Source organism: Neopelma chrysocephalum, unplaced genomic scaffold (genome assembly GCF_003984885.1).
Source record: "Neopelma chrysocephalum unplaced genomic scaffold, ASM398488v2 Primary Assembly neopelma1_26, whole genome shotgun sequence".
In the NCBI taxonomy this organism is placed as follows: domain Eukaryota; kingdom Metazoa; phylum Chordata; class Aves; order Passeriformes; family Pipridae; genus Neopelma; species Neopelma chrysocephalum.
Window position 1 is genome coordinate 16,217,281 of NW_020897695.1, and position 144,179 is coordinate 16,361,459.

General features: G+C 39.2%; 1 protein-coding gene across 1 annotated transcript; it reads right to left on the reverse strand.

Annotated features, from left to right (window-relative positions):
- Positions 1-35,327: 35,327 nt before the first annotated feature.
- On the reverse strand, positions 35,328-108,587 carry STAC (SH3 and cysteine rich domain). Its single transcript, XM_027675703.1, has 11 exons — positions 108,135-108,587; positions 83,964-84,240; positions 63,422-63,522; positions 61,120-61,201; positions 59,478-59,593; positions 55,618-55,699; positions 51,319-51,383; positions 50,325-50,413; positions 46,783-46,834; positions 46,520-46,657; positions 35,328-38,376 (listed from the first exon to the last, which is right to left on the reverse strand). Exons 1-11 carry the CDS (start codon positions 108,249-108,251, stop codon positions 38,278-38,280), a joined length of 1,218 nt encoding a protein of 405 aa, XP_027531504.1. The 5' UTR covers positions 108,252-108,587; the 3' UTR covers positions 35,328-38,277.
- Positions 108,588-144,179: the final 35,592 nt, after the last annotated feature.

Below are 144,179 nucleotides of genomic sequence, written 5' to 3' on the forward strand. Positions count from 1 at the left end.
GTTATGTTTTGTTTGTTTGTTAGTGGATTTGTTGTTTTATCTCAGCTCTATGAGTGTGGTTTTATATGGAGGTACTAGTGGAAAACTACCTTAATTAAGCCATAAAAACATGCTTATAGTACTTTGCAGATACGAGGAAAAACCGGGCAATGATTATCTTCCAGCTTGATTCAATATAATTTTTCTGTAGTGAAGGCTCTAGAAAGCTCTACAGAAGGAAGAAGGTCCCCACCCACTTGCCAAAAGGGGAGGTTTGGAGACATCTTAGTGTTTTTGCAGTCTGTACTTTTTTGCATTTTTGAGAACTGGATTTTTAATTGAAAAAGTAATTCTTCAATTAGTTTGGGAGCAAGCAAATAAAGAAATTGATTGTTTTTCTATGAGGAAATGTGCATAAAAATTATATTTTTAGAATTATTCAAGGATAAAATTGAAGGAGACCACATATAAGATACAAACTGCCAGCTGTTATTTTGATTCCTCCTTTGCACTGATGGAAAGCTAGAAAGTTCTGCCACTGCTTGTCCACAAGACAGGATTAGAACCGGATGAACTGCCACGCCTACACGGAGAACCACTGTAAGCTGAGAATTATGAACTGAATTCTAAAATTTTCAAGTATTAAAAAAAGGGTTTTTTTTCTTTTTACGGTTTTGTTCCCTTTTTTCCCCTCTCTGCTTGTGTATGTAACATGTAAATGGATAGGACAAAAATTGGGGAAATATAACAAATATCTTAGATGTAGGGAGTTTCTTGTCTCCACTTCTGTCAGAGCACAGTTAAGCCTGAGGAACTGGAACCATTTTCTTGAGATTAGACAGAGCAATTTCTGCCCTTCCTTCATCTATTTATGGGAGATAGATAAGAAGGAACAAAGCAATCTTCCAGCCTACTTCTCACATGCAGGGAAGGATTCATTTTGATCTGTTGTAATACAGGGGAGTTGACCCTGTATGGTACTCTGCTTGAAAAATAGTTCCATGTGGCCAAGTATGGGATTGAGAATTGGGATAGTCCAAGTTTGTTCTTAGCTCTTTCAGGAGTGGAAATCAGATAAACTCATGTGATGGTTTCATGCCTCTGCAAAATCAGGAAAGATATGTTATTTAGGATGAATAATTTGTTCATATCTGAAAAGCAGTTTGAGTTCTCTAGACACAAAGGATTGCAGGAAATGTAAGTAAAGCAGAAAAACAACACTATGGTACTTCAGTGAAGTCTTTCTTTCTCCCAATCTATCAACTTGCTTTGCTCTAAAATGCCAGCAGAATGTATGGTATTCCAATAGCTTTAAGCCCGAGTAAAGTTTTAACTAGGCTAAGTCACCCTTGCAATTGGCCTGTTTTCTTTGGAATAGAGTAGCCAGCAAGAAACAGTGATGCATGCATGGTATGGACTAATGTGTGGTTGGTGCCTCTGGGGAAAGGAAAGCTTTTTAGAATAGTCAAAAAGTTTTCTGGCTCATTATTTCTTGGCTGAAATGAATGGAAGTGGCACATTAGTGACAGGACTAACAGAGAACATCCCTGAACACTGTCATACAAAAGCATTTCTGCTTCCTAGCACTGGTCCTGTTCAGTTTTCACAGACTTTGCTAAATACTGGAAGTTCATGAGGTAGAGCGGGAAAGGAATAAAAGCCTCCCTTGCCTCATCTGCTTTCTCTTCTGTCTAATGTCTCTTGCCTGTAAAAGTGCCAGTCCTCAGTAGCTGTCATTGTTCAGATCCTGACATTTGTTGCTATCCCTGTGATGCAGCAAACCTTGTGACCTTTTTCTACATATTCGTATCCTGAGCAAAGACAGAATGCACCAACACCTTCAGCTCAAGCTGTGTCTACATCTGTATGTGCTCGCAGTGTTTTCTGTGACTCCTCTATCAGACCTGTTTCAAAGCTAACAAGAGTCATTGTGAAGTTTCTCTTCAATGAAGGGAAACATTGACTCAGTTTTCTTAGTCTTGTCTCACACAGCAATGTATGAAATAGAGCCCCAAACCTGAAAAGTTATGGTTTTAAGGGCATATCCCTATTAGGAGAGGCAGGTCCAATGAAGGAAAAAGGTTCACATAAAAGGGTTATTCTTGATGGCACAATCCTGTCTCTCCCCTGTTACTTATGGCTCACATGATATGCAATTGTTTTTACCATTTGGAAGCTGAGATTCACTTTGAATGACTTGTTTTTTTCATTCTCTCTATTAGCTGAGCCCATCTGAGACAGTGACACTCAGTGAACAACTTAACTTTTGAATACATTTCCTGCAAACCAAGGTCTGCTGCAGGATAGTTGCATTTTTGAGCATTTTTTGTGAGATCTGGTTTCCCATTTTCACACTGACTGATTACGCTGAATATATGGAGATCAACATACTACCCTGTAGTCTGGTGTATAGGTAGTCTTTTTAACCTTTGCTTTGTGTCAGGACTTGGAGATTAATAAAAATATCTTCCATAAACAAGGACTTTTAGAAACATCCTCACACCATTTAAATCTACATGAATGTGTAACTGCACTGAGGATCTAGTGCACGTATAGACAAGAAACTGTACTATTGATGAATTAGATATACAGAAAATCTGCACATGCTTTGGTTAAAACTTCACTGATTTAATTCTGGTGACACAAAGGGTACCTGAAGAGGTAAGATTGTACTGAGAATAAAATTATGCTAAATGGTGGCTAGACAATTCAGGGAAATATGAAACTATGTCCTGTCATTTTTTTTTTGGTTTTTGTGTGTGTCCCTGACCATCTCCTGAGGGCATTTTTAGATTCAGGATACTATGTTAGCTAGACTTTTGGTCTGGCCCAGTATCTTTGTTCTTCTGCTTTAAATAGCTTCAACATAGTTGTTTGCACTTCTTGTTTGAAGAAGACTTTCAGAGTGTGAGCAGTCTTGGGCAAACAAAATGTGTCTATTGCTCAAGTACACAGTTGCATTTTTGTATTAAATCACCTCAAACAGAGTGGGTGAATTTTTTTCCTCTTTAAGAGTAAAAGGGATGCACTTTTGAAGAACACTCTGGCAGGAATACATAAAAGAAGTGGCATGAACTGCAATATGGAGACGACTGTCAGCTATGGAGGGTGACCAGACCACTGCCTTAACATAGGTGTCTAAATTTTAAATCATAAAACCGAGAAGATTCCTTTTTGCAGTGACATTTGTCAGCTGCTCACTTTTAATGGCAGGTGAAGATCCAGCACCGGTCCAAGATCTAAGCTGTATCAATGCTGTAGTATACAATAATAAAAAGTACGCCACTCAACTTACAATTATCCTGGGAAGTATTTCTGGTCAGTTCTTGCATTGTGTCAAGTATTGCTCTTGCCCCAAGGTTTAAATTTGCTGAACCAAAATAATGTGTCCTCAGATATATCTCATCTGTAATGCCATCTAGTGAGAGGTTGATACTTGTTTATTATCTTCTAGGAAATTGCTTGGGCTAATTTATGTGGGGAGCTTTGCTGGATGGATAAGCATGCAATCTTATCCGTCTCAGTGTGGAGGGGGAGGATTAAAAAACAGCTTCATCTGCCATGAAAAAACTTCTCTTTGACTTCTGGGCCATTAAAATAAATGACAGGTTTTACTGCAGTGTCCATCTCTTGGAGGGACATTGACAATTTGCTGCTTAAAACCCAAGTCACAGCAGCGCACTTAGGTGACAACTGAGACCTTGGTATCAGCAGCCAATATTGGTAATGTACAGCACAAACACGATAGGAAAGGTGGAAAATGTCACACAGACATGCATTGTTGGAGTAGTAATGCTTCCTTCTCTGTTATGCTCCAGGGAGAGAACCTTTTTGCTTAGTGTGTATTAAAGACAGAAGGTACCAACTCTGATTCTGTTTTTATTTATTCCTGACAAACATGATTTATGAATTAGAATACTTGTTTCATTACTGAAAGGATCTATCTGCTCAGTGCCCTGACACAATGATTTCCTTCTAAGATTTTCTGCCCATGCATTTCCAGCCCTATTTGTACACTGTCTTGTCAGTTCAATAAATCATTACAGATAAGTAAATCCTTCTCTTAACCTTTTGGGTTGATAACGTTTTCTGAACATATTAGTATCAGCCTTTCTAGAAGAGAAGAGGTTGCTTTCTTGTGCAGCACAATAAATACAAAAGCACATTTGTTCCCCTTTTAGGTCAAATTGGTAGTTTTTAACCCTTTACATTGCTTGCATGCAAAGTCTTTTAAGTGCTCCATCAAAGCTTTGAAACTACTTTTGAAGTCCATATGTGCATTATCGTATTTGAGTATTTTATCACTGAATACACATATTGAACATTGCATTAAGCTTTTTAGCATTTTCACATATTGGAAAAAAAAGGAAAAAGGAGGCTGTATTTGTACAGCCTTTGAACTCCACTCTCTGCTAGAAAGTAATTTGGTGTACAGTAGCATGACATTCAAATTGCTTTAACTTTATCATAGTTCTTTCACCATATTGAAGAAAAGTTACAGGTCTGCAACATGATTCAATTAATTTGACTTAGAATGAGAAAGTAAAGCCTGCAGCTCAATGGAGATTCATACGGAATGAAAATGGAGCCCAAACTGGACTGTAGCAAAATTGTAACAGAGATGAAAGCATTCAATTTGGAAAAAAAATCAAGAAAGAAACATCACATTGTCTAAATAACCTTTTCAATATTTCTCAAAAAAAATATTTTGGAGTTAAGAAGGATTTTTTTCTTATGAAGTGCTTGAGTGCTCAAATGGTGTCATGATAGAAAAGTTCTGATTCCTTAGCTCAGTGGAAGGTAGGAACGACTTTCCTCATCTGTACAGAAAAGAGATAACCTGGTTTAATTTTATTCCTGTGACCCGTGAAATATCTCTTGCACACCTTTCACAGTGATGTCTCAGCCCCTCCCTTCAAAGTTTCACATCTCCTTTGATGTCTGTGAGTAGCCATCTAACTGAGCTGTGACGAGTCTGTGACATGGATTTCCTCATGGAGACAAAAACAAGCCAGGAATACAGATATTCCTTTAAGTGTTAGTGCATTATCAGAAAATCAGTCATGAGTATATCCCTGACAGTAACATGAAGTAAGATCTGAGGTATGTTGATTTACCCCTTCCCTTTTTTTAGGGTTTCTTTGTATCTTTCTAGGCTCAGATAGCCCACACAGAGATGTACTGATTCAGTGTTTTCCATCACAGCAGTAAGTCCTTTCTAGTGGAGATTCTGGGGGACAGGGCAGCTGGATAGCTAACGGGGGGGACAGATTCTGCTATGCTTTGAAGTTTCGAGGACTCACACTGAAGTGATTGAATTCATTCCCTGGCTTGCTCCAGTAACAAGGTACCACACTGTGAGCAGAGGTCACCCATAATGAGAGCAATTGCTATAATTAGCTGTCATAATTCTGAAATACAAGCACTAAAAAAAGCTCTCCAGGTAGTTTTTTTTTTTTCTCTTTTCTCCTCTTTTTGGAATCACCCTTTCAGATGAATAGGTCTTGCCTGAAATATGTCAAAAGACTGTCAAGGTATGTTTCACAAGGTAATGCGGCAGATCTCTGATTGTACTGGACTTTTCAACCTAGTGCATTTTTTAAGATTGTGACACATCATCTTATCTTTTCTCTTTCAAGTTATCCCATCCATATTTAATGTTTCACGGACCTTCACCTGTATCCAATTTTCTCAGCACATCTTGGTCTAAATACTTGTCATGTAGCTGTCGTTCACAGGAGTTTTATTCTATTTCTTGGATTTTCCAGTGCTGGGTGTGGTAATATTTACATCTAGGAGCAAAACTTACCCAGTGGTGTCCGTAGACATTACAGGAATGATATTTGATATACCCCTGTCCTATAATCTAATTGGCTTATGTTGAGTGATGAAAGTAAAATATGCAATGTTCATATCTTAGAGATAATTTGTAATGAAGGATGAATACCCTTCCAAAAAAGAAAAATGTAGATGTCTGATGCCTCATTGCATAGGCATCAGTCTGTTCCAGGAGCTCACTGAACTCTGGGGTGTGCGAAAGCTGCTTGGAGTGTGATATTGTTGTTGCCTGTCTACAGGGAGGAAATAAACATTGGGTGTTTGAGGTATGCAAAAAGTGTTAGCCCCAAATTTGATGCTATGGCTCCTGATTGTCAGACCATTAGCTAGAGCAAATAAAATATTTGACTCTATGACCTGTATCTTTGAGTAGTAAGTATGCATTTAATTTTCTGGTGCTGGATGAGATAAACCTCCATTGGAAACACAGGTATTTACAAAACTTAATGAGGTTGCAGCAGCCAGAATTTCAAATACAGTGTAAAAAGTGCTGTTTACAAGGAACAGCAATCCATTCTACCCTTACCCACAGCTATTTATTGCTTGTATTTTCCGGTTGAAATGGAAAGATAAAATGAATGACAACAGAATCTGATTTTGTAAGCTCTAATGCATGAAGATATCTGCATGTGAGTCCTTCCACTGATTTTTACTGGGAAAAAAACAAAAACAAAGATGAAAACAAAAAATCAAAAGTGATATAAGGCTGAAGTTAATCTGGAGAAGCATTAAATCAATGACATCCTGTGAAAAGTTACTGCCTACTTCTTTCACTGTCCAAGGACAAATAAGAAATAGATATCTGTTCTTCTGCACTATCTAGGAAGGTCAAAGGTGTGCAAGTTTGCAGTTGTGCCAGTCACAGAGATTGCTTACCAGTAGCAGAGGCATCTGGGAGATTCCAGTGGACTGAAAGAAGGCAATAAAGCTACTCTGTGGAGGGGAGTACAAGGATGTTAGACAGTGAAACTTGGATTCCCCTTTACAGCTGGACGGAAAGAGGATGAAAGGATGAGCTGGCAAAGCAGACTTCCTGGTGTACAGTGTATGTGCCTGATGTCCCTGTGTTTGGGAATGTGGACTATTTAACTGCCTGCTAGACACTGTCCACTTCCTTCCACTGGATAAGAACCAGGTTAAGATCTGGTTTGTAGTGTCAAAGACTTGAATGAGAGAATTTGATGCTGGTACCAAGAAAAAGAAAATTAAAAACAACAACCATTTAACTTACAACGATGTTTTTCGCTGGTATATTGTTTTGTTGGTGGTATCCTAGATGTCTATTAAAAAGTAGGATAAATTGTTCTCTAGAAATACTGAACCCAATACTATCACATTGTCTGAACTGCATTACTAGTAGCACTCCAGTTAATTACTAACATTACAATACTTGTAATGAAGCTGATCATACATACAATTTAATAACTATTATAATGTCTACCACTGCAACTCTAGGCACACTCTGCTTATATTGGAGCTTTTCAATAAGGTTAAAGAATATTTGAGTCATTTGTAGCAGACATTTTGTACTAGCTGCAGAGGAATTTCTAATGAACTGTTTCCTGATGAGACTCGAAGGCTTCTAACAAACAGAACAGGACATTCACAGTCACTGACATAATTTTAAAACTCCTCAAAACTTTTCTGTCATCTAGGCAATGGAGAACACTGTTCTGATAGTGTTTGTATTCTTTATTCTTCTCCTAAGTGAATCTTATGGAACTCATTTCATCTTATTCCAAAACCTCAACCTTTTTTTATTTTTTATATATGAATGGAAAAGCTCCAGGAAAGCACCAGAAATGGATCTTGGGTCAAGCACATGCTCTGACTGTTTTGGTACCATCAACATGTGTTGTGGTATTGTGAACAGCTTATGCTTTCCCACCAATGCATCCTAATTCACTGCTTGACTGACTTGAATTCCTGCTCTCCACCCTCTGTTAAGGTTGTCAGTAGGACTCCTCTTTAGCATTGGTTGATTTTATTCTTATTCACTGACAAAGTCTAAAGTTCAAGATTCCCTTTTGTTTTGTAATGATAGCAAAAACCACTTGGATGACAGGGCTATAGAACCAGAAATGCATATGACAATGTGCAGCAACCCAGGCAGGACATTGTTGCTCTAACAACGCCTGAGACTCTGTTTCACCCCTCCAGCCTGACTGTGCGGACTTACATAGCATTTCTGTTTCACTTACTCCTACTAGATATCCAAAGTTAGATGTATTTCTCTCAAACGCAAAAGCATTTGAAACCCTTGGGAGACCAACCTGGGGTACTAGCGGCACCGAACAAGGGCCATCCTGAGGAACCATTAAGACAGTGTGACCACAGAACTCCATGGAACCAAATCCAGGAAAGATGGTGGAGAAGGAAGGATAAAAGATAAGTTTCTGTATTTCTTGTCTTTCTACTTTCTGTTCCCAAACTCTATGTTAATACAAAAGAAGAAACAGTAATGTCGATGTGGAGAAAACTCCAGATTTCCTTATGTTCCAGTGAGTACTCAAGACTGTTTTCTACAAAACATTTATTGTATGCTCCAGTAATGGAGCAAATACAGCTGCATTAGTGTGGTCCTTTGCCTGTGTGAAATAGTCCTGTCAAGATCAGCTCAGGATCATATAATTTTGATTTTGATCTGGGCATGGATGTACTGAACCTGGGATGAAATTAAGAGATTAGCATCATGCTGTTTCATTACACTGTAAGGTCATTGACTTGGGCTCTGACTCCAAGCTGCAGCAGTTACAGGCTGTAGTCTCCCTTACTGTCCTTGCTTGACTAAAGCTTGGCCCTGATTTAAGCAAGGCAAGGTGCTGTTATTAATGCAGCTGCCTATTGATGTTGATGACATGAGTAGTTTATTCAGCTGATGGTATTCAGAGTGGCATTGACGTTTGGTTTGTTCTCAGCACCCCATCCATCCCCTGAGCAATGCATAAGCAATGCTCAGACACTTAGTAAATTTAGAGTTGTTGGGAATTTTTGTACAATTTCATTTGTTTTGGTGACTCACAGAAAAAATGTGCATTCTTCCTACTGACAAAACAACTACTCTGTTTTTGTCTACTTGAACCTATTTGGGAAGGGGAAAGGGCAGGATATGATTGCATTCTTAGGCAGAGGCCACATGAGAAAGACAGAAACCAGCCTAGTGGACCCTATAGATGTTTGTCTGTCCTGAGGCCACAGGGTTGTGAGGTAACACTTTTAGAAGGTTTGAAAATACATCTCTCTTGATGATTTTACTTCAAGATGATAATTTTCTAAAAATTGAAGAATGGAAAGAGCTGGAGCCAGCTGTAGCTTGCTGAGCAAGGAGAAATGGATCAGAGCATGAATGCCTTTCCTGTGGCTTGAGAGGGACCTGAAATGGATCCTCTGTTTTAGGATGAAGCCTCACAAGTTACTCAGTGAGAGCTTTGCACTAGAGATGCTCTTCTTTCCCTGTCTCTTTCTTTCTTCATGCGTTTTCCTTTTTTTGGAGTTAGAGATGAACAGAAGAACAACATGAGGTCCCAGGCAAGTGAAACTCTTGCACAAATCTATGTGCAAGACAGTACCTGTACACCAGCCTGCCATGCCACTCTCAGAGCTGATGGCTGTGCCATCTGCTCAGCTGCCCTCTGACAGCCCGTTTTGCTTGACATGCTTGTCCTCCCTGCTGTTTAGTGGCCTTGCAGCTGTGCTGCATTGGCCCCACTCTCACCACCAGTCCCCCAACAGATGTTCTCTTTCCAGTTTGTTAGCTGCAGCTGGGAAAGGTCACCAGCATGGCAAAGCAGGGAGGGAGAGAAGTGTTGTCATCTCTGACAGCTATCTGCTGCCCCTCTTCTGTACAGAGTCTGGCCAGCCAGGACAATGGGGAAAGCTGCCATATGGGATCAGGCAGCCTATCTAAAAAAGTTCCTTTTTCTGCCTTGAGGTGAATATGGGTTAGCTAAGGTCTAGGAGGCAAATGTGTTGTTGGTACAGGCACTGGGATTGCTGTGAATAAGGAGGTTTGTGGATTTCTTTGCATGTGCCAAAGCAAACAATTGAATCATTGCTCATCCTGACTTCTCAGCTCTTCTGCCCCTCTTCTGCCCCCTTATGGGATGGCATCACATCACAGCCTGGCTGCAAGTGCTTCCCATCACAAGGGTTTACCCTCTTCAGTTTGGTCCCTATGATAATAAGGCTGTGTGAACACACTCTTGGAGGATGTGTCCTTCTTCATACAAATTCTCTGCCAACATCAGGCATATCTGACACAGGTGTATTTGTCTCAAAGATCAAAATATCCTGAAAGGTTTGTGAAAGTACCTATGCAGAGGAGAACAGTGCATCCACAGAGGAGAGGCAGTAAGCTTGTGCTACACAGACATCAGTGAGTCACTAAGGTAAAGAGATACTGGAAACACTGTTCATGGGAATTACTTCTAGTGTGGAATCATTGCCATTCAGGCAAGAGGGGGAATTTACTAATGATATGCTTATTTTCTTCTGCATTTATTTAAAGTATTATTTATAGTAGTTATTTTTGTTTTGGTGTTTCAAAGTGACAAAGAGGAAAGCACACATTTTCAGTTCAAAACCAAACACTAAAAGCAAAGCAAATATGGGCTAAAGTAATACAGCTCTTGCACAGCTCCCTGCAAAGGCAAGTTTGGTTTAATGGAGCATTCAAGCTGTGTTTGGCATCTCTTGTCTAAATACAGGAGGTCTACAAAGGAGCTCACTAAGATGTCACTGGGATCAACTTGAATCAAAAAGCTTGTCAATAGCCCTTACTTGCATCTGTCATCTGACCATTCACCAATTTTAGTTTTTCTGTAAAATGTAAGGTGATTTACTGCATTATGGGTTAACATCTCTTTGACCTCTTGGGTCATCAAAGTTCACTACTAGCACCTTTAGATTATACAGATGTGTGGAGGAGAAGAAATCGGACTGGGAGAGATACAGAGCCTGGCGTGAATTATATGGAGCCTGAAAGGACTATTTGCTTATGGACATTCGTGTTATTCCCCAGTTCTGAACCCAGTCTTATGTACCCTCACAATTATCCCCTTATTACTCCCTATGGTTTATATTGTTTAGGGCTTGTTCAGACTTGCCCTCACAGTTTTCCCTCCAAAAGTTTTTTACTCCCTTGTTCTCCCCTGCTTTCCTGCTCCTCTGTCACTGATTGGCTGAAGTTTGCCGCAGTGCAGAGAGAGCTACCATTGGTCCCTTCCCCTGGATACCCAGAAGTTACACCCACCTTTCCCTCAACTCCCAATCCTGTTTTACCCTAACCTGTCAATCCCTTGCTCTGCCCCAGTTGTGGAACCTCCCCTTGCCCAAACCCTATTTAAGTCAGTGTCTCCCTCAATAAAGTTGCCATTGCACCCTCACCTTCTACTGTGTGAGAACCCTCTGTGCAGTGCTGCGTCCCTATTCCCCTACCCTCGGGCCGTGGCACAGATGAACCAGGGAGCACATGAGGCTCTGATGGCTGGTCCTACAGAGAAGTCACACATTAAATAGGAGATGAATGTGGGTTCCCATAATCTATATCAACATACAAGAATGTAAAACTGGCTTTCTCTTTGAATGCTTTTGTGCTTTGTGCATTATGATTTGCCATTAGTTTATCCATCTACCTGATCTACCCTCATGGGACCTTCAGATCCCTGGCCCTCCTCCCTGCTGTACTTCTGCTTTCTGGCCAAGGCCTGATTGTCAGGCTGTGCCATGTGGGATTATGTTTGCACTTGGGCCCAGCACTAGGATATTAAGATGAGGACAGAGGAGGAGAGCAGGACAGAAGGTTGTGTTTCACTCCTGGCACCAGTGGCAGATGTGCTGTGCCTTCAATGACACATTTTCTCCCTTGCCTTGCTGGGGAGATGCAGTGCAGTGGGTGCTGCTCAGCAGTGTCTCTGAGAAGGTTGATGTGGCTCCAGGGATATCTGATCCAGCTGGGGCTCAATATCCATGGGAAAAATGATAGCAATGGGGAAATGAACTGCGACTCCAGCAGTGTTCTGTAGCAGCTCAACAACAGCAGATTTTCCTTTTCACACACCTGCAGACACAAATCTGTGCCTTTCCTTTTGCTAATTGTAAAACAAACAGAAAAACAAACAAATATTGGGGACTTTACTGTTTCCCAGTTCAACAAATTCCCATTTTCCGGTGGAAGTATATGTAATTCCTAGGATTTTCATCCAGCTGTGCTGCTGTCCGATATTTCCAATTTCCTTTCTGTGATGTGGTGGTGCACCCTGCAGATGTGCTTTCATCTACTCTTTAATGTAGGTGAGTATATCTCACTGTAAATTAGCCAGACTTTTTGTAATTTGTCTTTTGAAAATTATCTGTAGTCTTTTTATGTGGCTCTTAGCTGCAAAATCCTCTTAAATCTTTGTCAAGTAGGTAATAATGAGGAGAATACATTTTTATGCAGCATGGACCTTCTGACTGCAGCACACAGTTATCTCTTAGCCTCCAATGTTCCTGCTGTACATTGTGCTGTCAATCATCAAATGACCCGAAGAGAAAAGGGTAGACAAAGAAGCTGAGGAAACTTCTGGTACTTGAGCGAAAATAGTTACGTTTAGCCAAGAGAGGTCTAATAAAGAATACTGTAAAATGCGCTTAATGGCAAAACTAAATTAGCAGTATATGTTTAATTTGGATCTAGTAAACCTGATGTTTATTCAAAAGATACAGGCCTGCAATGAAAAATTCACATGCAACAGAATCTCTCTTTCAAGCTGTCATACAGGTATACACCTACACCCTGATCATACAGCCTTAGTGTCCCCTTAGCCATTTCGGCTGCCCTGGTGCTTCCTGGAGAACAGCCAGTGCATGTGTGTTGTGCACATCTTCACAGGGATCTGGGCACCAGCGTTGCCTTCACCTGAAGATGTTGCAGGTAGAAGAGGCACCAAAGGGGATGTGCAGAAATTTACAGCAATGAGATTATTCATTAGTCGTGGCCAGCTGGTGTCTACTGACGACTGCAGCTGCCAAACTCAGCTGAGGGCTGCTACATGTTGGTGGACACTGGGGCTTTGGCAAAAGCATGACATAGAAAGATGCTTACTGAGGTGATGGGAGTCAGCATGGATGTGCCTGTTTCTGACAGAACACAGATTTTTAGAGGTATTGTAACTGGACTGCATTTCCAAGCACCACTCTAAAAACAGTCTTATTTCCAAGCCCTCCAAGAAAGTCTTCTGCAGGACTAATTTTGACCAGTGAGTGAGGCAAGTGTGAGGTGTTGAAACATCACTAAATAGATTGTTGGTTTTGGCTCAAGTAGCAGTCAAAGTTTCCTGCTGCTAGTACGAAGGGTCATCCCACAACTTTTGTGTCCGTTGGGAACTACACTGAAGCAACTGCATTTCTGTGAAGATGAGCTGACCACAGAGCACTTCAGACCCTGTCTTGTGATGGATGCTTGTTTCCTGAGCATCTACAGGAGTCAAAGAACTTCTACACAAGACCTGTGTTGAAATTACCCTCTGTCACCTAAACCAGCCTGATGCCCTCTTGTTAGGCTCTAGAAATAACTTGAAGTCCACATCTGGTCAGTGAAAAGGAAGATCAGTAGCTTCAATCTCCAGGTTTCTCAGTAAGTTACACCAGTAAGACTTACTTTACTCTTCTCAAAGTGTCATACAAAATGTTTCTCACTCATGTGCAATATTTACTACGTAACTTACTGTTTGTACATATGTCGGTAACCCTTTAGATTCCCCAAACTGAAATACACCTTGTTTTTCTGAAAATGTATGCTCTTTCTAGGACCCTATTTCAGTACTGCAGGATGTGTCTGAAGGCTCAGGGCTTGGAAAATCTGATTTCTGTATTTAAGAAATCACTGGAGCAAGTGATGTGAAAGTGAACACATTATTCCAAGGGCATGAAAACAGGGAAGGAAAATATTAGATCGCATTTTGAGTCTTGTAGAGCAGTCCACCTGTGGTTTTCTTCTCTTTTCTCATGTACCTGACTCATCTGTAAGAACAAAGTTAATTACTGTCTTTATATGCATAAGCCTCAGATCAATCTCTCTGTTCCAGATCCATCTGCTTCTGTCCAAACGAAATCTCATCCTGTCTGCCTGGCATTTCCTCTTGATGTGTCATCCCCAGCTCCAGTTCAAGAAAGCTAAAACTCATCTGTTCCTCATTCATCACAACTCTTAGCTGTTAATCAACAATCTCTCCCTCTTTTGGGGCAGCTCTGCTGTTTGGTAGGTTGCCCATTTCTTGTATTTTTCCAAACATTTTGAAGTTTCTGCTTTTCCTTTGCTTCTTCACATTTGAGAGATGCTCTTTAAGCATCCAGAAAAGTGATCTTTATTCTTCTGTTGAATCTCCCAATAGAACTCACTTCTACTGGGAGGCCAAAAAATCTCTCAAAAAAGGCAAGAACCTCATGAATACCTAAAGTTACTTGTGCTTGCTTTCCTAAGCTCAAATTATTCAGATTTTTTTTCTGAAATTTGCTTGTATTGCTATTGGAGCAAGAAGCTGGCACTAGTAAAAGCAGGAGTGATTTGTAAGGAGAACAGTCCCATGATTTTTACTATAAATTCAGAACAAGAGAGTTAATTCTTCCCCCAAAGATCTCCCATGGCAAGAGTCTGATGGCAAGAAAAGCACAAAATCAGAGTGGAAAAACACCAGTCCCCCATTTGAAATCAGTCCTTCAGACCCCTGCATTTAGCTGTGATTTGGCATCCTTCTCTGACTGGGCAAGGGAACTCTGCAGTTGTACGAGATCTGTGTCGTGTGCCTCTGAATTTGTTTTTTCCTTGTATGGAGCTTTGTGGCTACAGCTACAATTTGCAAAGATCAGTGTTTTCTAATTCACTAATTTGCTTGTTGCTGTTACCATGGTGCTTTTATTTGGCAGGCAGGGAGCAGTCCTAATAAGTGCACTGAAGTCAAGCTGGAATTAATTTCTCCTTTGTCTCTGTTTCCTTTACTTGCCATTCCAGTGGGGAGGTGTGACAGGAGCCAGCCAGGGGTATTTCTTCCAGTTTCACAGGAAGTAACTGAAGCTGGAAAAGGGGCACTCCTGCTCTCATCAACACTCCCTGTCCCCCATCCTACAACAAGAATATACTGGGGCAAGGAGGAGGGTGAACTTTCCTGCACTGACACAATCCTCATGACCTCTGGTGATGAAGAGGGAAGGCACAGCAGAGGTGGCAAGAAACATGTCAATGAGGCATGGCAGAAAGCTGTGACATTGATCTGCAAAGGAAAGAGGTGCCCCTGTGAGCACAGACGGATGCAGACACAAACTCCTGCCACCAAAGTGTGTCTGTGTGGTTTTGGGGTCTGAGGTGGTTCCCCATGAGACTATGGAAAGGCAGTTAGACAATCTGGTTAAGAAACCTGTTTCCTTGCTACTCTTGACGTTACAGCATTTACTCTTTGCAAAGGTTATTTTGCTAAAATGTGTACTAAAATACTTTTTTCACATCAATCCTGATTTTTCCAATCACAGCACTAAATAAGGTGTAATGCTGTCATACTATCAGAACTAAAATACCCTCTGGTAAACATACTGCAACAGCTCTAAATCCATGTGCTTTCATTCTGACCAGTGTGTGTATTTTTCCTTAAGTAATATTTACTCTGTTTCAACCCTTTTCCCTTTCTTCTAAATCTGTCATTACCGTTCAGTTTTTTCAATCAATCTTCTAAATTCATTTCTGTAGTACACTGCCACAGTGTCCTGGCTCCCAAAACTTCAGATATGGGCAGAGTCTGACCATATACTTCATTGTGGCTGGAAAGCTGTACAGCAGAAAAGGACAGCAGGACCAGGGCAGTGATTATTCCCTTGTACTTGACACCGGTGAGGCCACACCTTGAATCCTGTGTCCAGTTCTGGGCCCCTTGCTCCAAGAAAAACATTGAGGTGCTGGAGTGTGTCCAGAGAAGGGCAACAAAGCCGGTGAAGGAGAAAAAGTGTGATGAGTCGCAGCTGAGGGAGCTGAGGTTGTTTAGCCTGGAGAAAAGTAGGTCAAGGGGGACCTTATTGCTCTCTGAAAATACTTGAAAGAGTTGTAGCAAGCTGAGGGTCTGTCTCTTCTTCCAAGTAACAATCAACAGGACAACAGAATATGGAACTTGAGAAAAGGGCTCAAGTTGCACCAGGCTGAGATTGGATATTAGGAAAAATTTCTTCACTGAAAAGGTAGTCAGGCATTGGAACAAGCTGCCCAGAGAAATGGTAGAATCACCATCCTTGAGAGTGTTCAAAAATGTCTAAATGTGGCACTTAGGGACATGTTTTAGTGGTGGACTTGGCAGTGCTGTATTAATGGTTGGACTCAATGATCTTAGGGATCTTTTCCAACCTTAATGATTCTGACTCTGGGATCTCTTGGCTACATGTTGCTGCATGCTGTCGTCACCCTGAACTCATAGCTGGTTGATCAAATTTCTGTCCAGGTTCACATCCAAAGCAACTTGAACTAGCTATGACAGTGGATTTTGTGAAATGGTATTAGATGTTATGCAAAATTGTTGAATATTACAGTTGTCCTTTTGCCCTCTTTCATACGATTTTTTTGTGTCCCTTTGGGTCTACCCTCCTCAGTATCCCATTCGCCTGGTATCTTCTTTCCTTTCCTTCCTTCCATTTTTCTGAGACCCGCCTTGTGGTTATTGTAAGTGTAGGATTCTCCCCCTCCCTTCTGCATCCCTCACTTATTTTAAGACAGTGAAATGATAACAGTTTTGTTATGCTTCAACATATTTACTTGGTTAATAAATATATTAAGAGATATTATTAAATACACAGTAGATATTGCTAAGTCAACTCCATATCTTGTAGCACAATCCTTAATTATGTAAATAATCACCCCACAAATAGTCCCTTTGGGTTCAACAGGACAAGGCAGGATGTCTTATTAAACATTCAAAACTGGGTCCAATGCATAACATAACGAGGCTATATTATGGTAATGATGCCTACCAAGGTAAAAATAGGAGAGGCAGATGGTAGAGGAGAGAAAAATGCTGAATATTTATCCCATTAACAGTGTGAACCAGTTTGAGTCTTAAAATGAGGGCAGAGAGAGACAGCATTGCACATCCTTTTCCTTGGGGGATCAGTTTCAGGTTTTCTTGGCCATTAATGGTCATTAATTGAAATAGCAGCAGGATCTCTGCTTCTATTATGAATAATGCCACATGAATGCTTACTGTATATGGGCTCCTATTTTCATTTTACTTCCTATGATCAAATCTCTATTCCAATCCTGCATACTTATCGCTATTAAACCTCCCAAATGAACAGTGCAGGTAACCAAAGCCTCACATCACGAAGCTGGCATTATAGCCTTTTCTTTTACAAATTTGATTTTATTGATAGCAATCTCCATTCTGCAGCTCCCTTCTTGGACAGAATTCTTTTGGGAGGTGGAGAAGGGCCAGAGAATGACAACTCTTTTCAGAGTTTTCACTTTAAGATTTCATTCAAACGGGATTTGAAGTTATGTGATCCTCAGTTAATTTGCTGGGTTTGCCAGTGTCACTCTGCAAGTAATGTGGTCTGTCGTCTAGCCAAGGTAATTAGTTTTATGTACAGGGAGTGAATATGACACTTTGAAATCCAAGCTCTAAGCAGAGTGCAGGATCAGTGTGAAAAGGAGCAGTGGGGATATATTATTTCTCTGGACTGTATTACTTCAGACATTGAATAAATGGACTGATTGTGAGAAACACAGGACTGAAATTGGGGTAGCCTCGTGGTCTCCAGAGCTCAGATGGAGCAGAGCAAGAATCTTGCCTTGTTTTCTTTCACTTCTTCATGACTGCTCAAATTCTTGGTTCTTCTTTCAGACAAAATTCTGTTATCCCTTTTAAAGTGAGTTTTTTCCCTGTGGTTATTGAAGGGCTGCATTGCCTTGTGTTGCAAAACAGGAAAGGTCTAGTCTCTTCTGGTTTCTGCCCACCATTCCTGGTCAGTTCTTCCCTTTCAGCAAGCCAAGTGGCTGCACTGCGGCAGAAGGTATCTCACAGCCTCAGGCAGAGCAAGTTTCAAGTTTCCCTTTCCTATTGGACTTACTTGGCTTCTTCTATAGAGTTGGCTCAAGGTCTATCAGGTGCAACACCTGTTAAACTGAGGATGTTTAATGCAATGCAGTGGTTTAAATCCAACAGCCACGATGCTTGAGAAGAGTTGATGTGAAAGTTTTAGCAGGATTTTGTCTGAGCTCAAGAATGTGAAATTGAAAGAGAGGACAGTTAATAGGTTTTAGGAGCATTACAACGATTATTAGAAATACTAGAAGCCCTGTGCAAAATAAATGAATTGACACTGTAAAAAAGATTGTTTTTTAATCAAACTTCTTAAACTATGTTTAAAACTATTTTTAACAATATATCATATAGCAAGAGGTGTGAATCTGATCATTGTATAAGTACCATAAATAACTTCCAGCTCTTGGAAGCTGCTCAGTTTCCTTAAGTGAAGTATTCATATCTTGTTTCAGGGAAATAAAGGTTTCCATCTATTTTTTTATCCCTTGCTCTGTAAGCCAGACTTTCTTCTCATTTCTGCAGATGATAGTCTACTGCAGTCAAAACGACCACGTTTTATTCAGAGGTATAACATAGTTGTATTAAATGCACTTGATATTAAATGGAAACTTCTGCCCTGCCCAGTCTGTTTCCATTAGCTTACAGTCTCCGCTCTATGGTGAAATCATTTCTTAACTGCACATAGACGGTAAATGTCTAATATATTCTGCATTAACTTATATTTTCAGTGATCTCACTTGTTTACAAAAGCATTTTAGAGATGCAATTGGACCCACGGTTTGATTGTGACTGAGTGACTTCAAGTGATCAAATTTTACAACACCAATCATCTGTTCAAAGGAAGTGGCCAATCAGCCCAAAATTAGTTCTTCCCTGAGACTTTGCATAGCAAGATTAATCTTAGAGAAAATATTCCTTTTTTCTTCATCATCTAAAAACTTACGTGCTTTCTCTGCAGAAGAGGCCAATAGTGTTGTGCTCCACAGCAAGGTATGAAGTTTGGCTTCCTGAGAGGGTCTGGGAAACGGGAGACTGGGAAACTTTAAGGTGAGTTGCTGGTTTTGAATTTTTTTCAGTGTCGTGGTCATTTGAGACATCACTTTATCTCCCTTGCTTTTTTAATTTCCTCTAGTCTCCCTCTCTTCCTCTTATACAAAAGCGAACGAAAAGGGTCACAAAGGGCCATGGCTCAGTTTTTCAGTGAGGCGGGTTGGATTAACAGGAGAAATGAAAAAGCTCTGTGCCCTTTATAAACAGCTGAAAATTAAATCACACGTATTCTTGATTTTCAATAGCCGAACCTGAAATGATAGGTTTCCATCATGCTTAATTTGTTTATCGGTGCAATGGACACAGTGTTTGGAGGTCATGTTGCAAACAGCTTTGCCTTGCAACTGATGCATATCACACACACTCTACTTCTTTACAGTGGGGAGATGGAAAATCAGCATTTGAATTGAAGAATGTCTTGTATTTCAGGTAACCCTACCCTGCAGAGAGATTCTTCTCTCTATTTCAACAGGGTGCAGGGCTGATTATTATTACTGAAGGCTACCAAGACAGTTAAGTGTTCATGGATGTGCACCTGCTTGTCAGAATGAAAGAAGAGGACCATGTTCAGCTTCCATTTTTTTTAACCTTGTGTTATGGCTCATGGTGACAGGGATGTGGTATTCGGAATAATAAAGTAAGAGAGTGTCAGCAACAGGTCACTAGGGATGGAAGACCATGCTGCTGAGAGGTTTTATGAACAAATTCAAGCAAATGTTACGATTTGATGAGAGATGCAAATATCTGTTAAAGATCCATATACCACCAGTGGCATGAACTGAGAACATAAAGAAAATTCAAATGTTTATGTAAGTTCCCAAATTCACTGTTTGCCTGCTAGCATGCTAAATGTTTATATGTCATTTGTCATATGCACACATGTGATAGAACACACAGGTGGAAGCCCATATGATCACGGTCCAATTGGTGTTAGTCCAGGGTCTTTAAGTCCTGTGAATAAAGCAGACTAAATATATTTTCTGCTTAATTCTTTTTTTGTTGTTGTTGCCCATTGAAATAGCCTCTAATAGCAGTGGGCTAATTTGTGCTATCTCCTGTAAAGGACAATGAAGTGTATTTATGGGTAGAAAAGCAGTCATAGTCTGACTTTCCTTCCCTGGGGTCATCACAGCTTCATTGTCTGCAACATTCATTCTTCCCTCCTTTCAGGAGTGAAGAACAAAGTGCTGTCTGTTGTTCAGCAAGGAGGCTTCTTGCTGATGTCATAGTTCACACCAGTTACGTCTGCAGACTAGCGAGGGAAAATTTTTGCCCCATTTGCACAAATGAAGATAAATCCAAACAATAAAAGACAAGTCAATTATGTAATTATAATTTTTTAATGTATTTAGAAACATCTCCATTAATTGAAACATCAGTGTAGGTGCTGCAAACTGGGTTAATGTGATAAGGGAGATACAAGACATGATAAGCATGGTAACTCACAATGATCTTGTTTCCAGTCATGTTTCAAAGATTTCTGTCACTATGAACCTTAAAGGAAACATCTATCCTTTCAAAGGCTTTGGATAGAGGTCTGGTCATGATGTTGGAAATGTGTGGGTGTTTCAAGGAACCAACACAGTCCAAAGGACAGACATTAAAACACATTTTTAACTGTGTGGGACCTGCTTCCCTACTCCCATATGTTTAGTAGATCAATATTAGCTCCTCTACAGTCAATAGACCTCACTGATGTAAAACTGCTGTGTGCATGTTCTTAATGATTCATAGTTTTGAAGCCCGGCCAGTTCTATAATTCAACCCTCGCAAAGGCAAACAACCTCCTGCCAATCTGCCCTTTCTTCTCTCATCCTGTTATTTGTTAGGCGTCTGTAGCCCATTAGCTGGCTTACTATGGTATTAATATGTGATATAATTATTCATAGCCAGATCTGCTGATAAGAAATCAAATGCTCTGGTAAACAACTGACTGCTTTTTTTCCATGACATCAACAACAAAGTCAAGTGGGGTACTGGAAAAAGGATAGTTCCTAGGACCATATTAAAAGATTACACAGTTATGTAAAGCAGGAGAAAAGCTGATTTCAAAGCACTAACAAGGAATTTTCTGATTCATTTCCAGCAGACACAAACCACCATGTCTCCTGCTCACACCAGGGACATATAAACTCATATGGCCAATCACCGTGTGCCAGGTCCGGTCACCAAGGGAACCTGCCTGATCCCACCATCTTTTCCTCCGTAAAACCAGTGCCTCAGGATACAGGAGAACACAAGTGGCTGTTGGATTAGTTTCTGGTACTTCCCTTCAATGCTGGTCTTGCAAGTGCTCACTGCCATTCACCAGCTAGGAAAGGTTTTGGGGAAGAAAAATTTTTCATATTACAGGACTGGCTGAGTAGGTGTCTTTTGGCACACAGGGCTACTTCTCAGTGCTGCTCGCTCATGTGCCAGTCACGTTGGCATGGGTGCAATCCCCAGAGCTAGAATATATCTGTGGTTTACATTAGACATGTTTTACATTATTGTGATTACTCTGGCTTCATTAGGGTTGCTCTGCACTAACACCTGTGTGACATCAAACCTTTCCCCTCCTCCCCTACCCTTCCCAGTGACTGTCAGACTACTAACCAGATTCAAGGCTGAGATTAACTGTGATTAGAGAATTGAAAACTCTGGCTAACGCTGAAAACATTGAGCAGCATTTCTGGAAAAAATAAGCGCCATTTTTAATGCTTAAAATATTTTCCACTCCTTGTTCCTGGATAGGAGAATTGTTCCTTTTTGTTTCTTTGAAGTATACTGAATAACTTAGTACAAGGATACTTACAATGAAACACCTCTCAGAGACTTTCAGTGATTCATTCCCATTTTATGTTTCAGATTAATAACAATAATTTTCAACAGTAGTTCAGAGAGGTTTAGTTCTGATGTGACCCTTACACTGTCTCCCATATTTCTGGCGTTATTCCTGGTCTTGCAGTGTTACTGCTTTCTTGAGGCTAGTAGATCCAGTTCAGGATGAAGAATGTTTTCCAAGTCATCTCTATCTCTAACTGTGACTCTGCCATTCTTCTGGCATCTTGTCCAACCAGTCAGCTACCCTTGCTCCTCAAAACATGGATCTGAATTTTTTTCATTCATCTTTGAGACCTTGGTGCTTTTTATGTCTTTCTTGGATGAAAAAATTTGTCAATGGCCTTGGCCTTGCTCTCTGAAAGCAAAAACACCAGGTGAACAAATTAATCAGAAACCATCGTTTCGATGAGCTTCTGAATGACTATCTGGCTGAATGTAATTTTTGATGTGTCTGGCATAATTTTTTATGCCTTTTCCAGGACTAGGTTTTTCAGAACTTAAATTGCAACTAGTTCTGTAGCTGGTGTTCAACTTATCTGTGTTGCCTGCACAGATAACACCATCTCCCTCTCAGCAGGTCACATACTTGTTTTTTAAATGCCTTAGGATCTTTTGTAAAATCCCTGCAGCATCCTGCTGAAGCTTCTTTTGTGCTGGGTGGGAAACCTGTAGAGTTTATATTCTTTTCAGTGAGTTTCAGGATATGACAGACCTGATCAGAAGGTCTGTAGTTTCTCTGTCTCAGATAAAAAATGTCTCTGTTCATCCATCTGGGAGAGATCTTGAGTCTGTGGGCACCAGCACACAGCAGGTTTTGAATGGGTCATCATTACAGGTGATTCAGCTCTTTGTGAATATCTTTTGCCATGACTTTCCAAAAAGATCCGAGCTGTATTTGCCCAGTGCTGAACTGGAACTTCAGCATCAACATGGACAGTTCTTAATACAATTTCTGTTGATCTGAAAACTCCTTTCTCCCTGTTCTGACACTCCTAGATCTTTCACTGGAATTTTCAGTGCAAAGTTTTTATGTGTAGAACATTAAAAAATGAAAGTTAAAGACACTAAGGAGAAATCCAGAATCCACTTTTATGTGTTGCAATTTGTTCCATGTTAATTTCTATGGTTTATACTTTTTCTCCTTGTTTTTAATATCAGCAAGTACATCCTTTATTGGAGAACCAGAGAATGTGTTTAGCAAAGGATTGTCTTTACCTTGTTACACTAGAGTTCCTCCATAGACAGAGACAAGAATAGTATCTTTGGGCTAGCATCCTTTTTCTCCAGAATGATTCGTCTCAAACAGAAGTGACTTGGAAACTCATTCTCCTCTACTGACAGTCTGTACACCACCACCCTCACATTCTCAGGTGTAACATCTACTTAGGTGGATATACATGAACTTCACTGGATAGTATGTTTTTCTTTAAGGAGTACATATGTAGGCATTCACCTTAAACATTCTAATTATTAATGATGATGTTTCATTAATGTATCTGCTCTTGTCTTGAAATTCTAAGCTTTTTGCCAAATGCATCAATCAATCTCCACCTCTTCATTCTCTCCCTCTTCCATTGTGCCTGTTTTAAAATAATAAATTCTTAATCCATCTTTTTTAATCTGCTCTTCAGTTCTCTCTAATGATAAACATAGGCAGTGAGAGGTCAGATCATATTCTCCATGAAAGTCTTTCAGCTGACTTTATTGGAAATAGGATTAGGATCTGTTTAGTTTGAGCCATGAGTTCTTTGACAGTTAAAACTTTTACTTACACAAAACCCCTCTGGCATCTTTGGGATTTGACTCGCTGGGGATGAAGGCCATCATTTAAAAGTAAGGATGGAGCACAGATATTTCATTTACCTTTCTGGGGTTCCACTGTTTTCCTCGGAAAAATAGAGACCATTGTTGGAGTTATTTTGCTCCCAGTTGTTTTGAAGGTGGTCAGTGCTGAAGTGGTCTATGCACTTGCACAAAGAAGGACGTGATCTTTTCTATTGGCTTTTTTGTGATATCAATTTAACAAAAGTCGTCCGTCAGGTGGGAGGGTGAGTGGGTGGGCCAACACAAGATGTTTTTCCTAGGCATTTATATCTTAGCATTTTTGAGAAGAGTTTCAACAGCTTGTTTCTGAGTATGGAAAACAAGGCAGAAAAAAAGGGCAGATGGCATGTCCAGCAAATGGCATATACAGCTAAGGATAACAAATAATACATGAGTTGCCTAGATTTAGTTTTCAATGTTGTGGCAATTTGGGTGTGAAAGCTTATCAGCTCTTACAATAACATCCTATTATTTTTTTCTGTGGAAGGACATTTATGTTCTGGAAAAGCCATTATGAAGTTATTGTCTTCTTTTTATTTAATTTAAAACCATCATCATTATAAGGTCAGCCTCTGCATCTTACTACTGAGAGATAGTCATTTGGGGAAAAAAAAGGCCTGGTAATTAACTTACGTGTGTGTGTTTATCTGCAAAGCCTGTACAGCAGCAAGAGATTTGAGAGGACTGTTCCTTCTCTTTACTCTCTGATCTCTCTCCATTCCCTCTTTGTTTTCTTTCCAGTTACCAAACTTGCCATCTCTTCTTTTCCCAAAAGGAAGCAGCAGAGGTGGTAAGGTGTGCTCTGCTCGGCCCATGCACTATGCTCTGTGTGTGCATTTGTGGGTATGGAGAAGCATGAAATACCGGAAAGGAACACAAAGTCTTTTCCATTAAACCAAGGCAAAGTTTGCATAAAGATTTCTTAGTTATAAGCAGTGCTTTAACTCATACAATACCATACAAGACCCCACCTGACAAATATGACATTCATAGGAAGAACTGCAAGACAACTTTTCAAGTCAGATTATTAAGTAAAGAAAAAAAAAAGCAAAACAAACAAACAAAAAACCCCAACCAAAAACCAGCAAAACCAACCAAACAAAAAAACCCAAACATAAAAAATTGTGGTACTTACTTACACTTGTACCACAGATGTCTCTGCTGAGGGAGCAAAGCTAGAGTGCAGCTTTCCTCCCAAGGGAAGGTGTGTGGCTGTGTTTGGATGCACTACATCCAGGGCAAGTGGGAGGCTTGCAGGGTGGGAATGGCCTGCAGTGCTGAGGTGTGAACCACAAGGTAGTTGCTGCAGGTGTCCATCCTTGCAGGATGCAGGTGGGCAGAGCTGACTCATGGTCTAGGACTGTTTATCAGAAGACTGAAAACAAGTGGATGCTGGAAAAAAGGACAAGTCTTTGACCCTCAAGTACCAGCATACCTGGTCTGGGTAGCAGGTGGCCTCATGCTTCACTTATAATTATATGACTCTTCCTTTGGATGCTAGAAAGATAAAGCATGTCCACAGCCCACTGGAGGGTCTGGGCAACAGGCCGAAACTTATTCTGAGGCATCTCATTTGTATGCTCCAGCTCTATCTGTCTAGTTTATTATTTATTCCTGTGGCTCTTCCCCTTTAATCTCACTTTGCAGAAGCCCAATTTTCTCTAGCTATCATTCTGTGTTGTGATGTATCATGAGTCATGCCCCATATACCGAGCAGTAATAGTGCATGCAAAGAGAATTGTACCAGCCAACATATCTAAAAAACCCTTAATTTTTAGAAAGTGGAATCTGCCATGTTGCATCAAAGCTAGTTTCAAGTTTCCAATGTTAATGAAGTTACTACCCAAACTTTTTTTTTTAGGTCTATTTTCAGTTCTTTGAGATTTATTTTCACTACATGTGATTACAGCAGCCTTAAAAACTTCTTAAAAGACAGTAGAACAATTCTTCTGTGAAGCCAGCAGGACTGTAATTAGTATAATGTCCACTAAATGACAGTCCAGTGTGTGAACTTCAGTCACAGCTGCTCTAGGTATTATCAGTCTTTCAGGACTTAGCCTGAGCCAAGTCATGTAGAAACAGTGTTTATCTTTGTATTGCAAGTATGACTGAGAGCTTATTATGAACTTCTCCAATTTCCTTAAGATTGATGCTTTAGATCAACCTGGCTCTGTGTGCTCCAGCCTAGCAGCTGAACAGGATATTTATGCAAAAAAAAAATTATTGCACCAAATACTGAAGTTTGAATAGAAGGAATCAATTATTTATTAATACTGGTCTTTAATTCAGCAGGAAATAAGAAGTCATAAGTGGATTCTTCACACATCAGTTGTCAGTTCCAAGAGGCGGTTGCCTCTTATTTTGCCATCCATCATAACTCACAACTCAAAAGGTGCCCTTTCAGGGTTTTTGGTGGTTTTTTTTTGTTATTTTTTTTTTTTTTTAATGAAGGAGAAAGGGAGGGTGATGACTGAGAAGCTGCTAATTTATCTGGAAACCACCACTCCAGAACAAAAGAGACCCTCACCGTTGGTGGTTGCTTGTAAGGATTCACTGTGAAATGGACATTCTGGGGAGAGAGAAGCTGAAAACTTAGTCTTGGTTGCCTCTGCCTGAGTTTAAGGACTGTGAGTTACTCAGTAACAGCCAGGAGAAAAATTTTTACTTCTGAACATAGGACTGTCTCTGAAACACAATTGCAGTCCTGTTTCCTCCTTTCTTCTAGATAGTAACAATTTGTAGCCAGCTGAAAATATCAGTGAATTTAATTAATTTTTCCTCCTGGAAACCTTTCCCTTTCTCAAGTTTCCTCTGAGATCAAAGCTTTCTTTTGGCAGCTGCTTCAATGGCAAACTGGGATTCTGCCTACTCCCTTGTGTTTTTTCACTGTGTTGCACCAGACCTTGGCTAAAAATCCAAGTAGTCTCAACAACCAAGAGTAGCAGACCCTGCAAATAGACACCACATAACCCTGTAGCCCTACTGCATCTTTACAGCATCTAAGAAGCATCACCCATGGCTATGTTAAACTTTTTTCTAATGACCTTTTCCTGTAGAAATGGCAATTTGTAGAAACTTAAGTTGAGATTTTTGAGATTCCAGCTCTGCATATGATATCAGAAAATTTTTTGCATGGGTATGAGACATCAAATTCATTTAGTAGGGAACATACTTAGCTTAACAAAGAGGTGAAAGTAACCAATGTGAAAACTGATTGTTGTTAAATGATTGTATGTTGGTCAAATCATATCTCCCAGACTTTTATGAATGCAGACTTTTTACTGCTGAACACAGTAAAAAACATTTCATCTGCAGTTGTTCTTAATGTAAGACTTTTCAAAGGAAAGGTCTCATAAATCTTTTCAGTGTTTTTAGGTTGTGGGCTGTTTTTATTGTGTCATGTTGGCTCTTCAAAGCAGGAAATTTCCTCAGTTTTTGGCACCTCCTTCAGAAAGGAGGTATAAGCAGAGGGTGTTTCAGTCATATTGTCTGTCCCATTAAAAAAACCAAAACACTGAGAGTCTGAGGCAAATCTGAGGGAGGTAAGTGGTCAACAGGAGCCTCCCAGTAAGTCCTTCACACAGAGGAAAACTTGTCTCAGGAGAAGGATGGTAGAATTTGTTGTGGCTGTGCTAAAAGCACAGCGTGCATAAAACCACCAAAAGATAAAATGAGAGCTCATGCAACTCAGTGGCTGCAGCATTCCAGGATATATCCCTGGTGTCTCCCCAGAGTCTAACTGGGAGAGAAAACTTTGTCATGGAGGTGCATAATGCAATCACTGCCTGAAGCACTCTTCTTCTGGAGCCTCAAGGGTGGCTGCTGTTTGGCTCTCACTGCTTTATCTATGTAGTACTGACATGGCTAATATAATTAGGAAGACTGGCTGAGTCAGAAGTTTCCAGCTGAATAACTTACAACAATAAATAAACTGGGATTATCACTGTAAACCTTTTTCTCCATTCTTTTACTGCTTTTTCTTTTTACCTTATAACTCATTTTCTACTTTCCATCTTTGTCAGCTAAGATTCCTGACTCAATTTTTCTTAATACTAGCCCAAATCTGTTGCCTATCATCTGCTACTTACTTTTGAATAAAGAGTCTGAAATCTTACTCATTTCACTTAATTGCCATGCTTAAATGGTCTTCTACAATCCTCCCTAACCCCTAGGCAACCCTTATCTATCGTCTTGATAGGTGATTAATGACTTTCCATTCCTGGAACCAATGTGAAAGACAAAAGAGAAATAAGACGACTGAGAAAAGACTCTTTTCTAACCTTTCTTTCACCTCAGTCATTTCAGGAAGGAAGACAAGAAGGGTAATAAATGTTTCACTCTTCTTCAAGGAACATCAGCTGTGTTGGTGCCCAGTGTTAATTACCTGAAAAATATTTACATGACAGAACACAACTTACAAAGAAAAAGTCCTTTTCTCTGGTCACATTGGATGGGTGGCACAAAATACATTTCTTCTGTGCCTGCTGACACTGTTAACACCATTTCCCTTTAAGCTCTTATGTTTCTCCCCATAATCCAGACAAGCTTAAGAACAAGAGCAACACATTTTGTGGGTGCAATTTTAGACCTACTCCTGTGTGCCCTTGGAGTTAATCTAATTCAGTCTATAGTGATTTAAAGAGCACTGGTTGCTGCCCAATATCTGTCTTATGGTAACACTTTGGGCTCTAGAGGTACAAGATTCACAGCACTTTACGGTCTTTACTCGCTTACGTTGTCCCATGTTTAATGGGTTTTTATCACCCTTGTCCACTTGTTCTCAGCCCTCAGCAGCATGGGTGAACACAGATCCAAGTATCACCCAGAATACAACTGTTGTTGAGATATTGCACTTGGGAGGGATGCAGTGGTTTAAATTGATCCATAAAGTCTTGCTTCCCTTCATCTTCCCTAGGGTAAAATAGAGTTCCCAAACATATCCTGCCTGTTTGAGTGATGATCTGTCATGCTGGGCATTATTGCAAGTGCTTGACTAAAATTTGACATGCAACCGTGGCTTTTACGAACTCCAAGTCTCCCTGTGCCATTCCCACTATGGCGAGAGCTGTCTCCATTCCTCAACACTGCTTGGATCTGGCTGGGTGAATGTTAGCTGGGCCCTCCTTCCTACAGTAAACTCAAACCATGGTTAACTAGCTTATTCCTCAGCCTGCAGCTGAGTAGAGAGTCACCATTCTTCCACAGCTCTGTGCAAAGCTGATGATCCTGTTTCAGCAACAAGGGACTTGTGGTGTTGTAAAAGATTAGAGACAGATTCTAAAGTAGCAGGAATGGCATATTTACTTTATTTAAGAGTAATTTATGTCCTTGTTTTCAATTCCTGCTGGGACTCTCACTGTTATAGGGCAACCTAGAGTATGGCTTTGATATCACCTAGGCTGTTTTGATTTTACTCAAACCAGTTCATTTAACATGAGTCTGAATCTGGTGTGCCTATGGGGGTATCACATAAGCTGGTTAGTGAGTGTCACTAATAAAGCATTGAACCCTAAAAGTAACATCTGTCTCATCCCACTTGGGCTTTGAGATAATAATTACACTGCCTGTTATATATCTCACTAGCACTGGCAGCTTTTCCTTCCTTCGCTTCCAAGACAGTGGAGGGGATGGCGCTTACCCGATCTGTGCTTGGATTTCCACTCAGTGGGTGCTGAATCTTCATCTTTTCGTGGAGAGATTCAGAGACTACAACATTACATTAGATGCTACCTCCATCCAGTTTTCAGGTCTTTCCTTTACTGGTCTGAGACTAAAGCTATGGTGATGTTGCTTAAAAGAGTGTGAAATCTTACTTACAAGAGGGCAACATCTTTGAAACTTGGCTATGAAAGTGGTATTACTCTGGAAGTCATACTGATTTTTTAGTTTAAACATGCCAAGATCACTACCTTGTGATGCCTGCCTACAAAAAGGACTCCTTGGGGCTCAAGATGATATGGTTAATCTGGAAGTGGAATAAACTTACAGGAACAAGAAAAAAAGTGATCATTCCTATTACCTTCACCACCCAATGCTGCATTGATCTGGCAGGCAGAGGAGTTCAGTCACAGAGATAGCACTGCAGGCAAGAGGCTCCTTTGATGCCTGTGGCCTAGTGCAGATTGTTTCATTAACTGCCAGCATTAAATGTGACTAGTGAGCAAAATCTATGAGGGACTTAATTGAGGCACTGAAGCAGGAAGACTTCTTAAAGAGCTCTTAAAACTCAAGAAATTAAGGAGCTTCCTTCTCAGCTAGCAGACTTTGCATAATTGAATTCTGAGGAGTGAGTACAGTGCAGAGGGATGAAGAACTGTATATCTGCTCCAGCATCTCATCTCTCAGCTGATGCACTATGGTAATTGGGTTTGTGTATTGGGAGGGTGTGCGTTATCCAGAGAAGCAGACTTCATTTTTACAACTTCTACTAATGTCACATGAGCCAACGTAAAGGCCACTGGGATTTTTGAGAAACCAAGCTAGAGCATCATGACCTATGAATGCAATATGGCCACCCCGAGCAGATGTTGCCTGACATCAGACTGGGAAGTGGTGCTTTCTGTACAGGTAGCATTCACCACCCCTGCTGCAGGGCATCTGAGACCTAGCTTACAAACAAGACTTCATTATGTCTTCATGAAGTATGTTGTAGATACAGGGATGCCCCACCTGCCACCTGTTATTTGCACAAAACCCATATAAGTTGTCCCAGTTAACAATGCATGCAGGCTTGCATGTCCCATCACACTCCTGGTACTCAGATGGAGGGTCAGAACAGGTTCTTTGTGGTGTCTTGGGGTCTTCAAAGGATAGTGCCTTGCAAGCAACGTGGAGGATAGCAATGGTCTTGGTGCTGCAGCCTTCAGGAAGAAATCTGTTTCTTCCAGTCTGGGCATGTGGGAGCTTTTGCTCTTCTAAGGAAAACTGTAGGAAATGCCTTAATGTCCAATGAACATTTATGTACAGGAATTAAACTGATTTTCTGTTCCTTCCATAAAGCACCTCTGAGTTAGTTTCAGGATGTCAGTAAAGCAGATTTGCCTGCCATTTGTACTAATAATCTGTATTACATAACTTCTAGAAGTCACAGGACTGTTCACATCTCTACAGGAAAACTACAGCAGTTTAAAAACTGCATGTATAAGATGAAGGTTGAGAGTAAGCTATTATTTTTGTCTTGGACTATTTGTGTGTATTTACCATTTTATTTACATGATAAAATGCTGCAAACTGGATAAATAATAAAAAAGAAATCCATTTGCTCCAATAGGCTTTTCTAAATTGTCCCATCACAGTTATCATTGTAGCTCCATTTCCATTAGATTAATTACTTTGTCCATGGTAAAGCAAGAAACCGAACATATGGGATCTGGGTACTATTTTTATGGGGTAACCATAGTGGTCTGAGCTTCTTCCCTGTACAGCTGATACCTCATTCCTGGAAGGACTGAACTTCAAACGCCTTAGTCAATTAAGCCAATGTGGATAGCTGTATTTCAGTAACACATATCACATGTACTGTCAGCTTAGTCTCCCCTGTGCCTACTAAAGAAGGATGATGTACTTTAGCCCTGCCTGCAAGCAGGGAAGAGTGGCAAGCAAGTTTGCTGTGGTTGATTAGGAGCCTTATCACACTCAATCCCACTAATCAAATAATTCAGCTTCCCAGTACCAATCTGAGGCTAGTGACTTCTGGTTAAGTGGTCTACTAAGGATTTTTAAAAAAACGCATGACCCTATGCTTCCTTGCAGCAGGATGAATTGCAAACCTGATGGCTGTGCTGTCCACCTTTGGTTCTGACAGAGGTACAGGTACACCAATGGGGCTGGATGCTGTCCAGCTGGAGATCAGAGTTTTTACATTGAAGTAATTCCACAAAAACGTTAATGAAGACCTTTGCCCTCTCTCTCTTCTTTCTGCTTGGGTGTTGGTGTCCATGGCATGAACAAGGGTGTCTGCAGGGAACTGCTATTTACCAGGGAACACTGTCAACATTAAAAAAGTCTGGCAACAACATCCTGCAGGGGGGAATTTTTGACTGTACCTTGGATAATATATACAGGAAGCATTGCCTTTGGCAGGAGGAAAGAAGCCAGGGAGGGGAGACCTTTGTAAGGCTGAGCATAAAGGTACACAGCAGCAGCTGATTAGGATGTGGAGTGAAAGAGAAAGCAGGAGAGATTTGCATTCACTTGGCATTTCTTGAGCCAAATATGGAGACACGGGGTAATGAATAATGTGAATGGGCTAAAGCCAAAAGTTGTTCTCCCATGTTTAATATGACTCATGTAATACTAGGACCTTAGATACACAGAGTTCTTCCAAAGGCTCGAAATAAAGTAGTTTTCCACCTTCATCCTTGATCATGTGGGAGTGGACCCTCTCCATCCCCAGTGCTGGTGGGGATGTGGCTCATAGCAGCCCCATATACCTTTGAAAGAGGTTTTTCTGAACAGTACATAGATGTCCATGTGGGAAGGCTGCTGAGCCAGGGTCAGTGCCAGCCTTGCCTTTTTTGGGGCAACTGCTTGACAGCAAACATTTAACAGAGCAACTGCATTGGATGGGCCTGAAAGGTTTTTCCTGGCAGGACAGAGCATGGGACTCAGTGAGTGTAAAACAAGGATAGCTGGTGAGAAAGGTGTTGCAGCCTGCCTAATTAGAGAAGGATCAGGAGCAAAGGAGGCACAAAAACCCACCACTTTTCACAGTGCAGTTTGTAATGCCATAGGGGTGTGTAGGACAGCCAGACTCAACTCCAAGGTTTTGGGGACTGCTGCTGACACACTGGCTGCTTTGTTCAGCTGCTGTTTGCTTGGGATTATTTTGGTTATTTTCTTCTACCAGACACAAGGGCAAGCAGTTGCCAGCCAGCAAACAAATCGATATGACTCCTGGAAGGAAGAGCGTCTGGAAAGGGGCTCTGCTGGCATAGAGTTGGCAGTCTGGGAAAACCCCAGAGGTCTGCTTTGCAATTGTGCCCATGCACCTGCAGTGCTGCCTTCAGAAGAGAGCATGGTGTTGGACCTGCTGCCATGGCCACCCAGAACTGGCCTTGCCAAGGACAGAGGGCTACATAGAACAGACAGCACACATTAAATGGTTTGCTTCAGTGCAACAGCACACTGCTTCTTTTAAACAGTGAATTTTACCCACTGCTATCTGTCATTTTTTACTGTTTGTGATGTAAAGCTGAAACAAGTCTCATGGTCTTTCAGTTTTGTGTTGTCAGTCCCTGACGCTGTCAGCTGGCAAACCACTGGTAGCATAGTAATTACTCAGATGTTGATTTACTTCTTATAATGAAGGTAAATTTATGTGCCTTTCTCACGGTGTGCGTGTGGGACTGACTAGCATTTTTTAAAGCCCCCCGGCTTCTTCTCTTTCAGGCCTCTCAGGATAAGCTGTTCTTTATTTTCCATATCTACTTATTGTGAGGCACCCAGGTCAAAGCCGTATGATTTACATGATGTTCTGACAATGCTTTCAGGCTACCACTTTGTATGTGGCATGCCGTCCTATCTTTGCCTGATGAGTGACGTGCATTTCAGAACAGTGAGCATTTTGACTGTGCTCAGTGTATTGCATTATCTCCAGTTCAACTGCTTTAACTCTGGCTTTATATGTTATATGCATTGTCTAACATAGATAAAACTTCTAGACTACTTCGTCCATTTAGGCTCCTGTCTCAGTACATATTGGGCACCAATTACAACCGTAACTAGGTTATAAGCACAGTAAGATAAGATGTGCTCTTGCATTTGGGTGGATGTTGATGAACGTAAGATATACCTACATATTTGCATACGTTTAGGTGTTGCTTGTATGTACATGAATAAAATAAGAAACTAATTTAAGCTTATTTGATTGAACAAATGACATTAATTTAGGTAAGTGCTTCATAGAGCTCCTTGGGCCACTCAGGAGTTGGACATACATGCTGACCTGCAGCAGTTCCACTATAGTTTTTCTGGGCATCTTTTTTACATACCCTGCCAAGTGTTCATTCTCCAGGCACATAACAGGTTTCTATATAAAGAATGGTTTTAAAAATAACTCTCATGTACTTCTTAGATCCAGATGCTCTTTTTAGCCATGGAAAACTCAACGTTGTGATGACATATATTCCCACTGGGAGAAATATTTATTCTCCTTGCTTTACAAAATGTAGTGTGCAAAATCTGGATGATAATTTGGGACTACATTTATTATAAAATGTCTCAAATATGAAATTAAATACTTGTGTTGGTCTGATCCTATTTGTAGTAAAGCAAAATACAGAAGGAATATGCATGGGAATGTCATTCACACTCCTCCCTCCTTATATTTAAAATGTTCCATTTAGGAAGCCACCCCTACTCACCAACCAGTAAAGAAAATTCTAGAAAGAAAAATAGAAAAAAAATGCACCTCTTTTCTCATTTCTAATAATAACCATAACCAGTAACTTCACAGACAGTGTAAAAAGTGCAAGAAACATGGTAGTCAGGTGTATCTGATACAGATATATGTTACACCAACATATTCAGAAATTAGGGCTAGGAATTCTTCTGCCGTGATACAGACGTTATGTGTGTGAAGGTCTACATCTGTCCCAGCTATCCAACACTACCACAGCTGTTGATGGGTAGAAACAGGCACTTGTGAGGCACAATCTAGCTCATGCAAAAGCAGAAGACTTCAATCAGTCAGATGAACCATAGTACTGAAGTGCCTGTTACTCCCTTTTCCAGGGAAAGGAGAAAGCAAATTAATTTACTCGTTTAATTGTAGACATTTACAGTTAGATCAGACAAATTACATCATAGGTTTTTGGGAGAACAGTAACATTGACTAGCCTTTTGCAGGATAATGACCTCTAGTCCCTGTGGCAATCAAGGATCCTTTTTACTGTGTATTTAAATGGGATAAGATTGATATGCCATATTGCATTTATTCAGCATCCTTTATGGAAAGATGTAATTTAAGTGCTTAATAAATCAGACTTATCTGCACATATTTAAACTAAATGAGCTGGGTTCATTTTCCAAAGATATCTGTCTAGTTCTATTTTAGACAACTTACATGGTCTCCACTGTCTTCTTTAGAGGGTCATAGCTCTTCTAAATCTATCATGTCACTGTCTGTTGACCTGGTGCAGGTTCCTGTGAAGGCACTGAGTGCTATATTTAGTCAATTGAATCTCAACAAATAATTAGAAAAAAACACCTGTAAGCAATTCTAAACATATACAGTGTTTGTAGGAATGAGTGTGTTAGTTCCCCTGGGGCAATGAATCCACAGATGACTGTGTGCTGCAGCACTCATCTCCAGAAGAAGTCACTGAGTCAAAATGGTCAAGTGTAGAAAAAGATGGTGGTAAACTGGGATGCTTTGTTATTTACCATTGGGAGGAGATCATGATTCATGCAGCTTGTACTCAACTTACATTGAGCAACTGCTCCTAGCACTTATGGAAACATTCTGCAGCCAGTTTTATGCTGTGATGAGAGGCTGAATGGCCAAAAAGACATTCTGATCGGTGGTAAACAAATGTTCAGGATGCCCGACAACTAAACTTCACTCAGTCTACACATGCTACATTGCAAAAGAACTACTTTAGAAATGCTTTACTAATCGTGGCAAATGCAAGTGCTGTAGATTTTAAATGGATTGCTCAGTAACATCTGTGGCTGATGGGTTTAGTGACTGTTCTTGAAGGTGGATACCTGAAAATTTATATAGTCTGATATAAAGAATACAAGAAACATACACGTCTATTCTCCTTTCAACCATCACGTAGTCTTTATTAAGCAGAATATTAAATTAAATATGAACAGCATTTATCTCCTAAAATTCAATTTTTCTGAGCATATGTCAGATAAAGTCCATTTCATCTTCTGTCTGATTTTTAACTGCTTGCTAAAGCAATACCTATTGCAACTGCATATGGTAGGAAAAAAAAAGATCAGATACTTTTCTGGACTCAGAGTAAGGCATCCAAAATAAATTTAAGTAGAATGACCTTAGTTCAACAAAGTGTTTCAGCTTCAAGCATGCAAATAGACAATGAATCACATGCTTAAAGTAAGAGTCATGTATGGTATGTGCTTCTTGCTAAATTAGGTATAAATTACATCTACATATCAAATGGCAGCAGAAGCCCAGTAAAAAGACAAAACAAAGGAAAAAAACCCAACCAACCAAACAAAAAATCAGAAAAACAAAAACACCTCCACAAATTAAAGATAACCATGAAAGCTTTGGTTCAGAAGCAATAGTTTCTCAGATGTAATGCAGTCCACATAAGGCTTGTTTTGTTTTTATTCAGTCACTTTATTATTTATTGCTCAGTATCAAAAGGAATCAAACTGACACTGATTAAAGGCCATTGTGATTTGTAGGTATTATTCATATAATTCTTTGAATAGTATGATGCACATTGTAGGGATAAATCAAAGTCATAGAAGACCGAAATAGGAGGGAATCACAGTATGATGCAATCATGTAAACAATAGCACATATGTACAGATTAATACAGATTTCCTTTTGTCCACTTGATAGGTCTGATCAAAAGTAGCAAACGTAATTGTAACAAACACTTGAGTTTTTCCTTTGAAAGGGTGAATATAAAAGAAAATCTTATAAATCAGAGTGGATTAATGTGTCTCTGCTGCTTTTCCTCTTGATCTTTAAGGCTTATCAGAATCCTGTCCCACTAAGTTTATTGGTTGCTTAGGAAAATGAGCTAAATGAATGTTGTTTGAAATGAAAAAAAAATTGCTGACATTCCAACAGAAGATATGGAATCAGATACTTTTGATCAGCCAGGAGGTTTTTAATAATCAGTATGGACCACTTACATTACAAAGGGCCATGTTTCCCCAGTCAGCAGCCTTGCAACTTCCTCCTCTGCAATTATATGGTACATAGGAGCTGCAAAATATATCTGTGAAAGGTTGAAGACTGAACTGCTCTGTGAACTTCTGGCCAAGTGTAGAGTTGTCCTGGATTTCATGAGGCTTAGAGCAAGATCAGCTATTCAAATAGGGCAACTCAGCCACTGAGACCTGGGCTGTGCCTCACAGATTCAAACTGCCTCAATGTATGGGAGTAGGACTAGTAACTTCCTTTTTAGAAATAGTGTCAACTTTGCCAAGGCCTATACTAGCCTGGCTTACAGTATCAGGATTTAGCACATCAATTTGGGATTAATCACAGAAAAGACAGGCATTCAGTTTCAAGCTAGTCAAAGAAGGTATGAATTCGACAGGGAGCTTTAGGATAGGACTTAGTCTCTACATCATAATACATGCTAAGCTGCTTAAGTGTATTTGGTGCAATTACATCCAATTAAGTATTTGGAAATTAGGTTCCCTGTCTTCAAACATCATAGGACCCCTGCTCTACAACAGGATTGGCTCTGACTGGCTTGTGGAATTCGGTCAAGACCCACAGGTCCCATAGACTGCTATCCAGGTACCAAAAGGTTCATGTGCCCAAAACCTTTTTGAAGATGGAGGTTTATATGGACAAAACAGAGATGCCTGCACAGTCTCACTAGGATGGAGAAGACTCATGGGATGGTCACAGTGGTTTATGCCAAGGAGAAATTCGTGTCAGTCTATTTACTGATGAATCTGCAAACCTTTTATTTAGCAAATAAAGAGGACAGCTTTAGTGTGTGAACACAACTAAGATACTCAGTGCCTTTCTGTCACGAGTTCTGCATTTTGGCAATTACAGACTTCACTCCTATGTGCAGCCTGTCCTTTTACTAGCACTTTCAGTCTTCCAGGGGTTAGTTGTTTTATTTTTTATAAATAGGATTAATATATAAAATCTTTTTAAGTGCAATAAACTCAGAAAAATATAAAATGTTTCAAGCCTGTGGCTCTCTCCCAGCATTTTACTCATTTCACCAGATGAAGGAAACACAGAGGGATGCTTCCAAGCAGGCTTGTGAATTGGAGGACTGGCTAATTTTTGTGAGCTATGAGAGCAGCTACCACACCCAACATAAGCTGAGAGCTTTTGTTCATATACAGAGAAAACAAAGGACACACAGATTCGCTACTCTTTCATATAGGAAGATTGCACAGAAAGAGAAAATTGCCGACTTCCTGGGCACAGTGCATTTCTTGAACTGACATTCACATGGTGTCTCCAAACTGATTGGTTGCGAGACTGAATACCAGAACTAAACGCTTAAACTCATTAATTGATACTGGGGACAAAACTGTAGAACTACAGCCACACTTTACTACAAGCATTGGACTGTAGTACGAGGACAGTTTGAATGGTATTTCCCCCCCTCCCAAAAATACACACTTCAAACAAGAAAGCAGTCCAAAAATTTTCTAAGACACAAGAACAGGACACAAGTTTAGTCCTTCAGAAAAAGCTGTCTGTCTCCATCAGGGTTGTAGCAGCCATCTTGCACCAGAAATCAGCCCGGGCTTTTTTTTTTTCATTACCTTACTTCTGTTAGTATCCAAGGACCTCTCATTTCCGTGGTGGTTTCTGACTATATTTTCTTTCAAACATTCAACTTTTCTATTTCTTAGTGTTGCTGTGGCAATCTAATGTCTTTTTCTTCTTGTTGTTGCAGTTTTCTCACTATTTCCCTGAACATCTGCAAGACAGCCCAGCTGGGTTGACACAGTGTGAGATGAGGCAGACAGGCATTGCCAACAAAGGGCTCCTACTGCAGTGAGTGCGCTGCTGAAATCAGATGTTTTCTAAGACATCTATGGGGACAAAGCCTTTCTTCTTCCCGCTGTATACTTTGATAAAGCCATCCTGTTCCTTTTCAGAAGTCACACAAATCTGAATACAAAGAAGGTACGAAAATATTAAACTCTTTGCTGTGATCAAAGAGATAAATTATTCCAGGGTATTTATCAGGTAGGTTAGACATCCCACTAGTTACTTCTATAAGCAGAACAATCCCTTTTGGACTCTGTTTTGATAAGAATTTCAGACTCATATATTTAGAGACTTAACTTTCTCCCGTCTCCCTGAAGTACACATATATATCAGAGACATTAATATCATTAAGAACTTGTGGTTGATAAAAGATTTTGAAACTTGAATTATGACGTCAGCCTACTGTAATCCTTCTGCTTTAGTTGTCTGTGTATGAGAGGAATGGGTGATGGGAGAGGAATTGGTGGTGAAAAGTAATCATGATGCCAAGGTGGGTCACTTGTAGCAGCTGACCTGAATGCAAACATATTCTCCTTTTGCAAGTTTAAGAAGCCCAGGTACTTCTCAGATGAGCAGTGGATAATGTTACTTATTCAGCCTTTGCACTTTCAGATGCCTGTTCTGGATACCGAAATGTGTAACCCAAATCCAGCTCTGTGAGCGTGTTTGTATGACACCCACTCCAAACAGAGGCAGTTGTTGTGAAATCATATGGTCTTTCCAATAGCACAAATATTACACTGTGATAAAGGTTTTCATTTTCTGAAGGCATTTCCACCTTAATGCCCTTCCTGAGACACCTGGTAATGGCCAAGCCATTTGAAAGCCTAGTGGCACAGGTACTTTAGACTGGGGACTTGAACACAGTGCCACACAAAATAAAGAGTTGTTTTCAAACATCTGTGCCAAAGAACTATATATTTCCTACTAGTCAGACAAGGTTAAAATATAATTAGAAAACCGATGGTCCTATTGAGACAGCTCAACTCAATGATTTCTCATGATGTCAGTGTCAGCTCTCTATCTGGATGAGCACTCATCTCTGTCTGGTAAGTATTTACAGTGTTTATTTAGAATAATTCAGAGGGCATGAAATTAACAAAAACAGCTCTGAAATGTTCCTGGGTAAATCCATTTCAGCGTGACTGCTACGGGTGACACCTAAATACCTCATCCAAACTCTGGGCCAGGTTGTCCTGTTGTTACGTACATAACATTTATTAACAACACTGATGCTGCCAGAGAGAAATGAAAGACCATAAGAAGGAGGTGAAGCTGCTTCATATTTGCCACCTCCAGTATTTGGAAATAGTGAGGTGCATCTCTGTACCTGCAAACAAAATTTTGAAAAGTAAACGGACTTATTAATTTTCTTACTTAATCTACCTACTCAACACTAGCTGAATTAGGTCCCCGGGACAGAATGACTGAGCACACCAAGAGGGCTGACATGCAATTAAAAAGAATAATGTATTGTTATTTGGGCTAAATCACATGGAAAGCGTGGGAGAGGTATAGAATTGATGCTGTTTAGTTTAGGTTCTGTTTCAAAACAGCAAAGCTTATTTATGTCATGAATCTCCAGCATAGCATCTGCTTCCCTTGCAGTCATATTGCCATTCAAAGCAGAGGTGTAAAGCACATGAACACAAAAAGGAGTTTCTGATTACTGCTATGTGTTGTTCTCTGTCTCTGAGAAAGACTATGAAAACTGCAACGATGAGAGAAAAAGCTGGCAAAGAAGCACAAGACTAAGGATGGTCAAGTATGGCAGAGACTATCCAAGTGTGGGAAAGAGCATTAGTTGAAAGATGCCCCTCTCAGCTGATCCCTACTGCTGTGAGCTTTTGCAACTTCTCCATAACTAAATCTGGCTGGTTAAAAGAAATACCTCACTCCATCACTGTTCTTTTCTCCTAATTGTAGATGTCTGAAAGACATCTAGTTTTTTGCTAGTATCCCCAAAATAATCACATCTGCAGAAGGTCTACAGTGCTCACTAACCACGCTGCATTTTTTTGTTTAACCTCTTTTGTGCTGTGCAGAACATATTGTAAGGACAGAGTGTTGATCTTTCCGAACACTGATTTTCTTTATTTTTGTATTTTTGGAGTGAAAAATTATGGCAGATTCATTCTTTTTCCAGTGGTTTTTATTCTTTTTTTTTCATTCTTTTTTCCCGTTGTTCTGCTGCTGGTTTGAGAGCTCCTTGATATCAGTGAGAGTGTTCTGCTACAGCAATAACTTTAGATCTTCACTGGGCATGAGGAGTACAATGCCTTTATGTAAGAACTTTTCTCACTCTACATACTAATACATAGGTCTGAATTCTCCCAAATTCCAGCTGAAATTCTCTCACACTAAGATACTAAACTCTGCATGTGCCAGACCCCAGATGGCAGAGTTTTTTCCCACTACTTTCCAAGGAAGGGGAAGTTTCAGGGGCAGAGTGAGTTTGGACACAATATGCCACACTGTCATAATCCTGTGCAGCTCAGGAGGTCTCCTGGGCCTGTGACAGCTGCCGGAGTTTTGCAAAGACCTGGACCTGCTCCAAATTCTGCAGTTTCAGAAAAGAGTGAACACAACACCATCTTTGACTGCTTTTGCTCTCATCCTCTTTTATGAATGCTGCCAAGGATTTCACCCTCAAGTTGTAGCCTGGGGATCTGGCTCTTGACTTTCTTACATGGGTAACATAACCCCAGATAAGTGCCTGGTAGTATCCAGAGTTTTGGATTGCACCTGATGAACTAGCTGTTGTTGAGGATTAGCCCTGATAACAGATGGCAAAGACGAATGGTTGTGAAGGTACAAAGTATCACAGCTACTGTCAGGTGACCATGATTTTCTGCATAAAATTGGAAACTGCTTAAAATGGCACCTACTCAGGCTGACATGTTTTGGGGGGAAGGCTGCTAGCCTGACAAGAAAAGTGAGCCAGAGAAACCACTTTCCAGTGAATTTGGTAGGAACACAAAGGGAGACAAACTGTTGGGTTTTTTCTCTCTGCACTCTGGCTCAAAAGATTAGTAGTAGAATAAGCCGCAGGGTAAGAAACCAGAGCTCGGCCTATTTCTCACTCAATAAGTGATCTTTGGAACTATTTGAAAGTAGGATCTAATATTATAAAGTCACTTCCCCATTCTTTCATCTTATTTTGCTTAAAAAATACCTAAAACATTCAAAACAAACCAAACAAATGTTCAGATCATGACTGTTGTCTGAACTTGTCAACATCTGTCCTGAGAATTTTTTATCAGTCAGTCAGCCTGAGCAGGTGGGGCACACAAACAATTAAGAAATGATTTTTTAAGTTGCATGGTCATTAACACTTCCCTGTTCTTTTAAGGCCTGTGTTTTGAATTTGGGCTCAAGTGGCCAGTTCTCTTTGTCTGGGGGTAATTTTGAACTTGCCCTAATTTTCTGCAGCTGTCTTCTGCAGAAAGATATATATACTTAAACCATCTGTCAGCCATAGACTGGTTTTGATGAAGTAGGAACTTGATTATGAGGACAGTACAGTTTCAAGAGCTGTCCTGCAGCCTACAAACAGTGCCAGGTCAAGATGTCTGTAAGTTCAAGTCTTCTCTTTGTGAGAATGACGGCACAGGGACACTGTGAGTTTCTACATCTACTGCTGCCAGTGCACCGAAGTTCTTACTTATATGAGCTTTGTGAATGGAAATGATAAGCAGTTCAGTTTTCATACCCATTCAGTCCTACTGTAAATGATGATGACAGGTTTTATTAGGCTTTATATGACATATTTCATTAGACTTTGTTTTTAAAGAAGGCTTGGACTAAACTGGATGCATAATGGCCTGTGCACTTGTTTTAACTCTTGCAAATTTTGTGTGCCACTCAGTATCTCAGAATGAGTGGGGACACCCATCCCTGCCCAGCAAGACTGACGTCAATGGAAATCATAGATAGCTGGAAAAAGACCCTGTTCCCTTTTAGCCTAGCTTTGAAGTGCAGCAGTTACAGCTGGGGAGCACACAGAGAACTGCAACATCACTTTCAGTGCCGAGTTTAAGTAATTTAATCCTAATGCATAAGTCACTGTGATAAAAGTGATTTTCAGAGGCAGCTGACTCACACTCTTAGAAGTTCAGCTTCTATTAGAATATATCAAGAATGTGGGTACATAAAGTACCTGCTAGACAATGAGGTGAAAAGCCAGGTAGCAAGAAAGCATCCAGACTTTTTTCCCAGGTCTGTAGACCCGGCCTGTAATCCTGCCTTGTTAAGGCTAGCCTTGGGGATATGTTAAAGCAAATTCTCAGGCTCTCCTGGTGGCTGCATCATATCTGCACATAGCTGCTAATATAAATGTGCCTAAAAGCACTCTTTCTGAAATTCCTATGTTGAGTTGTTTGGGTAGGAGGGAAGTTTGCCCCCTGAACTGTGATGCCAAGGGGACAGCAAGGCTGACAGGCCTGGTTTGGAGATTGTAGCCATCACAAGAGTAGTGGCCTGATGGTGTCACTGCAGAAACTTGCTGAGAGATGCTTTCACCAGCAGGACTAGTTTACATCAGTGACATTTATAAATATCCATCACAAAATGGATCTGTTGCACTGACTTTTGTGTAAACTCACAGTGCATACCTGGATGAGGCAAAGAGTCTCTGATTCTCAGTCTTGTTACAAATGTTACAGTTTGGGGTCATTTCTATTGCCCAAGATCACTCGTGCAAATTAAAATCAATTGTGTTATTTAATCACAAAGAGCCCAACTCTAAAGTTGTTTGTATTAGTTTGACTGTAGCTGTCAGAGGCAGCCAGAAAAGGGTGTGAGTAGGTTTTTTTGAAAGATTATTTCCTTTCTTTAAGTAGGATAAGAGAAGTAAAAGCAGACATTCAAACAGTAGATTATTGTGACTTCATTACAAATAAGGATGACCAAAATGTTAAAAATATTTTAAGAGGTGTTTTTCCAAGTATTGATGATATATCGGATACTGTGTTTGTGAGACAGCTTAAAAGAGTGGAAAGCCACAGAAATTGGCTGGATTTGGTTTTTCTGTTAGTAGTCTTGCTTTAATGATGTCAGGGGCTATGTCTACCTTACTCCCACAGATTACTAATTGAGCCCTGTGGTGCCCAGTCATCTTCTGAATTGGTTTTAGAACTCACAAATCTGTCAGTGAACCCTGAACTCCAAGATATTGGGGTCTCTGAAGCAGTACACTTTTTCTCATATTTCATAGTGAAATTTTTAAGGGATGCTTTGTGAAGACTAGCTTGTGCATATTGCTCAAGATGGGTGAGTAAATTGTGTTTTTTCTTCAGTCCTCCATTGAGTATTGGCTTTGCTGGAAAGGCTTGTATGAAGCTGAAATTAAAAATTTAATTTCCAAGGAAGGAAACCGCTAAGGGATTCCAGAGAAAGTCTCACTGTGCCTCAAACTTTGAAAATATCTCTACTTGCCAAAATAGCTTTTCTTAAGGTAGTCATGTGAACATATTGCTTTAGCCTAACAAGAATAGATTGTGTATCTGGGAACATTCATATAAGGTAAAAGGGAATAGAGACCTGCAGTATAAACCATGGATTGTATCAAGCAATATAACAAAAATCCATGTTATTTTCACTGGATAATTTTTTCTGTTGGCATATCCTCCTTGCCTTTGTTGTCAGAATGGCTCTAGGCTCTTTTTAGACCACATGGAAACTGACTCAATGAATTAACAATAAAACTGGGACAATTTGCCATACTCTAGTTACAAGAATTTATTAGACCACTTAATGAGTTTTTCTAGGTAAAGTGAGACTTGATAGGAATTGGTAGCAATGAATAAATCTCCCCTTCTTGCTAATCTGGAAGAAGTTGGTGCTTTGCACATAGTAGATATATTGCATTCATAGCACTCTGGATTCTGCCCAGAGTCAGGTAAAATGGATGATGCCATCCCATAGAAATTCCCAATAGAACAAAAATGAACAAAAAAATTCTTCCAAAGTTTTCTCACAAGTCCCATTCAGATGACTTTTTTTTTATACCTTCCCCTATTGCACTTTTATCTCTGCTTCACATGGAGAAATAAAGGACAGAAAATAAGAGAAATGACTGAAGAAAGAAGAAAGGAAATTTGACTTCGGAAATATAAAACAAATTTTTAAAGTAAAAAATTCCCAGTAACAATTATAAATGTTTTTCACAATAAGAGTTTTTCCACAGTGAAGGCAGAATTGCTCTGCTAGAAACAAAAAAGAGAAAAAACAAACCCTGTGTTGAGGGACAGCAGGAAGCAGATGAGTGCCCATGGCCTCGTTTTAACTATCCTGCCTAGAGAGTACCCAAAATGGCCTTCAAGCTACTTAAATGTATCCCTTTTGCATAACTTGTGTGCGAGTGGAGAGGAATCAGTTTGCTGCACTCCTTTCCTCTCTTGTCCCTGCATTCATGTGTTTGTGCAGTCTGATCTCTGCCCTATATTTCACAACATATATTTATTTCTTTCTTCCTCTGAAGCCATTCTCATGTGGAGATAGCACCTGACAGTATGCACATTCAACCTCAGAATTTGAGTGGACTTGCAATAGAGCTGAAAAAGTTTACAACAAATGAGGAGGTAGTAGACAGACAAGATGGATTCATCCCTTTCTTTACCTCCTGCCCTGCCAGAGATGATGAGGCACCCCTGACCTCAAGCTCCCTTGTGAGCCTATTATGAAATAGGGACAATTGGAAGGTCCTTGTGTTTAGATGAAGCTGTCAGACTTGCCTACTTGGAAACAGTGATTTTGTGACAACTGAGGCAAGAAACTGGGCTCTCACTGCTTGCAGCAGCAGCCACACTAACAGAGATGATCTAGTGTGCCCACTAATGAGAAGGGACACAGATCTTGACCATTCCCTCATGTTGACATGCCATATTCCAACACTACCATTTCCCTAAGCTTTGGCCTTCTGTATTGCTTATTCTAGAGCACAAAGCCTGCAGAAGCTCTTGTTCTGATTTGATAATATTTGGGGTTTTTTTGTCTGCGTGCATATATATATATGCACACATCAAAAGAGATGTTGGGTAAAAAGAGTTTAAGAACTTTCTTTCTAGCAACTTGAGGGCTGATCAAAGTACTATGCATATAGGGGCAGTCAAAATGTGTTCTGGTCACTGCATTGCTGTACCTTCCTTAAAAAGCTGTGTAAATCGAAGGATTGTTAGCACCTGTATGTTTTGCTATGCCACAAGACAGCAGCAGCAAAGATATAAGTTAATCTTATCAGTGGAGTGAAGCAGTACAGCAGTTCTGCATGGAAAATCTATGGCCCTGAAGTCCGCACTGATTCTGACTCCTGATCTACTTTATTAAAATCAGGCAAACAATTACTGGTGAGGTGATATCAGCTGCCAAAGAAAAAGAAAGATCCCATCAGGTGGAAGAACATTAGACTTCACAAGGTGCAGTGAGAAAAATCTAGCTTTTTATTACATCCAGGTGTCAAAGAACTCAAGCTATGTGTCACCCTTAGTCAGTCATCCTCCTATTTACATGGGCTTATGCAACAAACCTGTCCTTTAATACAGATTTTGGGTCATGGCTTTTGCCTAGTGAACCCATCTGAAGGACACAAAGTAGAAGGAGCTGCTGAAAGTACACCAGGGCGAATGGACCCTGCAAAACCTCACTCTATGTGGTGTAGCTCATAGCAGCACTTATAGTTTAGAATATATTATGGCCGGTAGAGAGGGTACGTAAGTGGTGACACAAAAAATGAATGATTAAATGGAGTTTGCAGATGGTGAACAAGAGTTAAATTTAAGATTCATGGGTTTGTGTGATGCTGTCTTAATTCTGTTCCTGTTGAAGCCAAAACCATGACCTGTGTTGAGATTTTTAGGTAAGTTAAAGTCTGGGAAGGGAGCCCCTGTCTTCTATTAGATTAGCTCCAATAATGAGGAGAAAAACAGAACATTTTTCAGGTGCACAAGGCCTACCACTAAGACTGTGTGCTTGTCAAGCTGTCGCTCTGAAGTCAGTAAGAGAGTGCATAATATACAAAGTATCATTATGAATGTTTGTGAGCCTGAAAATTTAGGCTACGTTAAGCAGGGAGTATGTGTTTGCACAAGGCAAACACTGCTCTTAACTGGCTACTAGACCCGATTACCATGCAAATAATAACTCTACCAGTAAAACTGCAGTGAAAAGAATCTTCCTGTCCTCATCTTGCACAATTTTTCCTCCAGTCATTGGTAAGACTACTGGATGCTCTAGTCCACTGAGGGTCCAGCACAGGGGATCTTACCTGGTTTTCTTTCAAAGTTATCTGTCCCTGTTCCTTGCAGCCAATGAATGTCCTGATACACCTGAAAATCTTCTCATTTTGTTGCACTCTTTGAACAAAGTTAGCAGGAAAAAATCCAGTTCTGTCATCAATTCTCCCCTATGGAGAAAAAGTAATAATAGAAGAAGATTGTTAACGCTAGCAGATTTCATGCAAGTTCACAATTGAAAAGAAGACATTTTTCCCTTTGGAAAGAAAACAGATATATAATAATTAACACATACCTTCCACCAGTCTTCATTAGAGTCTTCCAGAAGAGTGATCATGTCCCCTGGCCTGTAATTAGAAGAGGAATAATAGTTGACTCTTAATTGTCATGTTGAATCAGCTTTCACAATTCCCTTCCAATAGGAAGGTAGTCCTCTAATGGTTATTTTTTCTGAGCATTCATTGCAGGTAGACTCAATGAGGTGGCAAGGTTTTCTTCAGTCATACATGGTAATGTAGAATAAAAGTCTCTGTATATTGGGGCTAGATCTGTTTTGAGACAACATCTGTGAACTGGAAGTTTTGCTTCCTACTTTCTAAGAAACTGTCCCTATTTGTTACAGGCATTATCTTTTTACTTTAAGACATTTGTTGGGACACACTACTTCATCATCTGTGTTTTCAAGCTGTGATTGCAGAAGGAAGGCAGTAGGAAAATAGTTCTCTTAAGCTGACAAAGACAATTAGTCAGCAGGGATATAATTCTGCCCAAGAATGTCTTTTTGATTTGAATGTGACATATTTACCTTTATAATGTGTGGTGCTGGGTCGTAATTGCTAAGTATCAGCATCCAGCTGACTAGTTCCAAAGCAGATCTAGAAAAATAATTTGACTGAAAATGCTAATAGCAAAATGTGCTGAGCTGATTTTGTGCAGGTAGTTGAACAGTTATTTGACCTCTTTCCCCGCATTGGTGGAACTTCATCATTATTATGTAATTATAATAACGATGTGTTGTAGAAACAAAGTGGCAGCTCTTTTCCAAATGGATTAACCTCAGAATACTCTGTCTGCTTGATAATTTCTTTGATTTTAATAAAATTAATGATTGACCCCTAATTTTTCAGCCCTCCTTGCATTCCTTCTTAGGCTCTCTGTATTGTTGAGGTATCAGCACGAGAGCCTGCAAACACATCTGGAGCACATGATGGGTAATAGGCCCAATTTAACAGGTTATTTCAGAGCATGCATAGAAAATGTGGATCTGTCCAGGATGCAGCTGGAGGTGGGGTCAATGGTGGACCTCTTTGATCCACTTCCCAAGGGGTTATCATTGCTGCTACAACTGGAGAAGTGGACATTTAGTATTCTAACACTGTGCAATCTGAAACAGAGTTTTTCAACCGAAGATTTTCCTCAAGCCCTCTTCAAGAACCTGTGTCAATGTGTTTGGAAGAATTAAACGTTGCTGAGGTGAGAAAGGAAGTTAGAGAAAATGGATAACTTGGTATCCCAATGGTGAAATTTTTTTCCCATGGAAAAGGACATGAGTCCTTTATTACAGTTAATATTTAATACAAAACACTCAAAGAGGTTTTAAGGGAACCCATGACTTCAAAGTGAATAGACTGTAACACCATTGGAGCTCTTACACTGCAAGGAAGAACACTTTTAAGATTTAGAGGGCCCCATCCACCCAGTACTCTTCAGCCTGGTTGTTAGAAAAATAACCTAGAAAATATAAAGGTATTTGGCTGTCAGAAAAAGATGGCAACTGAATCTAAAGTCTCTCCATGTCACTGATCTGAGCACTGAGATTTCTAGATTGCAGACCTGCTGATTTTGCTTTCCAATTTTTTTTAGGACAGAGCTAATGTAGATGTCTCTAAACTGCAAAAAAGGATTCAAAATAGATATCCCATCTGAACCCATATTACTCTTGCTGCCTAGATTTAGGCTGCCAGTGCCTGAAAGGGGGTAACCTGCTTGGTGCTTACTACTGGTTGAAATCACCCTCAGGTCTCATCTTTTTCTTCTGTAAATTACAACCCTGGATAAGTTGTCTGCTCTACCTCAGTGATCTATATTTCAGGAGGTGGCAAGATAGGCTGTCATGTAGGTTCCTTCCAACTATTCTATTCTATTCTATTCTGTCCTGTTCTGTAAGTGTATTATTGCAATGTCCTACTATACTTATTCCAGAGCACTGGAAAACCCGATTGGCTGCTCCTTCTGCTGAGGAACAAACCAAGGTTGTGGTAAGTACTAACTGCTACTGAAATCCAGGCTTCACATCTCCACTGCAGTAATCTGCCACTCATCGCATCCCCTCAGAGCTGGGCTCTCCAGAATTCTATCCTAACTCTTCTTCCTATCTCAGGTCCTTCCCCTGCTACTTGCCTTTGTTATGTCAGGGCTGATCAGTACCTGGCTGGTTACTGACTTGGGTTCGCAGAACAGTGCTTGTCAGTCTTGACAAGATTGCTATGCCAAATCCACCTCCAGCACCTCAACTATATTTGACAAATGGAAATTCATGCAATTGAGATGAATCCTGCCTGGCTTGGCAGAAACCAAGCAACACTACCAGGTATTTGGCATTCCTTATAAAACAGTGTTAACATATGAATTTCTGAATTTCTGACCATGGGATAAACCATGCTGCCGTAGCTGTGTAATGCTAGTCTAAAATCTGGCTGGTGTCTCTAGACATAGCCTGTTAGTCGCAACAGTCCAGGCTGCATACCACAGGTTCCTTTTTCCCCTAAAATGAGGGACAGGAGAATTTTCAAGGATGATGTGTTTTCCGGATTTCTGTGTCTGAATGAGGATGGTAGTCCAGTGCAGAGTTCTCTGAGTGGTGTTCTACTTCACGGAAAAAACGGGCAAGCTAGAATACACTCCTAAAGGAGCAGGATGCAAAGTGGAATCCCTCAAGCAGAATAGCCGTCAAGGTGCACTGAAGGTTACTGTACACTGTGGTTATTTCTTGAAGAGCCAACATTCCTAAACTAACGAGCAGGAAATGCCATCAAAGCAGAATAATAGAAAAGCTGGTAATTTCTTCCCTACATCCCACACTTAGTTCTAGAGTGATGAGAAGGCAGAGCTGGAAACAGGAAAAAGGCTTTCAGTGAAGGAGATGCTGAAGAAGGGCATTTGTCTGGCAATTCCCTAAGTTCTCTGGCATGTGCATCATTATTTTGATGTAGTGGATGCATTGAAGAGAGTTGACATGTTTCATGACAAGATCTCTAGTAAGACCACGCAAAATGTGAGTAGCATGAGCAAACTAATTTCATTGAATAAAAAAAAAGATGTCCCTTCCTTTCAATGGGCTTGGATCAGACCTTGTAATGCTAGCAACTGATGCAGAACTGAGAAAAAAAGTGCTAAAAATAAAAATAAACAAGGTTATTTTACTAAGCTCAGAATACATCTTTCTTGTCTGAAAACACTGCCGTTCAGCAGCTGGACATCATTCCCTTTTCTCAGACATAACCCGAATATGAGGGAGGATCAAACAGGACTGGTAAAATGTGTCAGCATTAGCATGAGAGCTGATGATGAATTCCTGTTTGAAAACTTCTGATTGAAAAACAAAGAAACCAGAGCATTTTACAACTGAAAGTCATCTTGCTCCTGAGGTGACATGAGTGTTTTAAGTCCTTGCCAAAACAGTTGGTCACCAGTTTTTTTAAATGTGAGAATATCTTTATATCTACAAATGTTTATTAAAAATATCAGAAAAAAACCTTCCTTCCCCAATGTCGTATGTAACCATATGACCATGAGTTTGCATGGGTCAAATCAACTAACAAGTATTTTGGGGTTTACCTCATCTCCAAGTCTTCATTTTCTTGTGGTACGAATTTGTACAAGGCAACATAGGTGTTCATTTGTAACGTGCTTTTATAAAATGGTCCCTTCAAGAAAAAAGAGAAAGAGAAAATTTAAATATCTGTTCTGTACAGGAATTTGATTCACTTCATTAGAGACAGAGGAACCAGGACCTGATCTTACAATAAATTAGCCACAACAATCTCACTCCTTGCACAGCGTGGAGGACTATAGACCAGATACATTGCAGACCATTAAGGCAGTAAAAATCTTCATTTAGAAATAAGATTATTTGAACCCCAAGATCAAATTCCAGGCTTCCAAAGAACATAAGCAAAAATCTGCACAAACGGGTCTCTGGGGTGAGTTCTTAAAAACTACTCTGCCTTTTGCTCTCTGTAGTGTATGATTCTTATGAGCCCAATAGTGTATTGTTGACATTACGTAAGGTGTCTATTATACAGTTCTCATTAAGGATGGAGCTAGAATCATACAGTACATAGATCCAAAAGTTGGGGTATGAAAATCACTTTCTTAAAGTGATTTTAATGTGTGAAAGCTTTCTGTGCTGGGCTTTCCACAGAGAAGACAGGTTACTCTTTCTGCTCACTTTTTCCACTGTTAATCTGGTGGGGAAAAAAAAAGGTAACTAGAATAAACACTAATAATTTTCAAAATCAAATCTGTGGTTTTTATGTTACATCAGTTCTATTGTAATTACATGGCCTACACACTAGATCTTTTGTATTCACAATATCACTTTGCAATAAACAGGAAAAGATGAAAGTGACCACAAAGGGTAAACTGAAAAGCCATCCAGTACTGTATATTGCTTCCAGCTGTGGCCAGTGGCCCAGAAATGGTATAAGAACATGACAGTATGATATCAGTGCCCCAGCAGACCTACTCGAGGTCCTCAGACAGCTATAAAAACAAGACTTTTTTTTGACTTCCCATTCCCATTGCATTTGCACAAAATTTATGCTCATACCGGGGAATGTATACTTTTTGGTTCTTCTCCAAAGTGTTCTGTGCCATTTTCAGAGTATGTAAACACTGAAATAAAGCAAACACATGACACATTAGGAGTAGTTTCAGACTCTTCACCTCAACAGTATCACCTTGATTTTTTTGATCTCTTTGCTTTCTCCATTATTTTCCTTGATTCCTTGTGCTCTCCTCTGAACCCTTCTACAGTCCTAAAAAAACTGCGTATCCTGCTGGCATATGACACAATGCCTTCAAGAGTTTATAACTGTAACAAATAAACCATTTTAATCAGACGAATATACACAAGTACAGCACTAGGAACAGAAGCTAGATACTCTAAGTTCATTACTATTTAAAGTCCAATAGCCTTTTTCTCACATTGAATACTGCATTTCCATTATCAGATAACCAGTATTTCCATTTAAAAGCACCTATGGAACCTGATGATCATATATGAGCAGTATTGAGGTAGGTTTGTATGCAAAACCCTTTCTTTCCCCTCTTTGTCCTCTATCTCTAAATGTTTGATCATCTTCTTTGATCCCTCTCTCCAGTAGTCAATGCCTGGGCTGCACTGTATATGCTGCATCTCTCTGATTTTACAGGAGGTACCTGATTTTTTTCAGATCAGGAAGGGTAAACTGAAACGCAGGTCTGTACATGTGAAAATTTTCTTCAAAGTTTCTAAATCAGAATCTCTTAGAATAAGACAACAGTCACAGCACCTAACATACCTCATATCTAATCAGTTACTCTCTATTGTAATTGTTTCGTGAGCTGTGCTCAGTTATCTCACTAGAAAAACCACAGTGGCTTTATCATATTGGCTGAATTCCCCCTTCACATTTTAAGAATTGCCTAGTGTTTCTTGCTTCTGCATAAAGTCTGAATACGACTTTAGTAGCTGGAGTTTTTGAGCATCTAGAACCACCAGTGTCTTCTCTCATCATTTATGTCTGCAGATATTTCGAGCAGATGCTGGATTTTGTAGTCTCCAACAATTTGGAAAAAATAACCAAAGTGGTAATAAATATCAGGCTAACTGAGCGCATTTTCTTTTTGTTTCTCTGTCATGTTGTTATGTGCATTCAAGGGAAAGAAGGTCCAGGGGACACCAAACCACTGAATTCTTCTCCTCTGCTCTTTCACTTGCTCACCCTTTCTTCTACGAACACATATTTCTGTTACTATTCTACACTGTGACAACCTAACAGAGATTCTGTGAAGAAGCTTTATGAGGGAAATGGTAGGGTTCTTTGATAGTAGAGAGTTGTACTTCAACATTGACAAACAAGACAGTGTTCTTGTAACAGATAGGAGATGGGTAAAATGGCAGCCACAGCATGCATAAGAAATATTTTGTACCAAGTGACTTGCATCCATGAGCACACAGAAGCACATATTCTCTGATAAAATCTAAGACAATGTTGTAGTCATAAAGTCCAATGCATGAATATGAAGACAGCATGTGTGCTGATACCTGACACATTTAACCTGAAAATGCCACAAACTGTGTCCAGGTGGCCTAACTGCGGCTGAGCTGGGCATCAATATGCTTCTCACCAAGTCCTGTTGCAAAGGCACTCTGACCCTGCAGACTCACACGAGTACCAGAGGAAAACCTTACAAACAGACCTAATTTCCTCTATCTTAATATAGGGGTATATGTATGTCTGACATCTATATGAAAGGGTGTAAACTGCTTCTATTACAATTTGGCAGTATTTAAATCCTTCCCAAATTACTGTGCTTTGTTTATCACATCCAAAGGAAAGGGAGTTAGGGAGGCAAATAAAAGGTGTTCTGGTGAATACAGTTGGGTAACTAGCAGCATTTTGGACTGGGAGAAATTAATTTACCAGACAAAGTGGAAGTATTTCAGCATTGTAATTGGATGTAATTGGAGTAATTTCTGCTTGGTGACAGAAAATAAAGCCATGTTACTTATGGACAGCCTTGTGAACTGTGGAGCTGACCCAGCAGGTGGGGAAGGAGCTGAACTGTATCATTGTGTTTGCTGAGAAGTGCTCACCAAAACTGGATTTGCAGGAAGGACATCCCATATTTGACTCAAGGGGAAAGTGTTCAAATCCCTGTTGATCACACGCTCATAAATGTCACCTAAAATACATTTTGGCTTGTGGGGCTTCTGTTACAAATGGCAATTCATGGCAGTGAAAGAGTGTAACTGGCTTAGAGGAGGCTGAAGGGCTAGAAATTAGGTATGCCATCTCACAGTTGTAAACTGGGAAGCTTTGCTTCACAGGACGTATGCCAGGTCCCAAATGAAAGAATCTCCCCTTGAAGTTGTTGTCATAGGAGTCTATGGGAGCAATTACATGGCCACACATATACTGGGTCCTTTCACCCTTCTGCAGGCTGCGTCTTTTCCGCCGTTTCCTTTGACCAAAGAGTATCAAATGTACATTTTTCTAAATACTTATTTGTAGAAGACAGTATTTTAATTGTGGGGGGGAAAAACCCAACCAAAAAAACCCCAACACAGAAAAACCCAACTGGAATGGACCTGAGTCATCAAGACATTAATGTGGAACTGCCTGATAAAGAGGTAGTGGACAACTGAGAGAAAAAGAGTCATGAATCACCCTGTAACAGCATTTTGAATTTAGTCCGTTAAATTTTTAATCTATGTTTAGCTCATGATCTCTGGATATTAATAAGAGGCACTCAAATCTGAAAGCCATAGAGGCATGTACTTCGTATCTCCACACAACAGAAATCCATCTATTTTCATATTTGTTTGCCCTAGCAGCAGCAGACAAAAAAAAGAAAAAAAATAGGGTTTTTTACATTCTGAAAAGGATTTTACCATTTCCATAGCTTGTGCAAACAGTGCAGGCAGTTTATTAAAAATCTACCATGAGGAAATTTTTGGAGTGACTGACGCATAATTTATACCCTGAGCCTCTGAAGGATGGATTGTAAAAAAGCCAGTGCTGATCAAAGGAATCATTAATGTGCCGCGGAAGTTATTTGGAGGTTTGACACATGCTGAGTTTTTAAACTAATCTCTTTAAGTAAGTTCCTTGAATGCCTTTCAGTGCATTCAGTGAATACAGATCTCAGAGAAAAAAAAATTTCTTTGGGTTTCAGAAATGAAACTACTGACTAACAGAGAAATAAAAATTTATCTGAAAACTCAAACAGGGTCAATTTAATCTCAGGTGGGCAAGATTAAACAATGTGATGGAGACTGAATTCTTTATCTTTAACCAGGTTAGGTCAACTTGCAGTTGCAAGAGAGAAAACCTAAAAAAATTGTCAGGAGAAATCAGCTAACATAGAGGAGATGTTCACAAAATGAGAGGAAGGAAATAACTGAACACAGTGAGGAGAGGAGATAGGACCAAGAAGGGAGAAAAGGAATAAGAAGGTAGCATAAAATGGGAATGGACAGCCGAAGCTGGCATTTCACCTACATCAACTGGTAGCTGCATGTAAGTAGCACCGGGGGTGCTATGAAGAAAAACCTCATATACTCACTGTGATTTGTTTATGTAGCGTACATCTTGTGAGATTCAGCAAAACAGACTTCAGTTGCTGCTAGAGAAGTTACTCTGATATTTTGGGCTTGAAATTTTACTTAGCAATAACCCTTTGTGTTTATGACTTCCTTCACCATGACCAAATTCAAGAATGGAATCACAAACACCAACTTTCGGTGGCTGAGATTTCATTACTAAGCTCTCGATTGCTATGATGGTCTTTAAATCCCATCATGCTAAGGCTGTAAAAACATTACTTTTGTACTTCAAGTCAAACAAAGGAATTAGACCATTAATATTACTGGGCACACACTATAGTTGTACAGAGAAGTTGCAATTATAATCAAAATTCATCATGTTGCATATGTTACAACATATGGACATATGGATATTTTATGATTAATTTTCTGTCCCAAAGAGGTTATAGTATACAAAATCATGCAGATAGATCAAACATATGGAAAATTAAGAAAATATTATTTTTGTTCCACTTTGCCAATGTGGAACTGAAGCAAGCTAAGTGGTTAGTCTACAGTCATGTTCATGAAGTGAAGATAGAAAATAGGGACTGAACCTTGTTCAGTTTCAGCTCTGGACACACCAAATTGAGAAAACTGGGAGTTGAATTTCATCTCAATGGTGAAAAGCATTCCCCAAATACTTACATCAACTCAGCTCTTGTTTTGAAAACCGGAATGCTGCTAAAACATGGACGTGCCACAACCTCCCATCTGAAATAGTTTGTACAAAGGCCTATAAACCAGAAGATGTTGTCCTGGTCTGGTTGCACTCACCACTGTTGCTGCGTTTCCTGCTTATGTCAAGGGTACCTGCAGAGCTATTGCCTTCCTCTGGAACTTCTACCAGGTCAGCTGTCTGCAGGGACAGAAAGAGCAAATGAGACAGGATGAGCCAGAAAAAGTGACCAATGAAGTGAAATAAAATCACAGCAAGAGTCTTTGGGAAATGCAGTACTTGGCTGCTATCAGAGCAGAGCAAGTCAGCCTAATGGGATCACAGAAAACATTGGATCCGGTGATGCACAACACATATCTACTTCACAGGGAACAGTAAAAGTCCAGAAAAAAACTCCAGACCAAATTTGCAATCTGGAGTACAAAAGATTTCTGCAGTATAAAATGAAGTGAAATTTAAGGAACAAAGGATTGTGTTAAACAATGTGGTTCTCTGTGTAGAATAGAAAGGGCTTGAGGGAATTTGCGGATTCTGAAGGTATACTAAATAGTTATCTACCAAGGGGACTAGACATTAGTTGAAACTACTGACTATTAATATATTAGCCCTGAATATATTATTCAGTAAAATAACTGTAATATAAGGGTTGTTTTAATTCTGTTAAAATCCTGTAAAAGAAAGGGCTGGAGTGCCATGGAGTTGATGAATTTGATCTTTAAATATCTGCCCTCACTTTCTTTTTAAACAGTCATCTGGCTGGTATGGTTAGGGAAAAATGAAACCCAAATGTTGTTGTTAGAATTACTATGATTTCTTACTTGTACCACATTAATGTCAATCATGATTAGGGACCCAATGTTCTAGGGTGTAGAAAAACATGGGATGACATAATCTTAAGCCTCAGAAGTATACTCTGCATAAGGCACCAAATTCCTTGGTTGGGTAGTCAGCTTCTCCCTGTATAGCCCAACAGGAGCCAAGAGCTGCTCCAAACAGCTCTACCCGAATCTGACCTTAACAAAACTTCAGTTACTGAACTCTCCACATCTTTGATAACCATAAAAACCCCAAACATTGAACTTGAGTCAGGTGCTTGCTCTAATCTGAATAACTATAAATCCTGACATGGTCCTAAGCTTTATGTATTGCTTGTTAACAGGATTTTAAGACACATGAAGGATTTAACTTCATTATTCCATGGCATTTTACAATTGTACTGTACACATAGCTCTCTCTATTGCTTTGCAGACCTTTGCCTGCATCACAGAAAGAAAAGCAAGATGAGGAACATTCACTGCTTTTGTTCAGGGAGCACAATCTGAATTGCATTATAGATTGTATATGCTGGGGGTTTTTTTCTTTTACTAGCGTTGACAACAAAACTTTTTTTAGAAAGTACTTTCACCTTTTATTTCTCCTATCTACTATTTTCCTAGATACTTCTCTATTCCAGGAAACTAATGAACAAAGAGGCTGAAAGTAGATTTGTGCCACAGGTGTCTTTTGGCTATCTTATTTCATTTGCTATTTTAAGAGCCTTCTACTTTATTGTTCTGTTGCTCCTTTTTTTCAGACTCAGCTTTTTGCAGCAGGTCATGCTTGCCTTGCGCCCTGCCCAAATGGGTCATCCAAGGATGAGAAGGTACTCCGATAGCAGTGTTAACATGGAGTCAGTGTATCTATGGATTTCTAGTTGCTGGATGGAGAAAAGAAAGACTGGCTTTGTTGAAATAGTAAGTCCTAGATATTTTTCAAGTCATAGCTATAACACGTTCCTCAGTCTTCATAGACTAGCTTCATAACTGCTGATTAGCTTCATATTTTGTTGGGTACTACTGCATATGGGACGTGTAGTGACTGTTTCTTCAAGATATACCTCACCCAAAACTTCCTGAAGTAACCTCAGTTACCTTTAATTATTTTTCAGTCAAGAGTTAAATGACAAATGCTCTAATAGAAATGGTAGAGCTACAAAACCACTTTTGATAGGAGCTGATGTACAAAAAAATAACAAGAACTGGATTCACATTTACATTACCTCAAGTGCCTTTCTGTATAAATGTGGGTTGCAGAAGCAGAGTTTTGAAGCAAGCAGTAGGTAGTAAATCTGGAGCATATGGCCCCTTTCTTTTATGGAAGATGCAGAATCTGGGCTGAAAAATCACAGTGGGTACATCCACACTGCTCAGTCATGTTAAAAATACCTTGGCTAATTCAGAGGAAGATGGTTATCTCTACTCTGTGCAGAGACATGAATTCTATGCAGTCTGGAAGCTTCATGGCTGTACGGGCAAGGCACAGATCCTAGGCTAGTCACCTTTGCTTTTAACTACCTTCAGCAGGAGCAGCTATGCTACACTGACCTAGAGCTAGGCCTTTGACAGCTTGGACATCACCTGTGAGGCAAAGTGGTATCCTAGATGTCACCATGACCCTGTTATCCCTAGTTTGGTGACATGGCAGAACCCTGAAGCACATTCCAGCTCCCAGGGCTGGGACATGGCACAGCTACAGAGCCCCGTTGCTGCTGTGAGCCTCACAGCTGCATTGAGAGGAGCAGAGCAGCACAGAAGTGAGAATCACTTGTGAAAGATCTTAGTCACTATGTGCTATTAACTAGACATGTGCTTCTAAGGGCTCTGTGTCACACCCCTATTCTGGGATAGTGCCTACTCCCAGGTCACCATCAGTTTTAAAGCTCCGTGGCCCCATCATTTGTTTCAGGGTTGTGTCTGCCCTGGTTTTATCCTTGTCTCAATCCACAGGCTTACTTTAGCAAAATTTATGGTTTCCAAAGTCTGTTTATTCAATTCTCTAATGTTTTCTATTTCCTGTATGCTGACACGTTATATTCTCTCTCAGCTTCAATACCCTGGGGAAATTCCTGTAATGAACTTGCGTTCCTCATTCTACACCCACACCCCACCTAGTTATGATCAGCTCCCTCGGGTAAGCTGACACAGCATTCATGATTTCTATGCTTGAGTTGTCATTTATGATTCAACATAATGCTTATTGATTTAGAAAGCAATAATTACATTTGTAGAACTTCTATTTCAAAGTAAATTAAATAAATGAAAGAAAGAAATGTAATCGCAATGCGACAGGTGGTAGAGTCACTTTGGGTTTTAAAAGTTAATGGAAATTACCAAATTTTTTTTAAGGCATAAACAGAAGTAGATAGAGGATATGTCCCTTGCAGACTTCACTTAGTTCTTGCTTAAATTTATCTGTCTTCTTCCTCATCTGACATGAGTTTATGTCTGTTTAGAGTCCACTTTTACCACCTTACAGTTCAGCCATATAAGTTAGCATACATTTAAATGCCAGGGAAATGTTGTACCAAACATATACAGATATTAGCACAACTTGGAATTAAACATATAAGTATGTTTTAAGGCCTGGAGACAAAGTCTTATCCTGTCTCTGCGCCTGGTGATTTTTATTCTCAGGTGAGTGCAGAAGAGACTGTCAGGTAATGTGGGAAAAATTGTGCTCTGGATCTTGCACTTTTAAATCTATATTCTGAGGACTTCAACCCATTGCTATCACTTGTATGAAGGGTAAATGCCCACCATCAACAAAAGGCAGTATGCATCTACTCCAGCATGACAGTTAAATATGTCTGTTACACATCTACATGGATTTGCAAAATACAAAGAATAATAATTCCTTTTCCAATCCAATAAAAACAGTTTATTCATTTAATTATTATTTTTCTCTTTTTCTCAAGAGTCATCTAAAAGATTCTTAAAATTTGAGTTTGCAAAAATATTGTATTTTCTGGTCTCAATTTGGAAGCTGAGAGTAAGAGTTTAAAAATTTTTTTTACAGTATTTTTAGTTCAGTTTGAAATATTGAAACTCTGAAAGTTTTGGGAGCTCTGATATGAGCTCATGTGAATGAATATCTGTTGCTCCTCTAGAAAGGTAATAGAAGAAAGATGTGGTGTACTTACAGAGTTTCTGTTGGGAGAGTCAGACCCACTCCCAGAACTTCCCTTTTTGGTTTTCTGGGCTAAAGAAGTCCCAAAACGGAGAGTTTCATATACAGGGTCAACCTTATTTCCACAGGCTGCAACAGAAGGAGCAAAACGTGCATCAGTACCTTGAAGATATTTCTGGTCATGTTCCTGCTTCACTTGGAGGAACACCTGCCTCTACCAGCATATTGGGATGTGTGCTTAGACACAAGCTGAAAGACTATCCTGATAAAAAGTGCTTGATAAACTTAATGGAACTGGCCTTTCCTAGCAATTTTCTGCTGCCTCTCTACTCCCATAAAGATTGTTCTCCCCTCATACAGGCTCTTCAGTTCTTGGCCATTGTCTTGTCTCTCTTCACCTGCCATTCTCCTTCTCTAGTCATCACTGATGCTGCCTATGCTGAGGTAAGGAAGACAAAGTACCAGGAGGTTTTAGTCCATGTTTCTTTCTACCATTGACCTCTTGGGTTGCTCTCAACAGTAGAAGATTGAAGGAAAAAGCTCTGTATTGTACCTGAGCATCCTTGTCATATGAGTGAGATGTTGTCTTTATCCATCTACCCTCACAGTGCTCCTGCTTGGCTATTGCATGTAAACAGGATGGCCTGGAGCTTCCCTAAAAGGTACTGACATCCCCACTGTGGAGCTTTATGGGCTCTGGAGGCATGCATGAGGAGATACCTGATTTTGGGGATGTGCTGTAGGTTTTTCATCTCAGTCTAGGTGTTGCCAGAAAGGAGGGAAATTTTAGCCAAAGCACTGAGAAAATACAAGATATTTTGGATTTTGAGTAGAGCAAAGTGCTTCTCATTTGTTGGCCAGAGTTTGTTCAAAATGTTTCTTCTGATAAAAATGATGAATATTTTTTGGAAAGAGAAACTTTGATGGAATCCTTGTGACTAATTTTTTTAACTGCTGAAAATAACAATGCAAATGTCCTCAGACAAGTAATTTTAAACTGACTACCTACTTTTGGTTTTCATTTTTTTGCACTTCCAGATTTGCCTGGTTAGAGTATCAGCAGGGAAAAATATTTCCCTGAATAAATTTAACTTCTCCATTTCAAAATGTTTTTTTTCTTTTTTCAGGAATATGGTATTACAGTAAGCAGAAAATGGTCTTTTAAATGCTCAGAAAATCTGTAGAGATGATCAATAAGGAAAAATATGATGAAAGTAAGAAGTGTGCATGAAAAAGGACAGTAACCTAACAACATCCCTCAAAAGCAAGACCAGTAATTTGAATGTCTCCTGCTGTTTTGATCTCTCTGTCTTTTCTCTATTTCTTCCCAGCTCAGGCCTTCAACTCTGTATTCAAGTGTTTCTTCACTTCTAAGTTCCTACCTTGATCTCAGGTAGTTATTACTATAAACAGGGTAATTGCTAAGAGGTATGTATATGGGGTATATGTATTGAGTGAAACACACAATAAACACACCCTCTCCTCTTCCAGCTTTGTATCTTTGAAGTGGTCCTTTCCTGAGATGGCAGAAGGACATGCAGTCACCGAAAGGAGCTGGAAGGCTGCTGAGGGTAAATACCATGGCTGGAAATCTACTGCTGCTGTTGCAGAGCACTGCCAAAGGAAGACTGAATGGAAAAGCAATCAAAACCTACCAATCGGCATCACTTCTTTGATGCAGCCAAACTGTTCATGAATGAGTAGTGGTGAGCTGTAGTATCGTCGAAATCCCTTTGGCTGGAGGGAGAAAAAGCAAAAACAAGTGAAGGGCATTGCTGCCTTGATTGATGTAATAGAAATAGCCTCAGCTCTTTGTGTAACAGTGTGGCGAGCCTGGAAATTTGCCTCCTGTTATTCAGTCACTGTGGGGTTTAGAGATAGGGATCTATTTGATTTTTCTCCTGGAAAAAAACGATTTTCTGTATTTATGTGGAAGAAGGGGCTAATTTTCAGCTCCCTCTTTTTTTTTGTCTTACACAAAAGTAGCACCAATCAATTGCAGCAGAAGTGCTGAATCATCAGAGGTTCTGGGAAGTTTCCCTCTCCCTATCTTCTTATATAACATGAATTGGCATTGTTTTGTATTTGTTATACATCTGACTACCCTTCCCCACCCTACCTCCAAATCCTCATGTTCTCGTATATACACTTGTGAAACCCAAGAAACTTAGAGCCTTTCTATAGGTTTTTCTAAGTTTTGCCTACGTACTGTCTGCAGCTTTCACTGCTTTTTTTTGCCTTATAAGTTCAAACAACTCTCCAAGTTGTCACCAGATATCCCCTCAGTGTACACTTGTAGAGAAATGTACTATAACAATTCAAGCTATACCATTAAAGAATATGGCAAATAGTGGTGCCCTATACCACTCTTAAAAGTGTTCTTAGAAGGTTAAACATTTCCTGTTGACTCTCTATTTAATATCTTAACTCGGTACTCATCATTTGATTAGTACTCAAAATGAAGGTGCTAGCATCTTTGCTAATGCCTTTCAAGGCATTAAAGAGTCACAAATGATCTCTTAGATTTCTAATGTCTCCAGGGTGTGAGAATTTCTAGTCACAGTGAAAAGTGGAAAAGATTAACAGAGATATGCATATTTTCCATATCCTATGTTCAGTATACATCAAAACCTGACAGAAACTAGTTCTTCAGCTAATGAGCTGCAGTATAGGCTGAGAAGGAGTGAATGGACTGCTAAACTTGGTTTCTTAGAGGAATACATTCCATATTCTTCAGCCTTGGTTTACCTCCAAGCTAGATTCAGAAGCAGCATGAGCTCACAAAACTCCTATGACTTTGCTGACAACTTCCTGATGTAAATTTGGTCTTTATTTTTCTGGTTTTGTAAACTAGTGACCACAAGAGCTGAGGCCGGAATCAAGAAATGCGTGAATCAGTTAACTTGATGTCATATTTGGCTTGTCCAAGGCTTGCAATGAGGTCATTCAGCTCCTCACAGATCAGCTTCCAGTACCAGAGTGCCTCATGCTAGAACTATGATTATGGTTTAAATACATAAAGACTTGCCTCAGGGATATAAACAACAATAGCTTTCACTGGACACTTTTGGAGAGAAAAGACTTTTCCAGTGAAAGGTGGGTTTTGTAGCCCTTTTCAAGTCAATGCTTGCATTTTTTCCATCATTTAACACAGTGAAACTGATTGCTTTTAGCTCATATTTGTCCAAGTGCCTTCCAGTTGCAACAAATCTGAGAACATCTGAAACATGAATATATGTATTCAGTTTTCATGTTCCAAATGGTCTTTTTTCTAAAAGCGACCAAAAGACCCATATTCCCATAAAAGTCAATCAGATGAGTTAGAATTGTCTCAGACACAGTGTACTGCCATTGTCAGTCATGAGATTTTGCTGCTCAGAAGATAACCCACGAACTAAAGTGCTGTGTCCATACAGAGGCAGGCTCCTGCTCTTCCCAGCCACCAGCTTAGAGATTACTTCAAACTCTTTGTCATCATACTGTGAAATAACCTTTGGTTTACTTCTTAGATGAATTATATTTTTTCTTCAAATCCTAACAGTGGAAAAACCAATAAAAAGTAATTTGAAGGATTTTTCATTTGTTAAACTCCATTGAAATATTTTGATTAATTTGTAGTATTCCTTGAGAAATTTACACTACAGTAAGCACAGTTTAAATCAAGGCAACCAATTATGTTATTTAGCTAAATTCGAATTCTGTAACTGCATTTTCACATCCACAGAGCAGACCAGATTTGTGTTTTGGTTTTGTTTGGGTTCTTGAGTAGTAGCAATTGACCAAATTGATAACAGGGCACTACCTGACTTTACGTTTCCCACCTCAGTAAAGTGATCTGGTGTCAGTTCTGTTAATGCATCAGCTAAATGCCAGCTGGGGGTCAGGCACACAAAGTAAGTGGCTCCGGCACAAGCTGGTGCCTCCCACTTCTCTTTCTGCCTTGAGCTGCTCACTTACCAGCTTGCCCATGCAGCGCTGCTGTCCAATACTGTCTGCACACTTGTGATGGATGCTCATCTTACAAGCCTTACAGCGCAATCCATGCTTAGCGTTTATCCCTGTGAAATGCATGGAAATGATTTAATTAGACACAATCAATAGTTTCCATGCATTTAAACAAATGACCTGAAAGAACTGATGGGGTCAGTTGCCACAGAGCAAATATTGACAGCTTTCTTTGCCTTACCTACTTTTTAAAATGCCCATTTATATACACATTTTCTTTACAGCCCCTCCATTTTAGGCATTTTTCCCCCAGGCTCTTTCCCATGCTATTACTGCCTTTAGACATATATATTGGATCATGCTCTGCTATATGATAGTCTTATCAGCGATGTCTCTGCCTCGTGAACATCAAGCAAAATTCCTTTGTTAATTTGAAAGGGCTTGATATGAAAGTTGTGCAAGGCTGTGCTCCTGTGAAGGAGCACCCAGGCTCTGGAGCTGCTCTGGAGAGTTTGGCCATCAGTGGAGGCCGGGTTTCATGGGTGAGAGGTAGCTCAAGGGGCAGCAAGGGCTAAGCCAGCTACTTTGCCATTGTCCACCCATGGGCAAACATATCCCTGTTTGTTTGGTTTCTTTTTCCTGCATGGTTGCACCTGGATTAGTGCATTATGAGGATTTTTTCAGTTACAGTTTCTTTTCAATTACAGATGCTCAAACCAATATTGAAAATTGTGCCCAGGGATTGTTGCTCTCACTGTCCTGGGCCAGTGCTCAGGAGGTGCAGAAAGGGCTCCTTGTATGTCCCCGAGTGGAGCAGTGAGGATGCCACGAGTCTGATCTTGCTCTCCTTCACTGGCAGCAGAAAAGTTCTGTGTTACAGGTAGGGGACCTACAGGAGAAACTTTGCCTTACAGAAGCAGACTTCTCCTACTTGACCAACAGTATTTCTGCATTATCTTCACTGTGAACCTACTCTTAAATGACAGACCCAAGTCTGTTTGCTTCCAGGCAGAAACAGTCACTCTTATTCATACAGCCGTAACACTTCCTAAACTATGCAGAAGCAGTGATGCTGCAGCAACTCTTTTATCCCCATAGGACTGTATAAATGAAATGAATAAACAACATGTCAGTTCATTATCATCCACTGTGGGAGTAAGTAAGAAATAAGGTAGTAAAAAAACCCTAAAAAACTCTTGACATTTTAACCAGCCTTCATTAGTCAGACATGATAGGAATATTAGTCAGAAGGATCCTACATCTGAAAGTACTCCTGTAGCTCTTGGTTATTTGAGTAGTCAATGCTGGATGTACATGTTGCTGGATTCACCCGGTGAAACACTACGTCTGAAAGAAGCACTTCAGGGAAAGTTTCATCAAGTTGGTGCCAAAATCCCAGGTTTGACAGGACCACTTTCAGGGGAAGAGGTGCCTGAAGCATTTCCAAGCCAGATAAGGCAGGCTGAAGTAGCTGTGGGTGGTTGCAGTGAGCCAGGCTCAGATGTTTCGCTTCTGTGCTTCTTGTAGGATAGGGAACCTCCTCGCCTTCTTATTGAGACTGCTGGAGAGATGGAGAGTGAATGGGGTTGAGTGTAGGGTGTGCCCCAGCGACTTGTGGTGGGGTCACTGACTGCTCTCTGCTTCTTGCCTACCTGTCCCGTTTTAGCCCTCTCACCGTACGTGCAGGCATCTAGCCTCTTTTCTGGGGTCTTTTTTCCTAGCAAACACAGAATTTACTAGAAGAACACATCCCTGTTTGTTTTGTGTCTTTTTCCTGTGTGGTTGCACTTGGATTAGTGTGCTGGGGGGACTTTTTCAGTTATAATTTCTTCTCAATTACACATGCTCAAACCTATATTGACTTCAGCAGCTTTGTGCTTTTATTACTGATGATGAAATGCTGAATCACCCTTCTTGATGATCAACAATTGGCATTGAGGAAACAGTACTTCCTCCAGAATTTTTTATTATATTTATAGAGCAGAATGAAAAAAGAAAAATGACATCATACTTGCCTAGCAACACATCAGTGCTTACACTGGGTCTAATTCTCCTCTCACGTTGGTCTATACTGGCATAACTCTTACCTCCTCTACCAGGTTACTCCTAAGATTCAACTGTGAAAAGGCAGGCAGTTCTTCTCCTGTTACGCTCTTCCAGCCATTTTAGTGTTAATATTACAAGGTGGATATTGCTCCTTACATGTTATAACCATGTGATCAGAGAAGATACACATTTATCAATACAATTGTGCACCCAAATGATGTGCAAAATGAATGTAAAATATCTGTGCTGCTTTCAAAAATCAAACCCCAACATTTTCCAGAACAGAAATTTGTGGTCATGTGAAACTCTGTAAGACAATTACAAAAGAACAACACTATATCTCTATTGTTGAATGCCATATTTTACATGTGGGTAGCTAAGCAGTGGCTTCAAAGAGAGGAAAAGCATTTCAGTCACACACTTAAGTCTAGAAGAAGTCTTTGTAAATCAAAATGAAATTCCCTATAACTACCAAAGGTTTTGATCTTCAACTAATTCTCATTTCTAACTTGGTTTGCTGTGTGACTAGCTTGGAAAAGAATTTTCATGTATCTCCCTGCCTGCCACTGAGGAATAACTGAGGGGCATATAGTCATTTATGCTGTACTTACACTTAACCACCATATCTCAAGCTCTGAAAATGGCATTTTTACAAGACACATCTTTTTTCTACATGATAATTCTTTCTTCTTCAGTTTTATCCCCATTACACTAAATCAAACCACATCAGAGAACCACGGCCAAGCTATTTCAAAACTGCATGCCAGGGATTAGACAACTACAACCCAAAAGTTCCTGAGCTTCAGAACTGAGGCACAATCACAGCTCACATCTAGGAGAAGAGGTCATATTTGGTATAGGTGCAAACGAGACCAGGGTTTGATCTGTTGCATCAATTTCTGGCCTCCCATTTAAGCAAGTTTGTTGGCTTTGCTGAAGCCTGAATGGGGCTGGTTTTGGAAGGCATCCTGGTAGTTTGAAATAGTGAAAAAGAAGGCAGAACATGGATTTTGCAAGGAAGTTATTTAAAGCTGAGTAAGTACAGTGAGAGTTCTATGGTCATGCACCAGTATAAGAGAGTTATTTCATTATGTCTAAAGTAGTGGCATAGGATATAGCAATATGTTGAAATATTATTTGCCAATAAACTCCCCCAGAGAGAATAAGAAAGTTAGGAATTTTACCTGAACATACATTAAATAGTAGAAAATAACTGGTACTTCTGACTCATAAAAGTAAAAAATTTTTGACACTGACAAAGATAGTAATAATTATAGCAATAGCAACAACAACACAATAAGGCAGATTATTTAAGGAGAAGTTGCATTATGTCACTGCACTGCCATAATGTACCAGTTGAAAAACTCTCTGTGGTGTGCTTATTCCCACTGGTTTAATCTATCTGTAGATTGAAGCATGGGGAAGGGGAAGCATAAGGAGAGAGTTCACATTTGAAATGGTTACAGGAGTGTCTGGAAGGTGCAGTGTTCCAACTAGTGAAGTCTAGGATACTAAAACACTCTCCTAGGGACTTCGGCTGAACACACTCTGTTGACCTGCAAGCCTGACCATCACTCTCTAGTTTGATTCCTGCCCTCCTAAACAGCTGACAGCTTGATTGCAGCCTATTGTTTATTCCAAGCAGCAGATATTCCCCTACGCCAACCTTAAAGCAAAGCTGGAAGATACTGGTATAGTACTCACTGATATATTTTAGCCCACCTGGAATAATTTTAGTTTGTGGTGGATCAGAAATACAGGAAGTAAGGGCTTAGCAATTAAATAAACTTGGAGCAACCTAGCTACTTTTTCTCTGGTTTTCATTCAAAGGTGAAGTAGACTAAGAGCTTTGATGGATTCTTTGCTGCTACCTTCAAAAAGTAATCATCCCTCCTACCCTCTTCTCCAAAGACCCTTGCTGAGGTGACTTAAGGCAATTGTTAAATACGGAGCAGGCTAGAACAAAGTTCTGCTCAGTCGCTTTTTGATTGCAATCTAGGGATGTGATTGTCACTATTTTTATTCAAGGCACACTATTTCATTCACTGAACATGGCAGACAACACTTGATGAATAGGCAACTCTATTCAATATTTCTTTTTTACTTTCCTTGGTCAGTGTGTGTCCATAAGCAGCATATCCTGACTACCACACTAGCCTTATTCCAAACGCAAAGTGATTATTAGCTCCACGAGCTTTCCAGTGGGCTCACTGTCTTTGTCTCTTGCCATAACTTGTATGAGAAGTCTTTCATTTGAGAGACTAAGGAGTAAAACTGTCAGAGGTTTCACTAATACTATTTTGGTCCAGATGATGATGTTTAAGTTGTAAAAATTGCAAACTCTAAAACTGGGGGTTTAGAATGGAAAGTACAAGACATGTTTAGCTGGCTTACAGTGTTCATGAACATAACTGTAAATATAGTCATGAAAGTCATATAGGGAAAAAATACAAAGACATTTGCACAAATATCCTCTGTGTCCTATTAATTAATGTATCAATTATCTCATAGTTTGCAAAGGCTGGTATTCCTTTTGCAAACAAAAAAAATCAAAACTGACAAAAGAAACTATATTTCACGTAAAGCAAATGAGGAAATTTCATGTCAGAATACTTGAGTAGCTCCTAAATAAACTTACAAATGAGGCATTTTCCTCAGATACCAGCTAATGTATCCAGGCATGTAGCACTGGAAGGATGCATTTTGAGAATGTGTTTTCAGAATCAGGTCATGTTTAATAACACCTTGATAGAAATACTCTATGACTGGGTCAGCTCCCATTTGAATAGCTAAACCAGTGGCTAGGTTTTCCAGAACAGTCATGGAAAACTGAATCTTAAACTGTTCTGATAATATGACCTTAAATACAACTAAAAGGACACACTGAATCACTTTTGTAAATCTAAGCCTTTTTTGGAGTCAGCCTAAATGGAAACAGAACACCTCAATATAGGTGAATGGAAATATTTGGAGGCAGAGACGGGCAGAGGAAACAGGGCGGAATTTGATTCCAACTCTTTGTGTCTCCTATAAAAACAATTTAGTAACTACTGTGCATTTTAGGAAAGTGACATTTATTCTAAGGAATGCAAATAGAATTTGCTTGTCACGCACATGTGAAGTGGACCTGTATCACCCTCTTGGCCAGCACAGCTATGGTCACATCACTGCTGGCTGATGCTTTTTGCCTGTTGTTCCAAGACTCAACATAAGATTAATAGCTAGAGAGGGAGAACAAGCTCTACAGTCTGGAGAAATTTCAAAGAAAACCACATATATTGTTAACAACATGATGTTACGCTGACTGTATAAAGGTAACTATACTAGGCACTTATGCCAAAGTGGAGAAAAAAAAAAGAGAGCATAAAAAGATTCAGGTCTATAAAAGAAAGACAAAGGGAAAGAGATGCAGAGAGACTGTCGCCTCCAGCTAATCTAGCTATGACCCAACCATTATTTTTTATCATTCCAGCTGAGAAGAACATACCAGTCAGAAATTATTTTTATTTAAAACTTACATAAATAAATACATTTAAAATTACATATTTTCCATAATGCTTCAACTTCTGCTGTGGGAGAATTATAAAAATAAAGTATTTACAATTGTCACCAGAAAGCTGCATCCATGCCAAAATTTATGGAAAATGGAGAATTTTAAGCAAGCTGAGCCAGTCTTGTAGCAGTGAAGGGTTTAGAATGTCACCTTAGAAGGAGGAAATCCCTGAAATGGCACTGGTGTCCCTGCGGTCATCTCTAAGCCTTTGTGCACCCTCCTCTCATTCCCCCTTCTCCATTTTTAATTAATTGTTTTTTTGTAAAAGCTCTGATGCTGAAAGGGATGACTATTTTTAAAAATTCCTCTATGGCTACTTCCTGTCCCTGTGGCTGGCTGCTGCTTGGACAAACGCTTGCCCTCCTCCTTCCCCCGTTCTCTCTCAATCAAGAGCTGTGAGTAGATCAGAGAACAGCATTTTCTACACAGGACATCCACATCTTTAAAGTCAAAAATCTTGAGCCTAATTCCCCCAAATCATTAGGTTTGTAAGGATGTGTTGGGTAATACTTTTCTTCCTTTAGCCTCCCTGAGTGCCTCCTGCCACCTTGGGAACTACCCCTTTTCTCTGTCGTAATACCTGGCACCCTTCTGCTTCTTTTTCTTAACTGATGCTGCCCCATCACTTACCTCAGATGACATTGTGGAGAGGACAGAGGCACAGATCCTCATCTGGTCATCAGGTGAGCTATAGACCAAAGCCTGAACCCAGATTTCTCGAGCCACCCTAGATGGCTGAGAGCTGGAAGTCACTGCTGTCTGATGCTGGACTGATAATTCAAATTGATGGGCACAGAGTTGCCAGGTACACTGACTTACACACATTCACCTCCATAAAATTACCAGTACTATTAACAATCCTACCATTGCACTTTCCACTGTTAAATACAGGACTAGATGGATTGTTTAAAAAAGCAACAAAAAGAGGACATGATAATTTTTTGGTCTGCTGCATATTGTTCCTATCTGAGCCACAGAAAATATATTATGGCAGTACTTGGCATTGTCATTTTGACTATCCAAAAGTATTAATTTTTCTTTTGTAAGAAGATGAAATTGAACTTACAAGTACTCTTCTCTTTTGACCTGACTAGATAGTCTTCTCTCATTTGAACATTATGGCAAGGCACTCTATGTATGAATAACAGATGTATAGAACAGAAATATTTAAAAAACAAAGAGGAAACTAGGCAAAAATCTTGCTTAAGCAATTTTTCATAAATAATAGCAGCATGGGATTGACTTCAAAGGTTTTACTCTTTAATGGATATTTTTAATTAGGTTGTGGGTTTGGGGTTTTTTACGGTTAAATGTGCCAGTTTAAAATGTACAGAGTTTTGGGTGAGTTAAGTCAATAGTTTCTTGGGATGGGAGTACACTGTCCAGGGATGTCCAACAACATGTTGGAACTAGAGGAGGAACACCTGCATTTGGGACCAAGCTGCCAGGTCTGAACCTGACACCTTGACTGGCTGAAGTGTCCTGTTCTCCTGAGTCCACCTTATGTCAGTCTAAACCAAATGGGGTGTGGAGAGAAGCTGGAACTTATATATTTATGTTCCCTAGAATAGGACTTGATATCCAATCATGGTACCTATCCTTTCAAATTAATAAATTTTAGATTATATGTCACTGAGAGGTATGGGTCCATTTGAGTGCCTACCCCAGTTTCTCCATAACAATATCCAATGTTTAAATAGCAAGAAAAGTTGCCTTGCATGTAGGCAGGCAACAAAACAGTGCATAAAATTAGAACTGACTTCCTAGTGACATAGTTTTCTTTAGAAATGACATGCTGAGAAAAAAATGAGGCAGTAATAGGCAGGTTTTTCTGCAAGACTGTTATAGAGATGAAAAATATTCCTGCTAAAATAAAGTCTTTTAAAAATTTGGCCACAAGAGGTTTTTTCTTTGCAAAGCACTTTTCACATATTCAGCAGCTTTGCTATAAAAGTCTGTCCCTGAAAGGAAATATCCACCTCCGTACTTCTTAAAATATCATCTCAGGTTTTTGATCATCTAAATGTTAACTAAGATGCTGGAACGCCATGGTAAATAAACTAACAGCTATTACTGAAAGAAAAAGTCCCAGTTCTCTAGACACTAATCATGATCAATCTTATCTAACCTTCTTTGCTCTGAACAAACTGGCACTGATATATCAAAGCCTACTTTTCTAGACAATTTTCTAGACCAATGAGCCTGTGCTTGTAGGTCTTTGCACTGGGCTGCTCTGCTGAGAAGGCAAATAGCTCAGAACAGTTGGGCATAGACTTGCCTATGGGAGGTGATGCTGAACTGCTTCAGAGATGATGATGGTAGCAGAGCTGAACAGGACAAGGGAACACGGAGAAATTAAACTTGGTGTGTTGTCCAAGTTGAGGACAGGCAGAGATCAATGGGTTGGTGTCAGTCATATTGGTAAACCAGACCAATATTACGTGTAATATTAGTAAAATCTTGAGATGAAGATGATGAAAGATTTCAAATGATCTCTGTTGGCAGGCTCAGGTTATTTGCACTTGTGTTCTTACATATGGTGAAATGCAAAGTTATCCAGGTGCAGATTTTTTTCCTGTGTTTTGAAATGGTTTGAAAAAGCAGTTGAATTTTGTAGGGCCACTTATATATGCCAAAACTTTTGTCTTTCAAGGACCTTGTACCATTATAGAGGAGCTGGAAAACACAAACCCAATACCTGAAAAAAATTATGATGTGAAATGAAGAGCAGGGCTATGAGCTCGCTGAAAATGTGGGAAAAGAATTACACAACGAACAAAAGAACAGTCTGTCCTCTGCAAAGGGATTTAATATCCTCACAGGTCTCTTAATGGATTTTTAACATTGCCTGTTGCTTACATGGCTTCATCATCATCAATGGGCTTGAAATGAGAGGCTTCTATTTGCCAGAAGATCAGGACAATCAATTAGAACTATAAAAAGTTTAGTTTAAAAAAAAAAAAAAGAAAAAAGAAACAAACAGAAAAAAAAAGCGCCCCTGATATGTAAATACCAGTTGCTCTCTGGCCTTTGCTGTTTTAAGCTTACTGAGAGTTTTGGCTCTTCCTTCCTGCAGCAAAAACACTCCCTCATCAGTGCAGAGCCTCAGTGTTGTTCCCAGTCTGTGTTAGCACAAACTGACTGGCAGCGCCTGTGACAATGGGTCTTGCACACAAAATGCTGAAGTGTGACTTACCATGACCACAATTCCTCTCCCTCCCTCTTTTGCCCATTTCACAGTAACTAGTGATGGAGATGGGAATTGGAGCTTCCACCTAAATCTAGTGGCTCATCAGGATCTGGCCACACACAGAGGTTTCTGCTCCAAAGCCGTTTCCTACCTTGGGTCACACACAGCTAAGGAGGATTTCATCAGAAGCTACAGTGTAATTGACACCATGATTTGCTCGAACTAGAGATAATTCATCCTAAGTAACTGGGTAGTTATAACAGTTTGTTGGGATCAGTTTTCAGAGAATTTATTTCTACATTAAGTCACAATGTGTTTTTTCCTTTCAGAATTTTACAATTGCATTTTATAACAAAGTGTGTTTCAGTTTCTTTTCCACATGGGAAATACAGAATCATAGAATCATAGAATTAATTAGGTTGGAAAAGACCTCTAAGATCTTTGAGTCCAACCCGACCGAACATCACTTTGTCAACTCAACCATGGCACTAAGTGCCACATCCAGTCTTTCCTTAAACACCTCCGGGCATAGTGACTCCAATATCTAATCACTGTTTCTGTGAAGAAATTCTTCCTAATGTCCAACTAATGGAAAAACAAATGAAACCTTTCTCACCAAATGCAGGTATGTTTCTTTTTGGTTTGTTTTAATTTTTTCCCCCAGTGAAATCACAGAGACTGGGCAGTAAAAACACTTTATTTACTACTGTCATCTGCTCAAAGTGGCAATCTCAGCCTTCACTGTTACAGCCTGGGAGAATTTATTATTTGACATATAGCAGTTTAGAAAGCACCTACAGATACACTTCCATGGGGCACCAATTATTGTTGAAATGAATATGAAAACTTCTGTCAAATCATTGTAGAGAAGTTTATGTAGTTCAGCAAAGCAAAAAGAACATTACCTGCCTCAGGATCAATCTGGGGAGTGAAAAAATACAGACATTAGGCTGAAATATCTATTTCTAAATATTTAAATCATTAAATCAAATCCATGAAAAATTTGCTTTCTAAGATTTTATCTATCAACAGGAATAATTCAATGCATAACTCATAAACCGTCCATGGTTAGAAAGTATTTGCATAATCTGGGTTTACTCTCAATTCTAGTAGGAACAAGCAAAGCCAACTCAAGCCATAGTTTTTCTCATCTACACATGTGGTTTGCACCAGCATGACTATGTTTTTTGCTGTCCAAAAACCTTAATTAACATCTCCCATAAATGTGCTACCACTATCAGAGATAAGTAAACCAATAAGGGGTAGCAATAGGCTTGGCAGCTATATCTGTCTGTTGCACAGTGTATAATGATATAACATATAACAAAAGTCCAGCAAAATCCATGAGACAACCTTGCTTTTAGCAAAATGGCTTCCAGTGCAAGAGGAGCTGTTGGTGGGATGTCTAAAGGCATGATTTGGAGGGGAGAAGAGAAAAATAAAAGCAGATCAATGTGTCTGAAGGTACTGGCACACAGCTGGATGTTACTAACAGATACTAAGATTTAGGAGCTGTCACAGGCAAAAAAGAGCTGATATTATGAACACAAGCAGGCAGCAGATAACTGTGTAAGTGCATGGGTGAAATTGAACTCCCGAACTCTCAGACAGGAGACTGCTATTTGCAAGCTGCAACCACTGTTGGCTGCTTGGAAATGTTGATAACACTTTGACTAAACAAAAGTGATGCATCTCAAAGCCTCCAATAATAAAGAGACAGGAGACCAACCCACTTGTTAAAAGGCTGGTCATGTGCTATTCTTATGCACATACATTATTTAGACTTTGGGAATGTGGTTTCCAGCAAGAAGAACTGGTGCCAAGAGGTGAGTTCTTGAAAGGAAGAAGTAGTCTCAGAAAGCAGAAGGGGGCCCAGAAAGAAGTTGAAGATCCTGCCCTGGGGTGAGGTCTGCAAAATGGGGGAAGACCTTGGATTTTATGCTGTCTCTCCCTTGGCAAGAGCTCAATGTAATTTTGGATTCTTTGATTAAGAATCAGTCTAAATTTTCAGATAAGGCATTTTGAAAGAGCACCTGTGATAGACATGCTCAAATCCTATCAACATTTTAAGTGTTTTTTTTCAGCTAACAAAGAGTTTGTTGCCCTTGGAGAGCACCCCTAAGCAGCCTACTCAAGCTCATTGATGATGGAGCTCTGTAAGCAATCAGCAATGTTAAGAATTCTTCCCCACACTTCACAAAAAAAAAAAAAAAAAGACCTGGGGCAGAACAAACTCTATCTGGAGAGTTTGATATGCCACAGATCTTGGGATATGAAAGATTGATACACTTCTGAGAGGTGCAGCTAGAAAAACAGGCAATATTAGCACTGCAAATAAAATTCCCCTCATAAATACACCCAATCCTCATTTGGAAGGATCGTCCTGTGCACACTAAATCTATAGCCTTTCTTTTGTGATTTCCAGGAAGCCAAACAGGAACATACTGACTATGATGTTGTAGTTTGTATTGGCTCAGTGATTTTACCAGTTGTATGCCACTTTCTCTCTTGGCTGTGAAAATGAAATTGTTGCAGGGAGTGGAGGGAAGACATAACTACTCTTTTTTTTCTCCCCATCCCCCCCGCTTTCTTTCTTGCTTCCAACCTTTCTATTAAACAGGAAATAATGTAGTGGTCAACACAAACTATTTCAAGATTTTCAAGATCACTCCCTCCTTGTTATAAAGGAAACTGCATTGTAATCGCAATTTTCAATTGCATGTAATTTTCAACTGAGCAAGTCTTCAGAATTAGAAGTCAGGATCCAGGTGTCTACAGCATCCTTCAGTGTGTTAGATAAACTTATGTCAAAGAGCAAAACAGTTATAGATTATGTATACCTGGAAAACTAAAAATTTGGCAATTCAGAGAAGGTAATTGGTGAAGATGCAGTTACTTAAATTCCTATTACCAAAGCAGAAAAATACACAATGCTCCATATGAGCCACCAGGATCATTGCTCTCTGAAACATCCTTCTATATTAAGGACAGCAACAAGCAACTGTGGGTAGGTATTTTACTCTACATGATGGCAGTGCTCTATTTCTTGCAAAAGCGTTACTGCTAATTGCCTCATTTTAAGGCTTCTGCAACTCACGGTAAGGTGAAGCTTCTAATAATTTTGCTACCAGTTAATGCTTTTGTCACTATGTGGCAATGTAATTATACACATAACAGTGGCACTCTGGTAGACAAAGACTCTAAATAGAAAAATAACGCTTTTACAAGAAGGTCAGCTTTAACGAAGATGCATTTGATTTGCTTATCTGTAAACACTTGATGTCCCATATGAGCTCAGGAAAAGTACGTAGAGGGACATAAAAAACCCTTGTATTCTGCTTCATCTAGAGGCCTTCAAAAAAACCTTAAGCTTACCATTATTTTCTTCAGTAGGGCTGATTTCAAGAGTGAAATCACTACCCACTACTAACTAGGGTATTTAGTGGGTTTTCATGTGGTTTTTGGTTAAAAATCATCATGGCTAACATCACATTAAAATACTGATTGTAGATGTGTTGGAAATTTTTATTGTTTTTCATTTAATTAAATAGAAAATGTTGGTCAACATTTTTAAAGTCTCTTTTGACTGAGGATTAATTGCAGTATCATATTAATAGCAATTTCCCCAAAATTACAGTAAGCTTGAAAATTATCTGGTAACAAGTGTGAAACATGTTTGATGCTGTTCAAGGACAAATTAGAATTTAAAATATATTTCCATCCTCTTTTCTCAGCTAAGCAGTTCCTGATTATCCAATTTACTGATAACATTCTTGCCTCATCTCAGAGGAGGAAGCCCTCCCAGAGGGTAAACAAACTAAACATTTACTTTTCAATATTTGCTTTAAAGTATGTTTAACTCTTTGTTACCAAAGAAAAATAATAATGTAAAGCAAGGATAATGTGTGGCACTCTGTAGCTTCTCTAGAAATGTGGGGCAGTATGAATTGGATACTTTTTGTCATGTTTATCAAAAATAGGAGTATCAGCAGATGGAGCACACCTATACTGCATATACCATACATGTTTCTACCTCTTTCCATCTGTTCATCTGTTTGGAAATTTTGGAGAGTCCAGATGACATTACCTATAACTGACTAGTCTGTAACTAATGGTTTACTGCACACTGTACAGTTTGGTTAACACTGAACTTAAATTCATATTTCCAGAAGGCTTTTGCTACCTTCTTACAGGGTTTCTCTCACAAGGGGGAAGGTTGACACTTAGGGAGACTTATTAACTCAGGAAATGTATTGTAGGAGAAGCCAAGTTCAATTTCAAGCTAATAGGGTAAAATCAATTGCATCAAAAAAATTGCATCAATTTTTTGCAGATGCATGTTAACAACATATAACATTTTTGCTTGCCCTACACCCTAGTACAGCAGGTCAGAGATGACTTAAGCAATTCTTACATTGATTCTCGAAAGTGCTAGAAAATTTAGGTACTGGAGCCGTTTGTCATCATCAACTGAAGCAAGAACCTAAGTCTCCTAAATCCAGGAGTAAATTTAGTGAAGGAAAGGAGGAGGGAGAGACAGAGACTACGGATCACTTAGTAATATATGCTGGTACCTGTCATTGAAAAGTTTACACAACAGCCCTTTTTGGAAGAATTACAGAATGACTGGGATTGGTGGGGACATCTGGAGATAATCTAGTCCAATCCCCTGGTAAAGTAGGTTCACCTAGAGCAGGTTGCACTGGATTATGGCCAGATGGGCTTTGAATACCTTCATAATAGGAAGCTCCACATCTTCTCCGGGCAACTATTACAGTGCTGTCAACCTCACAGTAAAGAAGTTCTTCCTTATCTGCAGATAGATCTTTCTATGTTTCAGTTTATGCCCATTGGCCCTTGTCATTTCACTGGGCCTGGCTTCATCTTCTTGAAAACCTCACTCCAGATACTCCCACAGATTGATGTTGCATGTCTGTCATCTCTTCTCCAGGCTTAACAGGTCCAGCTCTCTCTGCCTTTCCTTGTAAAGGAAATGCTCCAGTTCCTTAGTCACCTTTTTGCCCTCTGCTGGTCCCACTCCAGGAGCTCCATGTCTCTCTCATCCCCAGGAGCCCAGAACTGGACACAGCACTCCAGGTGAGGCCTCATCAGGTCTGAATAGAGAGGCAAGATCATATCCCTCAATCTGCTGGCAGTGCTCTTCCTAATGCACTCCAGGATACCACTGGCCTTCTTGGCCACAAAGGCACACTGCTGGCTCATGGATGGTTTGTTGTCCACCAGGACCCCCAGGTCCTTCTCCACAGAGCTGCTTTCCAGCAGATCAGCCCCCAGTCTGTACTGGTGTATGGAGCTGTTCTTTCCCTGCACTTGCCTTTGTTCAATCTCATGAGTCTCCCCTCCACACAAGTCTCCAGCCTGTCCAGGACTCTCTGGATGAGAGCACAGCACTCTGGGGTATCAGCCATTCCTCCTAGGTTTGTATTGTCAGCTATCTTGCTGAGGATGCATTCTGTCCCTTCATCCAGGTAATTGATGAATAAGTTGCACAAGACTGGACCCAGTACCCATCTCTGGAGAACACTGCTAGCTGTGTGCCTCCAAATAGACTCTGTGTCACTGATCACAACCCTCTGAGACTTGCCATTCAGCCAGCTCTCAATCCATGTCAACATCCACTCATCTAACCCATACTTCTTGAGTTTGTCTATGAAGATGTTATGGGAGACAGTGTCAAAAGCCTTGCTGAAGTCAAGGTAGAAAACATTCACTGCTCTCCCCTCACCTACTCAACCAGGGTAGAAGGCTTTAGATTGGTTGGGCACGATTTCATGATTTTTTCCTCACAATCAAAACAAAAGGAGGCTGGATTCAGCTGCTTTTGAAAACTTCTCTTCGTAGGGAAACTCTTAATAATAAACAACATTCAGACTCACAATTTTATACCATAATAGTAATAGCGTATCATCTGGAAAATAGATGTGGGAAGGCTCAGCTGTGACTGCACAAGGTGGCAACACAAATCTCTTCCCCCAAGATCATGTGGGTTGGAACATTCTAGAGAGACTGGAAAGAGTGGAGGGCAGGGTGAAGACTGAATGAATAACATTATTTTTTTCTTCATCCTGCAAGATCAATAAAAATGCATTTATTTTGGGTTTTTTTGTTGTTACTTTTTTTAAGAGCTCTGTCCAAAGAGTCCTCCAAATTACCATAGCCTTGAAAAAACAGCTTCAGTTATAGCCATGCTTCTAAGAGTATTTCTACTTTGTCTAGCTGCCAAGCAGTGGTGATCAATCTGTGAATGTTTATGGCATCTTTGTCTACCTGGGTAATACTGAATAAAGGCAGGTTTGGATCAAAACAGAATTCATACTTAATGAAGTGAGGCAACAAGCTTAAAAAAAGTCAAGCGTATTCTTTATGAGGGAGCTGATCAGACTGGAGGCAGAAAGTACTGTGTCATAGTTCCTGTGAAATTTTGCTATATTTAATAAACATCCACATAAATTACAGTTATATAAACACTTCCTCAAACTGGAGTTTTTCCAGTACTTATTAGTCGCACTTACTGATAGTCTAAGAGGAGAGGTTCAGTGCAGCAACTAATAAAAAAGGGGGACCAAGGCTCCAATCTAGACCTCTTTTTTTTCCTTTATTCCAGCATTTGAAAAGCTGGGTCAAATTATCAACCTTGAGCTTAACTTTATGGAGGATGTTCCAGTACAGCTTTGGGGATAAAAGTGGTTGAAAGTTCTAGTAGCCACAACTGCACAGTGAAATAAAGAAATACAGGCTGCTTTTAAAAGATGTGCTGAGAAAGAATTATTCATAGTACTTCTTTGGCTGTTTGAAACTCCAGAATGACTGGCTAAATCAGAACAGACGGTGGTAGGAGTGAGTCAATGATGAAAGGATAGCACAATTTCACTGCTTAAGTCTATTGATTAATACACTTAAAGTCTATGCTAGAGTTATATTTTGGTTTTATTTTTTTAGTTGCTTGTTTATTTTCTACAGGTTTCTCTAACTAACCTGGTTAGTTCCTTGAGAAGACAGCTACTGAGCTATTTACCTCCAAAATTGCAAAGGTCTAGAGGATCTGCATCCAAACCAGAAAATTGGCTGCTCTGAGAGCATCTGTAAGTGCATACATCTCAGGTACCTAAGCCAGTGATGGTATGATCCAGAAGGACCTGGTTTTGACAGTTATTGGATACTGCAGACCACAATTTTGCCTGGTCTTTCTGAGTTTGTGGCCCTTTAGCATGTCTTTCCAGTCAAACATATTCTAACAGGTGTCAATCAAACAGGTGTTTGGATAAAATCCTGTGCCAGAGCTAAGGTTAAGAACGGAATGAAATAGCTAAGTACGCTTTTGAAACACAAATAAACATACAATGATGATGTCATAAATGAGCAGCTGTTTCTTTAAAACACAGCTTTAAAGGATTGACTTTAAAGTTATCTATTTTCAAAAGCAAAGTGCCTTATTTTTTTGCTGCATTACTTATATTTGACTTAGATGGGAATACATTAATTTTATGCCATATACTTGGAATGTGTGGAAAATAACATTTTTTCCGTGTGAATCAGCACAGGAAATGATCTGCAAATGAGTAAAATGTTGAGAAGTCTACAGATGGAGGTTTTTTTAAAAAAAACACAATGTTTTTCAACTGTAGAGTACTGACATCATATTTTCTACAATAGCAAAGTATCACAGAGATGATTGATGACACATCGGAGACTGAAGACAAGTAAGAACTTACTTCTAATCAGCATAGTTTTAGACTGTAATCCGATGTAACATTAATTTAATAGTATCTATCTTTGCTGGTGCTAGGCAGTTTTACCTCCCTTTATTTGCCATTGCAAAAGCTTACCACATTCTTGCTAAACACAGAAAATGGTAGATAACATGAATCAACTCAGAGGTATTCTGACTTGATTTTCTTTTCACTGTGATGTAAAATAAAAAAAACCAAAACCCAAAAAAACAGTGTCTTCTAAATCATGACCTAGTGATATATTCCATAGATACTTTGATTTTCAAAATTTTCCCTTGCTGAGGTTAGATATTAAAATAGTAATAAATACTACTACTAAGAACAGCAAATTAATAGTTTTCCAAGAAACATACTGTGAGAGGATGTTCAAGGGTGGATATGTTTAGGAAAATATGTAATCCACCATGGAGCTGAAACCTCAGTCCTAAACTAATGAACACTAGGCACTCACAGCAGCAAAACTGAGTGGGAGAAAGGAGTACAGAGTCTGCTCCAAGACACTATTGATTTGCTCTGAAATTACGTGAATTATTACTGTTGAGTTAATTATTAGAACTGATGATTTTATTGGAGTATTTGACACTGTAAGAAGCCCCCATTATCATAAAATGGATCCTTTGTGCACTCTTCAAACCTCCCTTGAATTTGAAGTTTCCTTCCTTATTTCATTTGAGAGAAAATTACTGCTTCTGTATCAAATTTTTCTTCTGTTTACTGAGGTGGAAATTGAGTCCCAGTCTTGTAGAAATGGTAGTTACACTTTGACTCCTACCTTCAATGTGAGGTATGAAGCACATTATTAATACTGGTTTCTTCTTTTTTGAAATCAAACCAATAAACAGGGTTTCCTTTGAATATGTTTCACTACACTCTGGGATGCATAAAAAACATTTGAAAGAGTAAGTTTACATTATACTGATCATAGTAAACATCATCCTCTGAATGCTGAAACCAATTACATGTATTTGACCTTTATCTTCTGACTGTACTTCTGTCAAATGAACAAACAGGCACACAGGCTGCATCCCAAAGGCAATATTTGGCTCATACTGCCCAACAGTCAAGGAGAGATGAGGAACATATTTTTTTTGTAGGAAGATAAAGCTTCAGAGGCTTCAATTTCACTGTGAAGGGAGCAGCACTGGGAGCCTGCTGCCTCTGCTCCCAGTGTCATGTTCACTCTGAAGCTACAGACAGATCCTGCCATGCGAGTGAGATTGAAGCGTGCACTACAAGTTCATGTTACGCACAGTTCATCACACTGCCCTGTACCAGAGCTCCTTAGTTCATAGATCGGAGAGCCATTTAAGGTGAACCTGGAATCATTCTTCGTGGCAATATTAAAACCATCTAAAGTCAAAACTGGATTTTCCTGGACTCCTTCCTCCAGTCTTCAAAACATGTGCCTGTCTTTGCCTTTATTCTCATCAATAAGGAATTTAAAGCCATAGACTCATTACTCTTAAATGTCACTGCCCACGAAAAATGCACATAGAGAGGATAAATAGGCTCCATGTTACAAGCGTAAATTCAGAGTCCCAGAACAGAAGTGAAGCTTTTTCAGTCCGCCTTTGGGAGCATGCTTTGACAGGTTTCCTGAAAAACTGCCTGTTTTGCTTCACCTTTCCATAACCAACAATTGCATAACTTATATGGATTAATTGAACTGCAAACAGTAACATCTAGATCTCCCATGCTGTTTAAAATACAATACAGCAAAACCAGGCATGACTGCAGTAAGGATCAAAGAGAAAAGACTACAGGAATAGAGAAGATGTTTGTCTATGAGAATCAGGGCATCTAGACTTTAAGGCATTATAAGGTAAAACTTTTAACATCTTTCCTGCCTTACCTCCAAGCAAAGATGAGCTGGAGAAAGTCAGAAAAATTCACCTGACTCAGACTGCCACCAGACAAAATAGGTCACATTAGCTTCTTCAGCAATTATAAAAGGCTTCTTTAGCTAATGAAGTGGCTGAGATACAGAACAGAAAAACAAAACCCTCAGAGGATAGAAGAAAAAGTTCAGAGGGCAGGTGGAGTTAAAGCTGATGTTTTGAAGCTTGGAGCTATGCTTCAGGACTTTCCTATTCCAGGCGGACACAGATTGTCCAGCAAAGGAGAGGGGCATGGGTGTTTATGAACTGGATTTACTCCCTGCAAAGTTTGCTGCCAGTAATAATCCATCTTGAGCAGAAGTATTTTGAAACACTATTGCTGAGTTGTGCAGATTTGTGACGATACTAATCTCCATACAACTTCACAAGAAGCTGCCAGAAATGCAAAGAACTTATATTTGCAGTATGTATTTGTGAAACTAAGCTTTGATAGAACATGCATCCACATTACAACAGGAGACAAGTTCTGGGCATGTTTCCATTTATAAAGTTATTTCAAGTAACTAGTCTTCCAGACTTCCTTTCAATCTCTGGACTGTGAACTTCCCTGATACTGATGCTTTACTCCTTCTCTCTTTTATTTATTTTACCACTTCAAGTAGAAAAAAACTTAAAAGACTGGAAAATAATACCAAAATCTTAGAATGAAAATTCCTCAGTTTCCTTGGATTTAGTAGAGCTGTGGTGCAGAGAGGATATGATTTAATTTGTGGAAGCAGGATTGTCCTGCATCAGATTTAATGTTCTGTAAACAGCTGCATTTCCCAAAGAACATGACTTCCTCACACAAATGGGGAACACTGAGCACCCTCATCTGAAAAATGTTGAGCAATCCCATCAGCATCTTTCAAGAACTTACCATACTGTTAGCTGAAAGCCAGTGACTTCCATGCCAAGGGACATAAAATTTTTACAGTAATCTAGACAAATTACAGACAATATTTTGTACTAAAAGACCTACACTACTTCTACATGAAGCTAAACCAGTTTTTCACTTCTTGTCCTGCCTTAAAACTTGGAAATTGTGTCACTCACTTTCACATGTGTAAACTGCCACTGAATTCATTCCTGATCTACTGTTCTGGGACAACTAGATGATAAGTAGGCAAGAAAACCAAACCATATGCACAACACCCTAGCCACAAGGATGTGAATTTCTAGGATCAGATTTCTGATTAGCAACTCCTGCAGCTTCCCACAGTGGTGACCCTGCATGTTCTACACCTCCAGCCACTTGCACTTCTTTCCTGATCTGTCCTTGTACAGCCCCACAAATGAACTGAATGAAGCTGGCTTTTTAAGTCTTCACACTGCACTGAAAATTACCTTACAAGCAGGGCTCAGTATGGAGTTTTTCTCTGCACACTAGAGAGAATAATAAAATTAGCTCCTCTGTGTCACTTAATCAGTCCCTGGCAGGAACTTACACACTCATGGACAGTTTCAGAGAGCAGACAGGTCTATCTTTCAAAGGTATAAAGTTAGTGTGAGGTTTTGTGCACAACAGGTATCAGGCAGAAGGATCCCAAGAAAGTATGCAGTGTAAATTCAGCTGTTATTTTTGTTCTGTTGACCTGGCCTCCCAAAACGTGTCCTAGACAGCCAACACACACATACACAAGCAGATCAGAGCCTCTCACCTAGCAGATGCTACTTCTTGTCAGTTAGATGACAGTGAGAGAGCTGGAGGAGGTAGGCATAGTCCCCACAGTGAAAGGGAACTAGGGGCAATACAGCAGACACAAGGAGTAGGAGAGTTAGAATTATTGCTGTGGAAAGAAATGAGGATAGCAGACACGAATCTGCAAGATGGATTTCTGCTTCTTCTAGTGTAACATACAAGAGAGCTTGTGCTTGGTACTCAATATAACCTGAATGACAGAGGAATTTGACTGCAGTTGAATCCCTCACCTGTAATTTGTGACAACAGTATGTGTCTACAAGGCAAGACATCTGTCAACAAATATAGAACCTGTGTTAACGTGTGGCAGATGTGACATAAGTCTCTATGCATGAATATTCTCAAGTAGACATCTGGGCTCACAGAAGTTATGGAAAGGTCATCCTGCAAGTTCTAGCATGGACGCCCACATAGATTTAAAATATTTTTTCTTACCAACAATCATATGGTTGCAGACATCGCAGAAGGTGGGTTTTTTGAAGATGTGCTCCTGGAAGATGTGAGTCTTGTTATTTTCTGGCAGCTGCTGGGCTCTGGTGGGAGAAGATGCTTGGCTCTCTGAGTTGGGGAGCTGTCCAGTGCTTGTGCTCACCTCAGGCATCAAGTCTACTTGCAGTTTCACATCGCTATTAGTCCTCTGGAAGAAATTGTCTGCACTTTTACTCCGCAAGCTTTTCGTCTTGAAGGAGAGTGATCGCTTCAGTTTCTGCAGCTGTAACAAATAAGCCAGTTATAATTACTACTTTTTCTACTTAAAAAATGATGCAAGGCTCCTGGTTTTGGGGTGTGCTGTTGCCAAGTGAACCTGGAAGCCACTGGCAGACCTTGAATCGCCTGAACAATAAAATTGACTTTAGTATTTAAATGGCAATTTTTGAGCAAAGAAAGAAGATCCCAACCAGAAAACAAATTACACTACAGATGCTTTCTGACAGACAATAAACTTGATAGCCCTAATAAATGCTTCTGTTGGTCTTCACTTTCAGGTATGACAGCAAAGAGGAGCTGTTGAAAGTTGTATGCATTGGAGAATATATCCTTTGTATTCAAGCATAAAGGAACTTAGAGTATTATTCATACTGTAATAGTATTTAAGCAGCCTGTAAAACCATTACAGGAACAGCTGTTAAATGGCAGTACAAGACTGTTGAACTCAGTAAATGTATTTAATATACTTAAATTTCTCAAATTTGGCAGAAAGAGAGTTTATATGCAGTTTTGACTGCTGTCTTGTGCCATACCAGCACTAGGTGAGGCACAGAAGCTATCAGGATATCAGCCACACAAATTTGTGGGTTTGACAACTCCACCAGCCCACAAAGAGGCCAGGTAAAAGGAAAGCCAGCTTTGCATCTACTTCATATTTATCTTTTCTGAAGTGTAATAACCCTGTATCACATTTCACTCAGCATTATTCTAACCACTACAAAATAATTTCAATCACTGCTGCTATTCTCTGGGTGACTGTGATGTAACAACTGAAATTTTCCATGTTGCTCAGGCTGTCTGTGGTAAGCAACCAGAATGGTTTATATTAGAAACTGTTTATGTTACAAGTAATGATGATTTGGAACCGTAATTCACACTAATATAAAGGGAAGGAGTTCATATGTTTTCCCAAAAAAGCATGGCACTGGTCTGTCACACTGGCTTACTGGCCTCAGAGCACTTGCTCTCCCTAAATTCTATTCCTGATCTACCCATTTTCTTTATGATGCAGCTGAAAGCATGCTGTTGGAGAGGAGAGGCAAGACATCCTGGGGGGATGCCTCTCTTCCACCTTCAAAAGCAGCTTGTTCCTAGAGAGGGAGACATCAGTTTTCTTTCCAGTGTGTCCCAATAAACTCCCCAAGTCAAATGAATGGGTAAGGAGCTGCCATTGCCTCCAGTTAACAGTGTTTGTGTTTGCTACACAGAATCAAACTGCATTATGCTTCCTGAACTGTTCCCCCCCAGTGACTTTGAGGGTAGTGAGGGGTCAGAAACTGGGGCCCATCCCACATGTACATCTCTCACCCACAACCACTCAAGTTTCAGAGGAGGAGCCCCGGGTTCAAATGAAGGAAATATCCATTTGCAAGAAACTCTCAGTCTCTAGGGGAATATGAAAATAAGAGCAATTAAGTCATTAGATGCCAACTATGGGTTAAATCCTGTTTATGGTTTCTGAAGTTCTTTCATCTGAAGCCTAAGCTATGGGCTGACTGAGCCCAAAAATCACTGTACAACTGCACCATCAGAATGTGAGATCTTCTCTCTTCTTCTTGAATGTTAAGTTACCACCTCTTGAAATCACCGAGGTTATTCTGTTCTGAGATTACTTCATCTCCCCAGTGACAGCCAGGAACTCAGCAATAATTCACCCCCTTGCTCCTGAAACACTTCTCACTGAAGTCAGACCTAATTAGTGTAGCAAAACACAGAGAATTACAACACCACAAGGTGACTGAAATGGCATCCATTATTGATTTGCCATCCATTTCTACAGTGCCACATGAAGCTAATTAAATTTCAAAACACTGCTTCTGCCAGAGAAAGAAAACTAAGCTGTGCAATACAGTATTGGTTTTATAATGAAACAACTGTCCTGCTAGTTTGGACAATGTAGGCAGTATATTTGAAGAAGCTCTGCATTTACTATCCTTATTCCATCCTGCTGTGCACAGCCATTTGCCAGTCAAGGGATGTACCAATGGCCTTTCCTCCCCCAGGCAGAAAAGTCAACAATTTTTCAAAGAAGGGTAGTCCAGCTTTCAGGCTATGCATGCCCAAAGAAATACAAATACACTAAGGTGAGCATGAAACTGTGTATACTGCATGCATCCCCATCCAGAATGTTCAGAGGACACATATTCAAGAATGAGCTGACCAAGTTACCGTCACAGATTTGACAGGTATCTCTGCACAAGCTAACAGTCCTCTCTGAGATTCCCTGAGCACTGTCCTGTGTTCATGTGCTTAAATAATTTCCATACAAGACGGGCATCCTAGTCATTAGCCAAATACAGATTTTATTCTCATTTGGATTTAGACTGGAAGACACCTACATATTTGGCTTACATTGCCTACCTAAAACACCAGTGGAAGTCTGGGACTATTATATCCCAAATAGGTCATATGTGTACAGAAGTGACTATGCAAGAATGAAGAATATTGGCAACATTTAGCATTTTGCACACCTAATTATACACTTTCATCAGTACTGTTAAAAAGTACCCCTCAGATCAGTGTGTTTTATAACCCTCATGCATAAGCGAGAGTATACAGGGCAATAGAAGATTGGCATCAGGTTTTAAAATTAGATCCAACTTTCCTTTCTCATATTAGGCCCATGAGAGAATTTGAAATAGGGTACTGGTATGTGATTGTTTACTCAGGAAAAGTTGGCTCAAGCAAGGGCAAGGGCAGGTTGTTATACAGTTAGAATAAACTATAAAACCATAAAAGCTTAAGTGATTATTATGCCACAGTCAAGTGAGCATTGCTTCCCTTACTTAAACATCACAATCTCCTTATTTCAAAATTTGCTGTTCTTTTATTGCAAGATTTCAAAAGTAATTAAATACGGGCACGTAATATATGCCTGATTTTGGTCTGCTGTAAACTGATTTAAAGCACTTGTAATGCCACCGGCTTCTAATAGAGCTGCTATAGTGTTCACCTGAGGCAGGACTCAAATCTTTCAATAGAGACGAATGTATGCAAATTTTATTATTTTTACTTTCTTTCTGCAGAGTAATGAGTTCAAAGTCAAATCTTAGGAAGAATCACTACCAAACTTCTGAAAAAACCTGTGGCTAGAGTTCTGGACTCAGTACTTACTTCAACACTTCAGTGAAAAATCATATACTGAGAATTAAATAAAACCTTAAACCAAGCACAAAACAGGTCTAAGAAATATATTTGAAATAAATCTCCTAATCCTTTCACATTTTCTCCTCTGCAAGCAAGGATACAAATTAGCTTTCACTTAAATAAAAACAAAATTCCCAGAAGCACAGGAGTTTTTGTAGGCTTGAGGTAGCATCAGAAGACTTCACAACTTTGAGAGTTCAGAAACATGAACCCTTGCTATTAAGTCCAGGATGTTCCTGTAGTTTGAAATTAGAGTAAAGGAAAAAAGTTTGTCTCTAGTTAAAAGCTTTTTATCAGTCACACAGGCTCCAAGTGACTGCACATACTAACCCCACAGGCAAGGTAGAGATGAGTGCAATAGCTCAACCTCTGAGCTTGATTAAGCTTTTTTTCTGTATCTTGCAGCAAAATCTCAAATTTTCTGAGTCCCTGAATGTTCAAGCTTCAAGGGACAGGAAACTCTGACAAACCACAGCTTATCAGCACCTCCTCTGTTCCTAATTCCCCTATACTACAACTCTTTAGCTGCTATAAGCAGAAAAGAGGAGGCAGCAAAAGAACAGCTATTCAAATTCATTCCTAGTATTAGCTAGGTGCCACTGCTTTTGCTGTGAATGGGCATTGCACTTGAGCTCACTGAGACTTCATTTTATGTAATAGAAGTATGCAACACTTTTCTACAACTTTCATTTAAGAAATTCCCATTGAAGTTGGAAAGATTTCAATGATTTTATAGCTTCGCAGTTACAAGGATATTTGTCCAGCCTGCAGTGTTCTTTGTTCAGGCTCTTAACTGCTCCCTGATATCTAGAAACTTTTTCCTTTGATTCTCCAGCTTGTTTACATTAACAATCGGTGTGGCTCTGTAGAAGCAGATTGGAGAAAGAAACAGGGACTGTTGAGGAGCCAGCATGCCCACTGTATTCATTTCAGGACACAGAGTACTCTGCTCTGAATGATCCCAGCCCATCAGTACTGGCATGCATTATGTGCACACCTGGAGCACAAGCAAACCTCCAAGTAATGCAGCCTGTGCATAGAGCACAAGAACCACAGTGAAGTGAGTACCAACAATCTCAACACTAGGAGATTTACTTTGAAAACACACTCCCAAATCAAACTAAAATGCTGCGATGGGTGTCCCTTATGCCTTCACCATTTCTCAACGCAGCTTCTTCGTCACACCTTCTCACCATTCAAAACTCAGAGAAAGCCTCACTCCCACCACATCCTACACACAAATGCTTCATTCCCCTTTCTGAAACTCTGTCCTTAGTGATCTCAGTGAATGATGGTTACTAGGACGTCAAAGTGCACATTGCGTTACTTTATATTATATTATTATGTTTGCTTGGGCCATGAGCTTTGGCATTCAGGGCAACCCTTCTGGAATCTGCCCACATCAGCTTATTTCCCAGCATGCTTGGTCTTGTTGCCTTCTCAGTAACTGCTAATATCCCTGCCAGCAGCAGAGGCTCCTGTGCAGCGTGGACCAATGAGGAGATTATTTTTATACATTTCCACTGTTAACTATCTTCCAGGAGAAATGAACAAATGAGCCCCACATCAACTGAACTTTACTAACGGACCATACAACTAAGCCCTCATTTTCAGACATCAGCTGTCTGTTATATTGTTACTGTGCTAGTAATAAACAAAAAATATTGCTTGCTCTTCTCTATCCCTTTCTTTACACTGCTGTTAACAATATCATTAGATCCATTACAAGTAATACAGGGTATTGACAGAGGTGGAATGAACCATCAAGCCAGTTTGAATCCTGCAGTTCTTTTATAACATAGCTATTTTGTTTAGTATGCATTCTAAACTATTTTGTTTAGTATGCATTAGATTTCACTCTGCTGTGAGATAAACATCCAACTTCTGTAGGGAACCACTTCTTCCTTGCAGTTTCTTAGAGCAAATTTGTGGATTATTTGACTCTCACTTTGTTATAAAAGAAGGACTTTAACACATAAATCTCAGATGATGTTGTGTAGATTTGCTAGAGAGCACGTCAGGTACGTGGGATATTACCAAAATGGATGCAGACCAAAAGCCTTTCAAATAAGGGAGAGAACAAAAGTCTTGATGAATGGTATCTGCTCTACTGAGTACAGTCCATTTTCTGGGTCAAGGAACATTCAATTTGTATTAGCAACTCTCAGAATATACTTAAGTTGTTTACTAGCTTAGTTGAAGGACTGGATGTTACCAGGGTATAAGCTAGCCTGGCAGCATTGCTAGGCTTCAACTAGCCCTGCTGATTCACAGGCTAATGATTTTCTTCTTAAAATTGAGGGATACAAAAGTAAGTGATTTTTGAGGACAGACAAGAGTAGTTTTTTTACTGGATTTGATCTGAAAATCCACTGCCTTGGCATTTTAATGGGCAAAAATAAGATTATAACATACCTAAAGGCAGTATGCAATTTCATAAACAATATATGTATTTGCCTACTGATGAGAGAAGTACCATGTCTTATAGCATTAACAGGATGAAAGGATATTTTTAATACTTACAGGTTTGGTATTGTTTGTTGCCAAAGCACCCATGATAAATTTTGTAAGCAAAGCTGATTCCTTTCCTACATTCTTCTTTCTACATAATAACTAGTCCAAATACTCTACTAGTACAATCTGAATTAGCTAAATTGACTTCAATTGTAGCTGATTTATATGGGCTGAGAATCTGGCCCTACCATGTAGTTGTGTCTGCTCCAGCCAGCTTTCTTGGAATCTGTATCCTTTTAATCCACTATAGACAAGGAAGGAGTGTTTATTATTGCATAGTCTGCTACGTACTGTATTTGTGTGTTTTCCCAAACAGATTGCATAGCTGGCATTAGGACAAATATATTTGTTATTGTTGTAAAAAGCAAATAAATCAAACTGTCTGCTTTAATATTTTATTGAAATTGTCAAAGAGGAGACATTTTTCATAATACCTAAGAATAATATTGTTAGTGATTCACTGAGTACCTACAACTACTCTGGCTGGCTCTTGCTGCTCTGATCATCATCCTCAGCTTCTCCTCCCTGTCCTACATTATTTTTTAAATCCACTCACTGATTCTCAAACTGATTTAGGATATGACCCTTTTCAGACAGGGCTCTTTCTATGCTTTTATTTCACTCCTGGAGTCCTAAACTACAATGAAATTCTCTGGTTGACATGCCAGACTGTAGCAGCAAAAATCCTTGAAAGAGGTTCTGGGTTTGAAAGCATGAAGTATGAAGGATGCTCAGGTGTCACTGCTCCCACAAATGTCACTGTGAATCCCATATCCTCAGCCCTTTTCTGATGTACTACATCCTTGCCAGCTGTGCGCTATGCATCTCTAATTAGCAGAACTCTAAATTATCAAGAGGTCAGCTTGCACGTGTAGCCAAACTGTGTTTGCTTAGTAGACCTGTTCATTCTGTATGACTTTCTCGTTTGGTTTGAACCAAGCTGAAAAATTCATCTAGTTCTTAACAATTGCTCCTGCAGTTGGTTGGAACTAATCCTACGTTTTAGGGTGAGTAGTCTTCTAATATTGCAAGAAACCAGAATTAGCAAATATATGAGAGAAATGTGAAATAAAGTGCTGAAAGTTTTAAGGTCTGAAAATATGAAAAATTCTCCTTTGAAAAAATCTCCTTTGTGCTTCAAATTCCTTCATATACTCCTTCAAATTCAGCATAAGATGTGACAGGATAAACTAATGCAGTCCAGGGAGTGATAGGTTTGAGGAAACAGAATTTATTAGCTAGACCAATTGCCACCAAATCTCAGGGAAATCCTTTTCTGTCTCTGCTGTGTTCAGAACATTCTGCTTAGTCCTAAGGCATAAAAAGAGTAAACACTCTAGTAGATATTCTGCAACTGTGACTTGCAGAGCTCACACTAACTTCCCTGTTAAATTATATTTTCACAGTAACTTCAAAAGTCTCACAGTAATTTAAACAGTTTAAAACAGCTTATAAAAAGGACAAAACACACAAAATAAATGCAATGATACCTATATGCATGACAATGCAGAAAAATGTAAGGCCTTTTTATCAAAAATCTAAGTAAAATCCACACATAAACTCTCAATTTTTGTATCTAACAGCATTTTTGCTGCTCTGTTTTTGAACAGCCCTATTTTGGTGTATTCCTTTGATGTCTTTTAATCACACTGTATTAGAAAGGGTAATCTAGAAAGAAAAGAGTGTGTATTGCATCATCTTACTGAGAGATCTGTTCTCTATCAATATTTCTTCAAACTTCCTAAGAGGTTTGATTCAAGTTTATTTTGGGGAAAATGCTTGCAATATCACTTAACCATGGCTCGCGTTCAGCCTGCTTCTGTGGAGAACCTTTCTCAATTTTGCAGTATTTCAAGCTAACAACTCACAATATCTTTCAGAGAAGCTGTACTGTAGTTTTCCAAAGTTTATAATCTGAGTAATGAAAATCAGATTAACAGTCCCAAAGTAAGATCTACTGGGTTCGCTGTGTTGAGCTGAAAGATCATCAGTTCTTCCTTCTTTGCCAACATGTGCATAAATAAAAACACTTTACAAATTGAACTAAGGAACAGTTCAGTTATAACAAAAGCCTGCTGCTTGTTTTATATCGGGGTTGCAAAATGTTTTGTCCCTTTCGTCTCCTCTCCTGCTTCATCTAGCAAAAAAAGAGCTGCTTTTCTCAGGAGCAGAGGGAAAGACAGCAAATCCTCTATCTATATCCAGGATTATATTCTCCCTGCTGCTAAATAACTATTCCAAAATGGGTGGCACCAGCTGCAGGAGGTCCTTTATAATTCAGATTATGAACTGTGTCTGGTGTAGACCTCTGTGAGCCTCGTGTCTCCCTTTCATGATATGACAATTGAACTACCTCCAGTCTTTTCTCCTGAAATCAAAAGGAAAACTCATGAAGGAACCAAGAGATAGTTAAGAACAGTCCCTCCATTTTTTTTTTTTTAAATCAGCCTGTACTTTCAATTTCAAGACAGGCAGGTGTTTACAACATCTTGTTTTGTACTTTGGGGTTCACCTCAGGCACCTGGTTGCTAAGCAGCTGGTCATGTCTATATTTTGTCCCCATTAGGATGTTGTTCTCTCTTGTCTCTTGATGTATAAGGCATTTGGAGTGTTATCTCTGAGGTCACCTCTGCGAATCCAGCATTTTGCAGCTCTTTTTGAATAGCTCTTTTCCGTATCAGCTTCTGAATGGAACACCAATTTCCCTTTGCTAACTCCTGATTCAGTCATTTACTAATCTTTGCTGTTGTGGAAGTGGCATGATGAAATTTGGAGGTTAAAAGGCTAAGGTTCAGAGTGGTGTAAATCCAGGAAGCCCTGCTGAGGTGAAAGAAGCTATGCTGGTGTATGCCTGCTGAGAGTCTTCAAGAATGATAATAATAGGACCTGAGTTTTGTTTCTTTTCCTTCTCATGAATAATCTGTAGCGAATGTGATTGTGAATGTAAGATTAATCATCCTTGACTGTATCTCATGTCTGTCCATCTATGAAGTGTGCATCTCCACTATTGATCTTATGGCTTAATATGACACATTTGACTTTTAAAAAAACCAAAACCAACAGTGTTTTGCTTAACAATGCTGGGCTACCTATAGCAATAGTTTCTACTAATTTATTTTACCAATTTGTTTTTATTTTCTTTTTTTTTGGGGGGGGGGGGAAAAACCCCCCATTTTTTTTTTAACTTAGCTGTTTTATAATACTTTAAATGGTAGTATGTCTCTTGAAGCAAATATGGAAATACATCTGGCAGGGAGGCTGATACTAACTCAGGGCAAATTAACATGAACACCACAACCCACATATTGTATTATCATATTTGTATCATCTTAAAACAAAAAGGAAGACTGAGATCTACTGGGAGTTGTTATAGTTAATATTCTGTCAGTGTTTCCACTCTTACTTCATGGGTTCAAAACTTACACTGTTAAAATGCTTTGCAATGAAAACACATAAGTGCTCAGCTCTGCAACAACGTTGTTGTCATTGGGCCAAATCCTAAAGTCTTTGCTTACTTCTAACTCCTGCTGACTTCAGAGAGCATGTTTCCAGAGTGAAGCTGAGGGTTTGGCTGGGTTGTTGAGTTTTTTTGTTTGACTGTTTTCAAAATAATTTTTTTTTGATGTTTTACACTGTGCATTAAGAAAAAAGGCTTTCTGAATGCAGAGCGTGAACAAACACCTGGCCACATTGGATATTTTGTTACATGGCCGACTTTATTCAACTTTTCAATTCCCTCCTCTTTTTCTAAACCATCTTTTTCAATCTCTGCTCCTCCACAACCTAATATAGATAGATCCAGTGGACACATATGCTCCTGCTTCTCTTGTCTTTCCTAGACACTTGTTTTAACTCATACTTTGTGTGAATTAATTCTGCCCAATTCTTGTTTAGCTACTATACTTTGAGATGATATTACTTTGTTTTTCAAAGAGAAAATAAGGACACAATGCCAGAATTTGTGTGTTTTATGGCCTATTGGCTTAAAAGAAGCCTCCACACAGATATTTTGGCTTACTTGATTCCACCGGTTTCTGCACTCTCTTTTTTGCTGCCTGTCCACAAACAGAGATTCAAATCCAAATTTTACAGCTTGTTTCCATGTTTCCATTTCAAATAATTCTCAGTGGGAGACGGCATAAGAACTTATGCCTTACAGAATACTAGCAGTGTTTGTTGATTCCCTTCTAGTTTTTCTTTTTCATGGTTCCCTTCCTCTTCTTGTGCATATTTTTGCAATCTGGTAGAAAATTTGCTGCCTTCCATCTTTCTCTTATCCCTCCTGAAACCTACACTGTCCTGCCGTGTGAATACTGCTTCTTGCCAGCTAATCTGGAGGCCAGGGCATGTAGCCACCCCTGTTCTGACACCACAAGTCTAATAGGACCCATATGGTTCTCATGCACATCGCTGCCCTGGCACCACTCTGGTGTGAAGGCCTTGATCTGGAGGAAGAGCTGACAGCACAGGTAGAGCAAGGCTAGTTAAATCTTCGGGGCTACTCAAGGCTTCACCTGGGTAACTACAGAGTATCCTTCATGTCATATTTCCAGTTCTAAAGTCCTTTAGAAGCTACCACATACATAACAAATGCTGTGCCAATTGAAATTTTTTCCTACCTTGATAACGTCTCCCTTGTTATTTGTTGTGCGTCCAGTTATCTTACTGTCCACCATGACAAGGGTCTGTTTATTTCCAGATCCAGTCCAGATCTGGTACATTTTCCATTAAAGCTCTTCTCAAAGTGTAACTTATGACATGCATTTATCCTTTTCAACACATCTACTCTAGTAGCTTTCTAATTTTCAGAAAGTATTTCCAAAATTTTTTGGAAAAATCATCCTTGTAATACAGTTTCCAAGGAATCTGTTACTGGTACAGAAAGTTTCTGTCTCAGTCTGTCTTTAGTCTTCTTGTTATTACACGTTATTAATGCCCAGCAAAAACTCATTCAATATCCTACATAAAGGATAGGCCAACTCTCCACATGGAAAATCTGTTTAACTTGATGATGATATTGTCATATACATGGCACTTTATGGAGATGTTTGAAGGCCTAAACATTGCTTCAAGAAGTTGACAATGTAAATACATATATTTGGAGATATTGACTAACAAGAGCTGTTATGCATGAGATTTATCATATATCTTTGACTCCTTTTGCCTCAGGCTAATCCATTTCTTTTATATTTTTTCCTAAACCTCCAAGCTGCTGAACAAATCTTTAGCCAGCTATTGTTCCAAGATCAACCCTGCAAAACAAAAACATTTTATTTTTATCCTCACCAGCTGCACAACTTTCCTTCTCAAATTACCTCTATCAAATTTCAAGATTATAGTGACTGAACTGCAAAAACATGGTTTGATACTGAGATAGCTGGTATCATGTAAAAAGATAGTTCATAGAGAATACCACAAATAGTATGGTAGAGAATTTATAACTCTTTCTGAAGAACTACATTTTTTTCTGAATGTTAAGAATTTTTTTTAAATTCCTCAGAATTCTCTAAAGTTAAACTGTTGCTAATGAAATCCTGCACATGAACATCTAATAATAGTAATAATGATTTTGAAAAAAAAGGCTATAATTCTGTCATGATGTTGTGCTCACCTAATAAATGAAGCTTCGTAATTTTGGTGTTGAGAGAGAAAAGAGCTGTTGGCATTGTCATAAGTTACCAACAGATTTAATAGGACTTACTGATATGGTAGGAAAGTCAATGATCTTGAACCAGTAAAACTGTGAAGCCTTGTCTGAAAAAAATAATATCAGTGACTTCAACAGGAACAACATATTGCATGGGGCTGCGTGAGAGATTCAGGCAGACAGGAAAGCAGAGAAATAGAAGGAAGAGGAAAGGAAAGTCAAGTTAGAACAGAAAGAGTTTTAAAGAATATGAATATGAATCCTGTGTAAGAGGGGGGATTTCCATGAAGAGCTTCACTTTGTCTAGTCTATTCTACTGTCACAGTAGGTGCAAGTCGTGATATCAGCCAAATAGCACTGGCCTAGAAGGCATGTGAAACATTATAGCAGAAACAGCTACTGTCTACTGCTGTACTAAAGAGCAAACACAATGCTAACTTTTGAGATATATATCAATTTTCTCCCATCATTTTTTTTTTTTTTATATGAAGCAGTGGCTATGAGTGTGACTGTGCTGGAGGGATGTTAAGGAAAGGAGAGGTTCTTTTCTGGAATTCAGCAGATGGTAGTAAAGGCCAAATGACATTACCTCTATTGCTACTGTGGGAATATTGTATTTATTACAGTGTATTTCCTATAGTGCCAGAAAAAAACTAGGCTAGCTTTCTGTTTAAAAAAGAACTGATTTTTTTTTACCAGACTGAGTGGTTAGTTCTTATGGCCAGCATCTAGTCATAGCTACATTCTCCTCAGATGAAAATCACTCTTAAGATTTTTGGTGTAGGGTTTGCCTGTCTCTTTTTTTTTTTTACCTTTGTAAAAAGCTTTTAATTTGTCTACATTCTAGCAGGATTCAAGTAGGTCTATTACAGCTGTTGGCATTCATTTTAGCTTTGATAATCTCTAAGGAAGATGTGCAGAGCATTTTTCTTGGATGCGAGGCAGGAACTGCTAAAAAAGTCAGTGCTGTTGAAGCGCAGAACTGCAGCCTGGGGAAGCCTGTGACAGCCTAAGCTGCTGGGGGAGCTAGGAGCTAAAAAGCCCTCCACTGGCAGTGCAGTTGAAAACTGATCTTCTGAGTTGAATTGGCCTTCAGCTACCTACCCAGAAAGGAGGGGACAAGATGGGAAGACGAGGAAGTCAGCTTCATTTCCTCTCCATAAAGAATGTTTTCTATTACTTCATTGCCTAGGTTTTAAATTTATGTATAGTTTTCTGCATATACATATAAAGACACCATAAGGTTATATCAAGGATAAATAGGCATCCACATACAAAGAACAGACCACGTAAAACCAGACAATGTGAGGAAATTAAATGAAACTTAAATAATTTATTTGTTAATAAAGCAGGTATGGCTTGGGTACAGATGAAAGGGAAAGTGCAAACTCTGGGGTTTGCTTTTTTTCAAGTGTTCTTATGGCATGAGCACCAGCATCCACACAGTGTTTATAAAAGGTCCCTCCCCCTAACAGAAGAACACCATTCATTTTCTTAACAGGAATCTTTAAACTTGGCTAAGCTTGGAAACCTGGGAATTTTTCCTGCAAAGACTCAGTGTATCAGAGAACCTGGTCATGGATTAAAGCATTTGTGTGAGAATAGGAACAGAGAGGAAAGAAAAACACTGAAAGTCAGAGAGTAAGTGGGTAAGCTAGCAAAAAAGTTAACTGTTTGCCTGGATCTTTAACAGTGAGGAGGATGAAGTCCATTTGTCATTATGACTAACTACAGGAGACAGATCTAACTGCTGTGAACCTGCCAAAGGCTCCTATGTACCCATACTTCACGAAACAGGTACATGATTCATCTTGTGGCTGCAGTTTAATAGCAGCACTTCACATTTTGAAGCCTGGATAGTCTCACATTTCACTCTCTTTTTGTCTTAGGTGCATAACTTTCCATTATAGGACCGGCTGGAAAACAGCAGTTCCACTTAGCAAAAATTTTCAAAGTTTGAATGATTTTGTTCCACGTTGGCATAAATAACAACTACAGGTTCTCAGAATGTCTTTGAGGGAGCTGAGGGCAGAAAAGTGGAAAATCAGACAGACTAGCCAGCCAGGGGAACAGATGCTGACCAGTCTTTGTAGGCAAGGTTCAAGACCTTGCTTTGACAGAATCAAAGTGGTGTTCACCTTACTTAAATTTGAGCTTTCAACTCAGCTGTAGCTGCCTACTATGGTCAGTGGAAAGAGATTTCTCCCCAGAGAAGCTAATTTAGACCACATAAAGCAGGCTTTTCTTCTAAATAAGTGTTTGATAAAACAGCTTAGGTCTGCGTTCCATTTTATAATGTAGGGAGTCTGAACAACTAACTTATCTGCTTACAGTTGCTCTCTAAACAAAAATGGGGCTGTATGATGTATCCTAGGATGCATTTTTTTCTCCTCTTTTGACTGTAAATTTCACCTGCAACCAGGGAAATCTCCCTGACAAAAGTTTACACAATCAATTCCTCAAAACCAGATGTTTGGACACTGAAAAATAAGCAAAACAAAGCACTCAACAAGCACACATTTCACTGGAAGGCTCATTACCAGAAATGTCTGGCAGATCATTTAAGTCACCTTATGTTTTATTTGTAAATAACTCCTTAATTAGATGATTTAAATTAAAAGAGGATGTGTGAACACACATGAGAAATGAGCTAATCTCATAAATAATATAAGTAAGTAAGTACACTAAGATGTACAATAAAAATTGTATATGCTGGATCCTTGGGTTGACTGATACTGGTCGATAACAGTAGGTGCATTTTAAAACCCCATATGAACCCGAAACATTTTAACAACTGGATTCTCAGTTTAGCTGTGCAAAAGTCATGGACAGTCTGACAAGTTTACCATGTTGAATTTTGCCTAGCATGTTTTGTTTACTTGTGAGGATAGAGGTGCCTAGTCCGAGAACATTTCTCAGCCTGTCTATGCACAAAGGCAATTGAGGCTGAATCAAGGCTTTTAGCCTCTCATTTCAATCCCAAGATATTTTGATTTTGAAAATCACTACCACAGCATTTATACTAACAGGGAAAACACTGGTAAATAAAGATGAATAGTACACCTATATTAGTGATGTTTTGGGAAGTGACTTTTTTGCATCATGCCAGAAAACGACCCTTGGCTAACAAAAGCTGATGTCTCCCTTCACTATGCATGAGCAACTTTTGTAAAAAAAAAAAAGAAGTTAAATATTAGGATGATGGTAATGCAAGTCTGTCTCTAAGATAATATTCAACAGTATTTGCTATAACACCCTGTCAGGTTGAATTCATTCTTTCACCTGAGGTGTGCCTCCAAAGTAGACTTTTTTTGTCTTAGTCTGATGAACAAGCTAAAAAGAAATATTTTAAGTACACATTTGAAAAGCTCTGTGAATACCAGTTTATAGTATTTTGCTCCTTTCTTAATTAAGCCTAATCATCAGTTACTATAGATCAGCTGTGTTTTCCTTTTCTATTCAGAACATTAGACTGTTAAAATGATCTTTATTAATAAAGCATTGCATGTGTGGCATTTTAATCAAGCTTTTAAATGACACTCAGAAATAGAGCATATTATGTCTACAGGAAAGAGAAGCATTGAAATTTTCACTGTTCCTCACATAGAGGACTGCAATTTCATATTGAACTTACAGCCTCCCGTAGCCAGGAAATACCTCTCTCTTGCAATTATTCATGCTATGATATTTTTAACACTGCTGCAACCCCTAAAACTGTAAGACTTCCATTTGACAGTGCTTAGCAAACTACTCTCATTACTTAAAAACAAGTCAGCTAAGAAATGTTGACCTGTTAATGAGAAAATTCCATGAGCGTCTAGCACATTTATGTGAGACTACAGACATGAAACTAAATTTTGTTTTAATAAATAAGAAGATATGCAAGCCATATGTCATATTTACATGCTGATGTCAAAGACACGAGAAGTCTTCTTTTCAGATATCTACTGTAAATACATTTTCCGGGGTCCATGAGTTAAATCCCCTGACAAGAAGCATTTATTTTATCATTTGATCTACTGAATCAAGGGTGTTTCCTCAAGTAGAGGCATATGTCGAAGGAAAACAAAATCAAATTATTTCAGTCATTCACACATAGACCTCTCATTTTCACAGCTGGTCCTCTTTGTTAATGAACATGCAAAATTTGCTTACACTTCAGCACTTGCCTGAGAAAGGCAGTGCTCATTTAACATTGAATGACTACTTGCCTATTCAACTGGAAGTTGTGCAGGACTGAGTACTGTGTTAAGAATACACAACTCATGCTCACCTATGAAAGACTAGTCCTCTACCTAGAAAGCATGAGAATAAATTTATCCAATATGCAATCTTCTACCCATCGGGAGTATACAGCAGTGGCTTGGGTAGGCAATAGGAGACATACAAAGAATTATAGTTTTCTATCAAGTGATTATGATTTACTTTAATTTAAATTAAATAAGGGGCATGGGAAAAAAGAACCTCGAAGACATATTTTGGATTTCAAAAGGATAGCCCTTGATGTGCTCCATTCTCTTGAAGAAATTCCAAGCCTTCAACACTCTCAGATACCTAGGGATATATTTTAGACCATATCACGCTTTGGAGTGTGACGCAGAAGGACCTGAACTAGTATCTGTATGAAGGTATGGATGTTTTAGCAGTGGTCTGGAAAGCAGCAGAGCTGTGTAAACAGGTTCTCGCATCTGATAACAAGTGCTGGCTCTCAGCAGGTACTGAGTGCTGATGAACCCAGATGACCACTTGTTATGCAACAGCCTTGGCCTTTGTAGACCTAAGGTATCAGTTAGAGACAAACTTCATTGATAAACATGACTGATCAGAAACAGTCAGAGACTTGAACATGCTTGGATATGTAAGAGCCATATAATTTCTTCAAAGCTGATAATGCTAATACTAAAACTATGAAACAAAGATAAATCAAAAGATTCTCTGAATGTGTATTCCTGAAAAACTGCATGAAAATAGTTACTTCAAAAAAGAAATTTGGAATAAGTAGAGTCCACAGTGAATGGTGGGGAGGGGAACAAGTGAAAGAAAAAAAAGAAAAAAAATGGTATGCAAATAAAATTGGATCTTTCAAGCACTATCCTTAGGTCTAAGGATACTAATTGCAAGAAAAGCTGAATGAGTCCTTCCTAAAAGTATTTAAGGAAATGTCAATGGATTGATTCAAGCTAGGGAAAGAAAAAGGCTGTGGTACAGTCAGGATGGGATAAAAGGTTGGCTGAGAACTTCAGCAAATACTTCAGCTTATTTTCTTCCCAGAACCATGATCCTGGAGAAAAATAATAGGAATAATAGGAAAGAAGTTGCAGAAATTTATGGTATTACATTAAAAAAGCAGATTAATGTGTCTGTTGAGGTAAAGGGGAGAAAAGAAAGCAGTTAAAACTCTACTCTAAAATTTTACTTTGGAAGTCTAGAAATAAGTTTTCTTAACAAGCTTTGTCAAGACAGAAATGATACAAAGTGAAATAGAGGTCTCCATCAAGAAGCAGGAAATGTGATCCCAGCAAACACAGATATGTAGATCTGACCTCAAGAGAATCTGACAAAAGCAAAACAAAACCAAAAAAAGTTAAATCCTCCTAGACCAGTTGTAATCATGAACCATTTTCTAGACACAGAAAATGTTTTAGGTCAAAGGTAGATGGTGTCTATTTGGATTTTGCTAAAATTACTGAATATGTTACTGAAAGGGAGTCTACTAGCCAAGATAGAAAAGAAGGAAAGTTGTAAATAAGTTCTATGGAAAGTTCTATGGGAAATGGTTACTGTTGAAAGGAAAGGTTGAGGATTGGTCGTTGGTGGAGTTCATCAAAGAACAACACCGACCTAGTCTTAGGGTCAATATTGCTCTCTGTACTTTTATTACTGGATTTGGTGCAAAGACTATGCATGTCATAAGGCCATTTCCCTTTGACATTCTTGACATACATTTAGTGCAGACAGCTTGGTGTGCAGCTGCATATTGAGCTCTGGGTGGTGGGACACCAGGCAAGAGGCTGTGAACTGCAGATGCTTTGCACAACAAAGGGCACAGGGACCTCTGGTCCAGCCAGGCAACTGGACACTCAGAGACACAGCAGAGGATGAGGACTCCAGACTTTTGCACCCTGAGACTGTGAGGGTATAAAATCCCAGGGTTTCCTTTCTTCAGGGTTCCCTCTTGGAGGCACTCAGCTCAAGCTGTTATTTTGTTATTGTACCACGATTAAACTGATTTAAGGATCAAGACACCTGAGACTCTGCTATGGGAAACCTGAGGTTGAGCCGGTAAGGAAACCTGGTCTGACTGTGTGAGTGTGGTGTGTACAGATGCAAAGGGGCCTCAGACCCAGATCAAGTGGTGCGAGAGTGACAACCAGAGTGGCTTCTGGATGGTCGGACAAGAAAGTTTCTTTAACAACATTCTGTGGGAGGCATTGCCACGTATGAAGAGGCCTGGACCTTGAGGGATGGACTTAGGGAAATGTGATGAAGTTCAGCCGTGGAAATGCAAGCTTGTGTGCCTGAGACCTGATTCAAAGCACTCTAGATGAGGACAGACAAATGCGTCCTGGATCCACAGGAAATTACAGAATAATAGAACAGAGACCTCTGGTTCACGAAGGGCTGACTAGGAGACACAAACACCAGAACCGGGAAAGTTAATAAAGCAATAGTGATACTGTATGAGATCTCAGATAGAATACCATGCAAAAATTCAGTCACCCTTTTTCAAGAAAGATTATTCAATACTGAAACAGATTAATGAATCTGCTACTAGAATGAGGTGAAGAACAGAGAGTTTATCTTATGTCAGTCAGGATTATTTGGTATAGAAAATAAAATGCTGGTAACAGATATAAAAGTCTATTCTTACATGATGGAAACAGGCACCAAGAATGGAAAAGAGATGTCTAAGCCAAAGTAACATTATCAAAATTACAATACCACACAAGCTGGCAAAAATTAAACTTCCACTGGAATTAGAAGAGGGTGAAGGGTAGAGAGCATCTCTTAACCATTAGAGTATACAGATGTTGGAAGAGTCTTTAAAAGTAGTGTTAAAACCTGAATTCAACGGAATCACTTTATGAAAAAGAATACAGCATAAGAGACAGGGATAGTACAACTGGCCTCTCTTCCAGCCGTTAAAACAACTTGTTTTGCTTCAGTGAAAATTTGCACTTTTTAGTAAATTTATTTTTTGCCACACCAGAGTTCAGTCAAGTCATCTTTAGTTACTGAAAGGTAATAGATGTCTTCTTCATTTTGATGCCATTGAAACTGTGGATAGAAGAGAATAAACTGATCACATTTCTATTTTGCCTTAGATATCTTGATGTGCCTGGGAACTGATCTGACATATATATCAAAGTGAAAACAATACCAGAGTGTTTTGATCAGAACAAGAGCAAGAAAGGGAGAGAAGTTAAAATAAATGTAAGCACAAGAATGAGTCTGCTGAAGAAATTATTGATAGGGTAGAGTATTACATTCCTGCTTTAATAAAATCTTCCTCTATATACTTTGTTACAACATTTAAAGGACATAAAAATACTTAGTCTAATTTCTTTCCCTTGGTCTTACCTTTGTGGCATGTACTCACCATTTCACACAGGGGCATGGAGGTAAGATTAAGAATGAGAACTGGTTTTTTCTTCCCCTTTCATGGGATGTTTCTAAGCTGTTTGGTATTCCTTTGAAGACTACAGCAGTAGTTTATGTACTGGATATTTATCACTGGTGTGGAGGGTGAAACACTAACTGTACACCGCAGTCTCTGCCCTTTTAAAATATTAATTGATTAGTAACCATCTATGGAGCCTCATAAAGTATTAACTCTTTAAGTGGGGAAGATATCTGCTTAACAGCATAGCACAAATCCTACAAGATTTAAATCCCACACAATCCTGTTAAAATCCAAAGAGTTTCAAGGTGTTACCATTAGTTCAATATCTAATATTAACACCTGGTTTTGAAACCTCATGGAAACAGTATTGCTCTATTGGTCCAGAAGGACAGGAATGTAAGTTCAAGCTTCTTGATTGATAGAGGAATATTCATAAATGAAGTCTACATCTTGAACTTCAATGCTTAATCCTTTTACTGGCTTGCTACTCTTTAGCAACTTCCATTTTATGTACTGCATACCAGGTTAGCTTGCACTAGAACAATTGTGCTACATCTCCTGAATTGCCATACCTGAATTTGAAGATATTGGTCTGCATTTCCCTGAATATCAGCCACTAGATAGTCAGTGTACAAAAGTGTCAGACTGAGATTGACTCATTTATTTTGTGAAATACGTAGTCCAGATGCCATATTTATTTGGAAATCCAATTTATCTTTTTTCCTTTATTTTTCCTTTATTCAACTTACCTAACTCACCTCACTGTAAAGAATTTAGCAAGCCCATAAGTTGTGGTTCAGGGGAAAATTTTGAATCACTCCAAAGATGCGTGACTGCAGTACATCACAATTATAGTCGGATTTTATGAAATAAAATAAATGGACATGGGCAGAGCTGTGGAAAAAAATTTGCTTTTCACAGAAATCCACTACCATCTACAAAAAAGTAACTTTTAACATGACAGATTGCCTGCAATGGCAGGGGGAGAATTTGATAGCCCTTTTGGGGTGTATGAGAAAGCCTGAAAAATGTTCAACATACTTGACATGGAGCACTAATACCTTGAAGATCAGCAGTGCTAATAAGCCCTACTGGTCCTAGTTCAAACATAATAGATGCTCAGGCTTCCCCTAAAACTTAAAAATGGTAAGGGAATTTTCAGATATACTCTATTGGCTATGAATAACCCCAGCCACTATTCACAGTGGAGCAATAAAGACTTGACTCACACCTAAAGAAACCAACAGATGGGGTTTTTCCTCTTCATATAGAAATGTCAATTAAATAAAAGAAGGGTAAAGTTAACAGAGTTATGTGCCAACTCTGTCAAAACATAAAGAAATAATGCCATGCGTAGGACTCTTCTTAGACACATATTTTAGTTTTCTTTACCAAGTTCCAAGGTACATTTACATAAGAGATATCAGAAATATGACCTCTGATTGCTGCCACTAGATTTCTGTTTATATTGCTAAGTTAGTGGTTGAACAAGTGTTCAGTGTGTCTTTGGTTGCCACCACCATGAAGAAATTTTCCCTTGGGATTTATTAACTAATGACTGCCTCCCTTGCTGAGCTGTAAATCTACAAAAGTCTCTGGCAAACTGGTAATTTGCCTTCTTGGAAATAAGATGCAAAGGACCCAAACAGGTGGGAGCCATAACTATAAACACATGAATGTAATAAAATTAGCAATTATATGTATTTGAATGGTACTCCCTAAAGTTATTCTCCTAGTAAACTTTAAGTACCCACTCAAGTCACACTTAAGTGTGAAGTAAATGTTTTCAAGAGCCAATAAATTAATTTAATAAATTAAATATTAGTTTTGCAACGTCCTTAACTATTCAAGCTGTAGGGTTTTTAGCACAGTAGCAGTATACATATTGCTACAGGATGGCTCAGTTACAGCATGTCTGCTACTCTTCAGACACCTATTTGAACAGTGAGACAGTACACTGGAGGTATTAGATGTAACGTACCTGAGGGCACACAATCCAAAAGACTCAGTCACGTTATGTAGCAATATCTATACTATAAGGTAAACATATACTTAGACTATGCAAATGGATTTGCTCTTATGACCCAGGAAATTTGGTGAATTGAAAGTATATTTGAATTTCCTCATTCTAAGCAGTTTTTCAGGTGTTACAGTGCTCATGAGGAGGAGGACATGCAGCAGAGTACAGTCCTTCAGCTTTCAGCAGCCAGGTATGCTCACCTGCAACTATTTCTTAATCCATAGGAAAAGGTGGTGGGAGGTTTTAGTGTATGTTAAAGAGCGAGCTGCTTTCCTGTGACAGAGGTGTGTGACTAACACATGAGAGTCATCCTTCCAAATTTCAGCTACTTGGTAGCAGTCAGAAATTCTGTGTCTCAAACTCACATCGGTTAGAGTTTGCTGTATCTCCTTCCTGTCATCTTCTGAGTACAGTCTAGAGGGTGCTAGATAAAACTCTTTTGGGGAGTTTGGTACTACATGGGACTATCTACCACAGTTGTCTGTGATCACATTGGACTGGAAACAAGCTTGCTGCTATTAGTTCTACATTATTTTTTCAAAATTGCTTTTCTGCTGAAGTGTTTTCAAATGCGTTTTGAAGGTTGCTATTATCCATGTTGTTTCCATTCCCATATTTGGAGGCATAATAGTGTTGTGCTACAAAAACAAGTCATTGTGAGGCAATTAAATACTGCACAAACTGTTCTGCAATAAATGCAGCAGGCATGAACTTGTTAACCTAGGTAGCAGAGAGTACCTGAGACAAGCTTAGTTTTCTGTGAATGACAGGATAGCTCCCTCAGCAGGGGACACCACAGAATAAAAGCACTGACTTATGCCTCTGTCAGGCTCTAGTTTTTGAAGTACATCAATTCTCTTAAAAAATAAAAAATGAAATCACAGAATTTTATCATCCTGCTATTTAGTTGGACTAAAGAAAGAAATCTTATTACCTCAGTGATCAGAAGATTCTATTGACTCCATCTACTGAAATGACAATACAGCATGTTATCTGATCATATCTGCAGCTCTAAAATGTGAATACACAGATTATTTGTTTACTAAAAATATCTGTATACAAGTAATGGCATCAACTGCATGGTCATAGCTTTTGCCTACTCCAGTGTACCACTTCAGATGCTCACAAGACTGAAAAAATTAATGATAATGATGTTTTTTTATAAACTATTTTGTTGCCTATTTGTTGTCTGGCCAGATGTGCCTTAATCCTGTTTTCATCCTTGGAAACACATAGGTGCACAAATGGAAAGGAGGAGCCCTCAGTGCAGCTCTTCACTTTCTCTCAGGTTTAGATCCACGCCAGTAGGTTTGTTTTGGGAACAGCATTCTGTGATCCAGTGGGAAAGTCCCTCCAGCATCATTGTTATCAAGTGGCACATGGAGCTCCTTAACCATTCCGGTACTGAGAGAGGACCATAGCTGGGAACACAGCCCACCAGGCCCTGTGCACAGCCCAGCACACTTTCCGAGCTGGTGCTGGCAGTGCAGTGAAGGCTGCAGTTACTTTTGGGACCTCACTGGGGGCTGAGCTTCCCACTGCCCAAATAACAATTCAGCAATTCCAGAGAAGTGGTCTCAGGGGGTGGGATTTATGCACGGATCAACCATATCCTTTTGGAGCTTGTGATTAAACCAATTACCCATTTAATTTTCATTTCCCATTAACCAGGAAGACTCCAGCATTGTCTCAGTACTGCTGAATGTGTATAGTGAATATTGTATGCTATTGCTTCTGGAAGAGGTCTTTTCTTTTGAAGAGGTTGTATTACATAGAGAATACCTCAACTCTTTCCTTGGAGTATAGCATCTAAATAAATATATTTTAAAAAAAAGTCCAAAGCCCACATCAGAACTCTACCAACACAGACAGATAATTTTGATTCACTCTCCAGAAATCTAGCTATAATTACAGAATAATGTAGCCATCTTTCTATGTTAGACGCAGTCAGCCACTGCTTTTAAATTCTGGCCAGCACAAACCTTCCCTGTGAAGCAGCTGTTTTGCTCTCACAGTACCTCCTAAGGCTCTACCCACCTGTAAGCTGCTAGTTACAAGGACCTCCCTATTTTTACATGTTTACACAGCACACAGCAACACTGTGAAGTTCACAGAAAGATCTGTCAGGTGCTACCATGTTATCAATCATAAGTCAGTAATAGAGGATCAACAAAAGCACATCATCCAAGTAAGCTGCAAAGAACTTTCATTATGTAAGGTTACTACTTTACCCTTTACCTCTCTATCTTCCAAGTAACATACTGGCAGTCAGAAAAACTTTTAATATAAAAGTCGATTAAAAATTCAGAGGCCATGCCTTTTGAGCTGAAAGTTGGTTTTCAATAAGGTAAATTGAATCACATTAAAAAATCATAAACCAAAAAAAGGTTGGGAAAAAAAAAATCCTTTTCTGGGTAGTGTACATTGTGATAAAACTGTCACTTACATACTGTTTCAACTGCTGCCTCATTAAACAGTGAAAGTTCATTGATGGGTCTGCCAGAGAAGGTAAGTCAGGTGAACTACTCCAAACCCTTGGAAAAAATTCTCTTCTCTGAACCTTTGAGAAAAATCAATTTTTCCAACCAAACCCTTTAAGTGATCTGATGCTTGGTGTGAAAATAGCTAACAACATCCATTGGCAGTGATCACCTCCCTGAGCCCCATCATTACTCCAGGACCTTACTGTAATAAGGAGGAGGAAACACAAGCAAAAGTCCCCAAACCCAAACATGTCAAAAGGCAGGTATTTTCCCAGTTCAGATTCCTGAGGTACCAGGGAGAATTCAGAAGTAGGAGTGTCAGAGCAGGCACCGCAGTCAGAGGTGGCTCATAGCACTCTACTGCTGGGCAGGGCTGGCATAAGCTCCAAATAAAAATCAAAGCAACACATCTCTTTTCAAAACAAAGAAAGAGTGGAAAAAAAAAATCTCATACTCTGAGTACCTTTGATTCCTGGCTGGTAGTTGATGCTGGAGAGGGGGGTTGCTCTGGGCTCTCCACTTCATTCTCTTTATCCACACTGTCCACGCTGACTTCAGTCGTGCTGCTCGGAGGAATCATTTTACCTCTAAAACACTGTCACTATAAGGAAAAAAAGCTACAGACTGTTCTTGCTGTTTTTCATTTAACGTCCTCTTCCTTCTCTGCTTTTCTAGAGCAAATGAACTCCAACTGCTTGGTTTCACTATATTTGCAAGACTAGAATTCTCTGGATTTTCTCTTTTTTCCTTCTCCTCCTCCTCCCCCTCCTTCCTCCCTCCCCTTTCCTATGTAATTCTGCTGCGAGGGAGTAAGTTATCGATGGCTCTGTAGGTCAGTTATGTGCCTGCTTTTCCCCGATACTCCTCCCCTCCATAGGAAGCCTGGAGGTGTGGAGCAGAGTCGTGACCGTCAGCCCCACAATCAGAAGGGAGTGATTTGAAGCAGAAAGCCCAAGCCACGCACACACAGGGCACTGGAGGGAGGAGTTGTATTTCTAATGCTGTGAATAGCTTTGGAGGAGCATGTGCTGTCATAGTAGTGAAAGAAAGTAATGCACGCATGCACACACATACACAGAGACCCCCACACACAGGCAGGCAGTGTATATGAGGTTTTAAAGCATTTTACCTTTTAACAGGCTGGAGAAGACAGAGTTGTAGGGCACTGTTATATTCTTACAAGTCTTTTCTTGAAGAAAAAGAAGCCCTGAAGAAGGGCTCTAGAAACAGAGGAGAAAAATGAATCTTCCCTTTCCTTGTCCCAATGAAGTTTATTTAAAATTCTAGCTATCTAGTGTCTCTAAAGCTCTTACCTTGCCTTACATCCCAAACTTACTAGGAAATGACAGGACAGAGTCAGGGGAGAGTTACCTGTGGATCCACATGTTCCTTGCTCCTCTCCCAGGCAGGGAAGCCCAGCTCTGAGCCATGCACACACAATCTGGGTCATCTGGAGCTCCCACTATCTCACACATCCTATACCTGTAGGTTGTCATAGTGATAATACTCCATGAGGCAGCAACAGAGCAGAGGCAGCCATTGGGAAGAGCCTGTGGCTTCCCACAGTGCTGTCATTCCCGAGGATGTAGCACCTGAAGTCACGGCTGGGTCTGCGGTACTACCAGCAGAAGGTCAGCATGACTTTGCTGGCTGGCTCAGATTTCTTATGTTGCTTGAGGTTTTTCCTTTGATTTAAATCTGCTGCAAAGATGCAAAGATGTCAGCTCTCTTCCTTGCTGAATTGAGGTCTGTATTGTGAAAGGTTGAGCGGATCTTCTACCTACCAGATATGCTTTGCTGAGCGGGAGCCATTCCATGTGGCTGGTGGAGATGACTCCTTCATTTAAAGAAAACAGAGAAAACCAACCCAAATATGTTTCTAATTGCAATACTTTCATCCTGGAAAGTGAGAAGAAAAAAATAATTGCTTAGTTAATCTGTACAGATGTTGGGAGGTGATTTGCTGAGATATGAGTTAGAAATGAGCTTTATTACCTTGTAGCTCTGGGAGAGGACACCAGATTCCCTTCCAGCCCCACCCCTTAGAAACACAACTATTACTTTGAGCTGCCTTGCAGACCCCTCCAACTCAATTAATGTGTGTGAAAGTGAAGGCAAGTTTACAAGATAGTGGGGGTTATACAGATGAAAGCCAGAGTAGAAATTGCCCTGCAGCCTCTGTATTCTTAATAACTATGCAGAAGCCAGGAAAAAAAAAATCAGCTTTTCTTTGAATACCCAGTGAATTTTCAGAACTGATACTTAGATGTGGAAAAATCTTTATGTTTTTGAAACAGAGCATATAAGATACCAAATTCTTTAGAAGACAATAAAGATGAAATTCTGCAATGCTATTTGTACAGCTACTTCAGAGCAAAAGAGTGTCCTAGAGGTCTGCCAGCAGAACCTATTATTTGGCCTGTAGTCACTAACACCATTACAGGGATCAAAATGAGAACACTACTTGCTTATTGATGCGGTGGCAGTGACAACTGAGATTGAAGCAAGGAAATACAGAGCTCAGAGGGGCAGATTTGGCAGGTAAGTAAAAGAATGTATTTCCAAGGGTTTGCTTTCTAAAATACAGCAGTCTTAGAGTGTTCTCTTCAGAGTCAGAGGAATTATCCTGGAGCAAAACTCATTTCTTCCACTCAGCAAGTAAGATTTGGGCTTTGTTGTAAAATCATCCCCCTAACAACGAGCAGGGATTGGTCAGAGTCACAGTTTGAGAGAATTAGGGCAGCTGTGGGCAATGGAGATCTTGGCAGGGCAACAACAATTAAATGCTCCAGCTCTGGCAGGGGTATCCTTCCCTGATGGTCCAACCTGGAAGAGCCAAGCCATGGCCAGGACATGGGGTCTGCCCCCTGCAAGGACTGTTCTGTGTTCCCAGCAATCTGACAGATGAGAATCATGAAACTACATTCTGTTTGGTCCCCCAGCAGTGCTGTGAACCTGCCTTTCCTGTTAAGAGGCTCAAAAACATCTTCTTATGGTGAACTTGTAGGTTATCTTTGAAATGGAACATGGAGTGGCTGGTTAACAGTTAATGCTCTAAGTGTTGTAAAATCCCGCACACATTGTGTACAAAGAGCTTGTAACGTCATGACTGTGTAAGTGACTATCATGCCACTCTTTACTCATTTTTTTTAGTTGTTTTACCAAATTAGTACTGACACCTGCTGTACTCCCTCTCTTCTCCCCATTACTCACTTGTCAACCACGACGGATCTGTCAGTTTCTTGACAATTAGCCTGGGAAAGATGACTCAAACCTAAAATTTTACCAAAAAAGCAAAAAGAAAAAGGAACTGAATTTCTCATATTTTTATTTCCTTCCACGGGAGCTGGCTGTTGAAGATCAACTACTCAGTATAACAAAACAGACTGATCAAATTAGATGAGCCTACATCTCTCTCCCACGTTTCACTCCTGAGAAGTTGGACTTGTGATTACTGCTGATCATTCTCTAAGTGAAGGTACTTGGTGGAAATGTGAGCACTCCAGCATAGTGCTAAACAAGAGGAAATTGAACAGCTTCTGTAGTGTAGAGATGAGTGTAGATTTCTGGAGTGGGGAAAAGCAATTTGGATGAATAAAACATGAGTGCCAATTCTCAGTCCCCAGCTGAAGTTGTTTCACTCTGTAAAGGCACTTGTATGTTGCTTGGAGTCACTGCCAAGCATTCCACTGCTGGGTGGTCTGATGCTGACTGCTGGGTTCCATGCCTTTTTTGCCCTCCTTCCCTCCTGCTCTCTGGTCCCACACACAAAGGTGATGGGGTGTGGTATAGAGCAGCCCTCTGTGCCGGAGTTCCAGCAGTTCTTCCTGAATTCTGGCTGAAGCCAACATCATAAGAGCATCCCAGATGCTCCTGACAACAGAAATATATAAATACACAAATACACACTTGCCCAGACCTACCTGCTCTAGAGCTCCACAGTGGCAAGATTAAGCTGATGCAGGGGATCTGACCCATGCCATGTTTTTTACTTCCTTTTTTTTTTTTTGCTACAGACATTCCTCTGAAATATTTGAGCACCTTTGTGCCAAAGATGTACATGCATAGGGCAGGATTTCACTAAAGGAAACATATGAAATCAGTACTTATCAAATATGTTATTCCTGTTTAGACTCCCACATATTTACTAGAGCAAAAATAAAAAGTCAAAAGGAAAAAGGAAGATATAGGTATCATTATTCACTGCTTGGTGCATGTGAGCATGCTCCTGAGCAAAGAGGGTATAAGGGTACTTATAGAGATGATACTGCTGTGAGATGACACTGGTTTAAATTACTATGTACTACTCTCTAGAAATGTACAAAGCAGCGAGGAATCAGTCTGGTTGCTGCAGCTTGGTTGCCTCTAAAGCAGAACCTTGAAGGAAAGAGGGATTAAGTCAACAGAGAGTCCAACTTCTAAGAGGATGCAGACTGAGAGCCATAGATAACTATTAGACACAGAGAAAAGGTTGCAGTTCTGCCACTTGCAGCGAAACTTGATCAGCCTCACCCCAAATCCCTCAGGCCAGTTTGTGAGTGTTCCAGGTGAGAATTAGTTTTGTGTTTCTTTGTTGATTAGATTTTGCCATTGTGCAAACTGGCAATAGGATATGTACTTAGTGCCATCTGTGATGGGACTTTTACTGTTGGTATGGTGCATTTTGCCAGATGTACTGGTGGATGTCTTCACTGGGGTTTTCTCTCAAATATCTGCTTCACCCACAGCTGGCTACTAGGCAATAAGGACCATTGCTCTAGTGGAGTATTATTCTGTGTTTCCAAGTGACAGGCATGTGGGCTCTTGTCTCCAGCAAACATTGTACCCACAGAGAAAATTATATTAAAATAGTATCAGGTGGCTGGGGTTTTTTGTTTATAGTCACACATCCCTTGTTTGCTTTCAGTACAATCTTGGCAGTCCATTGAGCAGCTAACACACTAACAAACCTCTGTGGATTCTGCTTATCTAAATGCCGTCTAAGGGCCACAATCATCAGCTCATCAAGCATGAAGCTGGAAGCACAAGCTGGTCAATGCTCTGAAAGCATTCCCAGTACTAAGGGAATACTGGTGGTTTGCATTTTGACTAAAATTATGTTGAAGTACTTTTTAGAGTTAAAGTATTAAGCCTCCCACTGCTTCAGGGAGTGTAGCAAACGAGTAACCATGGAGGGAGCCAAACCATCAGATTTGTGCTTGTACTTAAATGGGGAAAAAACCGTAACCTCTGCCTGAGTATTAATTTCAAAACCATCTTTCCCTCTATCTGCAACAATGCCACGGGGAATGATGCAGAGATCACGCTGCGTCTTAGGCAACTTGAATCTGTCTTTCAGAGAGATCATGATGAGATTGAAACACTGCTACACATATACCTAGACTAGGAAAAAGAAGAATGCTGCATCCTCTTGTGACAGCAAGAAATGTTTGAGAAGGGGAGAAGAGGATGTAATTATAAAAGATGGAATTTAGCCAAGATAGAGCATGTAATATGTTCAGTCTTACAAAAAGCATTGCAATACCTTTAAATAACCAGTGACAGTCCTGACCTGATTTTACATCTCTGCTGGCAATAAGATTCCTTCTCACTTTTTATAGTAATGTGATATAAAAAGAAGAGGCCCATAGAACCAGAAGCACCATTTCCTGCGACTCACAGATGCTCCTAGAAATTCCTGCCTTTTAATAGCCATTTACTGATTTGGTCCAATATGACTGTAACAGGAATGACCTGAACTGGTTCAGTGGGTTGCTGGCATGGTGATTTAGCCATGTACTAAATCCTTTCAGGATATCCATCAGCAAACGTTTAAAGAGATAATACAGTTATGATAATTAACATAATCTCCTCTACTCTTTCTAGACTCTGCTTTACTCACTTCTGTTTCCCTGCATAATTGTTAAGAGCCTTCCTTGTCGCTTTTAGTACCACTCAGAAGGGTCTCATATAATCACACCATCTCAGTCAGGTCTATCCCCAGCATTTTCCAGGACGTGGTGGGAGGAATCCCTCACAGGGTAAATAAGCTGGATCTTGGGCTTATTTGTTTTTTTCTGAAAGGTTTTTGGTAGAAGGGGCTTCAATCACTTCTTTCTGCCCAAGACCTTCCTTGACCTGAATTGCCAATTAAATTCCTTTGTCTGGTTGTTAGCCTCTCCAGGCATGAGCTGGGTATTACAGCTTGCAGAGCTTTATTGGATTTGTTTCAGGTTCCTGTCTTTTCCATTTACTCTGGTATTGAATACCATCATCATGAGCTATTTCTTAACTAATGTCAGTGAAAATGCATTGAGAGAAATGTTTTGCTTAGACTGTAAATAGAATTCAAAATAAGATCTGGCAAACATTCCCACCATAGCTGGTGGTGAACACAAGTGTGTATATATATATATATATCTCTCTCTATATATATATATGTATATGGGGGGATTTTTTTCTGCAGATATCCTTTGGGTATGCAACAATTTTTAAAAGGCTGTGCATGCACAGTATTTCCTGTCTTAGGTGGTTACAGCATGCTTGTCACTGTAATATTTGGGTGCAAACATGCATGTTGAATGCAAAATGAACCTCACTGTAGATTGCAAACCTGCAACTCTTATACTGACATATTTTGCGTTGGAAGACTAAAGGATTTCTCAGTGTACTAATGACCTTGCTCAGGAAAGGGGGTATTTCTGCAGAGTTTGGTAGAATTCAATAGTGTACAGCAAATCTTTTAAATGCCTTTGGATGCTATAGGATGAAAGGCTTTGTAGAAATAGTAGAAATTATTATTATCAAGATTAAGATTTCAGTCGATCAGATTAGTGCATGTGTCAACTGGAATAGAAGTGTGTATATGAGGGTTGCCCACAATTATGTAACTTAGTAAAATGATCTATCACAGCTCTCAAACAAGAATAAAGAAAGTAAATGTTCAGTCTGTTATAAATCTGATGAGAAAGTGAATATCTTGCAGACCAAATATATTGGATTTGCTCCTGAAATATTGATAAAATGCAAAATTTGAAAGATACTGATGGTAGCTGGGTTGTTACTGTCTGTTCACAGCTGTCTTTACACAGTTACCAATTCAAAATAGAAATGGAAATAAAGTTTTAATTGAGCAAAAAGTAAACTGTAAAAACACTGCAACAGGTTATCTGTAATGATTTGTGTTGTTTTATTTAAAGCAATAAAAAGTCTTAGAGTTCAGTGCAAAATGATAATAGGAAGATAAATTTTTCTTCTTGGTAAAGACAAGATTATCACTATCCCATGGGCCTATGAAATATACCACTTTTAAAGTATTCAGGTCAATTTACATAGAAAAAAATCAGTTTTTACTATTAACTCTACAGGCAGTGTTTAAACCACTAAGCATTGTAGTTGAGAACCTTGAAAACCTATTTCTTCAGAGAAATAACACCTACTTTTTATTGTGCTCCCTTGCATACAGTTGTTTTATCTCATTGCTTAAAGCAGTAGGAGAGAATTTGATCGCTTACATCCATTTGAAATCTCAACACAGAGCATCCTGGAGTCACTGCTTCTTTTGATAGTTACATATCACATCCTCTTATTATTCAAAGGAGTTGAGTTCAGCTGCAAGAACAAACGATTTCACTAGCAAAGATAGTCAACATTTTAGAAGTACAAATGTCAGAAAAGGGAGAAATAAAAGGAGAATGATGGAGAATTGTCCAAAGTTTGAGTGTCTTTACCTTCGACATCCATATTTATATTTTTCATTGGAATCAAGAAAAAATCGCTCAAGGTTTCCTTATGTTTGTTAGTCATACCACTTGCTGTAATACCACTCAATAATTGTCATTCTGATGTCTCAGGCTGTCTGAAGTGTTCAGGCAGAATGGGATTGCACGCCAGACCCAGTAAGAGCTGGATCTCTCCTGCTGTTTCCATGGAAAGGGTTATCTCAAATTCACATGCCTAATAACTGAGCTCTATGATTTCAGACTTTGAATAAGCAGAGTAGTGAAGTAAGCTGTAGATTTATGTAAATCCATTGATATTGATAAAATAACTGAGATACTCGAAGTTACATGAATGATGATTTAGTTAATATATCTTTCTATAGTTACAAAATTGTGTTTTCATTTTGTAGTCCACAATAGTTCTGTATCTTATTAACCTCTTTACCTGGACCATGAGGAAAGAAAAGACTACTGGGCAATGAGCATCACGATGGTTAAAATTTAACCAAAAACAGAACTAACAGAACTGAGCACAGGTAGTTGGCCATATGTAAACTCAACAGACCAAAAATTAAAGACAGCAGAAGTTTATAGCAGAAGGTATAGCCATCATCTCCTAATGTAAGGGATTGTTTCAAACTAGGACATCCCTCTGGAAGGCCAAACACAAGGAAATCCAGCAGACTCTGCAATCCACACAATCATTCAACATTCAAGAGATGAGACATTAGGAAAAGATAACTTGTCAGAAAAAGGCTTTGATTCACAGGAAAATACGAAAAGGAAACCACTAGTAATCAAGCTGGAATATAGAGGAGGTTGTCTTCACAAAAGGCTGTGATCAACCCTCTGATATGAACTCCTGCAAACATAGAAAATCTGTATGCAAATTGTGAGCTCTTTGAGCTAGGTATTGTTTTTGTTTTTTGAGTTTGCACAGGATTTAGCAGATAGGTTGGGATTCTGTTTGGTCTTAGGTATTACAGTAAAACAAGCAATCATTTAAAACAGTGAATATGTGTTTACTCAATCCCAGTGGCACTGTAAATCTAATGTGTACAATATTTCACTGTGTTCAAAATTTCATCGTGAAAATTTTCCCTTTGCTGCTCCACTCCTATCGTTCTGTTATGATAAACAGAATGCTGTTCTGCACTGATTACTAGAACTGGAGGAAGTCAAAACCATTTTTTTTTTTAAAAAGGCACAATGGTAGGGTCACATAGTGGCTTTCAACACTGAAAGCCTAAGCAAAGACACTGAAATAAAAAGGTGGAATGTAAACAGTAGTTATGTACACACATACACACGCATTCATATGCTCCATATGTTGCACAGCAGTGGCTTCATGTGTCATAGCCATGTTGAATGATAGACAATGACAGGGAGTAACACTCAGAAAAGATAGGGGAAAAAATCACTGCAGTAAGGACTCCATGCATCAAAAGAAATAGTGTAGAGAATGTTCCAATTTAGATAAAAATGTCTGCTGTGTATTTGAGTGACCCTATAATGTGAGCTTTGTGTAGGAAATCTATTTTTATCTTCCACACAGAAAAGCAAAGAATGTGGAGAGCTGTGGATGATATGCTTTAACTGCAGATAGTTGGTAAAGGTTTTGACTTTTTTGGGCTCTATTTTTTTAATCCATTGCACCCAGTGAAATTTTAAGGATGCTTGCAATATGTCTTAAAAGCCATTTCTCCATGAACAGTAATACACTGTTCCAAGATCATCATGGGATTTTTCAGAAGTGCTTAATGGACCTTTCTCTTCTGCTACGGATGTGAAAGCTGCCTTTCTTTGACCTGGACCAAAAACTTGGACCATACTCAAGCACTTAGCTGAAAATCCTAACACAACTTTGATCCAGAGCAGTTTAGTTCTATTTTCCTTTATTTTCATTATTATTATTATTTTATGATGTTATTTGTTATTATTATTAGGTGCCTAAAAATTACCTCAGGCTCAGAAACAAAAATAGGTACTATGGTACTAGCTTCAGTCACCTCATGTACATATTTCTTACTCCTTAAAAAATCAGGATTGAAAGTGTTTTTTAGTGAACCAAAATAATATCTGGGATCTAAATGTATAAAAGTAAGTTGTAAGTACCATAAAATCATGGTAGCAAGCAGCTGCAAACAATTTTTTCTGGTCCTTTATTGTTAGGTGGTGTTTGCTTAGCAGCTGGTAAATAGGTTATTAAGAAAGACTTGGGGACAATTTTCCAAAAGACATGAATGGCACCCAAGTACTGAACTTTGCTTAACAATAGACAGATAAAGCTAATATTTTAGTTTAAAGAGAACACATCTCCCTCCCACCCAGAGAGGCACATTTTTAAAATTACAGTAAAAGCTTCTGTGCCAATTCTAAAAAACACTTCTCTGAACAATACAGCTTTGCACATGAAGTTTTGGTCCTGTTATTCCATTGACAAGGTGGAATCATTCACATTCAACTATCAAAAGAATAAATATTTTGAAAGAGGATTATCTTAAAGGGAAATTTTGAGGATGCATGCAAAATCCTGGGACCACTGAAATCAGTGAAAAGTCCCAGAATTTCATCCATGCGAACCAGTTAGGCTGCTATCTGTGGGAATAAAATGATTCAAAAAATCCAGGTCGTAACAGTTATCTGGCAAACAGATCAGACAGTCCTATTATAGTCAGCATGCAAGCCATTTTCCCTGTTAATTATATGCATCTAATGTGAGAGATCTAATTATCCAAGAAAAAATTAAAATTCCTAAAAGAGCACAAAACTGAAAAACACTGGAAAACAGCCAAACCTCCCTGAAGTGTTCACTCATTGAAATGTTAGCTGGAGACATAAGCATCAATTCTGACTCTGTTTTAACTATATTGTTTTGGGATTTTTTCCAAATGGAATAAAAAAATAGAAAAAAATAATCCTTGGATTTATTACTTTCAAGTCTTTACCTTTTTCCAGTGCTTTTTGCACCATCTGACTGTACCAAATTACCCTGATTATTTTATCTTTGGTCACTATGAGAGAAGCATCCCTGGAAACGTACAAAATTATTTTGTGAAATAGAGTTTTACGCCAGTATTCATTTTAACTCTGATAAGACAACTCACAAATTCCATAAGGCAAAGAATAATATAAATAACTGCTCTGTTGACTAGTTAAGCTTATCAATTGTGATTAATATTTAAAACAGAAATTAAATTTTAAGTGAAATTTCTTCCTGAAAATATGTTTTCTCAGCATATATGTGCAGCTTGTTTCATCTAATTCAAGAAATTCTGATGAGCAATATTAGAAAGTTTCTTTCCATCTTCCACCTAGAGGTTCCCTGGACTGAGGACCAGGCCTCTTGGGAAGCACTGTCCAAGTCAACAGCACATTTGCATTTGACAATTTTGTCCCACTGTTTCCAGCTGAAATACCTTGTCATCCTCTTGAGTTGAGATGCTGTGGGACTGCGCTCTCCACACAGAAGGTGGAAACAAATGTGATTGGAAGAAGAAGGAAAATTCTGTGAACCCAGGTATTGGGTTAGCCCCCATTGGAAAGCAGATGAGCCATAACCCAAGTTGCATCTGAAGACACATGTGGAAGTTTCATTTTGTAGATCTTATAACTTTTTTTTTTGATCAAGCCTAAAGTCTCTTTTCCCAATCTTCAACTTCTCTGCTACCAGAGGGTATAATATGAGCTGAGGGTAAGTTTATAGAGAATTCACCAAAAGGAGGAACAAGTATTAACTTGACATTACAGAAACTATATTAACTACATCACCTGGGACCACAGAGGAGACACAAATTAATGTAATCATCGACTCTACCCATGAGGGAACAACTTGACCAAATATCCGTCACTATTTTAAACGACAAAGCTGAACCATTTTGTCTTAGCTGTCAGACATTCCGATGCACAAAGGACAGTCCCTGTTTTTAGCACACACATTCCTATTTTCTGTATTTTTCTGTATAGTCTGTCTCATAAAGAACTGTAAGTATTCCAATGCATTTCAGCACAGTTTAAAAGCCATGTCCCTATTTCAGCCTCAGGGGTTCCTATTAATTTCCTTCAAATGTTATATGTTAATTCAGGAAACAAGAATTTTCTGATTTAATTTGTCACCTTAGTTATCAGCTCTTATTTCACTATCAGTCCCATGTAAATGATTTACATATTCCCCATAAGAGTAGCTTTGATATTGGGGACCTTATCTAACAAATGATTTTTCAGGACTCGTCAACAAATTTAACGTAATATTTTTTCAGTCAGATTATACCACAACACTATAATCTCTATTGGAATTTATTGGCAGATGTAAATAACCATGGTTGCCAGTTTAGGTAGTATTGTAACCAGCTGGATAAGTTTTCCCAATGTGGAGGAGGTGAATTGCTGCTCAGCGAGAGCATCGCTTGTGCCTTGGCCTTTATTAAAGACTCATTGCAGACCTGGAAGAGAGTCATCAACAGTAAGGCTTCTTGGGGGACAGGTTCTGAATGTATGTTAACATGCTCCTTTGAGCTATGGCCAGAGGATCTACCGTTGTTCCCCAGGTGGGGAAGGAAAGAGTATAGAGTTATAGGGTGATTTGTCTACACAAAACCTGTGTGCCTGTGTTCACACCATGAGGACTCAGGAACGGACTGCAAGCAGATTTCAGAATCTGTTTAGGAGAAAGCTGGGGTTTGGCCAGTGAATAGTGGATGGAGGTGAGAGGAAAAACTGCTTCCTGTTTATTAAAAATGAACACCTGTCCGCCATAGACTCATTGGCTGTTTTGGCATGAAGGTCTGTTATTCAAACTGAAGAGAAACAAGTAGCTTTTTACTCCTTCAAATTCTAATTCAACAATGTAAAATATCCTATCAAAGACTGTTGAGCCTTTACTAAGCCCAGCTTTTCAGTCGTAATGCCTTAAGTCATGTAGGCATGAAGACATTAGGTAATACACTCTGAAGGCTTATACCTGTATTACTCATTGAAACACCAAACGTATCTTCTAACTCCTTCACTCTTAGATCAGCGCAAACTATCCTTTCCCACCCACACTCTACCTTGGCCTTTGACTGCAATAGTCTATCTCATCTCTTCAGACAAATCTCTCTAGTGTTTATCATTTGTGATGTGGACAAAGCCTTTCAAACCTGTGAGTCACTACAGCTTGATCCAGCCATGAGTATACATGAAAGGAGGAAGGAGTGTGCTTGTGGAAATGCTTTGCTTTTTTATCTATTGTGTCTGAAGTAAGACTTTTTCTAGACAACTACTCATAAGCAATGGTCTTTCTACAGAGAATGCGCTGAGTATACTGTGTTTAAATGAGCTTTTAATTCTGAATGCAAAATTCTTCTCGGATGTCAGCTATACATACCGATGCATGTTTGAAATGGAAAATGGATCAAATGTTGCACAGTGCTGCAGCTGTAAGATCTTCCTTGTCTTTCAAAATGAAACAATTTGATTTTTTTTTATCCCTATGAATAAAGAAAGGTAAAGAAGCAGAATATTAAGAACTCAGATCTTTAAAAGGAATGTGGGGTTTAGTTTTGCTGGGTCAGACACATGGATGGTGGATTTACTGCAGTGCTTTCAAAGCTAATGGCAGCAACTCTAAATTTGCACAGCAGAACATCAGATTATGAAACACTCTCACATGCAATCAAATGAAACTGCAGAAAGTGTCTGTGATTTTGATGTAAATCTGTCAGGTGGTTCATCTGTTTTAGAGGAACATGATTTCTGCAAATTTTGATGCACTTGACATTAACCGTTACTTAACTGTGACAGAAATTGAACCCAGTAGTGCGCCTGATAGTTTGAGGTTTCCAGACACTTAGAGACATTTTCCTTACAAGGGTCGAAAAACCCTGAACATTTGCCCATATTAAATTCACAGCCCATATTAAATATCGCCGCATTCCTGTGACTGCCATCACTGTCAAATTCAATGCATAATTTGAAGGCTGTAATGTAAAAGTTATGGTTTCTTTGAGAGTAGAGCAATTGCACATTTAGCAGAGAGTTCAAAATTCAATTTTACATATATACAAATATGCACACATACACACACAAACGTGTATATATATGAATGTTGCAAATGCTTTTCTAGGCATGGTGTGCTGAAATAATCGTTTTGATTACAAAAATTACAGCCAGCAGAGAATTAGCTTCTGGGCCACTGCTATAGAGTGAATAAATCTCATGAATCTAAACATCTCTAAGTTTCAGATGTAAAGGACCAACCAACATCTGAATTTTGGTTCACACCATGCAACCTCCTTCTCTCTCCTGTTCTCCTCTTGATCTTTTAGCCCAGAAACCAGACAACTCGTTCCAGGCACAACCCTGTCTTATCCTTCTTGCTGCTCCAGTGTAACTCATCATCACCCTCCTCGTGTTTTCATGCTGCTTCTACTACAAACATCTATTTTCCATGCAACTCTGGATGCTGCATTTCTGAGGTCAATGGTCCTAAGCAAATGTCTCAGTCCCTGGAGGAGAATTGAATGGGATAACTGAGTTACAAAAGGGCTGCAAGAACTGGGGCCTAAAACTACATCTGCTGTAGGCTCACAGCCTCTGAAACAAGTTGTGCTTTTTTTTTTTTTTTATACCTTCTACGATACAGATTTAAAGCAATCTGGGATGGCCAAACTACATTTACGTGGCCAATGAGTTTAGTCAACCTGCACTAATCTCCGTGTTTAGATCACTATTATATGAAAGTCTGTCCAAATCCTTAATCTGTGAACTCCATGGCCGTTTCTTTCTCTTAATGCAGCCACAAGGTAAAAGTAAGACCTCAGTATATTTGTGGCATAGCTTACCCGTAGCATGTCAGCAGGACAGGTTTTAGTTCTTCAGCATTACATTGGTCATGCATCTTTGCTTCTGTCTGGAAGAGTGGTTCACAAAGGGCCTCAGCAAAGGCTCATTTAACACAAAGCAAAAGCAGTTAGAAATAAGGACACTGAGCCAGGCACACCTCTCAATCCAGTAGTCTCATCGCTGTGAATCAATCAGCCTAATTAGACAGATGTGATGAGGAGCTACTGTCCTCTCTAGAAACACCCAACTGTGCACAGAGCTGGCAACAGTAATCAGCCTTTTGTCTGAGACAAGAAGCAAAACATTAGTACCACAATTACCATGAACTGACACTCAGGGGCAGAGCCTTTTCTGTCTGTGTTTGTACAACATTGGGGAATTTTTAGGTTGCGGTGAAACTCTGCTCCAGTACCTAGACTTACCAAGAAAAAAGAATAAGAAAAATTAAGGATGGATATTCAGTTCTAGAGGAATTAATTGAAAACTGTCAAAACTGTGAGATGTTGGAAAAAAGCTCCAAAAAGTCAATTATATACCTGCAATTTTATGGAGTTATTTCTGTTTTAATACAAAAAGAATTTAATAAAACTTACTTTAAAATGTCGAAATGAGACAGAATTTCTTTTCATGCTGCTGTGTCTGCACACTTTTTTGAAAAATTACAGCTTCCAGTCCTTATGATTATGACTATAATTTAGAAAATATTAATTGGAACACTATACAGAGTAGAAGTGTCTGCAGTTACTGCCTGAAACAATAGCTTGGATGCATATGAATTAGTTCATCCGCCTTAGCATATATTAACTCTGAAGGCATATAAAAACAATACTATTACCATTTTACTACTATTCATTTAATTTGAAATATCTAGCTAAAGCACATATCTCAAAAACTCTAAGCATAAAACCAAGCACTCTCTCTAAGCATAAAACCCTCCTAACTATATTCTGTGTGACCAAGCTTGAACAGATATTCTTCTTCCAACGTGTTGGTTTGTTGGAGTTCCTCTGACTGAAATGTTTTCTTCTGGCAAATGGTCTCTTTTGGCTCCTTTCAAAAGGTCCATTTACAACTAATTATGAACTTTCAATAAAACTAAAACATTTTTTCTGAAGCTAAAGTTGACAAAATCTGGATTGGGAGATGCAGTTCCTTTCATACTTGGGTTACACTCTTTGTCTGAGACTCCAAGGACCCACAAAACTGTCATTTCTGCAAAACAGGTGTTATTTAAGCCTAGCCTTAAATGATGTTTAAGTTCCTTCAGGATCTGGTTAAGCTAGTTACAAGTCAGACAACTGAAATGTTGGAAAGATTTTTCGTTAATTTGGTTTTTGTTTTTTTCTCCCAGTAAAACAAGGAACTGAAGTGAGAGACTTAATTTTCTTCCAGTCTAATTCCTCTTACATCTCAGCTATATTGTTGGGTATTTTCCCCTCACTGAGATTTTCTTTCAGATGCAGATCTGGAAAGTAGTTCCCTGTGTCTAAATTTGTGTCATGGGCACAATGAGCCAGTGGGAGATGAAGGCAGCAGAATTCCGCAGGCCCCCCACGGACTCCAATTAAAATGAGGACCAGAAAGCAATTACTCTGTGAAAGTATATATATCTGCAGCCACCTGGGAGGGGTGGCATTAATAAAGAGTTTTAATGCTGTTGCCTAATTAGGAAGAGGAGAGTTAAGGTTAGCAGTTTTGTGTGTTGCAGTGATTCAAAAAGTGACAAAGGGAAGTGAGAAATAATACTTTTAAGGTAAAGGAATCTTCACTTTCAAGCTCATGGCAACTACACTTTCATCTGATGCCTGCATGACAGATGGAAGGAAAAAGAAACAGTCCTAAAAAGTCACAGCTTAAGAATCTTAGAATTGTCTAAGTTGGAAAGGACCTCTAAGAGCATCCAGTCCAACTGTTAAGAGTGTGTCACAGATTCTGGAAAGCTGCATTTTCAAGAAGAAGAAAATTCACCCCCATTGGTCCTATTAGGAAAGGAGACTATTGATGTACTCCTTTTGAACCTCACTGCTATTCCATTACACCCTTCCTCTGTCCTTATGTCTCATATTTGGGCTAATACCATCTCAATGAGTGACTCTTTGGGTGCTCTTCAAATTTGCTGGTGCTTTTGATCCTTTTGGTATTAAGTAGCGAGAAGTTCAGGGGCTGAAACACCTCTGTTAATGTTATCTGGAACACTGTGAATTAATTTAAAAGGGCTCATCATCCTACTCTCGATAGTCAGGTCTCCCTCCTCACACTCACAGAGTGCACTTGACTGCTGGTCTGCCAGGCAGGTAGGCTCCAGTCTCCATCTCCTCCTCTCCTTTCATACACCCATATGAAAACCAGATCCTCGCTTCTTCTCAAGGGGGTTGGAGGAAGGTTAGACATCAACTGTTCAGCCAAATCCAGCTGTACTACAGGGTTTGCTAGGAAAATTTTTCTAAGGATGCTGCTAAACTAAACTACCTTTTCTTATGTGACAAGTTGGTCTGCACCAATTTACACAGACAGATTCACTGTATCATGTTCCACAGGCAACACAATTATCCTTACTAGGCTGGATAGGAAACTCCACTCTCATGGCAAAGTGTATGAGACTATGTTGTTCATGAGAGCCTTTGTTTTCAATGTTATTAATCTGGCAGCATGTCACCTACAGCTAATTTGATCCCTGGTGAATGTGAGGTAGAAGCACGTCTCTTCCTCCATTGTTCCAGGTTTCCAGCCACTTGAAACTACCCTTACTCTAGCTGTATTATTAGAATTTATGAGGCCATGATCCCATGGAATATATGTGCTGCCCAGACATACAAATCCAATAGTTTTACATTGAACGAATTGGCACTGTATGCTGTTTACTAACAAAATAACTACTTCCCATGTGCTAGTTATTTACTTTGCTACTGGAAAATATGCCACACTAATATCAACATAGAGCAGCCAGCACATGACATTTACACTGAACTTTGAGTCATTTCAAGTACTGCTGGTACATTTAAGAATGGAAATCTTTGAAACAACTACTACTCTCGTATATTTTGAGTATGGCCAGAATAGGTTAAATTGCTCTCAAATGCTACCATCTCCTTATATATAGTCAGGAGGATTAAAGGCAGTAAAAGTTCGTATTAATAAATACTTTTCCCTCCTTTGCTGCACAATTAAAACATTGTATATATACATTTCAGTAAAACTGTACAAGTTTTCTTCTCAGGGCTAGCTGGTGATGACATTTTTAAAGATCATTCAGAAAGATACATGTTCAAATGCTATTATGCCTCTATACTGCCAACTAAAAAAGGAAAAACCACCTCATCTACCCTTCTGACATCTCTCAGTTGCACACTTTTGCTCCCTGCAAGCAGCCAGTTGAGCAGGTCAGACAAGAGCAATCGCTACATTTTAGGTCATTCAGAAACTACTCTTTCACTCTTACTCCCAAAAAGGGAAAGCAGGATGCTTAAGGAAGTCTGGAGAAGCAAAAGAATTTTCTTCCCTTTTCAACACCCACACAACAGGTCCACACACAGAACGAGGAGAGCACTTCTAATGGAGATAAAAATATTGCCCTCCCACTGCCTGTGAGGAATTAGACACTAGGGTTCTGGGTTAAAAGCCATCATCCAGTTCACAGGCTCCTTAGTTGAGCTGCACAAGCATGCAAGGATTCCTGTTACTGTGAAAAGCCCTCTTATTAGTTGCAGCTGAAGCTCAGCATGATTCACCTGTGCTATCTTGCTGGGCACTCTGCACAAAATTCTTAATGCAATAGGTTTGGTTAAAAACAAATATGGGACAGAAGGCAGCAGTGGAACTTAAAAATACAAAAAAAATATATAAAGAATTTAAAAATCTCTCTGAAATCAGACTGATACTGAATATATCAAATGTGGGTTTATTAAATGATGAACCTCTTTCTCCCAGTATAAAATTATTACGATTTTCCTGGCATGACCTCTTGTCCCTCATACATTCAGTTCAGGAAGAGATGAGGTATTTAGCTACTTCTCTGGGATTTTAGAGCACTAAGTCTAAGTGGACTCCCCCAAAATCCAGAGGTCTGGACAACTCTTCTACAGGCATTGTCCTAGTGCGCATCACATATATACAGAGCCTGGATGCTCTGGGTGAGAGAGGCTTGCCCCAGGACAACTGTGTATAACCTAAATGTCCATCAGACTAAATTACGATAGAAACACAGATGCATTCACTGTGGAATCAACTTCCTACGTCTGATAAATCCAGCATGCATTGGGTTCACTCTGAGTGGTTTTCTATGTATGTGTACCTGGATGACACCAGGGGAGTCCTGGGCCAACACATGGTGTTAATCTGGCCTGAGAGAGTAGGGAATGGTAGTGCTGAGTAGCTCATGTTTTTTTCTACGTTACACTTGGAGGTGTAAAAGATTTTATGATAAAATAGCAATGCTGCATCTACTCAGCATGTGTCTGCACCCCTGTGATTGCTTTAGTTCTAGTCTACCTGACTTACTTTTGCTTGAGGCAAATGTTTCACTACAGCTTTGACTCCATTTTGAAATGCTTTCCTTCTATGCTGTTCTTGCTACTTGATAATTCTCTCCTGAGCAGCAGACTTCTTAGAGTGTTTCTGTGAGGACGTCTCTACAGAAAGATTCCTGAAAATGGCTGTTAATATCAGCTATGAGAATGAAAGGCAGGGGTCCGTAATGTGTCAGAGACTACAAAGAAACAGAACAAAGTCTCTAACAGGTGAGAAGAATTGATTCTCCTTAAGGGGAACGGGGGAAAGATGGAAAGGAATTAGAGATTTCAAGATTATCTTTTTAAATTACCAAAAAGAGACAAAAAGTGGTGCTCAGTTCTGGTCTTACAGTCTTCTGATTCAATTTTCTACATTTCCTCTGCATTCCCTCAGTCCTCATTCCTTCCCAGATGCATACAGGACGTTTTAGTTGCTTGATGGAGACCTTTTCTTAATGCTACCACATTGTGGATACAATACATTTCCTCAATATAAAACTGAAACCTTCCCCTCTGTAAGTGGAATTGAAGAACCATTCTCTCAATTTATTTTAAGACTGGCATAATACCCATAAGTCTATAAATTAAATCTGAGATCAAGGGGTCACTGACAACATTAGACTGTGGCACATCATTCTTGGAAAGAAGTGAGTCATCCTTTCCAGACAGCATCAATACTTGCACAGCTTTTTCTTAAGCATGTAGCCCACTACCAGGACATTTTTGGCCTATGAACCCAAGTGTAAATCTAATCCTGTACCTTGGGGGTGGCTTATGCTAAAACCTTGCCCTGCCAGATCCATCCAACCTTATGGACCAGCCTCACTATTTCTGGTATTCACTGAGCCCCAGCAGCTCTTCAGCCCAAGCAGAATATTTGGAAAAAGAAGGGGACTTTGAAGACAAAATAAAAAGATAGGAAGAAGAAGAAGGTGATTTTACTACACATTTTTACAACAATCAGTACTGATTGTTGCTCATTACCAATAGGCACTGACTCCTTTATGAGCATGGTAGCTTTATGATAGAATTACAAGGCCTGGAAAAAAGCTGATATGATGATTATGTCTTTACTTACAAGCAAAACACATCACAAACCACTGTAATATCAAGAAATTGAAAAAAAAATCAAACAAAGGTAACCAGAAACACTGCCCTCCAATTAATCTTGAAGTGGCCTGAATACTTTTTTTGGATTGCAAAAGAAGTTTTACTGAAATTCTAAAAAATAAAACCTATAAAACTTGCCAACAAAGGCATATAAACTTTCTCTGTTAGCAGAATACACAAGACTTGCAATTCTCTATTTGTGATAGGAAGAAAACTGAGTTTTGACTGAATATATTGGACAATCAATCAAAGAGTATTTTTAGTACCATTTCCAGGAACTAGTGTCTGCAAATATAGGTTGGTTTTTCAAATTCTCTCTTCCCTTACCAAGACACATAACTTATTTTTTGTTTGTGTGTTGTTTTGAAAACTAAAGACCTCTCAACATCTTGCTGCTGTAGCATTGGTGGAATTTTAAACATCTACCCAACCCAAATTCTTGAGCTCTTTGAAAATCCATCCTCTTATCCTTGTGCCTAAATACTTACTGTGAGTTAAACCAATTTGCAGAATCTGACCTGGAATATGAGGACCACCTAACTTGTGCTCAGATTAAATTCAAAAAGATAAACAGCCTAAGAACCACTGACAAAACCAGGCAAGAGATACAGGCACTTTAAAACCATTGTTTAAAAACAATTAAACCATAAAATGTCATTAAACCATAAAAGGAAAACCAAAAAAACATTTACCGGTTTAAACAAAGAGGAACTACTCGCATGTCAGGGAAGATCATCATGGTTCTGTAGCTCTTTGCCAGAAACAAAACTATTTGAAACTATTAAGACTACCTGGTTTGGGGTCAGCTGATGAGGATGAGACAGGAGAGAGGCAAGGCTGAGATGGCAGCAGTCATGGCCATGCAAAGAGGCTGAATAGGCCAAAGATAATATAAAATGCATGGGCACAGCTGCAAAAAGACACAGGGGTGGCCTATGTAACCCTGGGATAACACACTGAGATTTTGATCCCTGAGAAAACCTGACCTCTGTTGAAAGGCAGTCTGCATAGAAAAAATAGGCCTTCAGAAGTGTGCCAGTCACGTTTGCAAGCAGTGAGCTCTTTAGGGTAGATTGCTGCTCATGGGCAGTAGCTGCAAAACGAGTTCAGGAGCTACATGTGGGTGGGACATGTTTGTTCTGTGGTGAGGAAAGTAGGAAAGGTGCCTGTAAAAGGCACAGTTCTAGGAGAAATCCTGGTGTCCCCACAGCCCTAGGGTTTCCCAGTAAGGCAAAGGTTGGTACAGCTCAAGGTTTCACAAGGGACACGGTCAGTGTTCCATAGCTGTGGTCAGTGCTCTGTGGTTGTGCTCTGGAAGTGCACAGCCCTAGGATGGAGGAGTAGGGGCTGTTCTCAGCCAGCTTCAGCCATGTTCTTCACACCAGCTTCTACTGCCAGCACGACAGGGGCAAAGTGCACCAAAAACATCCTCTGTGAACTCCCAACATGACAGGTGATGTGCTTGCATGACAGTTCCCAGAATTTCACAGCAGATAGACAGCTGAGGCCTTTGGCCTTGAATATGCTGCTGGGGATGTCTTTACAGGACTATTTAGACACAATCACGACCATGAAATGTCAAAATGCTTTTCACTTCTACAGATTCAAAGCCACAAGGATAAAAACATCAAAGTCCCAGATAAGCTCTTCTAGTGTTTTTGCATTTTTTTGTGCTAGCATGAGTGTACTTTGGTTTTGGTTGGTTGGGGGTAATTTTTGGTGATTTTTTTTTGTGTTTTTTTTTTTTTTTTTTGTTTGTTTGTTTTGTTTTGTTTGTTTTTAAGATGACAGCTAATTTCTAGATAGGTTGAAAAGGAAACTGTATGATGAACTCCTGCTATTGATTTTTTCTCTCCCTCTTCTTTCAGGTGGCCAAAACAGTATCTGTAGTAGGACAAAAACACAAAAATAAGATTATAGAAACAGACTTCTGTTATAACAATTTTCTTTTATCATTTCAAAATCAAGAATGATTTTCTAAAATGGCATTTCTGTTCCAGAAGAATGTGATAAAACTCATGGAATAATTAATCTGAACACCCTGCCAAAAAAACCCCAAAACTAACCTAACAATTTATATTCTTCACTACAGCGAATTTCTTTTAGAAGAGGTGGAGGGGAGGAGATTATTTTTACTTAAATGAAAGATATTCATCAAAGGTTGGCAGAATCCTAATAGGTGGAAAGCTCAGGAATCAGTCAGAGCAGGATGAGACCTTTTGAATACTTCTTTAAAGGTCTTGCAGCTTTGACAAGTTCTCTTTACCTAGTAAAAATAGGTCATCCCATGAGTTTCCCAGACATCGTTCTAGTTCCATACATAAAAGCAAGACAGTTAGCTTCCCTTCTGCTGTTTTACAAGTTGTGTGTGAAAGCAGAAGTCCAGAGTTGTAGGAATAACTAATGAAAATTTCAAAAATGTTAAGCTATTTTTCAACATAGCACTTGGAAAGATGGAACTGCAGAAATAATTATTTGGAGGTAGTGACTGAAACCATAAACCAGCCAGCAACAAATGAAACCTAGTACGGATAAGGTGCTCTGAACTATACTATTTCCTTCTCCAGTTCATCATTAGATTAAAGAAAATGTAAAAACATTTTTTTAGAATTTAAAGCTGCACTTTTCTCTTGGCGCTGGGTATCTGTTTCTTAAATTTTAATTTTGTTTATCATGATCAAAAATGTGTATTTGAAAAGAGAAAATGTTTTCACTTTGAAAATGCTGCATGAAATATGAAAAAGAATATTATAAGGTCCTCAATTTTCCTGAAGGAATTTTTTTCTGAACTTAGTTCCCCACTGGGAGATTGTTTAGGTCATGCAAAAATTGATTTTCCAGCTAGTAAACAATGTGACTGAAAACTTTTGCTTTAACATTCCATCCAGTTTTGTCTAAAACAGTTCAGTGATCCTAACCTCATTTCTTAAGTTACTTTCCAGATTTCTTAACATTTACTTAAAGACAGATAAAATCAGATATGTCGTTCAATCAAGTAGTAATTGAACATTCAACTAAATCATAGGTATTTCAGTAACCACACATTTATATGAAGTGTATTAAAAGCTTTGATCTTTTCTGATTGCACATTCCCTAGAATTTACTAGCACCCACTACCAGTCATTAACACAGTGGGCCTTCAGGTCCCTCAAAATGTAATATGAAATTACATGTGAAAAATGTGTAATCATGAAAGAAAAAAACATTCTTCCACTCACAGTTATATATTTATAAAATATGCTTACACACAAATGTTCACTCTTAGTATTCTCTACACTTTAAAAATGTGATGATGTCATTTAGGGACATTTAAAGAAGGTCTACAGAATACCAGGACAGAAAGAAATATCCACTTCTACAGAATTGCAGTGCTGGAAAAGGCTGTAATACAACCTGTATGCAACAATGTACAACAATATAGCTGGTTAATAAAAGAATTAGGAACAGGGTAGGTAGTCCCACTATGTCTGGGAGGGATGAAAAACCATTAGAGAAACAAAATAGACAATTAATGCAAGCATATTTTTTTTGTGATGTAAAGAAGAGAGGATAAAAAGGATTATAAAACTCTATATCTTGGCTGTATGCTGTATGGCAAGTACACCATAATATGTTTCTTCTGAGAAAAACACATACACATATAAACCAATAATTAAATAGGATTACCTTTCCATGCCTTTACCTGCAATTCACTGATGAAGCTGAAGGACAGTGGTGCATAACAGAAATTCAAATGATCTGCTGTGGCCTTGGAGCCTATAGAGCTTCTTTGACATAATTCATAGCAATTTCTGTACCCAAGAAAGCTATTTTATTTTACTTGTCCATTTGAAGATGTCAACAGTCTCATTAAAACTGATACTACTAGGTTGTTAACAACTCATGAAGGTAGTGTAAAAGAATATTATTTGGAGAGGCAATTTCTCATTGGCCTTACTTATGGTAAATTACATGCTGTAGATATGGCAGGAAATGCTAGCAGAAGATATAGCATAAGACCATGCCTGAAAAACACATCCAAGCTATGGCCATCAGTGTCGGTACTTGTTGCATCTGCCAGGAAATAAACAAAATCTGAATGCTTCCCAGGAGATGTGAGTCTCCCATCTTTGCTCTGCTAAACATGATGTGGGAGAGAAGGCTGAAGATTTGCATTTCCTAAGAGCAGCACAGGATAACTTTGCAGCTCAACACCCCAAACCACAGAGAATAGCTTGATGAGAAGCTGCTCAGAGGCAGCTCTTGTCCTTGCTCTCCATTTTGAGTTTGGAGTATTTCACCAAATTAGAATTCTGTTTCTACAAGCTTTGTGTTTATAGCTTTTTAGTCATAAATTTAACCATGACTGGGCCTATTGTTTTCCCCTGGTAGCACATCTCACTGATTCATATTTTGAAATGATTCATTTAAAAACTCGGGGACATTCACAAGAGGTTATTTTTGGAAATGGCCAAATATCCAAGCATTGCAATAGCATCCTGAGGAGTTACTTATCCAAGGCAGAGGAGATAACTGGCTGAGGGATCATAAGCAGCTGAACCTTGAGCTCTGCTGTAAACCAGTGTGAGGAAATGTTCCTGGGTGTTTGTTCATTGGTCTGTTAACAAGAAACTGGAAAAGATGGTAAGCAAAGCAGTGATATGAGTCATTAGGGCCATCAAATGATTTTCTTCACCATCTCAATATTTCCCCTTTAGCTTTTCGTCTTTTTTTTTTATTTTATGACTAAAAGTTAAAAAAAAAATGGAGTGCTAGAGAACACACATGGCTTTTTGATTTGAAAGGATTTTTAATTGAGTTTCCCTCAAGGTAAATAATTCTCTCTAGCTGTTTCCTAACTAGCAGCTCATACCAAACCCACTAGTGATCCATGCTGTTAGGGATGGAAAAAACCCCTGTCAGTAGAGAGGAAACAAAGTTTTTATTTCAAAGCTATTCAATTGCACAGCCCTCCCTGAGTGCAATGGATCGCTGCAGTGGGGTATGTTCAATGCAACATTGCTCCATTCAGCCCCAGGTAGACAAATTCTGCACTTAGTGGGAGGGACAAGAGCTTCTCACCTGATTCCCCACAGCATTAAAAAATGAGCAGGGACAGCAATAAGTGTCCAGAAGCAGTCCTGGTTTCTCTCTCTTGTCAGTAGAAGAGAAATAGCTGTTGAGAGCACAAAAGGGGAGACCATTAGTTTGTGAAGTAACCACCCTCCCTCTAGACTGAAAGGGAGTTTCTCATACTCATCACTTCTGATTTTATGGCCTTCTCCATAGTATTTTTTCCTGTGTAAGAAGCTGTGCAAAGTTACAGTACCTTCTTTACAGGCTGCTTTGCAATCAAAAGGCTGATGCCTCCCCACAAAACTCTCTCAAGTAACCTACATGAGCTTTACTATAACACTCACTGTGAAACCGAATAACAACCAAGGAGTTGCAGGAGTCAGCATAAAAGAACAAAACTTCATGATGACTAATTCTTGCTCTGAAAAGGAGGAAGAGAAGAACAAGATGAACTTGCTCTATGCTTCCTGGTATCAGCAAATGCATGTCAAGGAGCAAAGTGAGAAAAAAAGTCTGAAAGGCTCTGGAATACAATCTGGCTCCCTGTATAAAGACAATTTTGAAGTGGAATGTTTTTTGTTTACATTCAGTTTCTGCAGCTAATCTTTCGAATCCTGGCTTCTCAAAAAAGTTGCATATTCTCAGTATCTCACTTTCTATACATATCTACTTTCTATGTAGGAAATCCATTCTAACACAACAGGACACATCCTTCTGCCTACATTAGGAGCTCCCGTCAGTGAATAACAAGACTTTCTGAAAATGCTTTCTTTCTTTCTTGCAAGGGTCAGGACACTTTTGATGTTACACAAGCAGCAATTTTATACTCCTGGTGATTATAACTCGCTCGTACTGAATTTAGGAGTTTGTGACCCTTATGTAGTCTGTCCACTCTCTATATTTAGATTCATAAAACTAACATACTTCACTCAGAAAATATTATACACTTTCACACTCAGATCTATCCTTTCATACTCTGAGAATTTCACCACTCTGCAATAGTACAAAGAAGACAGAAAGGCTTCGTTTTTCCCTATATTTGGTTGTGGGACAACATCATAGTCTGAGCTCTCTTTTTTTTTCTTAAAAATTATGGTTTTCAGTAAGTGACTCAGCTGCTTTGCCCATGATCACCTTGGAAACTCTGCTGCTGATTTCAGTACAGGAAGAAGAGTGTAACTTGTTACACCTAAACTAAATTCGATTAAACACAAATTATTTTTAGGATATCACAGTGATATTTACAATGTACCATTATCTTTTTTCCACCACTGGTCAGTAGGCTGATATAAAGAAAGACAAAAAATTATATATTGTGGACTAGGATGTCCTCTGAAAAATGCTTTCTAAGGTACTGAACTTTAGAAACTTTAGAAACTATATTTAATTTTGTCTAATGCAACTGAGCATTCTTTTTGTCAGTTGAGGTGGAATACCAATAGTAAGTAACATTATTTTCCAGTGATAGGATTGTATTTTCATTGTGGAGAAGAATGCACTATTACTCTCCACTAATTGTTTCCTGTTTCCAAGCATCCACACTTGCTGGAAGCTTCAATCAAAACCTAATGGAATATCAGATAGGGTTAAATGAGAGTACAGATAACTAAGTGTAACATTGATTTTCCTGGTTTTAAGTACCAGTTTGTTTGGTGATTGAATATTTTACATCAGGCTGGCTGCTTACCATATGACAAAGCACAGAATACACTATCCAAAAACAGGTAAAAAAAAGGTAATCACAAGAAAAAGCCAGAGACTCTCAGCTACAGTCTAACATGAGATAGCTATACATTGTGCCTGGAAGAGAAAACCTACCTTACAAAAAAAAAAAACCAAACAAAAAAAACAAACAACAAAACCCCAAAACAAACAAAACACACAGAGGAAGATAATGAAGCAACCAAAGATATTTAACTTGAAGGATACTCATTAAAATCAAATATAGGATAATATCCAAGGCATGGATTACAAAAGCTATATGCAAAAGAGAGAGAGGTGTGTATTACATGGGGGATCTTAAGCAAATGAGAAGGTTATTTATGGATGACTTCTATGCATAATGTAAGTACATAACCTATTTTTACATATGCACACAGCTGGAAAAGTACCTGAAGTAAAAACAAGCATGAGCTTTCTGTTCATCATGTACTTTATGTGACTCAGGTGGTTCTTCCAAATGTAACTATAAATGGGAACAGTATATGCTAGCAACTCAAGTCTGCACTCAAATAAAGTCTTCTCTGGTTTGTGAGGCTTGGCAGAGCTCAGTGAATATTCACACATTGCAAACCTCAGTGCCCAGAAGGGACAATACTCTGATTTCCTGTTTATGGCTCTGTCGACCATGGTTATTAGTTTAAATGGATGAAAGTTCACAAGAAAAAAGGCACATTGTAACACACATTGGGAGGTGAGATACCGAAAAGCAAAAGGTTTCTGAGTAAACTGAAAGTGGCACATTAAAAGATACAACATTACAACCTGATCTCTACAGGAACCAAATTGAAACACAATTTTCAAAGCATTCCCAGTGCAACTTGTGCACAGTTGTGATCTTTCAAATCCAAAAGGGTAGCAATCTCTCTGCACATCTGGGAAAGGACCACATCCAGAGAGGTATATTCAAATGGTTTTATCCTTGAAGGTGGGAAGAGCTGTATTTTTATTTTGTGAACTTGTCAAGAACATTGCAGATGACACCAAGTTGGAGGGGCATGTTGATCTGCTGGAAGGCAGGAGGGCTCTTCAGAGGGACCTGGACAAGCTGGAGAGATGATCTGATTCCAACGGGATGAGGTTCAATAAGGCCAAGTGCAGGGTCCTGCACTTTGGCCACAAGAACCCCATGCAGTGCTACAGGCTGGGCACAGAGTGGCTGAAGGGCAGCCAGACAGAAAGGGACCTGAGAGTTTGGCTTGATGGGAAGCTGAACATGAGCCAGCAGTGTGCCCAAGTGGCCAAGAAGGTCAATGGCATCCCGGCCTGGATCAGGAACAGCATGGCCAACAGGACCAGGGAAGTGATTCTTCCCCTGTACTCAGCATGGGTGAGGCCACACCTGCAGTACTGTGTCCAGTTCTGGGCCCCTCGGTTCAGGAAGGATATTGAAGTGCTGGAGCAGGTCCAGAGAAGAGCAACGAGGCTGGTGCAGGGACTTGAGCACAGGTCCTATGAGGAGAGGCTGAGGGAGCTGGGGTTGTTTAGCCTTGAGAAGAGGAGGCTCAGGGGAGACCTCATCACTCTCTACAACTCCCTGAAAGGAGGTTGTAGCCAGGTGGGCATTGATCTCCTCTCCCAGGCAATCAGCAGTAGGATAAGAGAGCACGGTCTTAAGCTGTGCCAGGGGAGGGTTAGGCTGAATATTAGGAAAAAATTTTTACAGAGAGAGTAATCAGACATTAGAATGGGCTGCCCAGGGAGCACCCTCCAGGGGGTGGATTCTCCATCCCTGGAGGGTTTTGAGACGAGACTGGATGTGGCACTTAGTGCCATGGTCTAGTAACCACGGTGGTGTTGGATCAAGGGTTGGACTTGATGGTCTCAGAGGTCTTTTCCAACCTGACTGATTCTATGATTCTATGATTTCGATTTACTGTTCTTATACTAAGAAAAAAAAATAAAAATTCCAGTACCTGTAGCAAATGAGCAATCACAAAACATGTATTTGTAGGAATTGTTAAGTGGGCCCTAGCAGTTGGAAGCAAGTTAAAATCACAAAGAAAAGAAATACATTTAAGTTGGGAACCCTGAACATAGTGGTAGGGAAACAAGAATTACTTGAGAGGACCACTTTGAAAACAGGGAGCTGCATTCATTTTGTATTTTACTCATTTTTTAATCTGAAATATGGATACACAAAGAGTTAAAACAAAAGCAGCAAAACATGGATTGATAATTACTTTGTCAATAGCTCACCTATCAAGACCTGATTTCTAGCAGATCTGCATCTGAAGTGTGTGGACCTGCATAGATGTGCCTAACAGAGAGCAAAGTTACCACCTCTCCCAGAGTAACACAAGCTTGAGTCACCCTCTCTTGCTCAGCTTGTTGTCATGAAAAGAAGTTCCATGTTTGGCAATTTGTTCAAGGTTGGCTAATAGTATCAAAGTTACCATGGACAAAAGTGAAGGAGAGGAGATTGGTAGCCAGACTTTGTGATTGTCAACATTTTGTTGGCCTAGGAAACACAGCAAAAAAGCCTGGAAAATTGTCCTCTGACACCACTCAATGGAGTTAAGCATTAACTTTAGCAATTCTGAGGGTATGTTTGTCCTCGGGACTAAAGTGACAGCAGAGAGGTGTTGGTTGCACCTCCAAATAAGGCTTAAATAGTAGTATCACAGGCCATAAGACATCTTGGTGCAATTCCTGCTTGCTTAGCCAACATGGCAACTGTCACACTATCATAAATTATCTTAGAAGAAGTTCTGGCAGCATGCTCTACTACCTCATTCTTAACTCTCTATTGGGTAAGTAACAATATCTGTAACATTATCTATCAAGTAAACATTAAATGGGAAAACAGGACAGAAATTGGAGAACTAGGCAGATGCCAAACAAAGAAAGTGTGTCTTTTCTCAGTAAAGTAGAATTAGGGAGAGGGTATCTCAGAGAGTAACAGCAGCAGAGCCAACTGTTTTGAAAGTATGTGTAAGACCTCATGATCAACTTTAATTAAAGTGCTTCTTCAAAACACTGTATAATGACTTTGACTGTTCAGAAGCAGACTGGCATAAGAAAATAAGACATATTTTTCTAGAATACTGCAAATAGAAGTGACAAAAAAAATCCTAACATTTAGAAATATTTTAATGCCCCTGTCTCCATGTCCTGATAGGTCCTAATATAACAAAGTAGGAGAACTTAAACCCTAAGTGCCTAAACATACATCAGCTTCATTAGAGCATTCCTGTCTTCCTCCAAAATTATTTGGTAAAAATCTCAATTAAAATACAGATCATTAAACTGTAATTATATAAATTTATTTCCATATTTTCCCCATGCTGTCATGCAGGAAACTGTAAGCAAATATTTATAAAACATACTGTGACTGTAATTAAAGAGATCATCGTGTTGGTAGAGAGAGGGCTGAATTGGTTTACATCAAAGTGTTCCTCTCAGAGCCTTTATTAATTTAAGATGCTAAGCTGTTCACAATTTTTCCAAGTTTTTGAGCAAATCTGAAAATGCCAAGAAATAAAAGGAAAGGCTCTTTCTTCCCCCTAAGCCTAAAATGGTGTAAATGACAAAGATTTCATTAGCTTAGCTAATGATCAATATTATTTATGTTAACCATCAATATTTCCAGGCAAGGGTTTAAGTGAAACTAGTCCCCTTCCCTTTGTGTGCTTCTTCTTTGGTATGAAACGTGATTTTGGTTCTTTTAGCACTGTCCGGAATCTGACAACCTTTTTGTTGCTTAAGGATTGAAAAACTGCCCAAGGAAACCTCCCCCTTTTTGTGCTCAGGTAGAGAGCTTCAATGTTGAAGTTTTCTCTTGGTTAAAGACAGGAGATTCTTGCAATGCAAAATGGTCACCCCTTCTTTAACAGTTCAAAGGGCACAAAGGATCAGCTGGACCTGTGTTTCAATGGAGCTGTGCCAAATCCATACCTTTTCCTACAGAATGAAGCTGAAAAATATTGCAGGATTTTTTTGTAAATTGTGTAACAATCTTTAAATGCATAAAATTGAGCTCAATAAATGTATTGGCTACTTCAACAGTAAGATAGACTTAACATCTCATTCCCAGGCTTCCTTGCCTTTGAAATCTGCAAGAGAAAATGTCCTTGAACAGGAGAGGCAATGAATAAAAATGTGTGGAAGAGCATCACCCACAATAAAAGTGCCCACTTAAAATACCCACCTGGACAATGTTTACTGCCTTGAGAAACTTTGCTGCGTGCTATGAAGATAAGGAAGACTGCCTTAAAATCATCAATATACAACCACAAACAGCATGGAGAGGGTGTCAAGGGAAGTGTTTGCCCTGCTTTTGTGCAGAAGACAAGTCGAGGCTAGAAACTTGCAGGTAAACTGTGTGAGTCGCTTCCCAGAGCTGAGAGGTCAACCTGGTGGTATTTTAACCCTAGGTTAGAAAATTATATTTTTCTGTCTTCTGTCCCTTTGGTCTGTCTTCCATGGAAAGCGGAGCTGCACTTTTGACTCACAGCCAGACTGCAGGGCACCAGCCCCTCACTAGTCAAATAGCCCGCCACACTAACTGCTAATCCTTCCTTTTCAGTATCACATTCACCAAAAACTCCTGCTTTGATATAGCTGAGCTACAGCTGCAGAAATGTGCTATGCAAATGAAATGAGAAATTGCTTTAATATTCCCTTTTCATGGGCTCTTTTAAGTACTGAAGTCTCATTTTCTCAGTTTCAGGAAATGTGCTGCTTGGCTTTCTGTTTTTGAGGCACAATGTTATATGATGCCCACAAAAAAGGGATTGTTCTTTTCATTTTACTCTCCTTTTCAAAGGAGAAATGACACCTAAAAATACTCAAACCAAACCAAACAAAAAAACCCCCAAAAAACCAAATCAAACCATCACCACCACCAAGACCCCACCAAAACTAACCCCAACAACAACAACAAAAACAAACAAAAAACCCCACTGTAAACATTTTGACTGATGTACTTGTGGTTTGTTCATTTCTGCCTGCCATAAACAATATTGTAATGAGTTCATTTTAGTTCATTACCATTTTAGGGGTATTACGAGTTCTAGCATTACCTCTGCACTTAAAATGGAGCACACTCTCTGGATCTGGCAAATATGCCACAAACACTAAAAGCTTTATTTAATGTGTCAATTAAATTTTAGATTTAGATTACTTAATTAGAACCAGTGAGGAATTTTTGACTTCAATAAATTCTTGACAGAAATTATAGCCGGAGTGGGGGTGGGGGTGGATTAAAAATTTTTCAATCAGAAGAAAACTCGGTTTACATCAAGAAAAGAAACTATTGTGGTTTGTGCCTGTTCAACCCAGAATATTTCAGTTTATCCAGTTCATCAAAAGCATTAAGCGCATATCAGTTTGATAAAACATTATCGTCATATCACAGCATAGACTTGAGAAAAATGAGTACAAGGTCTGATTTTTTCCCCATGGTGGTGAATTTCCTAGAAGTGTAATTCTTTCAGGGTAAGGTTATATAACACTGTTCATTCTACTGCAAAATTGTTGAACATGTTCCAGCACCTGCCTGTTTCTGTCACCATCTCCCATGCCATTCACTCGGAGATCATGCTCTAACCTGGAACACTGGGCTGGTTAAGGCTTTGTATTGGAAGTCTTTTTTTAATCTGGTTTATTTTGTGACCCTCAAAATCTGCACCAACACAGAGGAGTGGAAAGAGTATGTGAGGACCAGAGCATCTCTGTCTGGTTTTAGTCCCGAGTGCAGCATACCCTCAGACTGTTCCTGTGCAGTGGTCCCTGCAGCCATCCATCTAACTATTGTATACCTTATACATAAGGTATGGGAGTATTATGGGAGATGCATCCCATGGGATGGATGCTCTTCCTGAATGGAGATCCAGAACTACCAGTATTCCTAATCTTTTTCTTTTTTTTTTAAAATTCATGCTGATCAGAAAATATCACGTAACAAGTTACCTCAAAGTATTGTATAATTTCAAAGAAATCATCCTTCAAGAAAATTTAATTGGAACTGCTGAAACATTCCTAAATTGGATGACTTTATTCTGATTTTACCACTTTCATCAGCTGAAAAAATATCTTATACTTTTCTATGAGATAGAAAACTTTTGGGTTTTTATTTCATTGTCATCTGAAGTCATGTAGAAAAATATCTTATTAACCTCTGTGTAGTGCTTTAAAGTTAGACAAACACTCAAGGAGTACAATAAAATAAGCTGCAACTGAAATAATTTAACAAAGCAATTTAACATATTCAGGGGATGGACTCAGAACTTCAGTTCTGTTTTGTTTAATTAGACTTTTCCAGCCTTTCGGGGGTATGGGAAGATCCTTAGGGAGCAAAATATTTAAAAAACCCCAAATCCCAGGTTTCATCAAAGAAAGTTGATTGTTTTCATCATGTTATCACAGCAAAATATACTTATATACATGAGGTATTATCAGTTTGGAAAATGTCACTGCAAGAAGCCCCAAACAAAATATTTGAATCTTCACTTTGCTTTTCTAAGCAGCTCAGCAAAATAAACAAAATGAATTTGGTCAAGTCAAAGATACAATTTTTGGGTGTAAAATAATTCTAAATTTTTTTCCTTTTTCTATTCTAGCTACTTTTTGGTGATCAGTGCACTTGGCTGATGCATCCAGTCCTGAGCACAGATGTTGATGATTCACCAGAACAAATGAAAGATGGAAATGGAAAACACTTGCCACACTCAATGGCTGTGGATAAATGCCCATGGTTCATAGTATTGCAAGACATTAATCCTATAATGGCAGAAGAGTAAGTTTGGATTCCTGCTGGGGATGTCAAAAAGATTATAGTTCTAGTCCTTCCTTTCTTCACTATGTTGGTATAGAGGAGGAGTAGGCTTGGCTATAAGTCATCTTTGCATACATAAGCTTAGAGCACTCATCAGGTTTTGACATAATGTGTCCCTAGGCATCAAAAGAAAATTTCAGAGAGAACTGGTTATATTGCATCAGGAAAACTAATTACTGAAAGTACAATCTAATTTAGATAGGGCATTTAGGGGACAGGATCCCAAAGCTAGAATTACTAGGGGACTGTAAGTAAAACACTGAATAGAGAGTTTCTAGTGTATGGTATCATACCTCCTCTATACCCTACATTAAGTCAATGCTGTTTTCCAGCAATACCCCTCAGAAATCACTTCCCTGTTTGAGGTCTTATATGCCATGCAATTTCTTTATATACCATAATGACTCTAAAATATGTGCATTAAGCATAATATATGGGTTTCTATTTCCACACCCTGAGGATGTCTGTCTTTTTATTAAAGGTAACATAAGCCAGACATGAGCATAGATATAATACAAATAGTTTGTACAAAGCCAGCCTGGGTTTGTAAATAATGATACTTTACAATTACTCTTTAATAGCCTCCACAGAACCAGCTCAATCTATCTTGGAAAAAAATTAAGAAATCAGCCATTTTACACACTTAAAATTCAACACTCTATAAAAAGCTTGAATATTCAGCTTTTTCAAAACCAACTCCTTCCATGGTCTCCAGCTAGGTACCCAAGTCAACAGAAACCTCACTCTATAAATACCCATGCATCAAATTGACACTTTAGATAAATGAAAGAAGTGAGCAATTCAATTCCTCACTATTCCTTTTTCTTTTTCTTAACTTGTGGGTGGGTGAGGAAAAGGTGAGAAGACTTGTTCAAAAATCTGAAAGAACATTTCTGGGAAGTGGAGTTTGTGTCTCATTTCTAGACTATGCCTTCAGCTATGGGACTGCCCCTTCTGATCGTCTCAATATAGGAAAAACAGCATGCAACACTTGTCATCAAGTTGTGGCCTCTCAGTGAATAAGTGGCTCAAAAAGCTAGCAGAAACTGATATATTTAATTAAAACAGGTGGAGGGCATGTAATTTAAAATATACTTTAGAATTTAAGCTGAAAGAAAAAAAAAATAAAAAAAGAGGCCAGAAATATGAAAAAAAAATAAAGTGTTCATAAAGCAGTGACAGAACAAAACATTATCAGAATATTTCTCCTGGTTTTCCCAAGGTTTGGTGATTTGATTGTATAGGTCCTTCTGGATTGATTTACTATATATCTGGACTTCACGTTGAGCATGAACAGATGGGTGCAGTGGGAAGACTGGACCCATTCCCGTTAAATTTTTTAATGCAAATTTTGGACAAACAGTTTAGAGAAGTCTTGAAGTTGGCCTATTCTGTGGCAAGATTAGTCTCCAGCCAAGTAGAGAATCACAGAGCTGTCATAATTTCCTTTGTTGCTTTTGTATTTGTTGACAGAGGAGATTTAGGTCATGCCAGAGAAACTGGTTCAAATAATTAAAAATCAAAAAAACCAAAAGAACCCAAACAACTGAGGGTGAGGAGAGGGGGGTGGTTGTGGTGAGATACTAAAGAATGAAGGAAATAGTGTACCTGGAGACGATTTTACTACTTAAACTTGTTTATAAATTTAAAAATCTATTATGCATCAGATAATTAAACTGTAAAACTGTAATACAAATCAGACTGCAGAGGTTACTTAAATAATGGTGTAAAATAATAGAAAACCAAAAATATTTCAGGCTCATTTCATCAATTTAGAATAAGTCATAGCAGTCAATGAGAACACTCTAAGTAGTTATTTTTTAAAAGTAATTGTTCTAAAGTAGCTGATATATCTCCCAAACCTTATCCTGAGATACTCTTCCCTAGGCTCACACATAGTACTTTATGTAACTACTTTAATTGTCTTTCAAACTCTTATTGCTCACAGTAAATGCCACTTTTCAAAACCGCAGTTTGTTCTTTCATATTAACACAATATATGCACTGGAGAAACTACAGCAAATGAGCTCTGAATGGGCATCTGAATACTGGGAATTGTTATGCTTTCTGTGGAAATATGAAACATAAATGACATTTTGCATGCTAATGAGATTTTGCTGAAGTTCTAAGTCTATTGAGATATGAGACTTATTATCAAGATGACCTAGCAGCTATCTAGTTTCCATGTCATTTTTGAAAGTGGGCTGAATTCAGAATTTTATGTGTAAGCAAGAGAGATTATTTTTAGAAATTAATAAAATAAATTGAAAGGAAAGTTTTATTATAGGATACAACTATACCTTTATTGTACCCAAATTAAGCCTACTTGGCGTACTAGACCGTCAGGAAATGAAACTCCTGCTGCCAGAACAAAGCCCCAAAAATCATGATCAATTAAGTCAGCAATTCAAATAGCCATATCCCTTGCTCAGAGAAGCAGAGTCTTAATGTGTTCCTAGTGAGAATATCAAAAGAACACCGTATTTTCCTATCTTATTTATTTTAGCATGTCATCTGCTGTATCTTTGTGATACTCCTTATGATTTGATCTTGTGACAACTGGAAAATTTATTTCTCTTGTTTTCAGTCAGTTCCTTCCTGACTTATGCCTGCCCAACCCTTCATCTCCAATTTCATATAGAGCAAGAAGGATGTAACTTCTCAGCCTGCATTGCTGACTTTCACTGCTCCCCTGATAAATATGAGAATAATCTTACTGTGTGTTTCAGTTATTCTATGTGTGAAGGTTGAAAAGAGCAACCTATTAATAACTGGAGTATTACATTCTTATCCACATCCACTGACTTCCCCAAAAC

Excerpts from the sequence above, each read along its gene's own strand:
- STAC (XM_027675703.1), bottom strand. The coding sequence starts at position 108,251 with ATGATTCCTCCGAGCAGCACGACTGAAGTCAGCGTGGACAGTGTGGAT. Across the intron at positions 63,523-83,963 it reads CTGCAACCATATGATTGTTG|GGATAAACGCTAAGCATGGA; the intron begins GTAAGAAAAAAT and ends TGCATTTCACAG. Across the intron at positions 46,835-50,324 it reads AATGAAGACTTGGAGATGAG|GCCAGGGGACATGATCACTC; the intron begins GTAAACCCCAAA and ends TTCTAATTACAG.